We start from the raw sequence: 144,179 nt of genomic DNA on the forward strand, positions 1-144,179 counted from the left end.
TAAGATGCTAGCACCTTCCACATCCTCTCAAATGAGCAGATGGATGAGTTAGCGTGTTTAGTCTGCATTTCTGCTTATTAAAAAATGGAGAACATTTCCTACAGATTGTTTTTGGAAAAAGGACAGTTTCTTGGGAAAAGCCTAAGAAATGAACCAGAATATTTCTGTTGTGATATATAAAAGCATTTGGAATTGGTTTTTACAAATCAGTATCTAATCAAGGTCCAAACTGTGTTTCATGGTTGAGACTTGATCATAAGGCACTGATCACCTTCCTTCCTTCCTACTCTACCTTATTATGTCATGGGTTTACTGAGTCACTTAAGGTCTTTTAGATGGTATTGACTTGAAAAAATGTGTTTCAGAAGGAATACTGTAGCCAGAGTGATGACTTTATTGAAAGAAATACAATACTAAAGTCTGGCAGAGTATATAAAGAAAGATTGCTGTATTCTGGGCAAGAGATGATTGTGGTCTGAATTAGATAGTCAGAACAGGGAATGGAGGGAGGAATTAATCTTAGATCCAATCCAAAGGATACTTCCAAATTTTGAAGAACATTTCAGCAATTACCAAAGATCTGTTGTAACTTTAAAAGTGAGAGTAATATTTAATAAGCTTTTATTCAAATGTTTAGGCAGTATCATTAAGTGGTGATCGCTCTATGAAGAAGTGTTCAAGAAAGAGCTAGATGACCAGTCACTGGGGATGATGTAGTCTTAAGGCAAGAATCTCTTAGTTCCTCTTTCTTATCCTCAGCAGATAATTGTTCAACCAGCATTTGAAGAGTAAGGGTGAGAGGAAACACACAACTCTCTGAGAGGCCCATTTGGGAGCTCAATTCAGTTCAGTCACTCAGTCGTGTCCAACTCTTTGTGACCTCATGGACTGCAGCACACCAGGCTTCCCTGTCCATCACCAACTCTCAGAGCTTACTCAAACTCATGTCCATTGAGTCAGTGATGCCATCCAACCATCTCATCCTCTGTCAACCCCTTCTCCTCCCACCTTCAATCTTTCCTAGCATCAGGGTCTTTTCAAATGAGTCAGTTCTTCCCATCAGGTGGCCAAAGTACTGGAGTTTCAGTTTCAGCATCAGTCCTTCAAATGAATATTCTGGACTGATTTTCTTTACTATTGACTGGTTGGGCAGTCCAAGGGACTCTCAAAAGTCTTGTCCAACACCACAATTCAAAAGCATCAATTCTTCCTCACTCAGCTTTCTTTATAGCCCAACACTCCCATTCATACATGACTACTGGAAAAACCATAGCTTTGACTAGATGGACCTTTCTTGGCAAGGTAATGTCTCTGCTTTTTAGTATGTTGTCTAGGTTGGTCATAGCTTTTCTTCCAAGGAACAAGCATCTTTTAATTTCATGGCTGCAATCACCATCTGCAATGATTTCGGAGCCCAAGAAAATAAAGTCAGCCACTGTTTCCCCATCTATTTGTCATGAACTGATGGGACCAGATGCCATGATCTTAGTTTTCTGAATGTTGAGCTTTAAGCCAACTTTTTCATTCTCCTCTTTCACTTTCAACAAGAGGCTCTTTAGTTCCTCTTCACTTTCTGCCATAAGGGTGGTGTCATCTGCATATCTGAGGTTATTGATATTTCTCCCAGCAATCTTGATTCCAGCTTGTGCTTCATCCAGCCCAGTGTTTCTCATGATGTACTCTGCATATAAGTTAAATAAGCAGGGTGACAATATATAGCTTTGACATACTCCTTTCCTGATTTGGAACCAATCTGTTGTTCCATGTCCAGTCCTAACTGTTGCTTCTTGACCTGCATACAGATTTCTCAGGAGGCAGGTCAGGTGTTTCCATCTCTTGAAGAATTTTCCACGGTTTGTTGTGATCCATACAGTCAAAGACTTTGGCTTAGTCATTAAAGCAGAAGTAGATGTTTCTTTGGAACTCTCTTGCTTTTTTGGTGATCCAACAGATGTTGGCCATTTGATCTCTGGTTCCTCTGCCTTTTTTAAATCCAGCTTGAACATCTCAAAGTTCACAGTTCTCATACTGTTGAAGCCTGGCTTGTAGAATTTTGACCATTACTTTGCTAGTGTGTGAGATGAGTGTAATTGTGTGGTAGTTTGAACATTCTTTGGCATTGCCTTTCTTTGGGATTGTAATGAAAACTGAAGCCACGGTCAGTACCTGCTCCTCAACAGGAGAGAAGAGAAGCACTCACAGAAACTGACTCGGCAGTCATGGCACGGGTCTGACACAGCGCCGCTATGATGGATCCTCAACCTCTCCATTTTGGGGCTGAGCATCTGTAATTATTAGAATGTGTCTCCTGGCAATTAGCCCCAAGTCAACACAGTTGGCCTTGGTTCTACTGTCTAGGACTACATAGATGAAAGTTCATTCCTCAGCATCTTCTCTTCTCGGGGTCAAAGCTTCCTTAAACTGCTTCTCATTTCCCATCTTCATTCCTCTTTTCTAGCCATGCTTCCAATTGTCACTGCCCTTTTTGGAGCTTGTGCCCAGAACTGCACACCCTTTATGATGGATTGTCTAACCTGAGCAGGACAGAGAGGCTGTGGTCTCTATTGTTCAAGGTATTGTATTTCATTAACACAGTAAAAAATGACAGTTGCGGTCATAGCAGCTCCCTAAACTCTTCACTCACTTTGAATCAACAAAATTCCCAAAGGTATTCTTTGCATATGCTATTGTTTGAACATTGTATAAGGGCTTCCCAGGTGGCTCAGTGGTAAAGAATCTGCCTACAATGCAGGAAACCAGAGTTCAGTCCCTGGGGTTGGGAAGATTCCCTGGAGGAGGAAATGGCAACCTACTCCAGTATTCTTGCCTGGAGAATCCCATGGACAGAGGAGCCTGGCTGGCTACAGTCTATAGGGTTGCAAAGAGTTGAACACAACTTAGCAACTAAACCACCACTGTTTAAATGTATATACCTGTGAAGTTCACTTTGGAATCTAAGAATAAAACTTGATATTGACCATATTGCCTGTTTACTTGTTGGAGTTTAGCCACTGTTCTAATCCATCAAGTTCTTTTTGAACCTGAAATCTTACACCTGGGGTTTTAGTCATTCTTCTTAATCTTAAACCATGTAAAACTTTAATTAAAGGGCCAGCTCAGCCCATATTAATTGAAAAAGAAATATAGATAGGATAAGACTGTGGATGAAAACCCCTGGAGATCTCCGTCCAGGATGGCATGCTTTTGTGTGTTATTTCCTTGGATGTGGTCCCTTACTAGTTAAAACGCCTTTATTCTAGCCCCCACTTTTCCTACTCATCTCCAGGGATGTTGGAGATCATTAACATTCTCAGCCAGCAGCCTTCCACTGGTTTATCCAAATAAGGACCCTATGGATAGATGAGGTGAGTCTGCATGGCTTGTTTGTGGTGAGTCAATGCTGATTCCTCATCTCTCCAGAACAAGCTCCCCAGACTGTGATCCAGAGGCTTCACCTTCCTCTCCATTGAAAACCAAGATCACATATGCCAAACTTCACTCTTTTGGAACCTGTGCCTTCACCATCACAGATTAGCACAGCAAAGTAACCTTTATTCTGGCAACTTCTCTCAGACAGTTTATTTTTCCAGACCAAGAGAAAAACTCACTTAAGGCACTGGGTTTTAAGAGTCTTTCAGCAGAGTTTGATCCAGTGTTGCAGGTCTGAAGATTATTCTCATCGATGAAGACAATGGGACATCAAGTAGGAGTAGAACAACGTGTTTTTCTCCCTGCCTCCTACTGACATTACACCATTTGTAATAGCCCTGCAGCAGATCTTTGCCTTCCTTGTTCTGCTTCCTGCTTTGAGCAAAACTCAGATCTCCCCACTGTGCACTTGAGCACTTTTAACAAGTCTTATGTCCTACTACACATTTAGCATTCTAGACACTGGAAAGAAGCTCACGTGCACATTTCTTCTTAATTATGCGCTTTCCCACATTTCCTGTGTGTCTTTCTCAAATCTGAGAGATCTGAATTCTGAGTTAGGACTTTGCTTAAAGCCTGTACCTGCTCAGATTAGTTGGGTGATTAAGGCCAGCTGCCTTAATCTCTCTGAGGCTAAGTGGATATAAATCACTCATTACTTCACAGAGGTAATCTCACATCTTACGCAGTCATGAGTAAATGAGATGACATATATGTTAACTGTCTTGAGTGACATCTGATACATGGTGGGTATTCAGGAAATGTTCATTCTTTTCCTCTTTGCCTTTCCCTCTTCAGTCCACCAACCACTTCTCACTTGCTTTTAATGATTCATTCAGGATAAAAGTTCTTCTTATAGTTTCTTCTTGTTGTTGTTGTTGCTTTGGGGAGACTCCGTATCCAGCGAGGTAAAACTTGACCGAGCTTCTGCCTTTAGTGCGGATGAATCCAGCTGTCTGTGAAGTAGAAATCCCCCATCATTGCCACATCTTGCCTCTCTGCTGCTTTTGCAATCTGGGTCATTTCCTCCATCTGGTCAGGTGTTAACTCTAAAAAACGTTTAGAAAACACTGAAAACATTTTCAGCTCTTTGTGCTTCATTCTTGTGTTTAGCTTTCTGTTTCTTTTACGTCATGGGGATATTTTTTCTCATTCCACCTAACTCAATTCTGAGGAGCTTGGATGGAAAACTTGAATGGAAAAGCCAAAACAGAGCTCCTTGAACAATGCATGGAATGTTGAGGGATGAATTTGAGCTTGGTCATCTTAAGTTGGAACCCTGGTCATCACCAGCCTTCCTCCGTTTTCAGGCTCAGGGCGAAGCTGAAATTTTGTGCTTCCTCAATAGCTTCTTTGACTTCCTGTATTTCCTCCAGTTAAAAATACCCACCCTTTGGGGTTTGGATGAGGATAACCATTTACATCAAACATTCATCCCTCATTTTTTACTTTCTCTTCACTTATTCCTGGTTCACTTTCCCTCTGCTGCTATGTCTTGTTCAAGGTGGACCTGATCTAGACCACACAGTCCACATCTCTGGTGCTGCCTGAACTAAACCTCTCTGTTGGGAAAAAATATACTTCTCAGCCTCTGGACCAAGTGTTCATCAGCCAGGTAACAGGGAGGGAAGCAAGAAATGGAGGATGGGGGTACATGCTTCCATTGCTGGGGGATTTCTTCAGTCTGAAGGTACAGCTTTTGAAACCAGGCCACTCTAAATCTTACCTACTGACCTGAGTTCATTTCTCTGGACTTTTCTTTTATGTAAGGCCTAACCCACAGCTGGCTTTTTAATATCCATCATATATATATATATATATATATATATATATATATATATATATATATATATATATATATATATATATATATATATATATATATATATTATGTGTTAGTCGCACAGTCATGTCTGACTCATGATCCTATGGACTGTAGCCCACCAGGATCCTCTGCCTTTGGAATTCTTCAGGCAAGAATATTGGAGTGGGTTGACAGTCCTGGGTGTTCTTTGGAAGGACTGATGCTAAAGCTGAAGCTCCAATACTTTGGCCACCTGATGTGAAGAGTTGACTCATTTGAAAAGACCCTGATTCTGGGAGGGATTGGGGTCAGGAGGAGAAGGGGACGACAGAGGATGAGATGGTTAGATGGCATCACCAACTCGATGGACATGAGTTTGAGTAAGCTCCGGGAGTTGGTGATGGACAGGGAAGCCTGGTGTGCTGCAGTCCATGAGGTCGCAAAGAGTCAGACAAGATTGAGCGACTGAACTGAACTGAACCCCTACTCAGTTTACAGCTTTAAGTAAACTTTCAAAAATTTATTTTGGTTACTGGCCTGTATTTCTTGGATGATATTGCCATTCCAAGAAAACATAAGGTGGACTCCAATTTGAGGAAGGATTCAGGTGTAAGTTCTCAAATTTATCAGTGTAAATGTGATGGTCTAAACATCCTTTGTTCCCTAAATACCAAGATCTGTCCTATTTTAAAAATCTTAATTCCATTCCTATTCAAGTACCCATTTCAGAGATCAGAATGTCTCCCCATTGTCACTTCACTCACTCTTCAGTCTCTCCTCTTGAGTCAATTTAAAGCTGTTTTCCCATAACAATCAGGTGCCAAAGCTCATGAGCTGTCTAGGAGCATCAACAGCGGTATAACAGAAGGATGCCTGGTTTGATTTGGCAGACCAAGCCTTGAGACAGATCTTTCCTTTCTGGTGACCAGAATGTCTACAAAACAAGGAAATATTTATATACTCAGATTTTGAAAAGTAGAGGGAGGTGAGTTGCAACAGTAATGGTCAAAGGTCAAAGCTGGCTGGGATGTTTTGTTCCAAGGCTACATCAGTTGAACTTAGGTGGAAGCACATGGAGGTTTGGAGGAAATGGGCATGGAACTCCCCACTGTCCCATGCCAAGTGGTGACCAGAACAGATGCGAGCAGCATGATAAGCTCAGCATCTCACAGCAGTGGAAATGTGGAAACTCCAGCATCTCACTGGAATGGAAAGGTCAGGACAGAACACGTCAACATCTCTGTGTGGGTGAATATACATCTGAGAAATTCCACTCCAAGAAATATGAAGGCAAAGGGGAATGCCTTGGAATCCAAGGGGAGTTGTGGGATTGGAGCCTTGACCCTGATGGAGTTTGGGCTCTGAGACTCCCTGAGCCCAAGTAAAGTTGTCTCTTGTTGTTAGTTTCTGCTTTCTGGTTTATTCTTTCTGTTTGGTCTCAGAAAGTTGGAAAACAGTACTGCTAGTGAACTGCTTACGAGAAAACGTCCTTTGGCAATGAAAAACATATGAAACAATTTTCCCTTCTGGTCATCTTAGGATACTTAGAATAACTTTGGGAAGGTCATTTTGAGCTGACTGGTCATTGGTCATTGTTTACTCCTCATTTAGTTTGGATGTTGCTCATGAATCACTAATATTTATTGAATATTCACTTTGGACCAGACTCATGGGAAGTTGATGATTCAGCAATGGGTACCCAAGGGCCAGTCAACTAGGGATTTATGGGACCAAGGACTCAGGGAAGAAAAGATTAAGAGAAGTATTGATAGTGTTAACATGAATCTTAATATCGTCACAGGATATTAAAGAGGGCTGGGCGGGGGAGGGTAGGAATAGAAAGTTTCATAACTTAGCAGCTTTCCTGTTCTCTATTTTCAAAAAGGCTTTTCGTTTCTAAGTGTTGTATTGTCCCCTTTGAAAGAAAACTTCTGCCACCCGCAATCATGATGTAATACATCCTGATCTTCCAGTATTAACCATGGAGTAAGAATTAAAAGATGCTTACTCCTTGGAAGGAAAGTTATGACCAACCTAGATAGCATATTAAAAAGCAGAGACATTACTTTGACAACAAAGGTCCATCTAGTCAAGGCTATGGTTTTTCCAGTGGTCATGTATGGATGTAAGAGTTGGACTGTGAAGAAAGCTGAGTGCTGAAGAATTGATGCTTTTGAACTGTGGTGTTGGAGAAGACTCTTGAGAGTCCCTTGGACTGCAAGGAGATCCAACCAGTCCATTCTGAAGGAGATCAATCCTGGGTGTTCTTTGGAAGGACTGATGCTGAAGCTGAAACTCCAATACTTTGGCTACCTCATGCAAAGAGTTGACTCATTGGAAAAGACTCTGATGCTGGGAGGGATTGGGGGCAGGAGGAGAAGGGGACGACAGAGGATGAGATGGCTGGATGGCATCACCGACTCGATAGACATGAGTTTGAGTGAACTCCAGGAGTTGGTGATGGACAGGGAGGCCTGGCATGCTGCGATTCATGGAGTCACAGTCAGACACGACTGAATGACTGAACTGAACTGAGGAATCCTTACTCCATGTACGGCAGAAGGGGATGACAGAGGACGAGATGGTTGGATGGCATCATCGACACAATGGACATGAGTCTCAGCAAGCTCCAGGAGATGGTGAAGGCTAGGGAAGCCTGATGTTCTACAGTCCATGGGGTCACAAAGAGTCGGATGTGACTAAGCAACTGAACAACAACAAAGAATCTTATGTCAAAAGAGGCAACCGGACCTTGTAGCTCTAATTTGTTCCTTCTTCTTCTTGACAAGTTTCTTTTAATCCTTACTAGCTGCTACCATGATAGCCTCTGGCAGCCCTTCTCCCCCCTTTACATCCTTGGCCAGGGCCTCATGCGTTCATTCTCCCAGAAGAGCATTCAACAGAAGCAGTGAGAGACTGAAATATTCTGAATGTAGGTAAGGTGGTTGACAAGATGCACCTACCATCTAGGCCCCCTGGACCTCTTTCTCTTCTACCTTTGGCTTGTTCCCATGAGCTAGTCCTCATCTCAGCACCCAGATCCCATGTGCCCTCCTCTTTTCCCCAAGGGAGCAGGTCCCATAAAGAGATACAATTTCAACATTTTTGTACAAGACCATCAAAGATTAGTGACTAAAGTCAAGTTTGGGAGCCCAAGAGTCTGAATTTGTGCCCTTGCTAATACCACCACTTACTAGCTGAGTTCCACAGGTTTTCAGATAGCAAGTAGTGATAACAATTGGGTAGTTATGAGGATTAATACAGGTAGGGTCCTTGAAATAGACCTGGCATGGATTTAAAGCTTAATAATTTTTAGCTTTAAACTACACATTAATTATCATGTTCATTAATCCACAAAACTCTATTCAGCAACATCAAAGTCATTTCCACATAATTTGTTTTGTAAGATATTTCCTGACCTGTTAAATCTTTTATAGGTAGGTTGTGCTTAAGTCAGAATTTTTCTTTAGCATTGAGTGGTCATTGGCCCTGTTACAACAAATGTGGTATGAACTTAAAACTGCTTAGAAAATAAAATGTATTTTTAAAAAAGAAAAAAATACCACAGATGAATGATTGAACCAGAAATCTCTTCCTGTTTTCAAATTCACTCAGATAACTGTCTCAATTTTCATTTCATATTGATGGTTGCATCCTGTCTAATTAATACAAGTTTAAAGAGAGAAAGTCCTATGATGGGAAGAAGCATCATTTTTGTTGTTGTTTTGTTTTAATTGCTCAGTTGTGTCCAACTCTTTTGCAATACCATGGACTATAGCCCTCCAGGCTTCTCCGTCCATGGGATTTCCCAGGCAAGAATATTGGAGTGGGTTGCCATTGCCTTCTCCAGAGGATCTTCCTGACTCGGGGATCAGACTGGGTCTCCTGCATTGGCAGGCAGATTCTAATCCCACTGAGTCATCAGGGAAGCCCAAGAAGTATCATTAACCTTAGTGTAATCCCAGCCTTCTCCCCTTTTCTAACCTCCAAAGAGGGTCACTCACCCTAGTACCATTTCCCTTCTGGTGGAGATGGGGTCTTTCTGACTGGAAGATGTGATAGATGGAGATATAGAGGGACAGTGTGGAGTGGACAGGAGAGGCTAGCCACTTGGGGCTGAGGATGGAGAGAAGGTTTAACACATCATGGGAAGTGGGAGGAACGTTCAGAGGAAATACTTTTCCTTGGTCGTAAAAGTAGTTGTGGTTGTGTGTTTGGATCCCTTTCACAGTTGTGTGTTTTTTTTTAAGCACCCAGAGATTAATGTAGTCATTCAAAAATTTCTTTTGGCCATCAGACTAAATTTCAGCAAGACATCAGCAGTCTAAGAAAGCATGAAGTGGACTTTAACCTGATGAAGGATTGGGATTTTTTTAAATTAATTTTTATTGGAGTGTAGTTGCTTTACAACGTTGTTAGTTTCTGCTGTACAGCAAAGTGAATCAACTGGACTTGACCTATAAATCCAGTTGTGATGGTCTATAGATCTCTGTTGCCCAAATACCAAGGCCTCTTCTATTTTACAATTTGAATTCCATGTCTGTTAGAATGTTTCTCCAAACAAGCAAAAATGCCTCTTCATTTCCATTTGTTCTTCAGCCTTCCTCTTCCAGCTCAGCTTCTGCATTCTCACTGGCTGTTTTACTGAGAAATAAATATGACGGCATTATCTGCCTTCCTCAGCTCCTCAATGATTTCTTTTCTTCAGTTCAGTTCAGTTCAGTCACTCAGTCATGTCTGACTCTCTGCGACCCGATGAACTGCAGCACGCCAGGCCTCCCTGTCCATCACCAACTCCCGGAGTCCACCCAAACCCATGTCCTTTGAGTTGGTGATGCCATCCAACCATCTCATCTTCTGTCGTCCCCTTCTCCTCCTACCCTCAGTCTTTCCCAGCATCAGGGTCTTTTCCAATGAATCAGTTCTTCCCATCAGGTGGCCAAAGTATTGGAGTTTCAGCTTCAACATCAGTCCTTCCAATGAATATTCAGGACTGATTTCCATTAAGATGGACTGGATCTCTTTGTAGTCCAAGGGACTCTCAAGAGTCGTCTCCAACACCACAGTTCAAAAGCATCAGTTTTTTGGTGCTCAGCTTTCTTTATAGTCCAACTCTCACATCCATACATGACTACTGGAAAAACTATAACCTTGACTAGACGGACCTTTGTTCACAAAATAATGTCTCTGCTTTTTAATATGCTGTCTAGGTTGGTCATAACTTTCCTTCTAAGGAGTAAGCATCTTTTAATTTCATGGCTGCAATCACTATTTGCAGTGATTTTGGAGCCCCCCAAAATAAAGTCAGCCACTGTTTCCATTGTTTCCCCATCTATTTGCCATGAACTGATGGGACCAGATGCCATGATCTTAGTTTTCTGAATGTTGAGCTTTAAGCCAACAATTTCCCTCTCCTCTTTCACTTTTATCAATAGGCTCTTTAGTTCTTCTTCGCTTTCTGCCATAAGGGTGGTGTCATCTTCATATCTGAGGTTATTGATATTTCTCCTAGCAATCTTGATTCCAGCTTGTGCTTCATCCAGCCCAGCGTTTCTCATGATGTACTCTGCATATAAGTTAAATAAGCAGGATGACAGTATACAGCCTTGACATACTCCTTTCCCTATTTGGAACCAGTCTGTTGTTCCATGTCCAGTTCTAACTGTTGGTTCTTGACTTGCATACAGATTTCTCAGGAGGCAGGTCAGGTGGTCTGGTATTCCCATCTCTTTCAGAATTTTCCACAGTTTGTTGTGATCCACACAGTCCAAGGCTTTGGCATAGTCAATAAAGCAGAAATAGATGTTTTTCTGGAACTCTCTTGCTTTTTTGATGAGCCAATAGATGTTGGCAATTTGATCACTGGTTCCTCTGCCTTTTCTAAAATCAGCTTGAACATCTGGAAGTTCACAGTTCACGTATTGCTGAAGTCTGGCTTGGAGAATTTTGAGCATTACTTTACTAGCATGTGAGATGAGTGCAATTGTGCAGTAGTTTGAGCATTCTTTGGCATTTCCTTTCTTTGGGGATTGGAATGAAAACCGACCTTTTCCAGTCCTGTGGCCACTGCTGGGTTTTCCAAATTTGCTGGCATGTTGAGTGCAGCACTTTCACAGCATCATCTTTCAGGATTTGAAATAGCTCAACTGGAATTCCATAACCTCTGCTAGCTTTGTTCATAGTGATGCTTCCTAAGGCCCACTTGACTTTGCATTTGAGGATGTCTGGCTCTAGGTGAGTGATCACACCATAGTGATTAACTAGGTCATGAAGATCTTTTTTGTATAGTTCTTCTGTGTATTCTTGCCACCTCTACTTAACATCTTCTGCTTCTGTCAGGTCCATACCATTTCTGTCCTTTATTGAGCCCATCTTTGCATGAAATGTTCCACAGTATTAAATTCAAACTTCTCCAGTGGTCCTGATCTCCTACACCAACCATCCTGAACTCCCAATACTGCCTGAGCCCTAGGAGCTCCCCAGCAGTGCCCCAAACAGGCCAGGCAGCCCCAGGCCCCAAGTCTTCCAGGAGGCTTCTGCTACTGCTTGAAACTGGCTGCTGATCCCTCCCAGAGAATTTCTACAAGGAAACCTCCCTAGCTGACCACCCACTGTCCATCTCTAGTCCAAAGAGGAAACAATACTTCCCCTTGTGGTTTCCTTTTCTCTCTGCAAATTCTGGATTTTGCTATAAACATTAGTTTTTATCTGATGTCTCCACTCTGTTTCCAGAGAACAAGTCTGCAGTTCACAGTACATGAACTCATCTCATGTGGAACTCGGTGATGGAGTATGGAATAAACAAATGAATCCAAGCATCAACATTGTGCTGTGTGGTGCGTTTAAAGTAAACCTGGAGCATCTGATCACCATTTCTCATTGCTTTGGACCAAGACAAAAGGAGTCCACAGAGACTTATTTTCTTTTTCATATGAATTATTTAGTCCACTTTTTTTTTTTTTTTGGCTTAAACAACATAAATTTATTTTCTAACCATTCTGAAGGCTAGAAATTGAAAAAAATCAAGTTGTTTTCAAGGTTGGTTTCTTCTGAGGCCTCTCTCTTTGACTTGTAGATGTTCATCTTCTAGTGTCTTCATGTGGTCTTACTTCTGTTCATGTCTGTCTCCTTATCTCATCTTAAAAGAATGCCAATCATATTGGATTAAGGCCCATGTGAGTGGCTTCATTTTAACTTAATCACCTTTAAAACACCTTATCTCCAAATATAGCCACATAAAGGTGCTGGCAATTAGAACTTCAACATATTAATTTAGTGGAAGGGAACACAATTCTGTTCCCAAACAATCGTTAATGAAAATTAAAATAAGACCATATAAAGCTATTAATTGATGTAAAAATCAACATCTGGGAGAAATATGCCCTTCACAAAATAAAAAATAATTACAAATGACTGGTAACAGAATGATAATTTTAAGTTACAATTTTGAAAGAAAGCATACTTTAATGTGATTATATTATTACTCTTTATTTGATTATATTTTATCTACTTTGATAATATATAATCTTACATTTGATGATCATTGAATGTCATGAAGCCATGGGCCCATCAGGAGAGCCTCCGAATTGATCTTGGCCTGGAAATTGGAAGGACTGATGTTGAAGCTGAAACTCCAATACTTTCGCCACTTGATGAGAAGAGCTGACTCATTGGAAAAGACCCTGATGCTGGGAAAGACTGAGGGCAGGAGGAGAAGGGGATGACAGAGGATGAGATGGTTGGATGGCATCACTGACTCAATGGACATGGGTTTGGGTGGACTCCGGGAGTTGGTGATGGACAAGGAGGCCTGGCGTGCTGCAGTTCATGAGGTGGCAAAGAGTCGGACAGGACTGAGCAACTGAACTGAACTGAACCTAGAAACCACAAGAATATTTTTCTATTTTTACAAGAAGTTAGAAGTGCCTCCTACATGGTAGACATTCTCAATATTGAGCTGAACTGATGCCTGGAAGACAATATGATGTGGCAGTGAGAGAGGAAAGGAGACATGTCCACCTGGAAGAACCTCAACTCTTGCTGAATGTAATTATCTGTCTTCCGCATCACTCTCCTGAGGCTGCTGAGCACAGCTGGAGAAAGGTCACTAAGCCAATAGACTGGTCCTGTTATCTCTCAGGCCCTCAGCACTCCTGAATTTCCCTAAAGAGATGCTTTCCAATTCTTCACTTTCTTCAACTCTCCTATCCTTCTCCTTCCCTAAGAGGAAAACAGCAGTTGTTAGATGCAAACCCTAGTAATGAACTACCACTGCTACACCTTTGAATTTTTTGGAAGGATGCTTTCAATGGCAAAGGTTAGAAAACTCAACTAGTTTCATCATTAAGGTAATTTTATCAACTCGCACATCAACAAGGGCTTATTGCTGGGCTTTTGACTTTGGTTTGTCAAGTTTAATGATGTCATCAGGTCTCAGCCTTCCTCCTACCTCACTTCTCGGCCAGCCTCAGAGTATCAACAGGTTAGGTCCCAGTTCCAGGCATTACATCCAGAGACAACAACCTTTGGGGAAGAAAAATTATTACCAGAAATATTTCCAAGCCCCACAGCAAATTTCCCTTCATATCTGCTTGACCAGAACTAGATCACAGGTTCGTCCCTAAATCAACTCCAGGCAACAGGAATGATATTTCCATGTTTGGCTTCTTATAATTATAGTTAACATTAAACTGAGAATTAGATTCCCTTTCTTTTTTTCCCCCAATATTTTATTTATTTGTTTTGGCTGCATCAGGTCTTAGTTATGGCATACAGGGTCTTCAATCTTTATTGTGACATGCAGTATCTAGTTCCCTGCCCAGGGATCAAACCCAGGCCCCCTGAATTGAAAATGCAGAGTCTCAGTTGCCAGACCTCCAGGGAAGTCCCTTAGGTTCCCTTTTTTAGGTTGATAGCTGAACAAAATTGAAGGATAAGCCAAGTCCCAAGTCCATCCCTCCTTCAACATCAGAAACTGTTCATTTAGATACTGCTCCTTCTCTACACATAATATAAACCTTGATACCATGTGTTGAATAAACCAATGAATCATGGCTTCTTGCCTTGGCCCTGCCACTAACCAACTCTGTAGTATTCAAATACTGATTGGACTTCTCAGAGCCTCAGTTCCCTCTTCTGCTAAAGGAGGGATTTAGTACAGCTTATGAAGAAATATTGCTGGTTCTAGCCCCATGACTTCTTAGTGAATGAAAAAGGTAGCCACACCTGATAAGTCCCTAGCCTGTCCAGGTAACAGCTGTGACTCTGGAACATTGTAGAAATTGTCAGCAATGATTGCTACTGATGATAAGAGAGCCCAAGCCCAGCTGTGGCTCAGTAGGCAGGAGTCTGCCTACCTGTGAGCAAGTTCTGGTTTCAGCTCATCTTACATTTGAGGATCACTGAATGCCATGAAGCCAAGGATGCACCAGGAGAGCCTCTGAACTGATCTTAGCCAACCTGGAAATCAAATTGCCAACATCCATTGGATCATCAAAAAAGTAAGAGAGTTCCAGAAAAACATCTATTTCTGCTTTATTGACTATGCCAAAGCCTTGGACTGTGTGGATCACAACAAACTGTGGAAAATTCTGAAAGAGATGGGAATACCAGACCACCTGACCTGCCTCCTGAGAAATCTGTATGCAAGTCAAGAACCAACAGTTAGAACTGGACATGGAACAACAGACTGGTTCCAAATAGGAAAAGGAGTATGTCAAGGCTGTATACTGTCATCCTGCTTATTTAACTTATATGCAGAGTACATCATGAGAAAAACTGGGCTGGATGAAGCACAAGCTGGAATCAAGATTGCTAGGAGAAATATCAATAACCTCAGATATGAAGATGACACCACCCTTATGGCAGAAAGTGAAGAAGAACTAAACAGCCCCTTGACGAAAGTGAAAGAGGAGAGTGAAAACATTGGCTTAAAACTCAACATTCAGAAAACTTAGATCATGGCATTCAGTCCCATCAGTTCATGGCAAATAGATGGAGAAACAGTGACAAACTTTATTTTCTTGGACTCTAAAATCCCTGCAGATGGTGTTGCAGCCATGAAATTAAAAGATGCTTGTTCCTTGGAAAAAAAGCTATGACTAACCTAGACAGCATATTAAAAAGCAGAGACATTACTTTGCCAACAAAGGTCCGTCTAGTCAAGGCTATGGTTTTTCCAGTAGTCATGTATGGATGTGAGAGTTGGACTGTAAAGAAAGCGGAGTGCTGAAGAATTGATGCTTTGAACTGTGGTGTTGGAGAAGACTCTTGAGAGTCCCTTGGACTGCAAGGAGATCCAACTAGTCCATCCTAACAGAGATCAGTCCTGGGTGTTCATTGGAGGACTGATGTTGAAGCTGAATCTCCAATATTTTGGCTACCTGATGCAAAGAACTGACTTATTAGAAAAGACTCTGATGCTGGGAAAGATTGAAGGCAGGAGGAGAAGGGGACGATGGGATGAGATGGCTGGATGGCATCACTGACTCGATGGACATGAGTTTGAATAAGCTCTGGGAGTTGGTGATGGACAGGGAAGCCTGGTGTGCTGCAGTCCATGCGGTCACAAAGAGTTGGACACGACTGAGTGACTGAACTGAACTGAACCTGGAAATCACAAGAATATTTTTCTATTTTTACAAGAACTTAGGAGTGGCTCCTAAGCAGGCAGAGCTCTTGAATGTTGCTCTGGTCCCATCCCACCCTTCAAAAACCCTCTCAGGCCTTTCCTCCAGTTAGTTTGCTGCAGTTGGGAAGTTGATCTCCTTAAGCCATTGTTTTCAAAGCACTGAGAGCTCTGGACTTTCCCAGGAATTCCACTGGAATGTAAACGATCTTCAGATCTGATGCAGAAGCCAGCGGATTTCCTGAGCTGTCACAAAATCACACATATTGGATCCTAAGGATTTGATATTTTCTAAAAAGTTTTTTTTTTTGAGATTTTTTTTTTGCCTCCTTAAGTATAATAATTTTTAGCTCTAAACCTAGAACATATCTGACATCAGTTAACCTTAATTATCTGAGATGAAAGGGCGAGTTAACTGAGCAATAGTTCTGTAATAAAGATGTTACACAATTTTACAAGCTTCTTGACTCCAGAAACTGTTAGAAATACAAGCTCATCAAACATCCACCTTCATATTGGCTCAGATGGAGAACTGCAATCTTGAGTCTATTTTTTGTTGACTACAAGCTCCTGTCCTTCCTTTGCCGAAGTGCCTCTGAAGGCTGGCATGGCTCTCTATAGAGTCCTTCGGACACAGATGGCCACAGGAAGTCTGGTACAAACACATGAATGCTGGGCTGTGTGTTGATGCTGACTGTATCTATAAGTTTTCTGGTTTTTTTTTTGTTGTTGTTGTTGTTGTTGTTTTTGCCTGTGTACCTTAGATTTTTCTGTGTCACATCATATCACAGTTCAGAAAGCACACTGTCCTTCCCCATTTCCCAAATGCATTGGATGGCCGGATGCCTGACAGCCCTGCAGTTTTGTGAAAAGCTTTCTTTAGAGACAGGAAGATCTGGATCTGAATATGATGAGTTCTGTCCCCTTTTAGCCCTGTGACCTGGGGTAAGTTACCTAACTCCTCTGATGAGCTGTTTCCTTCTCTGTGAAGTGGGGATAATAATACCCCCAGGTGGGCTGGCTGTGCAGATTAAATGAGGAAGCACATGCTGAACTTCCAAGCACAGTCTCTCACAAAGCCCTTGACATGACTGGTTTCCTTCTCTCCTCTCTTCAGCTGCTGCTTCCTGGAACCGCTGATGTGTCACGTGAGACCACCAAAAACAGTCCAAGAAATAGTCAAAATGTAAAGGCAGCTTTGTCCTTGGCCAGATCTAAACTTACTAGAATAGTCCAGCCCAGTGAAGCCTTGTCTGGCTCCTGACACAGGATGGTAACTGGAATAAAAGCAATTCAATGAGAAGATGAGGGCACAAAAATAAATGTTGACCATACTTCTTTCCTTTCTTGGTTTCCTTTTCCTTTGAAAACTCTTGCAGCCCTCTGAGCCATCCCGCTGTCATCTTCCTCTTTGAAAACCCTTCATATCCTTTATTCTGTGTTATTTGGCAGCTGGGATCTGCATGATTTGCAGGGCGCTCACAGGCATAAAGGGTGCCAACCCCCAACTATGAGGGCTGGATTTCACACACTTCCTCTGATTAATTTTTTGGTGTCTTTAGAAGTCTCTGTTGAGATGTAAATGAGGAATCTGAATAGTCTGGTCAAACTGGTAGACCAGGACGTTTTGGTGGGAACTCAAGCCTGATGAAACTTCTAGTAACTTAGGCCTCCCATTTCCTAGGGGCAGGAATGAGCCAGAGTCTAATGGTATGATGAGGAGCAGTGTCAGTCTTGTTCCTGTAATGATTGAAAAGCCTTTCCTTGGATCTTGGTATTCTTTTCTCAAACACAGAGCTTAAGGAAATTGGGAAACTACTGATAATACTCTAGTGCTTTTTGCCTCTTAGAGTGAGCCCTATCCAGCAAGAACAAAGAGAAGCTCAGAGTCCAACCCCCACCTGCTCCAACCAGAAACACCTGAGTCTTGTTCAGAGCAGGTATGGCCACCTTGGTGATCCAGAGGGGCCCCATGGCCAGAGTCATGCCCAAGGACTCCAAACAGTTCTCATTCACTGAGAGGGGGTGAACGGCAAAAAGAAGAGTGATTCCAGAGAAGCCAAAGTCTGGGTCATTGGATGATCATAGAAATTGTTCATCTGGGGTCTCCATCTTCTGTCACCCAATGGGTCTGTGCCTCCTGCCTTGACCTCTAGAGAAAAGAAAATCTCTATCATTCTTTGGACCAAAGGAGTCTACATCAATGGTTCCCAGATTTTTGTTTTGTTTTGTTTTTAAGTGGTGGTGGTGGTAAATTGCTTTGGCATTGCCAAAATACAAGCACTAAGAAAACCCCCAAAACTCCAAATACGTCTAGAGTCATTATTTATTAATAGAGACAATAATTTTTCTTAAAAAAAAAAAAAAAGATGTAAGGGCCAGAAGGGCATAAATCTCAGGATAAATGACAGTTTTTAAAAAGTAACAAATTCTTATTTAGGACAGCCTTTCTAAAATATCCTTATTTTTTAAATGTTTCTATGGATTGAGGAAGGGGCTTCCCTGGTAGCTTAGATGGTAAGGAGTCTCCCGGCAATGCAAAAGACCCGGGTTTGATCCTTGGGTTGGGAAGATCCCCTGGAGAAAGAAATGGCAACCCACTCCAGTATTCTTGCTTGAAGAATCCCATGGATAGAGGAGCCTGGAGAGCTATAGTCCATGGGGTTACAGAGAGTTGGACATCACTGATCAACTAACACACACACACACACACACACACACACACACATGGATTGAGGAAACTTCATCACAAATCAGAACATCGAATCAGGAGCTCTGAGTTCAAATCCAGACTCTGATGTTCTTTAGGTCCTTTGGGCAAAGCATTTATTCTCTGCCCTCTGTTTTGCTATTTCCTAAATGAAGGGATTATGTTAGCTGATTTCTCATCGGCCTCTCAGGCTCTCACTGTCTCTGAGCTGCGCTTTCTCTTATTATAATGTGGAAGGCTGAGATCAGTTTCTATCACTTCTCAACCACTCGTTTTATATAACATTTCATAATAAATGTTTCATCAGTTCCACCTGCAACTCAGCTAACAGCTCCCTCCCTAGGATCCATGAAGGCTTGTCATATCATACAAAACCCAGTAATTTTCCCACTAGTCTGGGAGTTTCCCAGGATTTTCTGCCAAAGATTATTTTGGCGTCTAACAATGCTTTGGAGCTTTCTGTCATCAGTATTATTGTCAAAAAAAAAAAAAAAAAACATTTCTTAAGTTAACAAGGAAAATTACCCAATAAAGACAATAAAGACATGATTATTTACTGGGTAAAAGTTCAGACCATATGTGAAAGAACCACACTGTCCAAACAACATCAACACATCAGGGAGTCGGGATGCAGATGAGGTGACTAAAACAGCAGCTTTCAGAGCGACATATTGCACTAGTAGCTATCGGAGCGAAGGGCCAGCACCTCCCTTCTAATTGGTCCAGAAATCATCATTGACAGAATAAGATTACATAAGAAGGTGGAAAGGAAAGGAAAAGTATTAGTCGCTCAGTTGCGTTTCTTTGCGACCCTGTGAACTATAGCCCGCCAAGCTTCTCTGTCCATGAAATTCTTGAGGCAAGAATACTGGAGTGGATTGCCATTTCTGCCTCCAGGGGATCTTCCCAACCCAGGGACTGAACCTGGGTCTCCTGCATTGCTGGCAGATTCTTTACTGACTGAGCCACCAGGAAATCCATCTAAGAAGGTGGAGTATGGGAAGAAAGAAGGGAGGCTTCATAGGACAGGATGTTAAAAATTGTGCCGTATAATACAGTCACACTTTAGACTGGTTCTCTCCACTGGGGATGATGTTGCATCCCAGGAGACATCTAGTGATATCTGGAGACATTTTGGGTCATCACAATTGATGGTGCTATTGACATCTAGAGTGTAAAGGCCAGAAATACAGCTCCCGGGCTATAGTCCATGGGGTTGCTAGGAGTCGGACACGACTGAGCGACTTCACTTTATTTTTTCACTTTCATGCATTGGAGAAGGAAATGGCAACCCACTCCAGTGTTCTTGCCTGGAGAATCCCAGGGATGGGGGAGCCGGGTAGGCTGCCGTCTATGGGGTCGCACAGAGTCGGACATGACTGAAGCGACTTAGCAGCAGCAGCAGCAGCATACTATAAAAGAGGCTTCCCAGGTGGCTCAGTGGTAAGAATCTGCCTGCCAGTGCATAAGACATAGGTTTGATCCCTGGGTCAGGAAGATTCCCTGGAGGAGGGAAGAGCAACCCACTCCAGTATTCTTGCCTGGGAAATTCCATGGACAGAGGAGCCTAGGGGGCTACAGTCCAATTGGGTCAGCCATGATATAGCAACTAAACAAAACAGCAACAATCCTCCAATACATGACTGCACCATAATACAAAAGGTGGCCCCCACAATAAAAAATTATCCAGCCCCAAAGATCATTAGGGTTGAAGCTGAAAAACTTCGAATTAGAGAAAATTTGGGAGAAGAATGAGAGGACATTCAGCACAGATGTTAAACATAAGGATGATGTTAACTTTGAGACCGAGAAGGAGAGAGAGGAGGTGCACTGCTTACTGACATCTGGCAACTCCATCCTTGCTGAGGCTTCAAAATCAGCATCAGGAAGCACGAATGACACACAGCCCAGCTGGGTCTGTTGCTGTCCTGGGAGCAGAAGTGTGGCATGGAGGTGGGGCCCAGAGTCAGCCACTGCCCTTCCTCCTCTGCCTGGTGCCTGTGCCAAGCTGAAGGCTGCTCTGAAGGAGGAAGAATGAGAGCCAGTCTGAGGGGTGAAGGCACCAGGCTCAGAGGCGAGGTGGGCAAAGCAGATTTGCCGACTGAGGCCGTGTGCTTTCCTGGCCTTGAGAAGCTGCAGATGTTAGAACAGGGCCACATAGCTGCTATCTGGGTTTAGCACATGGAATCCCTGACCTGAAGCATTCTGGGTAGTTAAATAAACCCAGTATAGTTAGGTAGGCCCAGCAGATTTTTCTCCCATCCTCATCTCCTAGTCTCCACTGCCCTCCTCTTCACTCCAGCCAAGCCAGCCTCCTTCATCAATCAGGAACACTCCTGCCTCAGGGCCTTTTCATGAGCTGCTTGCTCCCCTTGCCTGGAGTTCGCCTCCCTACACCCACATAATTAATACCTTCACACACTCCACGTCTCTGCTCAGATGCAGGCCTCTCCATAGGCTAACCACCCAACTCAAAATGCAACCCATCCTGCCAAACACATTCCTCAAGCCCAGTCCCAGCAACACTCATCACTATTTCCAGTGCTATATATAATTGTCAGCTTAGTTTATTCAATGTTTATCTCTCCCCATCCGAATGTATGCTAGAGAGTCAGAAATTTTAGTATGCCTTGTTCACTGATGAATCCCAGAATTCAGTAGAGTGCCTGGCATATACATACCTTTACATACACACTGTGCTTTAAACCTGTGTGCCATGGCTATTCATTCCATTGCCAGTGTGCCTTACGAATTAATACTTTAAATAAACCTTATAGTTAGATAATGAATAATACAAATTGAATTGAATTTTTCCATTAAAAATGATAATTTTCTTCAGTGTAAACATTTTAGATGCACAAGTTTATTAACTCTACCTAGGCAAGCCATTAAAAAAATTTTTTTTTTTTTAATGAACAGGGACCCTTTAAGAATGGAAGCAGGAGAGCCTCTATGTCCTATTTCCCTCACTAATAAATAAACTCATAGGGCTATTCACAATGGTGCGGCATTCATAGAATCAACAAGCCTCCAAACAGGGTGGGACTATTTTGTTTTAAAGTCGCTCTGCACATAGCATAGGGTAATCACGAGACCAATGAAGCAATCAGAGATATCTAATGGCTGGGAACAGAACGTTCTTTGAAATCAACTCTGACATGAGCAGACAGTCCCGCCTTCCCTCAAACCATCCTGAAGGGGAAGTATGTCGGCTTGGACAGTAATGAGACGGGGTGGGAATTCCCCCTTCCCTTTAGTCTACTTTATAGACAAACTTCGTGAGGGTGAAAGATGGGTCATTCCCATCCACAGATGCTTTAACGTGAAGCCAACACTGCCTGAGAAGTAAATATTGGAGAATAAGTGAAACTAACTTTGGTTCCCTGTAAAACAGAATTTTTAGAAAAACAAGTGGCATTAAAAATTGCCAACCTTTAGACACTGCTGTTTCACAGCGTCACCGATAGATGGCAGCACGTGATCCATCTTTCTTCATCAATAAGTGAATTCAAAGGTATTTTTCTCAGTAAAGGTCCACTGCTCCATCCTTCGGCTCCTCTGAAACTGTCCCTGTCATCAAGCAGCAATTTAGGTGTGCAATAAAATCTTGGGGTTTTTCTCCCCCTCTCTTTATCTAGATAGAGATTCTTGGTGACCTCAAACCACAATCATCAAGTCAATTGTGGTACTGTGACCTGGAAAAAAGCGAGGAAATGAAAAAAGAAAACAAAAACCATACTGTGAGCTTTTCAAGGGAAAATGAGATCATGGCAAGCAGGAAGATAGCAAAATAACTTGGTAACTAGTTATCTTGGGAAGAGTCAAAAGGCACAGGGATAAATTTTTGTGATTTGCCTTTTTAGGAGAGCTTTAACGTGAATAATGCAAAGAGTCAGACACGACTGAGCGACTGAACTGAACTAAACTAATGAGAATGAACACTAATATTTGAATGATGTATGCTGAGTTGACCACTGCAATTCCTTCCAGCTCCAAACATTTCTGATCTGTGACCCAAAAAGTTCCAAAGGGTGTTTCCAATAGAAAAAAAATTATTTTCTCTAGAAAATATTTGGCTTGGCTCATATTTTAAAAATAAACAAAAAAACCCCCAAATCAAACACTCCTTTGGGTAAATAAAAATATTCAACAAAGAAAATCAAAACCTGGTAGACAGCCCACTAGAGTAGTACTTTAAAAAAAGAAAAAGAAAAACAGGGTGTTTTTTAAACTATTAGTCACAATTAATCCATGTTTTGGAAATCACCTACGTGGGCCATAACAAGCATTGTAGAATACTTTATATTATGATTATGTATTATGTATATATTATGATTATGTATATATATATTATATATATAATTATATTATGATTATTATTGTGTATAATTATATTATATTATATAGAATACTTTATATTATGATTCAATATGTTATTACAATACAATATAACATGCTACAATATAATACAGTACGGGCTTTCCAGATGGCTTAAGCGGTAAAGAATCCCCCTGAGTCAGGAGACTCAGGAGACACAGGTTTGATTCCTGGGTCAGGAAGATCCCCTGGAGAAGGAAATGACAGCCCACTGCATTGTTCTTGCCTGGAAAATTCCATGAACAGAGGACCTTGGCAGGCTATAGTCCATGGGGTTGCAAAGAGCTGGACATGACTGAGAGACTGTGCACACACATGCCCAGTACATCAGAGTGCATCCCTGTGTATAGGATTCTAAGGTAAAATTTCTCTGCCGTTCATGGCCAAAGAAAAGTTACAAAACTTTGCCATGGAGGGCTGTGTTTGCTTTAAACATGTGCATTTTCTATTGCAAAAATTTTACAAATAGAATTTGGGGTCAGTGTTACTGGCATAAAACAGCAAGCTAAATTGAGGGTCTCCCCAACCACTGGTTTACAAATATGCAGAATTAGGCCATTTATCATTATTGTTATCCATGTTTTCGTGATTTTCCATAACAATCCTATTATCAGGCATTTTGTCTTACTCTGCCATAAACATATTCATACTCATGAATTTATATGTCTAAATTTCAGTTTAGAAAAACCTAGTTGCTGATTTACCAATAGGCCAGGGGTCAAAACTTAAATGTCTAAAGGAGCTGGTTGGGTAAAATAAATGAATGAAACAGGCCAACAGTAGCAAAGGACTAAATTTGGATTTTATAGGAAATATGTGATTTTCTAAAGTTGAAAAGTAACATTTAAAAATGAAAAGAAAAAAAAAAAAGCTGGCTCTGCTTTCAACTAAATTATATCCCTCATGAATGTATATGTTGAAACCCTAACTCTCAAAATGACTATATTTGGAGACAGGGTTTTAGGAGGTAATTACGGTTAAGTGAAATCTAAGTCTAGGGCCCCAATCCAATAGGAACAGTGGCCTTATCCAAAGAGGAAGAGAGAAAAATCTCCTATGCACACATTAAGGAAAAGCTATGTAAGCCCGTGGACTGCAAGGAGATCCAACCAGTCCATTCTAAAGGAGATCAGTCCTGGGTGTTCTTTGGAAGGAATGATGCTAAAGCTGAAACTCCAGGACTTTGGCCACCTCATGTGAAGAATTGACTCATTGGAAAAGACTCTGATGCTGGGAGGGATTGGGGGCAGGAGGAGAAGGGGATGACAGAGAATGAGATGGCTGGATGGCCTCACCAACTCGATGGACATGAGTTTGAGTAAACTCTGGGAGTTGGTGATGGACAGGGAGGCCTGGCGTGCTGCGATTCATGGGGTTGCAAAGAGTCGGACACGACTGAGCGACTGAATTGAACTGATGTAAGCCTGTGGCAAAATGGCAGCTGTCTACAAGCCATGAAGAGAGCCCTTACCTGGAATTGTAACTGCCAACACCTGGTCTTGGACTTCTAGCTTCCAAAACTGCGAGAAATGTGTTTCTGTTGTTGAAGCCAACCCGTTTGTGGTATTTTGTGACAGCAGCTAGAACATTCTAATACAAGGCCTAAGGCCGGATGTGCCCAAGGTTCTTCAGGTTGCAACCTCTGCCCCAGTTATACTTCAGGTTGAGTGATGTAAGCCTAACTGGGTTAAGTGTCTGAAGTCACTTTAAGGCATCAATCCTCACAATGGCTGTGAAATCTCAATACAACTTTGACAGGATATTTGTTCATGAAACAAATATTTCAAGAGTATGTGATTAAAACTTGTTTGACGGTGAGTAAAGTAAGGAAAAGAAAAAGCTACCCTGAGAACTTAGAGAAGAAATATGACCGTTTCCAGAAGAGGTGATCTCCACAGTTTCAGAATGAGTACTCTCCTCAGCCCTACGCCGGCAGGCTGGAGAGGGATGGGCAGGCATCCGGCAGGACAGGGGCTGTTGGATCTGGCTTTCACTTTCTTCTTCCTTTCCTGTTCCAAGTCATCGGTCCCCACCCCGTCCTAGTGCAATTCACACATTATTTGGTTTAATCCCCATGGTTTTCAGGATTTCATTCATTTTTGGACAATTTTTAATACTTAGAAAGTGTTCACTTTGTGTTAAGCACACATCTAGGTTCTGAGATACATCTGTGAAGAAAACAGATGAAATTTCTTGTGTTCACAGCATTTCCATCCTAGTTGGGTGAGACAGATGATCAACAAAATAAATAAAACATGTGATGTTCTAGAAGGCAGTAAGGTACCTTCTAGCGGTATTGTTTGAGAGTACTTAATTCTGCTGTGTGTGTGTGCATGCTTAGTTGCTCAGTCGTGTCCGACTCTTTTGCCACCCCATGGACTGTAGCCCACCAGGCTCCTCTGTCCATGGGATTCTCCAGGCAAAAATACTGGAGTGGATTGTCATTCCCTTCTCCAGGAAATCTTCCTGACCCAGGGATTGAACCCTGGTCTCCTGAATTGCAGGCAAATTCTTTACCATCTGAGCCACCAGGGAAACCATTGCGAGTTTTAATTAATTTAATAAATTATGTGATTCAATCATCTTAATTCAACTTGTGAGCCTTTCTGTGAGAGCTTGCCTAGTTGTGACCTTAGAGGTTGTCATAGCCATGAAATAATTTTCCATGTGACAAAAATGAAAAGTAATTTAGCATCAAAAATAGAGCACAGAAGGGAGATGGGGGGTAGTTTAAGAAAAATCTGATTGAGAAGGTGACATTTGAGCAACGACTTGAAGGGGTTGAAGGAGCAAGACAGGCAGATAGCCATCCTCAGGAAGATCAGTCCAGACATGGGAACTGTATATACAAAGAGCCCCAGTTGTGAGCTTTTCTGGCAAGCTCCAGGGACAGCAAGGAGGCCTGCCAGAAGTTAAGTGAGAGACAGCACAGAGATTGTCCCAAGAGGCCCTGTAGATCCCTATGAGAATTTTGGCTTTTTACTCTAAAATGATTATCTTCCCTGGTGGTTCAGTGGTAAAGAATTGCCTGCTGATGCATGAGATGAGGATTTGATCCCTGGGTCAGGAAGATTGCCTGGAGGAAGAAATGACAACTCCCTCCAGTATTTTTGTCTGGGAAATCCCATGGACAGAGGAGCCTGGCATCCTACAATCCATGGTATAGCAAAAGAGTGGGACACAACTTAGTGACTAAACAGCAAAAACTAAAATGATTGCCACTGGGAGGTTTTGGATAGGAGAGAGGTTGGATTTACGTTTAACATGATCAGTCTGGTTGCTGTATACTAGAAAGGAGCAGAGTCGGGGCAGGGAGGTCATTGCAGGGCAGGAGACGATTGCAATGATCCAGGCAGAAGGTGATGGTGGCTCAGACCAAGATGGTGCCAGTAGTGCTGGTAAGACGTGATAAGCCTCTGGATATGTTTTGGAAGCAGAGCTAACCGAGTTGGCTATCAGATTAGATGTGAGAACTGAGAAGGGAAGGAATCAGTGGTGAATCCAAGGATTTAAACCTTAACCACTGGAGGTAGAGATACCATTAACTGTAGGAGGAGAAAATTGGGAGAAGTTAGTATCTTTTTACTGAAGAAGGAACTGAAACAAATAGAAAGTGAGTTGTTGGAGCCAAGAATCAACTCAAGTAAGGTCATGTTTCCAAGCTCACCTCTCTGTCTCTCAGCCTAAAGCATATTTAAGAAAGAAACAGAAAGGAGTACACAGGGAGAGGGGCTAGACAGGGCTCCCCACCATCCTAGGACCTCCCTGGTGGCTCAGATGGTAAAGCGTCTGCCTACAATGTGGGAGACATGGGTTCAATCCCTGGGTCTGGAAGATCTCCTGGAGAAGGAAACCCACTCCAGGATTCTTGCCTGGAACATCCCATGGACGGAGGAACCTGGAAGATTACAGTCCATGGGGTCGCAAAGAGTGGGACCTGACTGAGCAACTTCACTCTCACTTTCACTTTCCCCACCATCCAAAAGCAGAATGCTCCCATGAAAACTTTCATAAGCCAAAATGGCATCAAGTGCAGATGCGATTACCTTAGGACACATCATGCCGATGGATGCACAAAATAAATTGAGATAAAGCACAGGTGCTCACTGACACACTTCATAGCTACGGCAGCTTGATGCTGAGACGCCAAGAGTAGTGTCCAGGGAAGGTGCTTGGAAGTGCCACTCCCATTGCTTACAATGCCCACTGTCTCTACAATGGCTCACTGCAAAACAAACGCTGAATGCTATTTTCACTTTTTGTCGTTTTTCTTAAAAGCAAAAATCCTTGTTGAATTTCTTTCAGTTAGCAAAGATGGGTACCATTGTAGGTCTTTCATAAAAGCAAAGTGGCATAAAATGAACTTCTGAAAAGTGGGGCATACCTGTATACAGAGAGCAGCTTGTTCTGATTGCCATGGGGAATCAAAGATTTCATAGAGGAACACTTACAGCATGGCCTCTAAGGGTGACCAGCTCTGGAGATGGGAGGAGATTCCAGAGAGAAGGTGGCATGCACAGAATTGAGACAGAGAAAATGTAGGGAAAACTCAGAGTCACCAAGTCAGCACATCCGAGGGCTGGGTTACACCATTTCAACCATTTTACTTTAGCTCAACAATTTGGCTTAAATATCTTCAGACCTCAATTTCTCTTCCATACAGACCCAGAGCATTATGCAGAATTATAAAGAGTGAGGTTTTATTTTCCAGGTGAGAGGGAATCTTTCAAACAGATTTTGCTTCCTGTGCTTCTGGGCACTGCTAGTCTGAAACAGCAATTAGAGACAGGTAACTCCTGCTTCCTCAGCGATGACAAGCAGATATCCCAGGTCAGATGCTGAAATTATTTGTAAACATGAAGGTTATTTGATACCCTGAACTCAGCACTTCTTGGTTTTTATAGTGCACAAGAATCATGCAGAACCAATTCTGATTTCACGAGTCTGAAATGGGGCCAGACTTGAGAGTCTGCACTTCTATCAAATCCCCCAGTGATGCTGCTGCAGCTGTTCTGTGGACCATTTCTGAGGAACCAGACCTCAGCGATTTGTAAAGTGCCCCAAAGCCAAGATACACAATGGAAAGGCCTAGAAATGAGGACCTTTGGAGTCTAGGCCTGGATGTTAAGTAAATATCATCTATCAGACATTTAACTTATTTTGAAGAAGGGAAAGGTATCAAGTTCAGCTAGTGAAACTAGGAAATATTAAATTCAGGAAAACCAGAAGGGCATCTTCAGACGTTAAGAACTTGAGGAGAAAAAGACAAAATGAAGAGGAAGAAATTGCAGAATATTTGCCTCCCTTCTATCTCCAGAGCAAGAAAAGCCACAAATCCACAGGAATAGCAGGAAGAGCCTGCTGGGCTTTGATCACATGGAGCAGAGGGAAAGTTTGACACTGGCCTGGGCATGGGTGACCCCTGCGACCTTTGTGATGGGCGCCCCTCCCAAAGTAGGAATGCTGTAAAGGCAAGAACCACTTGAAAATGAAAAGAGTGGTAACTAGAGGTGGAAAAGCTTGTTGTCTAGGCAGTTGTTCTTTGAGAAAGTTCCCATAGGTATTTGGGACATGTTTGTGTAGTGAGGGTGAGGTCGTAAGAGGAAGAATTTAATTATGTAAAATGATTTCAGGGCGGTTCAGAGCTTCTGCGTGGCGTGCCCGTGTGACTGTTGTCAGTGACAGCTTCAGGTATGCTGTCAGTAACACTGAGGGATGGAGGAATCCGTGCTGCCTCTTTTGCTGTCTTGTCTTCTGCTATCACCGCACGGAAGGAAATCTACAGCTCCATGGCTCCTGCCACCTGTTACTATGCAACTGTGGGCCATTAACCAAATTTCAGAGTCATTGTCTCATCCACATGGTGAGTGGTTCTCAACACAGACCAGCAGTTACAGGCCTGGACTTGGGAGCCAGACTTCCAAGGTTGCAAGCATCATCCTTTGTAGCTGTGGGCCTTGGAAAGTTATTTACCCTCACTGTGCCTCAGTTTCCTCATCTCTGCAAATGAAAATATGAGTGGTACTTACCTCAGGTCATTGTTTTGAGGATTAATTGAGTTAAGAGTTGCAAAGTGCTTAGACAGGGCTAACACAGTAAGTAGGATACAGGTATGAGGACTCACAGACCCTTAGAGGTCTATGGACATCTTTTGCAAAGGACCAAAGTATTTTGCACATCTTCACCTTAACTCCAGGTTGTTATTATTAGTTCATCTTAGGTCATCGGGATAACCACCTCATAACTGAGGACTGACTTGCTATTTCAAGGCTCTCATTGCACCTGAGTGCTGAATGGAGAAAACCTCTTAGGAGTTTTAGTAGAAAAGTGGTGGCACATGCTAAGCACCTCTCTGCTCACAGCGGAAGCAGCAGACTGAGTTTCGAGACTTGGTTTGGGGGCAACGAGTTCCATTGTCCGTGACAAGTTGATGGTGAGTCTAGATGACACCTTTGCACTGCTTGTTTACATAGTTGTGAACACAGAATGAAAACATTTTATTCCCATTTCTGGCAGTAATCAGTCTAAATGCCTGCTTCTTATAGCCAAAAATTGCTGCAGTCCAAGCCTATCTTCAAGTGAATCAGACAGCTTTCTAGAATTACAGGAGTCCCACTTTTCCATGGTCTCTTTCCTTGGTTTGTTACTCTTGGTCAGCCATGGTAGAAACTCTTAAATGAAAACTTTCAAAAGTAAACAATTCACAAGTTTTAAACTGTACTCCATTCTGAGAAGTGTGCTGAAATCTCGTGCCACTCCCCTCCCTCCTGCCTGAGACGTAAATTATCCCTTTGTCTACCGTACCCCTCTCAAACATATTAATATTTCCATTTCTATTGATGCATTTCAGAGAAATAAATCCTGTATTAAGGTGTAGGTTGGCCCATAATATCTTGCTGCTAAATTGTGTGATTTATTTTTGAGAACCCATGAGAGTTTTTCTTTTACTTCCCAAAGAGACATCCATTTTGTATTTCATGAAATGTGCACATGTTATAGATTATAATGACTTGCTTGTTTAGCAAATAATAATAACTGAGAGCTCAGCATGGACCCAACCCAATGCTAAGTGACCAACCAAAAAAGCTATGGCCCCTGACATCATGGAGATTACAATCTCATGAGAAGCAAGACATAAATATATAAACATATAAACACAAGGATATTCTATGAGGAAGAATTCTATGAGAACAGGGGCAGGAGCATAGGAACTTAATTTAGTATGTAAGTTTAGAAAGGGGCTTCCCTCATGACTCAGATGGTAAAGAATCTGCCTGCAATGCAGGAGACCTGGGTTTCATCCCTGCGTCAGGAAGATCCCCTGAAGAAGGGAATGGCTTACCTAATCCAGTATTCTTGCCTGGAGAATCCCATAGACATAGTGGCCTGACGGGCTACAGTCCATGGGGTCCCAAAGAGTCAAACACAACTGAGCAGCTAATACTTGAGGGAGTAATATTTGAACTAAGACCTAAAGAATGCTTTCAAAAGTCAAGTGATGGATGGGTGGAAGGATTTCTTGGCAGAATTGAAAGTAAAAGTCTGTTACTCAGTCATAGAGAAGGCTGCAAAATGGAAAAGAACTTGGCATGGTAGAGAAGTAATTGGAGGCTCAACAAGACTAGAGCACAGTGAGAGCTCTCCTTGAGGCTGGGGAGAAGCCAGAACCAGCATGAGTTTGGATTGTATTCTAGGGTCAACTGGAAGTTTTCGGAAGCTTTAAACAATGGGGTGAAATACCACTTTGACTTTTGTATGAAGAATGGATGACCAGGCAGGAGTGGAAAAAAGAGCTTAAAAAGCCACTGCCGTGGTCCAAATAGTGTCACCAGGTTTCAACATTTGCATAGAGAAATGATGATGGCTTGGACTTAGGGAGGGTGGTAAAGAAAAAGGAACTTGATTTGAGATCTGTTTTGAAGGTATAATCTGCAAAACTTTGTTTCTTATTCCATTTTGTAGAGGATAAAGGACTTGTGACACGAAAAGATGGGAGAGGAGGCCAAAAAGGATGTCAAGACAACCTATAGGGGTGGGATGGAGTGGGAGGTGGGGGGAAGGTTCAAGAGGGAGTGGACATATGTATACCTATGGATGATTCATATTGATGTATGGAAGAAACCAACACAATATTATAAAGTAATTATCCTTCAATTAAAAATAAATACATTTTTAGAAAAGAGTGAAAGGTATTGTACAACGAATCACTCTATGGTACAACATTCCCACACAGAAGAACTCACACACCAAACATTAGTGTAAGTAACAGACCGACTCATGGAAGACGGGATAGCTTCATTAAAAATAGAAGCTTCTGCTGGCAAAAACAGGAAGTAAGGCCATGAGATTTTCTGTAAAACTTACCTAGTTTAATTTGCTGCCATTTAAAATAATTAATGCCCCCTGGTTTTAGAAGTAGAAAAGAAAATTCTCTAGAAACAAATACAAAATCTTAAGGTCTACACAAGCCAGTCTTTTGGTGTCAACTTTCTTAGCGTGAAGAGATAGCTATAGTCTCTTGGAGAAGAAAGACCCTTCATTAGAGATGATCTATGTCTTTTCAGAGGTCTTATTGATTCAGAAAATGACAGAGCTGGGATGGAAAACCTGGGGAACCTAAGATATGAATTCTTAAATGAATTAAGGTATTAATGATCAGAATAGTCCAAACTATCACTTTTCAGCTTCAATAATTGCACCTGGCTGTCTGTGCTCCCAGAATCACTGAAGAATTGTTCCATGCTTTACTTGAACTGTTTGGATGTGGTCAAGGGCTTTGAAACAAAGTCTTTAGAATTTAGACAGATTAATAAGATTATAATTACAGGCATTTCTTCAACAGTCTTTCCTGCCTGAAGACCCTGAAATGATTGAGAAAAACTTTCTACTATAACTGCTGTGCTGTGCTTAGTCGCTCAGTCATGTCCAGCTCTGTGGTACCATGGACTGTAGCCCACCAGACTCCTATGTCCACAGAATTCTCCAGGCAAGAATACTGGAGTGGGCTGCCATTCCCTTCTCCAGGGGATCTTCCCGATCCAGGGATCAAACCCAGGTCTCTTGTGTTGCAGGCAGATTCTTTATCATCTAAGCCACCAGGGAAGACTTAGTATCAATTATATGTCACATGACTTTCTAGCTGAAGGTGCCTGCAGGTGAAAACAAAATAAGGCAGTGAGAAGTTGGCCTTGGACATATTGAAGCTCTGTTTATGGAGATGTTGCTTAATGGTTCAGATGTTGCTTAATGGTTGCTTAATGATCATCTGGCTCAGAATTCAAGTTCCACTCCTATCAATACCAAATTTCTAGCTGTGAGGTCTTAAACTAGGTCTGAGCCTCTGAGCCTCAATTTCCTCATCAGTCATAGGAAGATGATCTATAATTTGTCTGGGTTAAATGAGATACTGTTTACAAAAGGCTTCCTCTGACGTGCTACTTCAGTGTTAGCACAAACATGCACACTGAGTAACTGGGCTAAAGGTGGTGTTTGAGTTTTTAGCTCTTCATGAATGAACCGCAGGAGGATGTGGTGACTTGATAAATGAAGTTATCCTAAGAACCAATGTTTGTACATAATTATTCATTAAAAATTCCTGAGTTGTGTTAAAACTTAAACATAAGAAATATGAAAAGACCTATCTTGCAAAGGAGCTGATGATACTTAGTTCCTTTTGATTCTAATTTATAACTTAGCTGATGGGTGACATGCACATTCATGGTGCTTATCCAATTTAAAGATTATTTCAGAAACTTGTATGAGCAATAGGTGATGGCTCATATTTTTTCAATTAATTTAATATTTATTAATTTAATAAATTAATTTAATATTTATCAGGTGCTTGTGCTTCCCACGAGCACCTGTGGGAAGAATGCAAAAAGCCAGAAATATGATTGCTTCTACCCAAGTAGCTTTTAGTCCAGTAAAAGACGCAAATATAATAGTCAGAAAATAAACCAAGTGTTGAGTCTAACTGAATTTAAAGCTTTCTAATGCAGGTTCCAAATTGCAATGCTGGAGTTATAGCCTAACAGCATTCTTAAGCGTCAAGAATATGCCAGAAGTAGAAACTCTTCCTGTGGCCTGGTGCAGTATGTTACAGGCCAGGGAGCAGGTTTTAATAGAAGAGGCTCCAAACGTATGACAACAGTCGAGGGTCAACTTGGCCGATCTTAGAGAGAAGGATGAATAATAGGGGCATTTCTTTAGTGCACAGTCTGATTTTTAGGAACTCGTTTCATAAGAGATTAGACATATGGCAAAAACTTATCATTTCACTCCCTGCTTAAATTATCTTAATGCTCTCCAGCACAAAACCAAAGTCCTTAGAAAGCATAAGGATTTTTCATGGCTTGGCCCCTACTTTCAGAACCTTGAATCAACAGTGGCTTCAACCAGTGCTTCTCAAGTTATACTGTATTCAACAGCTTTTGATCACTGCTGCTGCTGCTAAGTTGCTTCAGTCTTGTCCGGCTCTGTGCGACCCCATAGACAGCAGCCCACCAGGCTCCCCCGTCCCTGGGATTCTCCAGGCAAGAACACTGGAGTGGGTTGCCATTTCCTTCTCCAATGCAGGAAAGTGAAAAGTGAAAGTGAAGTCTCTTGATCCCATGGACTGCAGCCTACCAGGCTCCTCCATCCATGGGATACCCACTGGAGTGGGTTGCCATTGCCTTCTCTGTTTGATCACTAGGGCGTCTTATTAAAGGTACGTTGTGGGTTAGGAAGTCTGGAGCAGAATCTGAGAAATTCTTTTCTAACAAGCTCGTAGGTGATGCTGATTCTGTTGGTATATAGCCTACAATATGAATAGCAATACCTTCACAGAATGGAATTTTCCCTCCTTCACAAAAACAGAGAAATTTGAAAGTATCAATAGATTTGGTTCAGATCAACAAAGTCAGTGCTCTGGGATTAGCATGTAAGGAATATGACCCACAGGTCAAAATCTAGCCCACTGACTATTTTTGTGAATAAAGTTTTGTTGGAACACAGCCTTGATCTCTCTCTGTTTTTTGTTTTTGTTTTTACATATTGCCTGTTGTTGCAATGGCCTCCCACTCCAGTACTCTTGCCTGGAAAATCCCATGGGTGGAGGAGCCTGGTAAGCTGCAGTCCATGGAGTTGCTAGGAGTCAGACACGACTGAGCGACTTCATTTTCACTTTTCAGTTTCATGCATTGGAGAAGGAAATGGCAACCCACTCCAGTGTTCTTGCCTGGAGAATCCCAGGGATGGGGGAGCCTGGTGGGCTGCCATCTCTGGGGTTGCACAGAGTTGGACACGACGGAAGCGACTTAGCAGCAGCAGCAGCTCTTGCATCAGAATGGCAGAGTTGTGACGAAGGCCATGTGGCCCTTACAACCAAAACACTGACCCATCACCTGGCCTTTTATGGAATAAGTGTGTTCCCTTCTGCCTTAGACGTTATATTCTCTCTGGACCTTGGTCCAGCACGTCTCCCAAACTCAGTGAGGACTCTGCTGACAAGGAAGAAAGGCAGGAAGTAACCATGTCTGTAACATGGCTTCTCTCCCTCACATCTTACTGTCCTGTCCTCTAATGTTCAACCCATCCTTCTGCCAGGGAACATGATTGACAGTTCCCCAAGGGCATCAAGCTTCATTGCAGCTTCAGAAAATACCCAGGATGCTTTGAGGACAGTTAGAAGACCAATGGCATAGAATATTTGCCCAAAACAATGTTAAAAGGCTTACAGGCTGGACAGGTTGTTAACGGATTGACGAGGAGGATGACCTCAGGTTCACAACTAAAGAGTTTGGACTTAAAAGTCAGTGAGGGACCTTGAAGGATTTTAAAGCATGGGATCAGGTTATTGTTTTATAAAATCTTCATATGTTTTATATTGCTTTCTATCTTTATATGCTTTATATTGTTTACACAATTCTGATAACATGTAAAATGGCCCCTTGTATTCGTCTGCTCAGGCTGACATAACAGAATACCATAGAGTGGGTGCCTTAAACAACAGAAATGTGTTTTCTCACAATTCTAGAGACCAGAAGTCCAAGACCCACTTATTGGAAAATTCAGTTCCAGGGGAGGCCTTCTTTCCTGGTTTGTAAATAGAGCTACATTCTTACTGTGGCCTCACATGACCTCTTCTCTGTGCTTAAACAGAGTGGGGGGAATCTCTGATACTTCTTCCTCTTCTTTTTGGATTAGAATTCTACCTTTATGACCTTAGTTAACCTTAATTACCTTCCTTAAATCCCCATTTCCAAATGCAGTTACCTTGGGGATTAGGGCTTCAATACATGAATTTTGGGGAGATACAGTTCAGTCCCCAACAGCTAATGGGAAGGGAAATTTAGGCAAGGAGGTAGGTAGGACCACCAGTGAAAAATGAGCAGCTTAAAATGCCGCAAACCTGACTGAGAGCCGTGGAGGATAAGAATGGAAAGGAAGCAAGGAATGGCAAGAGCAAGAGCATAAAAAATAGATATTTACATCAGTAGGTCTTGGTAAACTATTGAATTCAGGGAAATACCCTGACAGCTCATTTAGACTCTGAAGATTAGGTAATGGAGCCAGGGTTAACAGGAAAATGAAGATCTGGAAGCAGGAACTTCTTTGGGCAAATATGATGTTTTGGGATCTACTCAATCTGAGATACTATGGAGTTAGCCACATATACTTAGAAGAAGATTAATTCCTCTTCTCTTAAGGAAATAGCACCTTTTATCAATAAGTTGTTGTTATTGAGTTTTTTTTTTTTATCATCACATTTGCCCCTTGAGACTATTTACTCATTTGTTAGAATATCATCAGGTTCTTCATGATGTAAGCATCCACATGAGCTCTCTTATTCTGATCGGTGGGAATGATTCTATCATCACAACATGTTACAGTAACATTTAAGAAATATTTAGTAGATATTCATTTGTGCATGCATTCAAGCGATAAATATGCAGTGAATATCAACTTATTGAAAGATAAGAGTTCTAGACAGCAGGGGTTTAAAGATATCTATCTAAAAAGGAGCTAACTCTAAGCTGAATTGAAAGTGAGCTTAATAGTTCTGTTCTAGGAGTGCTTACTCATTTTCTCATCTAAGCTTTCTCTTTCATCAGTTTTCTTTAACTGTCAGAAAATGAGGTAGCATTCTGAGAAGGATCTAGGTACACCACACAAAAGTTCTAGAGAAGGCTGACAGAGGAAACTAGCTTGTGATGGTATTTCTGGAAGCTGATTTGACAGCCCTGCCCAGTAGGAGCGAGCTCTTTAAGAAACAATCTGAAGATTGGGCTGCAGACACAGCACAAATCTATGATAACTGTCTTATGCATGTTTTAACTGTGATGACCATATCTTCATGTGAAGGGTGTGGTTTTACCATAGCCTGCCTTGTTTAATCATCCTGAAAAAGAACAAGTCAGAGCAAAAGACCTTCAGGATCCTTCCAGCTGTTTCCTAGGATTCATTCTTACTGATAATATAGCCTCTTCAAAATACTCTTTTAACTTGAAACTATGAATTCCAAACACTTTTAATGATACCTTCTGCCCTTTGTAGCCTACAGGATCACTTGTGGAGGCTGTTTTCCCTCTGTTAGCTGTGGAATTTCCTCTCTTGTATGAGCTCTGTTTTTGAGTAAAATAAACCTAACCCAGTGCCTTTGGACTATCTGTACTTTCAAATCAACAAATATTTAAGCCTCCCCGTGGCATGCATGATCTTAGGCCAGGTGCTATGAGTTACACAAAGATGAATGTGACTTGGACCTTGTCCTTAAATATTCAAACCAGCAAATGACAAAGAACACAATTACATGGCTGGTCGTTAAGCTCTGGACTTAGACAGACCTGGGGTGGAATTTCAGCTTCTCCACTTATCGGCTTAAGCAAGTTATTTCAATTCTTCTAAGATCCTGGCTTTTTTTCCCCCCACAAATGTTCGTGAATATAATATCTGCCTCCTGAGACTGTTGCAAGGATTAATTAAATAATAAACCTAAAAGACAGTGCCTGACACACAGAAAGTGCTTGATGCAATTTAGTCTTATTATTTTTGCTATTATCAAGAGGATATTTAGACTTGTCCTTCTGAACTCCCTTCCCTTTATCCCGCTTTTTTTTTTCCCCCACTGTACTTCTCAAATTGCATGGAATTCCCCAGTTTTCTTTTAAGAGCAGAGAGAAAAATGCTGTGCAAAGGACCTGGGATTTGAGCAGAAGCCTGACTGCAGATATCCAGGTACCATGAGAGATGATGCTGTGCCTAAGGTTATCTGATTCAGTCCTGTTGTTACACTCTCCTTCCTGACCATTAAGAATCTTGTAGAAAAGAACCAAAAACACCATCATGCAGCTGATGATGGATCTCAGGGCATTCGCTCCATAAATGTTTATTTTCTATATCTCTGTGTGCCCGGCCCTGAGTCAGTGCTGGGGACACAGCGGTGGACATGGCAGCCTAGGGCTCTGGCCTCATGGAATACACAGCCTGACAGTCAGCAAACAAACTCCTCAGGACAAGCAGAGCTCCGGAAGCAGACAAAGCTGGGCTCAGCCTAGGCTATGAGGCATCACCATGACCTTCCACCAGGGACCACATCACAAGTCTCATGCACAGGCTGGTAACTCTCCGTTGCCAAACTGGAAACACAGAGTGAAATGAATAATTGAAAGCTTCAGATCTAAGCAAGGGATTAAGCAGTAGGATATTGAAGTCTAATTATATCATTGTTTTTAAATTGCAAAAGAATGCGGGCTAAGGGGCAGTTTTAAACTCTCCAAACTATTTTTCTGACCAGAAATGTTAGTTCACCAAAAGTCATCTGGCAACTAAGGGGTAACTGCTGATATTTCCTGTACCCTGCCCCAATTCTCAGGATGACAATTCTCAGGAAACCACCAATGTAAAGTAAACCATGAATTTGATCTCAAAATAATGTAGCACAGTTGGAGAGCACCGACTTCAAGTGAATGAAGGCTCTGAGGTGCTCCAGATTTGCTTAGTTAGAGAGCCTGAGCTGGTCTCCATGAAAATGGCAGTTCTAATGGTCACAAGGGTTTGCAGCTGCTGTGCTGTGTTTAGTCGCTCAGTTGTGTCCAACTCTTTGTGACCCGTGGACTGTAGCCCGCCAGTCTCCTCTGTCCGTGGGGATTCTCCAGGCAAAAATAATGGAGTGGGCTGCCATGGCTTCTTCTTCAGGGGATCTCTCCAACCCAGGGATCAAACACTTGTCTCCCTCAATGCAGGTGGATTCTTTGCCGTCTGAACCACCAGGAAAGCCACAAGATTTGCAGTAATTTTATGTAAAAATAGCATCCATCTGGCAAGGATCTGAATGCCATCCCTTGAGATTCAGGAAGTCATGACTCAAATCACACAACTTGGGTGGGCGTCAGGTGGGGGCTGAACCCTGGCGTGAGGATATCTTTCCCCCAGGAATGAGTCGAGTGCTGGGTCAAGGCCCAGCTGACCTCAGATTCAGAGCCTCTCAACTGACTCACTCTGTGATGGTGGAGGCTGCCCTCAACCACAACGTGAAGATGTTCCAAACGGTGGGTGAAGCAAACCTCCGGGCAATTCAGGATGGGCAAGGCTGGGAGTCCAGGCAGTGGTAAAAAGCCCTGCCATTTGTTGAGCCATTACTCTGGGTCTAGCAGAGTTCTATCAATAAATTCCACTAGAACTCCCTGGTAACCATGATGCTAAGAGGTTAATGTGTGGGCAGTCCTGCAGGGCAGGGAGAAAAGAGCTAGAAAAATAAATGTAGTTGGAGGGCTTAGGTAAGAATTCAGACACTGAGACCAAGGGAAAGGTATATGAATGAACCGGTGCTCTCAAAGACAGATTAGTAGTCTGGGGGATCACCCCAACTCAGGGGCTGTGTTAAGTGAGTCAAGACAAAAAAGAGCAGAGGGGAGGACAAAGAGGGCTTTGGAAAATGAAGGGGGAGCCAGAGGTTGGTTTGGGTTCTGGGTTCCAGCTTCCAGGTCTATCTCAGAGAGAAAGAGAAACTCACTCCCTACCAGTTGCTGCATGCCTGCCAGGCTGGAAAGCGGGCTTAGGCTGCTTAAGTACGTCTTAATCTATGACTCAGGGTCAGCAACTATGGACAGCAGAGAGGACAGGAAGGAGGTGAGACAGGCAGGTTGTAAAAGGCAGCACAGTCAGTTCAGTTCAGTCGTTCAGTCGTGTCCAACTCTTTGCCACCTCATGGACAGCAGCACGCCAGGCCTCCCTGTCCATCACCAACTCCTGGAGCTTGCTCAAACTCATGTCCATCAAGTCGGTGATGCCATCCAGCCATCTCATCCTCTAGTCGTCCCCTTCTCCTCCTGCCTTCAATCTTTCCCAGCATCAGGGTCTTCTCCAATGAGTCAGCTCTTCGCATCAGGTGGCCAAAGGATTAGAGCTTCAGCTTGAGCGTCAGTCTTTCCAATGAATATGCAGGACTGATTTCCTTCAGGAGTGACAGGGCTGTCGTTTACTGGAAAGGCAACCCTGATTCTCATGCAAGACTTAAACATTTCTGAGGAAAACTTAAGATTACCTCAAGCTTTTGCAGAAAGTGTACTTTCATTTTCACCAACAAACATTCTCTTTCCCCAACTACAAATAAATGTCTCTCCCTGTCCCTTGTGGGACAGGCAACTGGCAGCAGAGCAAGTCTGCTAGACTTGAGTTAGCAGGAAAGGAAAAGAACCACGGGCTTGTCTATGAGGTGCATTCAGAGAGCATGGTGGGCAACACAGAGAAACGACAGGGCTGCTCTGAGGCCCCCTCCTCACTCCTCACTGAGAAAGAAGTATGATGAGTGGCAGAGGAGGGGCCCAAGCTGCCTGGGCTTTAGGTTTAAGACCAGCCCTGCCAGCTCCTAATTTATGAGGTCTGGAGCAACAGATCTGCTCTCAGCTTCTGTGTTTGCACCCCTAAAATGAGGGCATTGTGTTTTATGATGCTGAGGATCAGATAAGACTGTGAAAAATCCTGGTCCTCCCCCAGTTCCCATATACCTCAGCCAGAAACCAGGGAGTCAAGAAGATGCCCTGCTCCCTTGTTTCTCAACTCCTACCATTTCTCTCTTGAATTCATCCCTTCCTGTTCCTCCCTATTGCTCCTGTCTAAAGTTAGGCTCTCATGCTCTCTCACCTGGATACACTGGCTCCTGATGTCTACTTCTATCTTCCATGTATGCATCAGCCTCATCCACTCACATCAACCATTAAATAGCTTCTAAGGAGGAGGCATTCTGGCTTTCTCTATGCCTCATCTTGGTCAAGCACAATAATATGGAATAGACTACCCCTAGAATGTCTGAGAAATAAGTAATAAATAAGTAGAGGAATGAATTCACTGGACATATGTGCAAACACCTTTCTTATGAGATAGTATAAGAATGCAAGATATTCCTTTCTTTTTCATTTCAATAAACATGGATATTTACTATGAACCTGGCACTGTGCTATTGGAAGATATAAAGAATTAGGTATAACCCCTGGACATTCAATTACCACCTAGTGAACAAAGCAGGCTGTAGTAGTCAAAGTCCTTGAGAGAAACAGAACCCATAGGAGGCATATCTCGTAAAGAGATTTGTTTTCAAGAATTGGCTTACACAACTGTGGGGCCTGGCAAGCCCAGAATCTGCAGAGCAGACTGGCAGGCTGGACATGGGGGAAGGAGAGATGCTGCTGCTTCTGTCTGAAGGCAGTCTGGAGGTGAAATTTCCCCTTCCTCAGGGGACTGCAGTCTTTTTTCCTTAAGGCCTTTGCCTGATTAAACAAGGCCCACCCACATTATGGAGGGTCATCAGCTTTACCCAAAGATTACCGATTTAAATCTTAATCACAGCTAAAAATAAACCTTCACAGCAACATCTAGACTGATGTTTGGCTTAACATTTTGTCACCAAAGCCTAGCCAAGTTGACACCTTAAAACTGTCCTTCAGGTACCTAGGTAATCCATGACAGCACAATGTATATTATCATATGTCTGCAACATAAGTTAGGTCTGTCTTTCACGAGAAATTGCTCTGTACATGTCAACTTGTTAATATTTGTTAACTGCTCTCTCTGAATATGCCGTTTACTCCAGTGGGGGATTCCACTTGTATGACTTTCAATACTCACAACAGCTTGTGATATGGGTAGTGCTGTCACCTTTATTTATTTATTTATTTTTACAGTGAAATGAGTACAAGTTTTTTGTTTGGGTTGTTTCTTTTATTTATTTTACTGAGCTTGGTCTTAGCTGCAACATGCAGACTCTTTAGTTGCTGCATGTGGGATCTAGTTCCCTGAGCAGGGATCCAACCCCAGGCCCCCTGCATTGGGAATGTGGAGTCTTAGCCACCAGACCACCAGGGAAGTCCCTTGTTATCATCTCTTAAAGGTAAAAGAGATACCAGTAACTTGCATGAGGTTCCATAGCCAATATATCATGGAGCACATATATATATGATATATATATCATGATAATATATCATGTGAGTAAAGGCCTTTCCACCCCAAGTTCACTGATCTTTCTACTACATCACATACCTCTAACAAACACCCAATTTTAAGCCTTGCTTTTCCTCGAAGCAGCAGTTATTTTGCCAGAAATTCTGTCATACTATGAGATTGTCATAAGGGGGACCCTCTGAAATGGAGCAGGTGCTTGCCCCACCTCCCCATGTCCTCGGCCTGCCTTTTGCCTCTGGAAATCTTTAGTCAAAGAATACGTTTAATCATAGAAGTGAGAAATGTGGGTGCAATGGAAAATAGAGGAAACTAAATAATAATAATGTAGTCATCAAGTATAGTCAAGGACCTTTAGTTCTTTCTCAAGGGTTATAGATAATATTCTAAGCCATATCCTGTGAGCAGTCTCCTAGATACTAAAACACCAGCTGGAGAAGTTAACTTGATGACCAGCTGGAGAAGTTAAGTTAATTTACATGAGACCAGACTATACCCATGACATAAGCTGCCACAATTCCAAGAATTGGCCTCAAAGACCTTGGAATTTAAGACTAACTCCACCTAAAACAATCAAGATAGCACTGGTCAGACCACCAATTTGAATATGACTGTCAGAGCTGACTGCTGTTTCTGCATATAGTCCCCCCTCCACTTCTGTCTATAAAAGCTCTTGCCAGTGGTTGCCAGTGGGAGGAAGTCAGCCTTTGGACTGATGTCTGCTCCCCCCATTCCCAGCTGCCAGCATCTGCAACAAAGCAAGCTTTCCTTTCCACCAACCTGGGCTGTTTATTGGCTTTTGAATGGCGAGCAGCCAGACCCCACATACACCTTTCAGTAACAGATCTGTCGCCCAGCGTGGGGTTGACTACTGCTGGCTCCTGTGCTTTCATGGTTCTCCTGAGTTTTCCAGGGGAGAGCTGTGGCCATGACAGTGTATGTGCTTGCGGCTTGTGGCTACTTAGCCACAAGTAGAGGATTTGGATGACGCTCCTAGAATCTGCCAAAATTATTTGTTTCAAGGATTCTCCCTGTTTCTCCCCTGCTCAGCACTGGCTGCCAACTTAATGCTTTTTCTTGATAGAATGGAAACTTGCACTTGGGATAAGCTGATGAGCTCCGAGACCGGGTAAGTCTACCGGTGTGTGCACGGGCAACCTTCCCATTTGTGAGTGCTAATGCTATTTGGGCATTTTGCCAGTTGGTTCTGCTGTTTGAGTACCATTTGTTTTGGGTAAGTGTTTGGGATTCCGTACCAGTCACCCTTGGAGAGGATTTATGATAGATCTGTCATTTGGTGTGTGAGTGTGTATTTCACTTGTATGATTGGTACTCTTGCTGCTTTTTGTAAAATGGGAAATTTAGGTTCAATTTATTAAGAAAAATTTTAGCTGTAATATTATGACTAAAGAAAAAGAAAGGTAATTTTATTTTTTGGACAATGTATGGGGGTTCCCTGGTGGCTCAGATGGTAAAGTGTCTGCCTGCAACACGGGAGACCTGGGTTCGATCCCTAGGTTGGGAAGATCTGCTGGAGAAGGGAATGGCAACCCACTCCAGTACTCTTGCCTGGAAAATTTCATGGACAGAGGAGCCTGGTAGGCTACAGTCCACGGGGTTTTGAAGAGTCGGACACGACTGAGCCACTTCACTTCACATGGCAATAGTATTCTTTAGACTCTGGAGAGACAGTTGGTTAAGATGAAACTCTTGAAAATCCAAAAACCAGTTTGTTTCACATATGTAGTTAGAAAAAACTAGCTTGGTAAAACAGTTTTTTCAGATCCTGAAAAAACAAAAATATGCCTAGGAGAAAAATCTAAGTTAACACTTATCATGTCATTGAAATACAAATACAATCCACTTTGCCTGGAACTCCAGCCTTGGGTTAATTGTAAAACTTCAAACTAAGGAAAAAATAAAAGGAGGGAAGCCTTTTAAAACCGAGTCTGTAAATTCAGCTATTCTGACTATTATCCATAAACTGATCAGTTTAATTGCAATGTCTGATTCATGAAATGTATAAAGATGAAACAATGAGATCTCTGACAGGATGCTTGTATGTCTCAATATATGCTTTTGTCTCTGGATCATATTGCTGAGGTTAATTTGTAAAAGAGGACTATTTAATTGACCTTAAATAGAAATAAGCACTTACAAATCAAGCAAATCTGAATTTACCTACTTTTGTCTTCTTTTAAGACCAAGAGCTTACTCCTTGGAAGGAAAGTTATGACCAACCTAGATAGCATAGTCAAAAGCAGAGAAATTACTTTGCCAACAAAGGTCCATCTAGTCAAAGCTATGGTTTTTCCAGTAGTTATGTACGGATGTGAGAGTTGGACTGTGAAGAAAGCTGAGCTCCGAAGAATTGATGCTTTTGAACTGTGGTGTTGGAGAAGACTCTTGAGAGTCCCTTGGACTGCAAGGAGCTCCAACCAGTCCATCCTAAAGGAGATCAGTCCTGGGTGTTCATTGGAAGGATTGATGTTGAAGCTGAAACTCCGATACTTTGGCTACCTCATGCAAAGAGTTGACTCATTGGAAAAGACCCTGATGCTGGGAGGGATTGGGGGCAGGAGGAGAAGGGGACGACAGAAGATGAGATGGCTGGATGGCATCACCGACTTGATGGACATGAGTTTGGGTAAACTCTGGGAGTTGGTGATGGACAGGGAGGCCTGGCGTGCTGCGATTCATTGGGTTGCAAAGAGTCGGACACGACTGAGTGACTGAACTGAACTGAAGACCAAGAGGGAAACTAAAGATGTTTAGTTTTATTAAACATACACATTATACCACCGAAGAAAAATTATGCTATAAAAAATGCAATTTTTTGAGGTTATGGAATATGTTCTTAAGTTTGGCAATCAGAAAATGCTGATGTAACATTTCAATCACTTTTTTCTTGGTTTTGTTAAGGTTTTAAGGGTAAAAAATTGTAATATGTGAAAATAATAAGGGAAACATTTCTGTATACAAAGCAAGTAGGATATGTATTGTTGGCAAAGAGAAGGTATAAAGAATAGAGGTATTTTTGTTGAAGAAAAATAATGATAATAACTTTTTTCTACAGTTGTTTGTTTCTGGATGAGGAAATACAGGACAAATTTGTTTGGATATCAAAAATGACAAAGGGTTTATATAACAAAGGGTTTGTTAAAAAGGAATTTTGAAAAAAATTTTTTTACATTGCCAGAATTAAGATTAGATTGAATTTAATTAGTTAAATGAACTTTGTTACTAACAGTAAACTGATGCAAGACTGAATCTGGTTTTCTCTCTAAGAAAACAAAGTTGTCCTGGAATACTGATCTGATTTTGGTGACAGATTTCTAATGGAAAATAATTGTTTTGTTTCTAATCATACTTTTGATCCTAATGTTCAAGATGAAGAAATTGTCCAGGAAAGCTGTCATATGTAGCACTCCTGGCTCTAAGTTTACTATTTAAAGTACATGTACAATGTTTGCATGACAGCTGGATATAAATAATGAAATGTATGGTCTATAAAGCATTTCCCTAATAACATATCTCTGAGCCTATTCATGTTATCTGATTAGTTTTCATTCAACATGGACAGCTAGGCAAATATATAAATAAAAAGGAGGCCTAGCACTGAGGGGTATGGATGGACCCAGAGGAGGCAGAAGAGCCACTCTGGCAGTGCTGGAAAGATATTTTTGACTATCAGTGCTTTCTAGGAAAGGAGTTACAATTAAAAGCGGAAAATGATGGAAGAAATTTTCACATATTTGGTATGAGGAAATCTTTCTGGCCTATTGTGATTTAATTTGAACTTTTAGGTTAACTAAAACAGCCTGTTTGTGGTCTATTAAGTGTATTAATACAGTGTACATCTGCTTTAATCATTAACAGAAAATATATTCAGAGAAAAATACAAGATGCATTTTGATTATCATCCTCATTGAAACGTCTGCTGCTGCTGCTAAGTCGCTTCAGTTGTGTCTGACTCTGTGTGACCCCATAGACGGCAGCCCACCAGGCTCCGCTATCCCTGGGATTCTCCAGGCAAAAACACTGAAGTGGGTTGCCATTTCCTTCTCCAATGCATGAAAGTGAAAAGTGAAAGTGAAGTCGCTCAGTCGTGTCCGACTCCTAGCGACCCCATGGACTGCATTGAAACGTCTAGTAACTTTCAAATGTTTGCCTAGGTGCTATGAAAATTTATTCTCTTTCAGAGAAAAGGGGAGATTGCAATGGAGCAGGCCCCTGTGGTCCTTGACCCCACCATGTCCTCTGCCTGCTTTTGCATGTGGAAAGCTTCAGTCAAAGAATAAGCTTTATCAGAGACACGAGAAATATGGAAACAAAGGAACCCGTCAAAGGAGACTAAATAATAATAATGTAGTCACTGAGCATAGTCAAGGACTTTTAGTTCTTTCTCAAGGGTTATAGATAATATTCTGAGCCATATCCCGTGAGCTGTCTTATAGACACTAAGACACCAGGTGGAGAAATTAACTACGTGATGACCAGACTGTATTCACAACATAAGCTGCCACAGTTTCCAGAATTGGCCTCAAAGAAATGGCAACATATGGGCCCTGGAACTGAAGATTAACTACACCTAAAACAATCAAAATGGCACTGGTCAGACCACCGATGACCAATCTGAAGATGACTGTCAGAACTGACTTGCTATTTCTAAACATAGCTGCCTCCCCGCCGCCCACTTCTGTCTGTAAAATCTCTTGTCCCACTGGTTCCCAATGAGGGGGAGTCAGCCTTTGAACAGATGTCCTCTATTCCCCCCTCCCCCAACCCTGCAGTTGCTGGCACCCTGAAATAAGGCAAACTTTCCTTTCCATCAACCTGGCCTATTTATTGGCAGCAAGCAGTCAGACCCCATACACACCCTTTTGGTAACACCTCTGCATTCAAAGAAATGCATCTGCTTCCCCAGCTCATTTCATGTTAGCTCTGCATCTAGGAGAGGGGCCCAATGCTATTGGATCATGTTCAGTCAGTAACCAGAAGGGGAATCTTCTCAGATGTCCTTATTAGAACTGAGTTTTTTTCACACACAAAAAAACTGTCTCAACTCCAGGCCAGGACCCAGAACACACAGCCACAGGTCCTTCTCAATGGAGAAGACAGAATTGTTGGTACTAGGCTAACCTATTGTTTTCTCAGTATATGCTTTAAATTTACTAAAATTAAGCAGAAAAATGGACTGCAAATTTTACAAAGCACTGTCGCTGGAGTTACAACTTTCAACATGAAAAAGATAATGATATAGGCATGTGAATTCAGTAAATATTTATTGAAGGTCCATAAGGATCAAATAGGGCTTCCCTGGTGGCTCAGTGGTAAAGAACCTGCCTGCCAATGCAGGAGACTTGAGTTCGATTCCTGGGTCAGGAAGATCCCCTGGAGAAGGAAATGGCAACCTACTCTAGTATGCTTGCCTGGGAAATCCCAGGGACAGAAGAGCCTGGCAAGCTAACAGTCCATGGGGTCGCAGAAGAGTCAGACGTGTCTTAGTGACTAAACAAACAAAAAACAAAAACAAAAAAAGGACCAAACCCTGTTGACACTTCAATGGCTACAAAATGAATAAGGCATATTCAAGGACACAAGGAATGGAGGAAAAGGGGAGAAATAATATTTCTTAAATGACTATTATATGGCAGTCATTTCATCTCATTTAATCATTAAAACAATCCCATGAAATAGAGTGTATTATCCCCTTTATACAGAAGAGCAATCTTGGTTTTAGTGAAATGGAGTGACTTGCCCAAGATCAAACATCTGGTAAATACTAGAGCTGGGATCTTCTCCCAGATCTCTTTCTAAATCCAAAGCTCGTGTGCTGTATACTGAATCTCATCACAGAGAATATAAAACAAATATACAAAGCATTACAAGTAGTGCAGAAATATAACACTGAGAAGGGATGTTGGGGGGATCTGGAGGTGTTATTTGAAATAGATTTTTTTTTAATGGTATTTTTTAAGGTAGGGATGAGAAAGTCCATGGGGAAAAGTAGAAGATACTTCCCAGGTGGCTAATGGTAAAGAATCCACCTTCAAATGCAGGAGACATGGGTTCAGTCCCTGGGTTGGGAAGATCCCCTCGAGGAGGAAATGGCAACCCAGTCCAGTATTCTTGCCTGGAAAAGAATACTGTAGCCTGGCAGGCTACAGTCCTTGAGGTTGCAAAGAATCGGACATGACTGAACATACACACACATTTGGAGGATGAGCTGCACAAGCTCTCAGGGAGATTGAAAATCAGGATGATCATTTTAGAAACAGGAATGAATATGGGTTAGAGCAAAGCAGATTATAAGAAAGGAAGAACAGATAGGACAGAAGAACCAGTAGGAATGAAAAGTTTTAAGAGACATTGCAGAGGGGATCGTAGGTGTTGGTGAATTGAAATGATCAATCACTACGTCCAGACTCCTGTGGATGCAATGAAACCAATTCAGGTAATGGAGTAGGTGACCTGGTCAGGATCATGGGCTAGAGGTCTTACTAAAGCTGAAAGAAAAAGCAGAGAGATCGGGTAGGAGAAGGAGGGAGGGAGAAGGGAAAGAGAGAGAGAGAATGAATGAGGGAGAGAAAAGAAGACAGATTTTAGAATTTGTTCTCCTGGAAGCAGAGCAGATCTGAGTTGTGATCAAGTGTAGATGTGAATTTGCTGGGGGAGTGACTGAGACAGGATGAAAACAGAGCTCATCTAAGTGGATGAGATGGAAGGACTACGAATCTAGAAGTCATCATGGAAGTTGGCAATGAATCACATGGAAAGAAGTCAGTACTTTGAAGGCTGAGACCATTGAAGAAAATGAGAAACAGCCCTCAGAATTAAAGGCAACTGGGATTCAGGAGCAGAAGAGCAGAGGGCAGAGAAGTTGGAAATTTACTTTAAATCAGGAAAAAAAAATATGTCTGAAAATTGGAGAGTGTATTATCCTGCAATCATAGGAAGTATTTTCATGAGAAAAAGGCATCTCACTCCTCACTTATCTGGAAAGAAATAAAATATTAGACATTCATATAAAGAATTGCATTTTCTATATTTGCTGGCAAGGAATGTCAAGAGAGGCAACAAATGCTGTCAGATCAAGTTATACTCCCGTACCCTCCCTCACCTTTCCTCACTTGTCTGGCAACCAACTCTCCCAGTCTCTACGAACCTAGTAAGGAAGAGAACGAGAGAAGCTGAGCAAATTCACTCCCGTTTTTGTCCAGCAGTCACTTGCTATCGCTGAAACAAGCTGGCATGTTCAAGGACCCCGTGCCCATCTGTATCGCCTGTGATGTCAAGTTGAAAAGACCAAGTGTGAGTCCATGTAATACGCAAGAAGACAGGCAGCCTGAGTGAATAACTTCTAATCAGCATGAGGTATAAAAGTCAAATCTGTTCAGCATGGCACCATGAGCTAACTGCATTCCAGACCCATGACATGGCGTCAGGTTCCACGACTCAGTCAGCAATTCTGCTCCAGTTGTTGCTTCTATTAACTACCAGGTTTTGCAAGTCTGGAACTTCCACCCACCCAGAGCAGATTGCTGAAGCTTATCTGGCATCTACGAGTGAAGAGCTCACTGTACCGTCATGCATTCTCTGGTTTAGACTTGATTCGATTGTCACATAATCCAGGGGGAAAATAAAGGGCTCCACTCACTGATCCTCCTGTAATTTCAATTTTTCTGCTGTTAGCACTCTGTCTGCTAGGGAATTCCAGAAAGTGTTGCTTAATGGTTATATGGTTGGTCATGGCAAAGACATGAGTGGTATAGCTGTTAGTCAGAAGGCTAAAGGAAACAGTCCTTGGTTGCTGGCAGCTGACCAGATGCATTTGCCTTGTGTTGACATTAGGGTCTCATTGGGAAGGAACCTTGGAGGTCAGTGAGTCCAACTACTCATTCAAAGCAGCATTGTTGGAATATGGCCTTTAAGGATTAGGAAGCTGGCTGCCTTGTGGGACATGGCTGTATTTGTTGTTGTTCAGTCACTCAGTTGTGTCCAACTCTTTGTGACTCCATGGATTGCAGCATAACAGGCCTCCTTGTCCTTCTCTACCTCCTCGAGTTTGCTCATGTCCATTGAGTCAATATTGTTATCCAACTGTTTCATCCTCTTGCCCCCTTCTCCTCCTGCCCTCAATCTTTCCCAAAGGTGACATCTATATAAGGAGCTAATATTTGTTGAGTACCAGCTGTGTGTCAGGCACTGTGCTGGTTCTTTAAATGCATTATCTGAACAGCCCTCATACAAGCTTGCAAGGTGGGTCCTCTCATTCTCTTTTTCTAGATGGGAAACTGATTCCAGCCCTATGGAGCCAGGATTTGAACACATACATGCAGCTTTGGAGGGCCACATAAGAACCCGTGTTCTTTCGATTCACATTCCATGCTGGTCCCTAATGCCGCTGTGTTGCACACTTCAGGGTTTAACATTTACTCTGAATTCTCTGAATTGTTTCCTAGGCCTTGTGTAATTAAAACATTCTGCCAGCTCCTTGCTGGGGTGCCATAAATCTATAATTTCTTTCACAATAAGATTAGTAATGATAATAATAGGCTTTTAAGTAATTGGCAAGTGTATTATTTTCTTTTCACACAAGTCATAAAATGGGTAGAACAGGTAGTTTATCATTCGGTTTACAGATAAGGAACCAAGACTCCTTATATCACAGTTTCCTTACATCACGGCTAGTCAAGTGAGGAATCCAGGATCCAAGCCTAGGACTCCTAATGTTGAGGCCAGTGGTTCTCCGAATGTGGCATCTAGGACCAGCATCAGCAGCATCTGGGAATTTGTTTATACACAAATTCTCAGGACCCACCACAGTCCTAATAAATCAGAAACTCGGAGTGGGTCCAGCAGTCCATGTTGGAACAAGGCCTCCAGGTGACTGTGAGGTAGGGGTGGGGAGGGGAGTGCCTGCCACACCCAGCAGCGGGAGATGAACCAGCTCCCTGAAGTCTGGGCTAAGTTAGTGCGCCTCCCACTGCGGGCATGGTGTGCACTCCCCCTGCCCTGCCCCCCACCAACCTCCAGCTCATTCTGAGCTCTGTGATGAATAGAGAGAGAAAAGGTGACTGACTGGTCTAACAGAATCTTTTGTACCTGAAGCGAATTTCCTCAGTCATTTCTTAAGGTTACGCTTGGGATTCTCGGTATTGGAAAAACCAGATCTTGGCCCAAACAGAGAAGGTTGTTCAAGCCCATTGAACTTAGTTTTCCATGACCTCAAGGTGACATATCAAAGACAGATCGTACTTGTTTTTCCTTCTACTTCTAAAAAATTTTATCTCTATTATATTGCACTTATGAAGTATAATACCATCATGAACCGAAATGGCTCTTATGGGGGTTTTGGTTTTGATAGAATTTTGCCTATTATCATTAAATTAAGAAAATATAACATACTGTTTATTACAAATTAGCAATATTTATCCAAATATGAAATCTAGTCACTTAATGACCAGTGGACACTATGGTGCCTGGGAAAGTGGACAATTGGGAAAGAAAATTAAAAATTGACAACTCTGACCAAGCAAGATCAGTAGAAATATCACTTGTCCAATATCAGTATCTGCTGGGGAGAAAGCTTTGCACTGAGAACAAGAGCATGGCCTTTGAAGTCAGATGGACCTAGGGATCCAACCACAGCTCTGACACTTACTGTCTACAGACTTAAGCATGTTATCTCTATGCATCTGAAAAATAGAGATCATATTTAAACCCACTCAAAGTGATGTCCTAAACATTAGATGACCTTATATATGAAAAGCACTTAATACACAGTGACCACAGAGTAAAGACCCCAGAGCTGTTAGTAATTATTTTAATGATTTATGTATTATATACATGGCAGGCACATAGTCAAAAGCCAGAGATGTAACAATGACTATCACGTGAACTTTGCCTTCTGATCCTTAAGTCTGATCTTCTCATTTTATTCTAAAAAAGTCTGTTTGGAGTTTGTTTTTAACGTACCACTTGGACCATATCCAGAATTCACCATATAACCTGGTAGAGCTGGGCTGGCTGCTAGCTAGTAGGACTACTTCCCTAAGTACCATATTTTAAGAGATCTAAGACACCATCATTCAAATTCAGAAAGGTGCAAATCAGAAAGCAAAAGACATGGCCAATCATAATGGTAAAATACCATTCATTTAGTTTTGAGGAATATTGTTGTTGTTTAGTCACTAAGTTGTGTCCGACTCTTTGTGACCCTGTAGACTATAGCCTGCCAGGCTTCTCTGTCCATGGGATTTTCCAGGCAAGAATACTGGAGAGGATTGCCATTTCCTTCTCCAATGAGGAGTATGCTGCTAAGTTGCTAAGTCACTTCAGTCGTGTCCGACTCTGTGCGACCCCACAGACAGCAGCCCACCAGGCTCCCCCGTCCCTGGGATTCTCCAGGCAAGAACACTGGAATGGGTTGCCATTTCCTTCTCCAATGCATGAAGGTGAAAAGTGAAAGTGAAATCGCTCAGTCTTGTCCGATTCTGAGCGACCCCATGGACTGCAGCCTACCGGGCTCCTCCGTCCATGGGGTTTTCCAGGCAAGAGTACTGGAGTGGGGTGCCATTGCCTTCTCCAATGAGGAGTATACTACTCCCCAATGTCAGTCATGAATGTTAAGATATGCCCTAATTTCAACTCATAAGGTGAAAAAAAAATCTGTGTTTTAGGATTAATGCAATATGGTATTTTCATTTCCCCATCACTGCCTAGAATCTACAAAGAAACATTCTGCCTGGACTATGTGAGTTTGTGTGTTAACAGGATGGAAGAGGAAGTGGCTCATGAGAAAGACATTTCACAACAGACCAGAACTGACTTGGAGGGAAACTTATAGAGCCAAAAAATAAATAAGGTATCAATGAGATTGATCCTACCCTTGGAGAGCAGTGAATTCCTGGGCTTGCCCATGTGCCATATCCAAATGACTGCAGCCAGGTCAGTTAAATGTACATGTACTTGGTCTCTACTCTGCCATTCACTATTAGTTCTGTGTAGGGGTTCACATACTTGTGTAAACTGAATGCAAACTTAAGGATTCAATATATTGAGATATGCACAAAGTCTAGAAATAGTACGGGGAAAATGATCCATGAGGCATGGAGTTGGAGATCAGGGAATGTATATTGAAAATGGTTTCCTGAGAGGCAGAACCTGTAGGAGGTTTTGAAAGATAACCCAGAGCTGAATGAGTAGCTAGTGAGAGTAGAGAATGAACAGAAAACACAGGTGCCTTGTGTCCATTCCAACTGTCCTTGCCCTTCTCACAGCTGTGGATCCCATGCCCTGCCTCAACCAGCAAGGACAAGCAGTACAAATATCCTCCTGCCTAAACCAGCAACTTTGCAAACTCATATGCAGAACCTATTATCATACACATACACAAAGAAAGACAAAACAAACAAGAAATCCGGCACAGTTTGGTACTTTTTTCCCCCCATAGAGTTGACAAACTCTTGCCTCTTTTCAAAAAGCCACACTAGGACTCTCTGTTTTAAGGACAAGTTGAGATAGTCTCTTTTTTTTTTTTTTTCTGATTCTCCATATTTCACTCTGCCAGAGAAAGGAAGGAAAGCATAGATTGTAATAAGAGAAGAAGGAACCAAATGTATGATGTTGATATAAAATACAAATTAATCAGGGAAATGAAGGAGTGTGTGTGTTTTTTCTTCTCGAGGAGGAGTTTGCTGTGTATTCAGGGATGGGTCCATGTGAACTGGGAAAGCGTGTACAAAATTAAATCATTTTCTCTGTGGGCACGTGTTCAACTTCTGGCCACCTCCGATGCTTCCAAAGTTAGCGATTCATTTCCTTGATTCTGCCAGCTTGTCGCTGTCAGCATAGGGCCCCTCTGTACATGGTAGAGTATCCTGAACCACAGATTTACTGCTACTCCTTCCTTGTTTCATTTTAACAGCTGCCATTCATCAAATTGCCTTCTTTCTACATCTGCCACCCACTACACACCCTCATTTACAGTCTGATCAACACACCAGATAACACCAGCTTGATCAGAGATTCATATACCAGAACTACCATATACCAGATGACTCATCTTTGGACTTTCTGGGATTTCATGGTGAATTTGTTCACAGAGAGCTTATGCATAGTACAGGATCTCTCTGAAATAAAATCCCGGATCACTTGTGCAATTCCCTGGACACTGATTATGGTTAAGCAGCAACAGACAGCATACGATTATGGTTCCAATCAAGGAGACCTCATCCCACATAAATATATCTTTGCCCAGTGATGATGAATAGCAAGCTTTTAGCATAATGCCTAATAAATTAAGACTGTTGAAAAGTTAATTTCTGCTATCTATAGTGATCTCGAAGGCATCCCACCTTAATCTGATAGGTATTTTGGAAGGATCTAAAGCTATGAAAGAGGAGAAACACAGAGGAAAGGGGAAGTTTGGTTTGTTTTTTATCAGAACCTTATTTAACTTAAAACAGGGAAAAGCCAAGCCTGACTATCTTCCTCATTATTAAACCAGCTTAGGAAAGCCACAAAATCTCATTTTTAAACACACTTTGGTGGACCAAAAAACATAGCATGCTATATATGAGTCAATGGGATTCCATGCTCAAGTCAGATCATAAAGAATTTGAGGGATACTTAATTTATATATTTTTGTGAAGCAAAAGGAATTAAATTTTCACCAGAAGTTTTCTTTAAGTCAGGGCCATACTCTACTGTCTTCTGTGTATGATATCAGGTTACTCTGTTTCATAAAGGGGAACACTGGGAAATAATGGGAAGGAGAGGGGAACTAGTGGATTTCAATTTGTATATGATACATAGGTAACTCATCTCTGTGTCCTCCATACTTCTTTCTGGTTCCATGGACGTGGTGATAGGAGAACAATTACAGCAGAAGGCATTAATCCGAGTGATGATTTTTCCCTTCCTTTCCTACTTAGGTCTTAGGTCCTGTGACATGCTCATTTCCTCACTGGAATTTTTTTTAACTTTTTATTTCATATTGGAGTATAGCTGATTAACAATGCTGTGATAGTTTCAGGTTGACAGCAAAGGGATTCAGCCATACATATACATGTATCCATTCTCCCCGAAATCCCCTCCCATGCAAGCTGCCACTTAACACAGAACAGAGTTCCCTGTGCTATACAGTAGGTCCTTGTTGGTTACCTGTTTTAAATATAGCAGTGTGTCAGTTTGGGATCGACATGTTCCCACCGGAGTTTTAAATAAATACTTTTTTGGCTCTCAGGGCTGTAGGAGAAATCCCTTCCTCTCAGCTCTGACAAAATGTCGTTCACAAATTGTGATGAGAACATCATCATGGTGTGGAATTTCTAGCAGAAAGTACTTCTTGTTTTGTATTTGAGGAAAATGTGGGTATTGTGTTAATTAAATAGCTGATACATTTTGAGGTCTTGTTAATAGATATTACTTATTGAAATATTAACATTTTATTCACTATATATTCAAATGAGCCATTGAACATATAACAAATCACATTTAAATATTTAAATTATATTTATGACAAGAAGTACATTTGGATCTCTAAGTAACGAGCACTCTGAGTAATTGTGTCTTTTGTTTTGTTTTTAAATAATTGTGTTTTCAAAAACCATTGGGAAGCATAAACTAATGTTTCAGAGATTGGCAAGCTCTTGGGCATCCTTTAGCTTACTCTAAATTAAATAACTGACCAGGAACGTCCCTGGAGGTCCAGTGGTTTTAAGACTTTGGTTTCCCGTGCAGGGGGTGTGGATTCAATCCCTAATGAGGGAGCTAAGACCTACATGCCTTGTGGCCAAAAAAAGTCAAAACAAAAAGAACAGAAGCCATGTTGTAACAAATTCAATAAAGACTTTAAAAATGATACACATCAAAACAAAAAAAAAACTTAAAAAAGAAAACAACCAACCAGAGAGTGTTTGATGGGTACACTGGGGAATTTTTCTATCAAATCATAATACTCCAGACTCAACTCTGCAGATACATAGTATTGAATCATAAGAAAACTTACACTTGGAAAAATAGAGTCTAAAAGCTCTTATCCAGCATAAATACATTTTTACTGACAGTTGAAAGCAACAGGATTCCAACTAACAGCAACAGGATTCCAACTAACAGTTATTTCTTCATATTGTACTTTTGTAACTGTCTGATCTACCTTATTACAAACTCCGGCATTACCCTTTATTATCCAAATAAGTGCCTAAGTTTGACTCATGACAATGTCTCTTTCCCGGATCTGTTTTAGCGCTCCCTGTGGCCACCCCTCAGTGACCACAACATCTCCCTAAAGCAGCTCTTTGGCTGACAAAGAGAAGCTTCAACACCAGGAAGAAGACATTCCTGTACAATCAGAGGCAAAGCTTTCTGTGAATTCTTTGATAGTTATAAATTCAACTATTCACTAGTTTATTTGTTTAAGAATTGTTTTTTTCTGAGGCACATCCCAAGTCCACATGCACTGGATTAAATGCTGTGAAGAATCAGAGCCTAATGAGATACTGACCCAGGACTCATGGAGCCCATAGACTGGTGAGGGCAAGACATGTATGGCAGGCCCTGTAAATACAGGGCAGAGGAAGCAGTAATGAGAAATGCAAGCCAGGTGCTTGGGGGAGTAGAGAGGAAAGTGTCATATCTGGGAATTATAAGGAAAAGCTTTCTCTAAATATGCAAAATCTGAGCAGTCAAGACACTGAGGTGCTAGACTTTTCCAGGAACAAGCTAATTTCCCTGCAGTAGGAAAGACACAACCCAGCTGAGAATCAGCATCTAGGCATTCTGATTACAGAAAAGTTAACAATCATTGACAGAACACCACCCAGGGTGGGTCTGAGGACCTGTAGTGGGGACAGAAGTCAGAGTTAGAAAGAATGGGCCAAGGAGGATCTACGTGGAGACCAAGCCAGCCAGCCCTAAGCCACTGGAAAAATAGTCAAACTACACAGCTGCAAAAACACACATTCTCAGCTACTCAAGAAGGCAGATTAGACTGGGCTGACTCTGGGAGATTAATCGGTTACAGGTGCACTTGGGCCTTCTAGGTGCATTTTGATCAGAGGAGTAAACTCATTTCGCACAGCTGAGGTTGAGGGATAGCAACTTGCCCTTCATTTTTACTGGGGCTAATGCTGTAGCTGAACCCTGTGCTGTCACATTCCTGCATGTGCCTGGGAGATGCCCAGGCTGCTGTAGTGCCTAAACCTCAAATCTTGCAGATAACGTTGGGTGCCTCCGGGGACCAAGGCAAGGATGAGACCAGTGAGGCATCTCGGATGCAAAACACAAGGAGGCCCGCTGTCAGGTTGCTCACGCTGGCTTGCACCTCCCTAAGACGAGGGAGGGCTTCCCTGAACTATGCCTCTCCCCCAAAAGGCAGGGTTTGGGAAGGACTGGCTTTCCAATTCCAGGAGGTGTAAGGGTTTCAACAATTCTGTGGCAGGTAGACACTTAAATAAAGAAAAGTATGGAGCAATGAAGGGCTTCCCTGGTGGCTCAGATAGTAAAAATCCTCCTGTAGTGCAAGAGACCTGGGTTCAATCCCTGGGTCAGGAAGATCCTCTGGAGGAGGAAATGGCAACCCACTCCAGTAATTTGCCCTGGAGAACCCCATGGACAGAGGAGCCTGGTAGGCTAAAGTCCAGGGGGTTGCAAAGAGTTGGACACAACTGAGCAACTAACACACACAGACACAAGGAGCCTGGTCAATTTCCCAAGGATCTGTGTTCAAACATTCCCACTGAAAGAGTCCCAAAGGCAATGGTATTCCAAATGTCCAGTCTAAATAGGGCTTTTCTGATTTATTTTCTCAAAGGAAAGATTGGATTCATCTTTTAACTTCCCTCTTTCCATAAGCCCTCTTCATATGTCCCCAACTGAAAATGGATTTCACAGTCCTTTCCCCTTCTGTTCACTGAAAATAGAAATTCAAACTATATGCCACTGAGAAAAGTGTCCATGTAGGATATTTTTCTAATTCTGCTGTGGCTTAAGACTTGGTTGTAACACCTGAGTCCTGCTAAGGAGTGCCAGCTGTCGTGTTCAAACACTGTTTTAGGATTAGTGCATATCTGTTACAATGCCCTCTGGCTCCTTCTCCTCAATGAGACTTGAAACTGGCAACCATTTTTTATAAACAGAGTGAAAACCAAAAAATATTCAACAAATTAAATAAACGGCTTAACAGCTACATAATCCAGAGAGAAAGCAGAGATGTTATTATTTTCATAATATATCTAATCTTTTCTTCATTATCCAGTTAGATGCACTATCATCATTTTTTAAGAAAAATTAAGCTAGGGTTGTGCCCATGTTTTCCTTTTTATTAAACTCTCTTTTTCTTGTAGTATCTTTTAACTCACACTCAAGAAAAATAAATCCTATTTGGGAAAGAGAAAAAATAAGAGGAAGAAACTATTCTTGAGGCTGGAGAGAGATTTTATTTATTGGGTTGGCCAAAAAGTTCATTTGAGTTTTTCCATAGGATGTTTAGGGAAACTGAATGAATCTTTTAGCCAACCCTATACATAGCTCCATGACTCCAAAAGAAATTGGTAGATTTTTCTCAAAGAACAAGAAAAGAACCAAGTATGTTGTGTTTCGGGCTTCCCTGGTGGCTCAGTGGTAAAGAATCTGCCTGCCAGTGCAGGAGATGTGGGTTCGATCCCTGGGTCAGGAGGATCCCCCAGAGGAGGAAATGGTTTCCCACTCTAGTATTCTTGTCTGAGCAAGCCCATGGACAGAGTAGCCGAGCAGGCTACCGTCCATGGAGTCACAGAAAGTTGGACAAGACTGAGGAACTAAACAGTAAGAACAAAAGTTGTGTTTCAGAGTCACAAATACCCGGATATTAAAGGCTGACTTATATCGGAGCACACCCTCCTGAACACACGGAGGACAGATGCACTCGCAAAACCGTCACAGCACAGCTGAGGCTGTCTTACTATGGCAGGTCCCTTGTGCAGGGCTCCCAGGCAGAGGTCACAGTGAGCCAGACTGCAGCCCAGCCGACTCAGAGCTCGCCTCCAGCAGCACAGAAATGCGGGCCTTTCCCTCCGTGATTCATCCCTGCGGTAATCAGGCAAACTGTCGTGGAGAGTCTTTCATAAATTACTTCATCGCTGTTGATTTTAATTAAAGACCATTGTAGACTGATGAAATTGGGAAAAAGGAATCTAAATGTATTAAGAATGTTTTAGACCATCTTACCCAAGTGGGTGGAGGGAGACATGCAGACCTAAGTCACTTTGGACATGAGAGGAGTTTGTAAGACTAAGGGTAAAAAGGAACTGTATATGAGCAGTTGATGAGGTTATTTCTCATGGAGGTACAGGCTGACAATTCTAATGCTACTATGCATGTATACTAGAATGGAATAGCTATCTATTCCATTATATATTATATAATGTTGCATATTCAGTTAATGCAGAAGAATTCTAAATGATGTATTTGCCCTAAAGTAGGAGGAATGTAACTACCCATTTCTCAAGTGTGGGCTGTGCATAGTGACTCCCTTCCAAAGAGAATAGTATGAAAAGTGCTGGGAGGAGAATAACTTCAGGGGAGAAACCTGACAGACACTATTCCAGACAGGTGATCAAGGTCAGCATCAATGGTCATGAATCAGATTGACAGGATGTACCTTTGATATGATGTGATGACAATATACTTCACCTCTGTGATCTTGTAACTAGGAAGGGTTAATTTAGGCTGAATTTTAGGCTGGATCTGCTTCTGTGACTTTAACTCTTATCTTGCCACTTTTGGTATTATAAGCATGCATAATGGCCTGCCTCCAGGGAGATAACCTGACCCCGCCCACCTGTGAAGGACGTGACATTCTTGAATTCTTTGTGTGGCAAATGACTACAGTGCCCTGGCACCCCTCATCTACGGCTTTCAGAAATTCACATTTGCAGAGGACTGAATCACAGATAGATGTGACATCTTTGTTTGTTGATATGACAGGAGATACTCCATTTTATACCACCCATGAAATAACTGCAAGGAAGTGAAACTAACACATCCCCCTACCTGAGGCTTGCCATTCTAGGAGATGTTCGCTAGAATTAAATGGTCTTTTTACTTTGTTTCCTCACCTCCCCCCTCCCCCATCTCTAATCCAGAATCTAACATCCAGGCCCGGATAAGATGGTTATCTTGAGGTGCTAGCCTGCCATCTTCTCCATCAACCAGCTCCAGAATAGAGGCACTTCCTAGTCCAAACACCTCGTCTCAGATTCATCGACTTATCGTGTGGTGAGCAGAGGGAGCTTGGACTCCGTAACAATCTTTCTCCCCAAAAATCTATCTTAGAGAAAGATATTAGACAAATAAAGGGACATCCTACAATAAACCTGATCAGTACACCTCAAAACTGTCAAGATTATCAATGGCAAGTAACCTATGAGAAATTGCCAAAGCCAAGAGGGCCTAAAAAGACATGCCAACTAATGTGGTATCCTGGATGGGGTCTTAGATCAGAAAAAAGACAATATGTATAAAATAAGGAAATCTGAGTAAACTATGGACTTTAATAATGTATCAATATTTGTTCATTAATTCTAATAAATATACAAACATATATTCATTCATTCTAACTATAAATAACATGTATAAAATATATGGATGGATGATGGCGTGCGTGCTCAGTTGTGTCTGACTCTTTGTGACTCCAAGGACTGTGTAGCACACCAGACTCCTCTGTCCATGGTGTTTTCCCAGGAAAGAATACTGGAGTGGTTTTCCATTCCCTCTTCCAGTGGATCTTCAGGTTCCAGGGATCGAACCCATGTCTCTTGTGTCTCCTGCATTGGCAGTAGATTCTTTACCACTGGCGCCACTTGGGAAACCCATGCTCAACAGTAATAAATAAAAATAATCTGTTTTGCAGACAAGCGATTCCTGTGTGCTCAGAAGAGGAACGTCATCTTAGAAGGATTGACATACTTTGAAAAGATGGCCTTTAGAAGCAAGGCGAAGCTACAGTCAATTGTGTGAGACATGGTCTGCAGGAGGAAAATCTGATGTGTGAGTAAGCCCAGTTGTGCTAAGAATTTTTTTGCTTCCTGTTCTACATTCCATCCTTCTCTGCCCTAGGAGGCTGACCTCTATAGACTGCATCAAGGTTAACCCTTCCTCTCTATCTGAGAACTGGTCCAGCCATGGAGGGTCCTGGCAGAAGACAGTGAGGGTAAGAAGATCAGCTTTGGGCTGGGAATTGCCCCGGACTTTCGCCTGCTGACCCTGCATCCCTCCTTGGAAGACTACAGTTTGTTTCCTTTCGCTTCAGTTCCCTCTGACTTGCATCCTCTCTCTTTCCCCCAGTAACTCCTCAAATCCAGTAACCTCCTTGCTCCTGCTGATTTTAGCATGGTTACTTAGCCTGAGTTTCCCTGAACGAAGAAGCTGTGGTGAAGACTTGAGTGCACATAATTTATTCAGAAACTTTTCTCGGAGCACAGGAATGAGAGGCAGGGGAATTGGAGAGGGAGTAAAAGCCTTAACATGGGTGAGTTATTGAACTAGCCATGGCTCTCATTAAGTGGCACTCAGTCCTTCAGTAGTCTGAGAAATCTTCTGGGATGCATTGCAGAACAGCCTGCTGGGGAAGATATAGGGGCCTGGGCATCCAGCTACCCAACAAATTGTTGACCTGGAGCAAAAGAAGGAGCCTCCTGGAGCCTCAGTCTTCTTCCCAGGAGCTGGGGAGAAATGCCTCCTCGGGGCATGATTGTGAGGCTTGAACAAATAAGAGCTTACAGCCTCTATGCAGAGTGGCAGGTTTCAGTAAAAGTGAGTGAATCCCTCTCAGAGCTATTGCTCTATTAGATTCCATTTTAAGTCCCATTTTCTGTAATCACTTCAACCATACTTATTTACATATTTAATTTTTTTTATCTGTCTCATCTCCCTGACTTTATTGTAAATTCAAAGCCAAATTTTACTGTCAGCATTGTTTTTAAAAAAGTTAATGATCTTTATTAAGCCATCCTGTGTGTCAGATAAGATCCTGAAGCACTTCACTTACATCGTCCCAACAGTGACCCACTGAGATAGGATATTAACCCCATTTTACGAATTACAAAGCAAAGCTTACTTCAGACAACTAGTGAGGGATGGGACCACAATTCACAAGGAAGTCTGTCTCAATTCTAGCTTCTACCCTCGTAAACACAGCGCCCCCCTCCCACTGCCAGGCATACAGTAGGAACTCCAAAGTCATCTTTGAAAATTATAAGTAGATCTGATCTATGAGATACCATGTAACACATAAATATGCCTGTTAAAGATAGAACTTACTTGAAAAAGACTTGTATCAAAATCAAATAAAATGTATATCATGATTACTCAGAAATAGGTTCTTTTCTTCCCTTTCTCTACTAAGCCTTCTCCAATTCAGCTTACCCTCACTACTCTACCCAACCTGCACTTATCAAAATCCCTCAAGACCTCCATGTGACTATATTCAGGGTCATTGCTTAGTCAGTGCTCTTCCTTCTTGATTTCTCTGTAGCACTGGACACAGTGGATTAGCGCTTCCTTGAAACACTCTCTAGAACCACAGCTCTAGAAGCCAACTCCTCCAATCTCACCAGATGGTTCCTTTGCTGACTCTTCCTCTCCTCTACCTGTGAAGTTTATGGTTTATGTGCCCCTGGACTCAAACTTCTTCTGTTTCTACCCCTTAGATAATCTCATTCAGTGTCATGGTTTTAAATACTGTGCAATCACTTCTGCTATCACAGGACATAGCATTCCTAAAACATTCACTGTGTCCTACAGAATCACACAATGACAACCTCAGGGCTTGTTTAAAAAATGTGATTCAGACACAATACTCAAAAATGTCAGCAGTAACATGTAAAGAAAAATAGAACCTTGGAAAAAAACATAACCACATATTTTGAATGGATAAGAAATGCAAAAATACTAAAATTAATGTTACTTCATCTTGACAAAGACAAGAAGGGTAGCAGTTGTGAGTTAAGTGTGATATGGTGGAAGGAGAGTTGTCTGAAATCAGTCAGGGGACTTGTAACAGCAGATGGGTATGGCTCATAACACCTGTTCAACTTAGGTAGGTATTTGAAATGTGTGCTTATGAGCATTTTGAGTTTTCCAGGACAGTTAGGTTCAGCTGGGTGCATTCATTTAGTATTTCTTCCAGAATAAATCATACATAAGCAAATGTGAAATTCACATTATGTTTAAAATGTTCCCTAATGTATCGACTTGTGTTAGGCCTGCAGAGATGCTATATACTAATAAGTTCATATACACATTTGGGCTTAGGATTTCAACATATGTTTCTGAGGAATACAATTCAGCCCGCAACACAAAGTTTACTCCAGATTTTTTGAAAGTCTCAAAAAAAGTTTTTTAATCTTTTATTGACAGCTACCCACAGTAAGAAGTATATTCTGCATTGTGTCTCAGCACACACACACACACACAATTGAAGCAAAAGCTTCACAGAACTCACTTTGTGTCATTCAATCTGATATCATCTATTCTACTTTACTTCATTAGAAAGAAAATATGCTAGTCATGGCCCACTAATTTTTATGACCCACTTATGAGTTGTAATCTACATTTTGAAAAGCACCATTCTAGAATGAGGACAAAAACTCTTGTTCTTATGATTCAGTTAGATCCCAAGAGATTGTTCCTAAGTCTGTTTAACTGTAGAAAGCATGTGAGCATTGTTGATTGCATTGCATGGGACGCTTATCAATTTACTTTGTGATAGATTTTTATTCTCCAGAATCCTTTTTATTATTTTAAGATTTCTCCCATTTGCATTTGCAGAAGATTTTGTTCCCACTTGCAATTAGTTGTTTTCTCTCACACTGTGGTCACGTTGTAGCCCTTAGAATTCTTCTTACCCTCAGCTCCATCCCTTCACAAATTTCATCAGGTTAGTAGTGCTTATGAGTGCCTCATACCAGACATGAACTCGGGAATGGACAGAAAGCTAAGGCCTGATGGCAGAAACTAAATGACCACTTGACTTTCACCATCTGTCATACAGATTTGAAAGCCAAGGTCTGTATCCTCAGCCTCCACATGGTCTTGTGGTCTTTGGCAGGCTCGCCCTCACTCCTCTCACAGACCCTTGGCCCAGAGGGCTGGAGTTCAGAAGGTTGAACAATGCTGGTGGGTGGCAGGTGCCAGCTCCTGGCCCCAGTGCTGCTCCTCACTTTGGCCCCAGAACCTACATTACGCCAGTCAAGGCCCTGCAGCCACTCTGCTTAAATGAGGAAAATTCCTGCATCGCATCCCTGCCCCAGACTCGCTGGGTAATCCCAAAGAAGTACAACCCTGTGCTTTCAATGGCTCAGATATTTTGTGGGAGATCAATAGCCTATTTGTGCTAATTTTGCAGAAGATATCGTAGGCCAGCAAGCCTAAATAATGTGCTTGGTCACATCACAAATTGATTGTAAGCTGAAATCCAAACTCTCATTCTTGGTTTTCCTGTGTGTTTCCTGATAAGCTCTAATGGGTCTTCATCTTTTCACAATATTGTCAAGGGTAGGACCCATTTATCTTCAGATAAACCAGGACATGTGAAATCAACTCAATTCTTAACTTTCTATGGCACTCAAGTCCAAAATTTGTTGTAAATATTGACCAAGTTGTGACATGATCTTTCCTTATTCTTAATTCTTTTACATTTCTCCAAGCAGGCCCTCACAACACAAGCCCCACCACGTGCTCCACCACCATAGTTCACATTCCAGGTTCACAGTGAAGAATCTGAGCTTAGATCTCTCTGGCAGAGCCACAAGAACTAGAATTTTCCTTCAAGACAAAAATTCTCACTTTTCATGCTGTATATTTTTATAAAATTAGGCTGCATAAAAATTTGTTTGTCTACACAATGTGGTTTGCTTTATGTCCTCCACACAAAAATAAAATTATAGTTAAATTGATGGTGTTTTCTAAAGTTTGTACCATCTTAAAATTAAACACGTATATGGGTATCTCTAAAGTGTCTACACTGAAAATGGAGTCGAAATACCTGAAATTACAAAAATTTTTATAAGTTTTCTAACATTTCAAGAATTAACAGTGGCACCCCACTCCAGTACTCTTGCCTGGAAAATCCCATGGATGGAGGAGCCTGGTGTGCTACAGTCTATGGGGTCGAGAAGAGTCAGACACGACTGAAGCGACTTAGCAGCAGCAGCAATTCTCATAGTAACTACCCTCTTATGGACAGAGGAGCCTGGCAGGCTACAGTCCATGGCGTTGCAAAGAGTCGGACATGACTGAGGGACTAACACACTGCTGCTGCTGCTGCTGCTGCCAAGTCGCCTCAGTAATGTCGGACTCTTTGCGACCCCATAGACGGAAGCCCACCAGGCTCCCCTGTCCCTGGGATTCTCCAGGCAAGAACACTGGAGTGGGTTGCCATTTCCTTCTCCAATGCATGAAAGTGAAAAGTGAAAGTGAAGTCGCTCAGTCGTGTCCGACTCTTCGCAACCCCGTGGACTGCAGCCTACCAGGCTCCTCCACCCATGGGATTTTCCAGGCAAGAGTACTGGAGTGGGTTGCCATTGCCTTCTCGACTAATACACTAACCATTATGTTTAAGACGGGTTTGTAGACTTTTCTTTTATGATTAATACTTCTATCAAGACTGCATGACCATGAACCTCTGTCTCTTATCTTTCTGCTTTTCCTTGTTTTTACTTCTGCATTGCACATTCCACATAATTCTACATAAAGGTTGCTGACCACTCAGCATTCTGACCCAAGGTAAGTATCTTCAGGGGTCAGAAAGTATGAAAATCCCTTTATCCAGGCTGCAGCCAGTGCTTCATGGAAACTGGCTGCTATTGGGGGAACAGGAGAAGTTAAGGGGGTTCCCTAGAATTTGCACCCCTGAGTGTGCCATTCAATTCTTTTGGAAATCCCCTATGAGCAAAGTATTTTAGCTTCAAAAACAAAGGTTTTTCTTCTGCAGTGATACAAAACCTTGACTTTCAGAACTGAAAGGAACTTCACTTACCCAAGGGAAAAAAACAATGGTGAGACAATAAGTAATCCAAGTCCAATGTAAACAGAGGTAGAAAAATATTTTCTATTGTAGAAATAATAGACCTTTAAGGGTAAGCAGAGATGAAGACTAAACATAAGGAATTTGCTGTTGTTGTTCAGTCACTCAGTCGTGTCTGACTCTTTACAACCCCATGGACTGCAGCATGCCAGGCTTTCCTGTCCTTCATCATCTTTCCGAAGCTTGCTTAAACTCATGTCCATTGAGTCAGTGATGCCATCCAACCATCTAATCCAACAATCTAATCCCCTTCTCCTCTTGCCTTCAATCTTTCCCATCATTTTAGCATCAGGGTCTTTTCCAGTGAGTTAGCTTTTCACATCAGGTGGCCAAAGTATTGGAATTTCAGCTTCGGCATCAGTCCTTCTTACGAATATTCAGCGTTGATTTCCTTTAGGATGGACTGGTTTGATCTCTTGCAGTCCAAGGCACTCTCAAGAGTCTTTTCCAACACCACAGTTCAAAAGCATCAATTCTTCAGCACTCAGCATAAGAAATAGGAGATGCTTTTAAAGAGAAAAATACTTGGCAAGCTTTCCTCAGCCGGCTTACGTTGGACAACAATTTATTTCTGGCCTGTAAAGTTATCGGTTTGACTCAAGAGGGGAGTTTTCCATTAATAAGTTTAAAAATAATCAGATAATAGCATAAATTCATTATCCAGTAAAATATTATCAGTGTTTATTCCTGCTATTGTCCTGCTATGTGACTTCTATGGGATATGGCATTCAGGGTTAGACTCGGTAATTTATTAAGCTGCTATATTTGTTCAACTGTAAGTTATAGAGAACCTAAGTACTGTGGGTAGCACAAATATGAGTTTACTTATTCTTACATAACAGGAAGTTACTAGGGTGGTTGCTACTGTTGTTTCAGTAACTTAATAATGGCAGGGTCAATGTCTTTGTGATTCCCTAGCCTAGCCTTCTCCTCATGGTTACAGGATGACTGCTGAAATTCCAGCAATCAGGTATGTACCCCCAAATAAGGGGGAGACATAGGTCTTTTTGAATGATGTAAGCAAAGTTTCCCCAAAATTCCCAACAGATTTGACTTATATCTCATTGGCAAGAACTGTGTCACTTGGCCATTCCAAGGAAGTATGCACTTTCTGAGCAGAGGTAACAAAGCAAGAAAAGAGTTAGAAATGGATGATGCATCAACCAACTCATAATGTTTGATGGAGTTTTTATCTGGATATTTCTGATACATGATAATATGTAAACAATCCTGAAAATAAATAGCTTTGATAGTTTTGAGTCATCTGAAAATTCCAATGTCACCTAGTCCCTTGTTTTCACTGAAGATGAGAAATCAAGTGTTGGGGTAGATGGACTAATGGACCCTCAGTTCTGTCCACATCCTAATCTCCAAGACTTATGATCTTGAGATGGAGAGATGGGAAGGTTATTGTGGATTATTTGGCTGGGCCCAATGTAAGGACAAGGTTCCTTAGAAGAGGGAAGCCAAAATGTCATGGTCACAGAAAGAGCTGTGGTTTTGGAAGCAGTGGGAGATTTGACAATTCTACACTCCTGATTTTGAAGATTAAGGAAGAGTTCATGTGCCAACAAATGCAGGAGGCCTGTAGAAGCTAGAAAAGACAAGGAGATGGGTTCTCTCCTGAGCCTCCTGGGGAAAGCAGCCCTGTGCTGTTTTCAGCCACTGCATTTGTGGTAATTTTTTATAGCAGCAGTAGAAAACTAATGCAATAACCCAGATCAAATTAGCATGGAAGCTTCAAATGGCTCTTGGAAAGGGAAAATGAATGTCTTTTATGAATATGGCTACAAGCCTCAGAATTATCTCCTACAAGCAGACAGAATTGTGGCAAACACTCATTAAATTGCTAACACTTATTGACTTCTTGGGCTTCCCTGTTGGCTCAGATGGCAAAGAATTTGCCTGCAATGCAGGAAACCTGGATTCAGTCCCCGGGTTGGAAAGATTCCAAGGAGAAGAGAATGGCTACCCACTCCAGTAATCTTGCCTGGAGAATTCCATGGACAGAGGAGCCTGGCAGGCTACATTCCATGGGGTCACAAAGTAGGACATGACTGAGCAACTTTCACTTTTCATTGAATCCTTACTGTGTTTTCTGCCTAGAAAACACAGAGTGCCTTGTAGGCTTTTAATTTGACCCCCACAAAAACCCATAACTGGGGTACACACTAATAGTTTTCTTCCTTTTTTTCTCAACAGAGATGAATAGACTGCTAGGGGCAAGAGGCATGGGAACTAGAGAGTGGAGCCACATGCTGTGCAGTTGACAGATTTTTAGAAAGCAGTGTCTGGGGACAGTGGCACAGCTTGGCCAGGCTCCTTAGAAGTACGTGGCTGCTCCATCCAGGACTAGGAACCCATGAGATCACGGAGAACTCTGCAGAAGCCCTTTGTGCTTGTCCTGCACTCCATCAGTAGCCCAAGAATACATAGATTTAAGGCAATCTGAGTAACTTTTTAATAATTTTAGAGAAAAATGCCACTGCTATTAGAACAGTGATGCTTGAATCTTGACAAGGTTAAATTAAAAAACGCATGGTTTGGATGGTTCTGATACAAACATGTTTCAGTTAACAGGACACGTGGAAAACAAGGATTTCCTGTCATAAGTTCAGAAGGAGTGAAAATGAAATAGTCCAGAAAATTACTTTGCAAGGATTCAGATACTAAAAATGTATTAGATGTTACTGCCTTGGAATCTATATCTATCAAAGGCAATTATTACAATAGTATTCTGAAAATTCTGAGCAGATGCCTATAATGAAAAGCAACTCTTTAAAACCTGATATTTCTAAGGAAAACTTCAAACTTTTCATTTATTATGAACTAATATGATGTTTAGTCAAAAGTATTCCAGAACATAGGGAAATGTAAGTTTTTTTTTAAAGTGGTTGGTATAATTATGGATAAAAATAGCTCAAGAACACCAAAAACGTAAAGGTTTGGCATATACAAACACCAGCATCAACATGAGGGCTTAAGGGCAAGAAATTTTGATATTATCAGAGCAAACATGATCTCAAGGGGGCATTTAATTCCATTGGTTAGCCTGCTTTGTTCTCTTTTGTTTTGGGGGCAAAAAAAGAAAACAAGCAAAAGTATCCCTTTCCAAAGACCTTCTGTTTTTTCATGTTTAACCTGGATTTAGGACAAGTTCAAAATTCCGTGGAGTCATGTCAAAAGAGTTTCAACAGGAGCTGCTGTTGTGCCCCTGAGGGAGGCATCATCAGGCTGGTCTTGGAAACCTGACGAGAGAAAAAAAAATATGTGTTTCATCATCAGGGAACAGAAGGGGATACACAGCCAAGGAAATGACATGACATGTTACAGTTCCAATAGTAAATTTGATTTTCTGTCAGGTAAGCAGTTCCCATGACTTGGGGATGATTATCTGAGATCTTTGAATTTTGGACTCTTTTTACATCATTATCCTTTGTCCTAACGGATGACAGTCCTGCCTGTTACTTCCTGTGTACGTCAGGGTGTCCGAGAGGAATGAGGCATAGCCGGCCACCTCATCCCAATTTCCTCTCGATTCCACATCCTAGTCAGGCTGTGACCAAGGCTTCCAGGACTTGCTGCTATTTCGGGGGATGCCTCAGACCTAGCAAACTGGGAAGGTTCGAGTTCAAACAAGAGGTCTTCCACTTGACAGTCTTGTTTGTCATTATCATCGCCTGCATTGTGTGACTTCTAATTGTGCTGTGTATGCACTTGAAGGATCTCTACTGCCTTTTTTAGAATATTCCAGTGGCACTTTTACAATTTTTAGAATATTCCAGTGGCAACAAATTTTTTAAAAATATGTATAACTCAGTGCAAAAATTTTAGGTATGATTTAAAGGAGTAATGGGCTCTACACAGAACAAAACGAGTTGGGAATGATTACCACTCAACCATCAATACTGACTAATAGTGTCTCTGTGTGCATGTAAAAAGTGTTCCTACCTCTTTCTTTTTGTCAGCCTTCAACATAGTCACAGGTTTGTGGGGATAACTGGATACTGCCCTGATGACATCCTCCTGAAGATGCTCAAGGCACAGTTTTTGTATGTTCTGGTTAACAGACCTTAATACTGGGGAGTGAAGGGTATCATCACCTCCAACTATGATGCTGATCTCTTACAGCTAAAACACCTGCTCTACTCAACATCATCTCGTGGGCTTGGTTCAGTGTTTTCACAAGTAGACATTGCAAAAGTAAATGGATTTGCTGCCAGTAAATTTGAAACCATGATTGCAATTTGGAGGCCCATATATAAAGGGTTCTCATCACATTTCTTTGTCCCATCTTTAGTGAGACATAATGGACAGATGACGTTTAAGTTTAATATACAGGAGGATGATTTGACACAGGTATATACACAGGATGATTACCATAATAAAGTTAATTAACACATCCATCACCTCACATTATTACATTTTTGTGTGTGTGGTGAAACTTTTGAGATCTCTCTTAGTAAATTTCAGGCATATGATACAGTGTTGTTAACTATAGCCATCATACTGATATTAGATCCCCAGAACTTATTCATCTTAAAAGTGGAAGTTTGTCCCTTTGACTGAAACCCCCCTTCTGTTCCCTAACCCCACCAGATCCTGGCAACCACTATTCTACTTTCTGTTTCTCTGAGTTTGTCAACATACATTTTTCTGTGATCCAACCCTTGAGAATTACATGACATACTAAATTTCCACATGCTTTTGCCAGTCTCTTCCTATCTCACAATAAGCATAAAATGTGAGATTATGGAAGATGCAGCTCAAATCAAGACCTTGGTACATGGAGAATATTCCCTTTAACAGACATCAGTCAGAATCCTGTTGTGTACAATTCAGAAGAGCGTATTGCCTTTCACTTGCTTCTTTCGGATAAGATAAATGGGAAATGTTATTGATCACTGGCCCTGAGTTTGGCAGAAGGGCTACTATGGCACTTGTGGTTTCCTGGGTAGAGAAATAATACTCAGAGAATTTCCTCCCATCCTTTGTAGCTCCCTAGGTGTGACCTGGAGTAACAGGCAAATTTGGCCTTGGAGCACAAAATGAAACAGGGCAAAGGCTAACAGAGTTTTGCCAAGAGAATGCACTGGTCATAGCAAACACCCTCTTCCAAAAACAAAAGAGAAGACTCTACACATGGACATCACCAGATGGTCAATACCAAAATCAGATTGATTATATTCTTTGCAGCCAAAGATGGAGAAGCTCTATACAGTCAGCAAAACCAAGACTGGGAGATGACTGTGGCTCAGATCATAAACTCCTTATTGCCAAATTCAGACTTAAATTGAAGAAAGTAGGGAAAACCACTAGACCATTCAGGTATGACCGAAATCAAATCCCTTACAATTATACAGTGGAAGTGACAAATAGATTCAAGGGATTAGATCTAATAGATAGAGTGCTTGATGAACTATGGATGGAGGTTCATGACATAGTATAGGAGGCAGGGATCAAGAGCATCCCCAAGAAAAAGAAATGCCAAAAGGCGAAATGGTTGTCTGAGGAGGCCTTACAAATAGCTGTGAAGAGAAGAGAGGTGAAAGGCAAAGGAGAAAAGGAAAGATATAAGCATCTGAACGCAGAGTTCCAAAGAGTAGTAAGGAGAGATAAGAAAGCCTTCCTCAGTGATCAATGCAAAGAAATAGAAGAAAACAATAGAGTGGGAAAGACTAGGGATCTTGTCAAGAAAATTAGAGATACCAATGGGACATTACATGCAAAGATGGGCACGATAAAGGACAGAAATGGTATGGACCTAACAGAAACAGAAGATATAAAGAAGAGGTAGGAACAATACACAGAAGAACTATACAAAAAAGATTTTCATGACCCAGATAATCACGATGGTGTGATCACTCACCTAGGGTCACACATCCTGGAATGCAAAGTCAAGTGGGCCTTAGGAAGTATCACTATGAACAAAGCTAGTGGAGGTGATGGCATTCCAGTTGAGCTATTTCAAACCCTAAAAGATGATGTGTGAAAGTGCTACACTCAATATGCCAGCAAATTTGGAAAACTCAGCAGTGGCCACAGGACTGGAAAAGGTCAGTTTTCATTCCAATCCCAAAGAAAGGCAATGCCAAAGAATGCTCAAACTACTGTACAATTGCACTTATCTCACACACTAGCAAAGTAATGGTCAAAATTCTCAAAGCCAGGCTTCAAGAGTACATGAACTGTGAACTTCCTGATGTTCAAGCTGGTTTTAGAAAAGGGAGAGAAACCAGTCATCAAATTGCCAACATCCATGGGATCATCGAAAAAGCAAGAGAGTTCCAGAGTTCCAGAAAAAACATCTATTTTTGCTTTATTGACTATGCCACCTTTGACTGTGTGGATCACAACAAACTGTGGAAAATTCTGAAAGAGATGGGAATACCAGACCACCTGACCTGTCTCCTGAGAAACCTGTATGCAGGTCAGGAAAAACAGTTAGAACTGGACATGGAACAACAGACTGGTTCCAAATCGGGAAAGGAGTATGTCAAGGCTGTATATTGTCACCCTGCTTATTTAACTTATGTGCAGACTACATCATGAGAAACACTGGGCTTTCCCGATTTTTACTCCAGGTTTCTCTTGACTTCATACTTTTGCATTCCAGTCCCCTGTAATGAAAAAGTCATCTTTTCTGGGTGTTAATTCTAGAAGGTCTTGTAGGTCTTCATAGAACCATTCAACTTCAGCTTCTTCAGCATTATTGGTTGGGGCCTAGTCTTGGATTATTGTGATATTGAATTGCTTGCCTTGGAAATGAACAGAGATCTTTCTGTTGTTTTTGAGATTGTATCCAAGTACTGCATTTCAGACTCTTTGGTTGACTATGAGGGCTACTCCATTTATTTTAAGGGCTTCTTGCCCACAGTAGTAGATAATGGTCATCTGAGTTAAATTCACCCATTCCAGTCCATTTGAGTTCACTGATTCCTAAAATGTTGATGGTCTCTCTTGCCATCTCCTGTTTGACCACTTTCAACTTATCTTGATTCATAGACCTAACAATCCAGGTTCCTATGCAATATTGTTCTTTACAGCATCAGACTTTATTTCCATCACCAGTCACATCCACAACTAGGTGTTATTTTTGCTTTGACTCCATCTCTTCATTCTTTCTGGAGTTATTTCTCCACTGTTCTCCAGTAACATATTGGGCACCTACCGGCCTGGGGAGTTCATCTTCAGTGGCCTATCTTTTTGCCTTTTCATACTGTTCATGGGGTTCTCAAGGCAAGAATATTGAAGTGGTTTGCCATTTCCTTCTTCAATGAACCACGTTTTGTCAGAACTCTGCACCATGGCCTGTCCGTCTTGGGTGTCCCTACATGGCATGGCTGACAGTTTCACTGAGTTAGACAAAGCTGTGGTCCTTGTGATCAGTTTGATTAGTTTTCTGTGATTCTGGTTTTCATTTTGTCTACCCTCTGATGGATAAGGATAAGAGGCTTAGGGAAGCTTCCTGATGGGAGAGACTGCCTGAGGGGGGAAACTGGGTCTTGTTCTGATGGGTGGGGCTATGCTCAGTAAATTTTTAATCCAATTTTTTTGTTGACGGGTGGGGCTGTGTTCCCTCCCTGTTGTTTGGCCAAACTATGGTGGAGATAATGAAGATAATGTGAACACACTGCTGCACTCATTGTCCCTGACCCTGCAGCAGGCCACCACCAACCCACGCCTCCACTGGAGACTCCTGGACACTGATGGGAAAATCTGGGTCAGTCTCTTGTGGGGTCACTGCTCCTTGCTCCTGGGTCCTGGTGCACACAAGGTTTTGTTTGTGCCCTCCAAGAGTCTGTTTCCCCATTCCTGTGTAAGTTCTGGTGGCTCTATTGTGGGGTTAATGGTGACCTCCTCCAAGAGGGCTTATGCCATACCCAAGTCTGCTGCACCCAGAGCCCCTGTCCCTGCAGCAGGCCACTGCTGACCCATACCTCCAGAGGAGACACTCAAATACTCAAAGGTAGGTCTGGCTCAGTCTCTATGGAGTATCCTGGTGAGCACAAGGTTTTGTTTGCGCTCCATGAGTGTCTCTGGTGGGTATGGGGTTTGATTCTAAACGTGATTTTGCCCCTCCTATCGTCTTGCTGGGGGGCTTCTCCATACTCCTGGACATGGGATATCTTATTTTGGTGGAATCCTACATTTTCCTGTTGATGGTTGTTTAGCAGTGAGTTGTAATTTCAGAGTTCTTGCAGGAGAAGATGAGCACATATCCTTCTACTCTGCCATCTTAAGAGGAAAGACCCTCCTGAATTCACTGGTGATAATAGTGCTTGGAGAGAAATTTCCTAAGATAATAAAGCTAAGATGTAATAAACACTTGAGCTTCCCCAGTGACTCAGCAGTAAAGAATCCACCTGCAATGCAAGATACATGGGTTCAATCCCTGGATCAGGAAAATCCCCTGAAGGAGGGCATGGCAACGCACTCCAGTATTCTTGCCTGGAGAAGCCCATGGACAGAAGAACCTGGAGGGCTAGAGTCCATAGGGTCACAAAGAGTTGGACACAACCGAAGCAACTGAGCTTGCACACACATTAAACACTTAGATGGCAATATTCTAAGCTCTTTCAGTTCAGTTCAGTCGCTCAGTCGTGTCCAACTCTTTGCAACCCCATGAATTGCAGCACACCAGGCCTCCCTGTCCATCACCAATTCCCAGAGTTCACCCAGACTCACGTACATCGAGTCAGTGATGCCATCCAGCCATCTCATCCTCTGTCATCCCCTTCTCCTCCTGCCCCCAATCCCTCCCAGCATCAGAGTCTTTTCCAATGAGTCAACTCCTTCGCATGAGGTAGCCAAAGTACTGGAGTTTCAGCTTTAGCATCATTCCTTCCAAAGAAATCCCAGGGCTGATCTCCTTCAGAATGGACTGGTTGGATCTCCTTGCAGTCCAGGGGACTCTCAATAGTCTTCTCCAACACCACAGTCAAAAGCATCAATTCTTTGGCACTCAGCCTTCTTCATAGTCCAAGTCTCACATCCATACATGACCACTGGTAAAACCATAGCCTTGACTAGACGGACCTTTGTTGGCAAAGTAATGTCTCTGCTTTTGAATATGCTATCTAGGTTGGTCATAACTTGCCTTCCAATGAGTAAGCGTCTTTTAATTTCATGGCTGCATTCACCATCTGTAGTGATTTTGGAGCCCAAACAAATAAAGTCTGACACTGTTTCCACTGTTTCCCCATCTATTTCCCATGAAGTGATGGGACCACATGCCATGATCTTCGTTTTCTGAATGCTGAGCTTTAAGCCAACTTTTTTACTCTCCTCTTTCATTTTCATCAAGAGGCTTTTTAGTTCCTCTTCACTTTCTGCCATAAGGGTGGTGTCATCTGCATATCTGAGGTTATTGAGATTTCTCCCAGCAATCTTGATTCCAGCTTGTGTTTCTTCCAGTCCAGCGTTTCTCATGATGTACTCTGCATAGAAGTTAAATAAGCAGGGTGACGTACTCCTTTTCCTATTTGGAACCAGTCTGTTGTTCCATGTCCAGTTCTAACTGTTGCTTCCTGACCTGCATACAGATTTCTCAAGAGGCAGGTCAGGTGGTCTGGTATTCCCATCTCTTTCAGAATTTTCCATAGTTTATTATGATCCACACAGTCAAAGGCTTTGGCATAGTCAATAAAGCAGAAATAGATGTTTTTCTGGAACTCTCTTGCTTTTTCCATGATCCAGCAGATGTTGGCAATTTGATCTCTGGTTCCTCTGCCTTTTCTAAAACTAGCTTGAACATCAGGAAGTTCACGGTTCACATATTGCTGAAGCCTGGCTTGGAGAATTTTGAGCATTACTTTACTGGCGTGTGAGATGAGTGCAATTGTGCGGTAGTTTGAGCATTCTTTGGCATTGCCTTTCTTTGGGATTGGAATGAAAACTGACCTTTTCCAGTCCTGTGGCCACTGCTGAGTTTTCCAAATTTGCTGGCATGTTGAGTGTAGCACTTTCACAGCATCATCTTTCAGGATTTGAAATAGCTCAACTGGAATGCCATCACCTCCACTAGCTTTGTTCGTAGTGATGCTTTCTAAGGCCCACTTGACTTCACATTCCAGGATGTCTGGCTCTAGGTCAGTGATCACACCATCGTGATTATCTGGGTCATGAAGATCTTTTTTGTACAGTTCTTCTGTGTATTCTTGCCACCTCTTCTTAATATCTTCTGCTTCTGTTAGGTCCATACCATTTCTGTCCTTTATCGTGCCCATCTTTGCATGAAATGTTCCCTTGGTATCTCTAATTTTCTTGAAAAGATCTCTAGTCTTTCCCATTCTGTTGTTTTCCTCTATTTCTTTACATTGATCACTGAGGAAGGCTTTCTTATCTCTTCTTGCTATTCTTTGGAATTCTGTGTTCAGATGCTTATATCTTTCCTTGTCTCCTTTGCTTTTCACTTCTCTTCTTTTCACAGCTATTTGTAAGGCCTCCCCAGACAGCCATTTTGCTTTTTTGCATTTCTTTTCCATGGGGATGGTCTTGATCCCTGTCTCCTGTACAATATCACGAACCTCATTCCATAGTTCATCAGGCACTCTATCTATCAGATCTAGGGCCTTAAATCTATTTCTCACTTCCACTGTATAATCATAAGGGATTTGATTTAGGTCATCCCTAATGGTCTAGTAGTTTTCCTTACTTTCTTCAATTTCATTCTGAATTTGGTAATAAGGAGTTCATGATCTGAGCCACAGTCACCTCCTGATCTTGTTTTTGTTGACTGTATAGAGCTTCTCCATCTTTGGCTGCAAAGAATATAATCAATCTGATTTCGGTGTTGACCATCTGGTGATGTCCATGTGTAGAGTCTTCTCTTGTGTTGTTGGAAGAGGGTGTTTGCTATGACCAGTGCGTTTTCTTGGCAAAACTCTATTAGTCTTTGCCCTCTTCATTCCGTATTCCAAGGCCAAATTTGCCTGTTACTCCAGGTGTCTCTTGACTTCCTACTTTTGCATTCCAGTCCCCTATAATGAAAAGGACATCTTTTTTGGGTGTTAGTTCTAAAAGGTCTTGTAGGTCTTCACAGAACCATTCAACTTCAGCTTCTTCAGCATTACTGTTGGGGCATAGACTTGGATTACTGTGATATTGAATGGTTTGCCTTGGAAATGAACAGAGATCATTCGGTCGTTTTTGAGATTGCATCCAAGTACTGCATTTCGGACTGTTTTGTTGACCATGATGGCTACTCCATTTCTTCTGAGGGATTCCTGCCCGCAGTAGTAGTCATCTGAGTTAAAAACTCTTTACACATGTTAATTTTCTGCATCCTCATAATTCCATGAGCAAGTACTGTTATAAAGATACAGAAGAAGAACAGAGAGGTGGGATCACCTGCCAACAAAGTAAAGAGGAACCAGGATCAGAAGGGATGACTCCCAGGAGCTGGTCTGGACCACTGATGTAGGATGGGTACTTAAAGAATAGAGAACAGTACAGTTGCAGACACTGAAAGAGGTCTTCGTTTATCAGAGAAAGGGCAATATTTGAGGAAAGACCCAAGGCTATTGAGTTTAGCAAATAGGAGTTAACTGCAGTGATGAAGAAATTGTGAAAGAGCAAATCTCTTGTCCATAAGACAGGACTATGTGTCACATGGAGCTCTTTAGTGAGAGCAGGACCCAACTGACACATCAACACCCAGTTTCTGGGGATATATCATGAAAGCCCAACATGTACTCTGGTACTGAAACAGTTCTGGGTTATTAAGATTCTAATTCCAAATAATTCCGACTTGTGGGGGTTTTCTCCACACCACCAAGCAATTCTCCAACAGCAGTTGGGTGTCCAAGAATTCAATATCATTCTTACACTGTCTACCTGGAGACAGCATCTGATCCCCCAAGGTTAAGGGCTCAGGCCTAGAAGACTCAGTATTCATGGAAACATCATACTCACTAGGTTACCAGCTTATTATAAAAGGATATAACTCAGAACATCCTGGCAGAGATGCACAGGATGAGGTATGAGTAAAGGTCAGGGAACTTCAGTGCCCTCTCCAAGCACACCAGCCTCCCCAAATCCCTACACCATCAGGGGAAGGTTCTGAACCCCATCCTTTTAGGTTTTATGGAGGCTTCATTACATAGGCATGATAGATTAAATCCTTGCCCATTGGTGTTAGTGCCAGGCTCCTCCATCCATGGAGTTCTCCAGGCAAGAATATTGGAGTGGGTGGCCATTCCCTTCTCAAGGAGATCTTCCCAACCTAGGGTTCAAACACAAGTCTCCTGCATTGCAGGCCGATGCTTTACTGTCTGAGCCACCCCCTGGTGGCCATTTGAACTCAATTTCTAACTCCTTTCCTCTCTCTGGAGGGTCAGGGGGTGGGTAGGACAGAATATTCCAAGCTTCTAATTACATAGCAGATTTTTCCTGGCAACCAGCTCCCACCCTTAGGTGTTTTCCAGAAGCCACCTTGTTAACTTCACAAAAGATAACCTTTACCTCCCTCATCATTTAGGAAATTCCAAGGGTTTTAGGAGTTCTGTTTCAGAAACAGGATCAAAGACCAAATATCTCTCTCTTATTATAAATCACATTATCAGAGCTGCCTAGCAGCTACCAGAAGAGGAATTTGAGAACTGGAAGCAACAGAAACCAAGCCATCAAAACTACAGTATCAGATGAGGAATGCTCTAAGGAGGAAGTGGGAGGCTAGTTTATCTAGTGGGAACATGAGGTCAAGATCCTCACCTCCTGCTTGGTCCTGGCCACTTAGAACCCAGGTGGGCCTGTTTCCACCCATCCTGGCCCACTGTGGTCAGAAGGCCCAGCTCTCAGTCAGGGAGGAAGAAAGTAGCAGGTCAAGGCTGTCAGGAAATCTGACACCTAAAAACTCCCCATGTATCTGCAAGGCTAACATGAAGGACTGAAGACTCCAGAAGCAGCTTAGAAGCTTGGTCTTAAATCAGCACTAATTCTTGCTCTTTCAGATCAGCGGAAAATAAATTTTGAGCTCAAGAAACCAAAAAATCTTACAGCCATATGTTTTAACATGCAAAATTAAAGAACAACCAAAATCTCATGAAATATCAACAAAATTGTGAAGCAGCATTTGATCACATAGTATGTAGTCATCACAAATCATGTTTTCAAAGGAATGTTTACTGTCCCAGGGAAATGCTCATAAAAGAGTATGGCAAAAAGCAGCCTAACGTACCACAACGTGCTCTGAATTTTTCCTGGAGGAAATTCTATTTATGCTCAGTAAAGAAATTATTCTGAAAAATGTATCTTTGTTTTACATAATAAATAAATAAATTCACACTATATTGACAGTACTGTTATACTGTCAGAACAGTCAAGATTTATGAAATACAAAAATGTTCTTATTTTTATTACCCTATCATAAAATTTACTTTTTTAAAATAAATATTGAAAATAACTTAATCAGAATAGTATTTACCTTGTTTATATTAGCTTTTCCGAAGCTTCAGGAGACATGGTTTTGATCCCTGGGTCAGGAAGATTCCCTGGAGAAGGAAATGGCTATCCACTCAAGTACTCTTGCCTGGGAAATCCCATGGACAGAAGGAGCCTGGCGGCCTACAGTCCACAGGGTCACAAAGAGTTGGACATGACTGAGCACGCACACATGCATCTTAACTTTTCAGCAACTGGTTTCTTTTTCTCCGAAGTGAAGTGAAGTCACTCAGTCATGTCTAACTCTTTGAGACCCCATGGACTGTAGCCTACCAGGCTTCTCAGTCTATGGGATTTTCCAGGCAAGAGTACTGGAGGGGATGTCATTTCCTTTTCCAGGGGATCTTCCTGACCTAGGGATCGAAAATTACTACATAGAAATTATAATTATTCACATAAACTTTTCCACAGGCCAGGTTAATACACAGTGATCTTCTGATCGATATGAACAAAAGGAATTAGTTATTTTTGTTAGGCTGTTATCTGATTGAATTACCTGGAGGAAAAAAAAGAAATCCCTCTTTGTACATAGTTTAATCGTTTGAAACATTCTGAGTGGTGCAGACTTTCTGTTAGAATAGACTGAAAATGAACCAAGTATAAGTCGACTTTTACTTAGATTTTGAAACTGTAAAGTAGAGAGAAGGAACTGCCTACACTCTTATTTTGTTTTGCATGATATATTATGCATGAAATCAAATTGCTTGGGCTACAGGCACAAGATGTCACTTCAGCAGCCCTCTAGAACTTGATGGTTGGGAAAGGCATAAGCCTTGTTGATAATGAGCTTTTTATTTTCTTCAAGACTAATAGAGGGAATTGGGGTATCCTGTCATAAAGGAAGAGTGAATTGCAGTGAAAAAGTGCAGATGGGCAGGTAGGTATCCTTTTAAAACCCTGCTGGAAGGAGACAAAGCCAGAGATACTAGGCCTTCAGCAACAGGAATCTGACTGTCAGGACAGGTTGATGGGCAAGTGGGTGGGGGCAGAGCACAGAAAGCACACAGGGAGTACAGGGAGTCCTGGTAAAGGCGTGTGTGTGTGTTGGTGCCAAGAATGCAAAGGAATTGTCAGTTATAAGTCAAGGAAGCTAAAGTATGGGGTGTCTGGGGAGCCCATGGTGCAGCCTCTATGTTTCTTTCCAAACTGATGAGTAAGTCTTAGGTCTTCCATATTTCCTTTCTTCTAATTTTTGGTGTCCTTTTATGCCAAAGAGGTACAATAGCTAATTCTGGCACTAGTGGGCAACTGTAAGCCAGGCTTCTGAGTATCATCCATCTGCTGGTGGCAGGGATGGGTACATTGAGAAGATGCTGGGGAGTCTGTGGGTGTTCGAAGACAAGGGTGGGGTGGAAGGAGGGCTGAGGATGGAGACTGGTACTCTCTCCACTGCTCTGGGGTAATTCTTGCTAGTGTTCTGATTTGCCCCACCAACTTGAGATATAAAAATACAGCTTGTACGTGAGACGCTAGTGAAGAACATCTGGCCTCAATTCAGTCAACCCTATGCTCTCTCTTTTGATTCACCACAAGCACTTCCCTCATGATATTTGTCTTTTGTTTGTCTGTTTTGAGAAAACCTTTATTGCATATCATTGAATTAATTTCTGTTTGAATAAACAGTACACAAAACAAAGATTTATGTTGTGAAAATCCTTGAATCTTCTAATCAGCAGTCTGCAAGGAGTGGAGACTCTGGTTTTGTGTCTTTTTAAGACATCCATTTCCCATTTATTTTTAAACTTTGAACATAATAGTTTTCCAAACTATTTTTGATGTGGGTTATAGAACTTCTCCCCATGAAATGCTGCTCTTTTCTGTGAGACTGAATGTGCCCCCGAAGGACCTGGCACATGGTGCACTTTTCACAAGGCTGTACAAGTACTAATAAAATCAGTCCTTGTGGGATTGAATACGCATTTGGAATGCACTTTATTTTTCATAGATATATAGAATACTCTTTCAGCTTTGTCCTTTAATAGGAAAAGAAAAGAAAAAAGCTATACATGAGTACTAAAAAATCTGATCTTCTCCAGAAACCAAAACAGTATCAAATAACAGTGTCCTTCAGAACCACATATGTGACTGTTAGCTGGTGATTTCTTTTTTCTTTCTCAGTCTTTCTTTTGAAAGTGAAAGTGAAACTTATACAGGCATGTCTGACTCATGTGACTCCACGTACTGTAAGCCTGCCAGGCTTCTCTGTTCATGGAATTTTCCAGGCAAGAACACTGGAGTGGGTTGCCATTTCCTACTCCAACAATATTTGTCTTTAAGATGTTCAGAATGACATTAATCAATCACAAGTACAGTTCCAAGTGCATGTATTCATTCATGGTTTCTACTCTCACTATTCACACACATTTTTAAAAAGGATCCAAGGTCTATAAATTTAATGTCCTATATAAACTGAAATGGGCTTCTCAGGCAGCAGTAGTGGTGAAGAACCCATCTACCAACGCAGGAGATATAAGAGATGAGGATTCAGTCTCTGGGCCAGGAAGATCCCCTGGAGGAGGGCATAGAAATCCACTCCAGTATTCTTGCCTGAAGAATCCCACGGACAGAGGAGCCTGGCAGGCTACAGTCCATGAGTCACAAAGAGTTGAACACGACTAAAGAAGCACAAGCTGGAATCAAGATTGCCGGGAGAAATTTCAATAACCTCAGATATGCAGATGACACCACCCTTATGGCAGAAAGTGAAGAGGAACTAAAAAGCCTCTTGATGAAAGTGAATGAGGAGAGTTAAAAAGTTGGCTTAAAGCTCAACATTCAGAAAACGAAGATCATGGCATCTGGTCCCATCACTTCATGGGAAATAGATGGGGAAACAGTGGAAACAGTGTCAGACTTTATTTTGGGGGGCTCCAAAATCACTACAGATGGTGACTGCAGCCATGAAATTAAAAGACGCTTACTCCTTGGAAGGAAAGTTATGACCAACCTAGACAGCATATTCAAAAGCAGAGACATTACTTTGCCAACAAAGGTTCGTCTAGTCAAGGCTATGGTTTTTCCAGTGGTCATGTATGGATGTGAGAGTTGGACTGTGAAGAAGGCTGAGTGCTGAAGAATTGATGCTTTTGAACTGTGGTGTTGGAGAAGACTCTTGAGAGTCCCTTGGACTGCAAGGAGATCCAACCTGTCCATTCTAAAGGAGATCAGTCCTGGGTGTTCTTTGGAAGGAATGATGCTACAGCTGAAACTCCAATACTTTGGCCACCTCATGCAAAGAGTTGATTCATTGGAAAAGACCCTGATGCTGGGAGGGATTGGGGGCAGGAGGAGAATGGGACAACAGAGGATGAGATGGCTAGATGGCATCACTGACTCGATGGACATGAGTTTGAGTGAACTCCGGGAGCTGGTGATGGACAGGGAGGCCTGGCGTGCTGTGATTCATGGGGTCGAAAAGAGTCGGACACGACTGAGCGACTGAACTGAACTGAAAGCAGCACGGCACAGCATAGCACACAAACTGAAACAGAGAATGAGAAACTCTGTGGAGAGAGAGGGGAAGCTAATATACAAGCTGATATAATTACTATAACAGAGTCAGCCATGAAGAAATTAATTGAGGAAGATAAACTACGAAGTACTATTTTCTGTATCTACTAATATCTCAGGGAAAAACTAATTTCTATGATGCTAATTGCCATCAGTTTCATTGTACTTGATTAAAAGTTGTGTTATACCTCTAAAGAAAAATAACCTAAAAGATTAGTAAATTTCTTAATATCCATCTCAGCAAAAATGACACGAAATAGCAAACAGCTGTATAATGACAATTATTTGGTAAAATCAAATTAGAAAGATAAATACAAGAATTGTTGCTATTTAGTTGCTAAGTCATGTCAGACTCTTTTGTGACCCCATAGACTATAGTCTGCCAGGCTCCTCTGTTCATGGAATTTCCAAGGCAAGAATACTGGATTGGGTTGTCGTTTCCTCATCCAGGGGGTCTTCCCGACCCAAGTATCGAACCTAGGTCTCTTGAGTCCCCTGCATTGGGAGAGGATTCTTTACCACTGAGCCACCAGGGAAACCTAAATACAAGGAAACTTATTCACAAACATGGAGCCCAGAAATCAAGTAGAGTGAAGCAGTGTTGAATAACAGGGGAAAAAAAAAAAAAAGGATTTGAAATTGGACAGACCGTCTCAATTCAACTTAGTTTCACACCAATTAGCTGCATCACATAACCTCTCTATGTTTCTATTTATTCATATTTAAATCTTTGAAAGATTGTTTTGAGAAATAGATATCTAATGAAGATACCACTGTGCCTGGCTCACAGAGACCACTCAATAAACATTATGGATTTACTAATAGAACATTTGCAATGAGCCAGGTACTATTCTAGGTGCTAGAATTACAGTGGGGAATGAAGGAAAATCTTTGTCTTAGTGTCTTTAATACTGTGATGGGAGAAAATAGCCAACAAACAAGTAGGAAAAGAAGAAGGAAAGTAGGAAGACAGATGGTAAGAGAGGGAGTGAGCGGAGGAGAAGAAAGAGATTCAGAGAGTGATGTTTCCTAGAGCAACAGTCATAAGATGGAAGTTGTCTTACAGCATGAGGTACCTACTCTAGCTAGTAGTCACGGGAGGACCCTTGACGAAGGATCATTTTCTCTGAATCTTGGATGATAAGAAAGGAAGCCAGAGTAGGTTAAGATCATGGAAAAGACCATTCCAACCAGAACAAATGTTGGGAGAAAAGGCTATGAGACCAGCACAAATCTTGTGTTTTGCAGAGACAAAGAGAAGGGCAGTGAGTGTCAGGGAGAGGAATGTAAGGGAGAAGGGTACAAGATGAGGTCCAAGATGTTGGTAAGAACAGTTCAGGTAACTCTTGGTCCCTAATAGAGTTCAGAGTCTATTTAATTACAATGGGGAGGGTTTCAGTGGAGAGTGATATGATCAAATATAATCTTTAAAAAGAGCATTATGTCTGATATCTGAAGAATGAATGGGTAGTAATTGTGGGTGGAGAGAACATGAAAGCAGGCAGACCAGTAATGAGGCTGTAGCAGTTTAGATGAGAGACTATTGTTTCTGGGACTAGCCTGTAGCAGTAGAGGCGATGAGATGTATTTGGATGGGGGATATGTTTTGGAGGTAGAGCTGACAGGACTTCCTAAAGAATAGGATGTGAACGAAGGAACACGATCAGGGCTAATTCCCAGATATTAGACTTGAGCCTCAGCCTGACTAGTAAAGCCATTGCCAGGATAGGAAAGAGGAGGGAGGGATGGTTGGTGTCAGGATAGTCAGACACCTAAGTGGAGATGCCAAGCACACAGTCTAGAGATCAGGACTACTCCTGTGAGAAGATTTGCTTAAAGTGTAATGTAAACTTGTTCTATGTAAAATGTCCAATTCAGTCTTACCAAATTGAAAAACAAAAGTTAACTCTATTAACTGGTGATATGTACTGTTTTTTGTGAAGTTAGATCTTCTTGAAAACTTTTATTTAAATGACTCTGAAGCTACTTTGTTGACACACAAGAATTGGCTCAGTAAAAACCATAATTTCTCTGTGGTCATCAAAACCTGACAAAGCAAGTGATGATCCAATTGGAGTATCAGAAGCATGATTTCCATATCAACAGAATTCTTACAGCATATAGTTATTTATTCTAGATAAAATGCTGCTTCACTTGTTCAGATCTTGTGATGGGTATAGCTAAAATTCTTTCTTCTGGGAGGAAAAAAGAAAGTGAGGTACCCTCAGAGTTGTATTTTTCCTGAAACACATAATAATATGCAAACTAGCTTGGCACTGATTATGATAAACTGATTTGGGTTGAATTTTTTCTATTCTGCTCTGGTAGGGTCCTAAGGCTAACCTGTTCCCACAATCTCAGAAATGTGATCTAAGGCAATCAATCCAATCCCAAACTCCCAGTTGAAATGAGCATCAGGTGTTGACATAGTTACCTGCCTCTACTCAAACATCCGGTTAGATTTATCTTGAGAAATCAACTATTGGTTGACTGATAACAACAGTTATACATACTATTTGTTAAATGTCTACTGTATTATCTCATTTTAATCATCGCAACTAATTTGGAAGGTTTTTATTTTAAAAATAATAAAACTGAGATTCATTGATCCTACTTGACCAGAGGAAGAACTTGTTTATATCTAATTGTATATATCTAAGTGTAGTTTGCTGGATGTAGTAAGTGTAGATGCTGGATGGCATCACCGACTCAATGGACGTGAGTTTGAGTGAACTCTGGGAGGTGGTGATGGACAGGGAGGCCTGGTGTGCTGTGATTCATGGGGTCGCAAAGAGTTGGACACGACTGAGGGACTGAACTGAACCGAAGTGTAGTTTATATGTTTATATCAAAGTGTAGTTTTATTTTGTGACCCTCCCCTCCATAAGATATGGTTATATCTAAGTGTAGTTCTGTTTTTATATCTAGATTTATGCCTAAGTGTAGTTCTATTATTTTGTGACCCTCCATAAGATAAGCATCATGAAGATGAAGATGTGGGGATAAATTGTCCCAATGATTTCAACTTTCACATAGTTCTGCAAACTCATACATTTGATTCACAATACTTTCAGTAGTTATGTTCTATAAAGTCACTGGAACACTGATTTAGCAGAACTGAATCACTTCGCTCCTGGCGAAACACACTGTTAAGGTCCCACAAGACTCTCTTGTTCACAACATGTCCATTGACCAACCAATACTTACTGTCATATGTGTTTCTGTTTAAAGACACCTTATTCAATGTATGTTGTTGATTCATTGACATTGAACTCACAGCCAAGAACACTAACACATGCCCAAATGAAGCTTATCTAACACTCATACCTTCTCCATAAGGTGCATCCCAGCCTTCTTGTACTTGGGAACATGAGTTAGCACTTCAGCGCTCTGATTAGGTATCATTTCAAACAGTGAAATCACTAAAGCAAAACAAAAAAATGCAAAAAAAAAAAAAAACATGGCGCTAAATAGATTTTGGAAAAAAAAAACTTGTTGAGTAGTGGAAGTTTGAGGGGAGATTGCAAATACATGACCCCCATCACCAAGGAGATATTAATCTATTAGGAGAGACAAGATCAACACACATGAGTCACAGGTGAAATTATAACCGAGAGTGTGAATAGGATGATAGTGTTTTATATTAATCTACATGTTCTTGATTGATTTTATCCTACCCTTTCTCAGACTTTTCAAGTATCAGTGATACTTTTTATATGAGCTTTTGTCAGGAGTGAGCAGATCAGCCTAAAACCAAGAAGTCTTTGAAAACTGTGACTAGATTTCTTAAATGCAGACTAGACACTGCAATTTGAAAGCTGAAGAGTTTTGTTTTAATTTGTTTTAATATACAAGAATCAGGCTTTGCTGAGAGAAATGAATGGTTTGCATGGAATTCTAAGAGCAAGGCTTTGATGATCAAGGACCTACTTTGGTGGACTGAGCACTGTTTGCAGTAACTTCCACAGACAGTGAAGTATGTCAGTTGCTGTGTGTATCTTCCTACCCAAAACAAAATAAAGATCTACCAGTGAATAAGAGAAGGAGATTCAGAGAGGACAAGGCAAGGTGCTTAATAAGATTAAGACAGCTGGTGGTGAAATCTGTTTCCTTGTGCAGCCAAATCTTAGGTGGAGTTTGGTAAAGACAGCGTGACTTTCCGAGTCAGAGTCCAAGAGGACAGCCAGTCTCATAGTAAAGCCTTGATTTTGAAGGCATTGAAGCAACATAGCTCTTGGGTAATAGACTGGCAATGAATGAGGGAAGCAACCAAGAAGACAGGTCTTCACAGAGACTTGCAGAGTCCTGAATATAACACTGGATTGGCCAAAAAGTTCATTTGGCTTTTTCCATAAAAGAATGAAACTTTTGGCCAACAATAAAATAATAATAGGAAACTGAGAGTTTTGAAACCCCAAGCAGAGGTGTGGAGGGGCTGCAGGAGGTGAGGAATCACAAGGTCTAGGAAAAGAACAGAAGGTTGCAGAGCTATGGGCTTCATGGTTGATCACTACTGAGGCAGAGCCACGTTGAAGGTCAGGAACGGCAGCAGTGAGGAGATACCCCTTGTCCAAGGTAAGAGAAACCCAGGTAAGATGGTAGGCATTGCAAGAGGGCATCAGAGGGCAGACACACTGAAACCATACTCACAGGAAACTAGTCAATCTAATCACACTAGGATGACAGCCTTGTCTAACTCAATGAAACTAAGCCATGCCCGTGGGGCAACCCAAGACGGGCGGGTCATGGTAGAGAGATCTGACAGAATGTGGTCCACTGGAGAAGGGAATGGCAAACCACTTCAGTATTCTTGCCTTGAGAACCCCATGAACAGTATGAAAAGACAAAATGATAGGATACTGAAAGAGGAACTTCCCAGGTCAGTAGGTGCCCAATATGCTACTGGAGATGAGTGGAGAAATAACTCCAGAAAGAATGAAGGGATGGAGCCAAAGCAAAAACAATACCCAGTTGTGGATGTGACTGGTGATAGAAGCAAGGTCTGATGCTGTAAAGAGCAATATTGCATAGGAACCTGGAATGTCAGGTCCATGAATCAAGGCAAATTGGAAGTGGTCAAACAAGAGATGGCAAGAGTGAATGTCGACATTCTAGGAATCAGTGAACTCAAATGGACTGGAATGGGTGAATTTAACTCAAATGACCATTATATCTTCTACTGCAGACAGGAATCCCTCAGAAGAAATGGAGTAGCCATCATGATCAATAAAAGAGTCCGTAGTGCAGTACTTGGATGCAATATCAAAAATGACAGAATGATCTCTGTTCATTTCCAAGGCAAACCATTTAATATCAGAGTAATCCAAGTCTATGCCCCAACCAGCAATGCTGAAGAAGCTGAAGTTGAACGGATCTATGAAGACCTACAAAACCTTTTAGAACTAACACCCAAAAAAGATGTCCTTTTCATTATAGGGGACTGGAATGCAAAAGTAGGAAGTCAAGAAACACCTGGAGTAACAGGCAAATTTGGCCTTGGAATACGGAATGAAGAGGGCAAAGACTAATAGAGTTTTGCCAAGAAAATGCACTGGTCATAGCAAACACTCTCTTCCAACAACACAAGAGAAGACTCTACACATGGACATCACCAGATGGTCAACACTGAAACCAGATTGATTATGTTCTTTGCAGCCAAAGATGGAGAAGCTCTATACAGTCAACAAAAACAAGACCAGGAGCTGACTGTGGCTCAGATCATGAACTCCGTATTACCAAATTCAGAATGAAATTGAAGAAAGTAAGGAAAACTACTAGACCATTCAGGTATGACCTAAATCAAATCCCTTATGATTATACAGTGGAAGTGAGAAATAGATTTAAGGCCCTAGATCTGATAGATAGAGTGCCTGATGAACTATGGAATGAGGTTCGTGACATTGTACAGGAGACAGGGATCAAGACCATCCCCATGGAAAAGAAACGCAAAAAAGCAAAATGGCTGTCTGGGGAGGCCTTACAAATAGCTGTGAAAAGAAGAGAAGTGAAAAGCAAAGGAGACAAGGAAAGATATAAGCATCTGAATGCAGAATTCCAAAGAATAGCGAGAAGAGATAAGAAAGACTTCCTTAGTGATCAATGCAAAGAAAAAGAGGAAAATAACAGAATGGGAAAGACTAGAGATCTCTTCAAGAAAATTAGAGGTACCAAGGGAATATTTCATGCAAAGATGAGCTCGATAAAGGACAGAAATGGTATGGACCTAACAGAAGCAGAAGATATTAAGAAGAGATGGCAAGAATACACAGAAGAACTGTACAAAAAAGATCTTCACGACCCAGATAATCACTATGATGTGATCACTGACCTAGAGCCAGACATCCTGGAATGTGAAGTCAAGTGGGCCTTAGAAAGCATCACTACGAACAAAGCTAGTGGAGGTGATGGCATTCCAGTTGAGCTATTTCAAATCCTGAAAGATGATGCTGTGAAAGTGCTACACTCAACATGCCAGCAAATTTGGAAAACTCAGCAGTGGCCACAGGACTGGAAAAGGTCAGTTTTCATTCCAATCCCAAAGAAAGGCAATGCCAAAGAATGCTCAAACTACCGCACAATTGCACTCATCTCACACGCCAGTAAAGTAATGCTCAAAATTCTCCAAGCCAGGCTTCAGCAATATGTGAACCGTGAACTTCCTGATGTTCAAGCTAGTTTTAGAAAAGGCAGAGGAACCAGAGATCAAATTGCCAACATCTGCTGGATCATGGAAAAAGCAAGAGAGTTCCAGAAAAACATCTATTTCTGCTTTATTGACTATGCCAAAGCCTTTGACTGTGTGGATCATAATAAACTATGGAAAATTCTGAAAGAGATGGGAATACCAGACCACCTGACCTGCCTCTTGAGAAATCTGTATGCAGGTCAGGAAGCAACAGTTAGAACTGGACATGGAACAACAGACTGGTTCCAAATAGGAAAAGGAGTACGTCACCCTGCTTATTTAACTTCTATGCAGAGTACATCATGAGAAACACTGGGCTGGAAGAAGCACAAGCTGGAATCAAGATTGCGGGGAGAAATCTCAATAACCTCAGATATGCAGATGATGCCACCCTTATGGCAGAAAGTGAAGAGGAACTAAAAAGCCTCTTGATGAAAATGAAAGAGGAGAGTGAAAAAGTTGGCTTAAAGCTCAACATTCAGAAAATGAAGATCATGGCATCTGGTCCCATCACTTCATGGGAAATAGATGGGGAAACTGTGGAAACAGTGTCAGACTTCATTTGTTTGGGCCCCAAAATCACTGCAGATGGTGATTGCAGCCATGAAATTAAAAGACGGTTACTCCTTGGAAGGAAAGTTATGACCAACCTAGATAACATATTCAAAAGCAGAGACATTACTTTGCCAACAAAGGTCCGTCTAGTCAAGGCTATGGTTTTTCCAGTGGTCATGTATGGATGTGAGAGTTGGACTGTGAAGAAGGCTGAGTGCCGAAAAATTGGTGCTTTTGAACTGTGGTGTTGGAGAAGACTCTTGAGAGTCCCTTGGACTGCAAGGAGATCCAACCAGTCCATTCTGAAGGAGATCAGCCCTGGGATTTCTTTGGAAGGAATGATGCTAAAGCTGAAACTCCAGTACTTTGGCCACCTCATGCGAAGAGTTGACTCATTGGAAAAGATTCTGATGCTGGGAGGGATTGGGGGCAAGAGAAGAAGGGGACAACAGAGGATGAGATGGCTGGATGGCATCACTGACTCAATGGACGTGAGTCTGAGTGAACTCCAGAAGTTGGTGATGGACAGGCAGGCCTGGCATGCTGCAATTCATGGGGTCGAAAAGAGTCGGACGTGACTGAGCGACTGAATGAACTGAACTGAGGCAGAGCCAGCAGCAGCAGCAGCCAGCCCACCAAGTCAAAGGTCAGGCAAGATGGGTGATGCCTCATGGGTACCTACCAGAACTTCCCAAAACCCAGAATGTGACAATTCAGTGATTATCAAAGGCAGAGGATTACAGGAGAACCCAGATTACTCCTAAGCCGCCTGTCTACTGATATCACTCTTGTCTACCAATATCACTCTTATCTACCAACATCACTCTTAGGGAGAAAAAGAGAAAACTCTGAATTTGACTGCAACCTTACTAAAAGATGCAAAATCTTCAATTGGAAGCAATGAGTTACCTTAACATGTAAAGATTAAAAAATTTAGTTTATGAGTAAAAACAACAACAACAACAACAACAAATGAAGTCTAGACATGGAACCGAACTATTTTTAATTACAGAAAAAAAATTTTAATGGGACATTTCTTCATATCTCGTTTTTGGAACTTGCTGCATGGGCTGAATTGTGATGCACCAACAAAAAAAACCCTATAGCATTTTAAAACTGAGTGACATGTGTCAGGTCAGGCTTGGGCAGGTAATGGGCAGGAAGGAGTTGAAATGAGATGAACTCTGTAGCAGGCTGGACCCAAATAGACAGGAGAGGGCTGGTCACTGGGTCAGAGGCAATGCCTAAGTTGCATAATCAGAAACCTGCTGGGTGAGATAGACATCTGGGATCATCAGAGAGCACCTGTGAAATGAGAAATTGCATGTTGGGATTTGTAAGTCATGTAACAGAGAAGTTAGCAGATTTGCCTCTCTTGCCCTGTCTTGCTCCTCAGAAAGTCTACTCCTAGCATCACTGATAGGAGATCAGTGCCATGAATCCTGAGTCTACTGACCTTTTCGATGGCACGCTCATTTGAATGACTGAGGGTTATACATGCTGGACCCAAGCAGACCAATCAGGAGACCTTCCCCAGAAATTTGGGATTGGGACCCAAGGACTCCAGTTCACTGACCTTCAAAGTTTATTTACATGAGAATCATGCAAGACTCCAAAGCTCCACCAGTATATCTTTGGGACTTTGGGAAGGATATTTGATCTTCAGGATCTTTGATCTCCAGGATGTATCTGATGCAGTAGGTTTGGAGCTCAGGATCTTTTTAACAAGTATCCCCAGTGAATCTGGGGCTTCCCAGGCAGCTCAAGTGGTAAAGAATCTGCCTGCCAATGCAGGAGACATAGGTTTGATCCCTGGGTCCAGAAGATCCTCTGGAGGAGGAAATGGCAACCCATTCCAGTGTTCTTGTTGGGAAATCCCATGGACAGAGGAGCCTGGTGTGTTATAGTCCATAGGGTCATGAAGAGTCTGACATGACTGAGGCGACTGAGAATGCACCAATGCATCTAGAGCAGAAAGGTGTAGATCACAAATAGAGAAAAAGGCTTCTGGACTGGGAGGATCTCTAGATCAAAGGTGGTCGTTTTGGGCCATGTAAATGGTGAAGCAGAAGAAAGGTCTAGAGAAAGAGAAGTGTAAGGCAGACATACAAAGAGAAGTTGCTGGGCAGACAGGATGCTGGCTGATTAAACACCTTTCCCAACCCTTCTCCTTGCTGGCCTCACCCTAGCAGAGACTAGAAATTCTAAGCACCTATACCCAGTCTTCTTTGAAGTCAGGAGGTCACATGACATACTTTGGGCCAATGAGAGGTGCATGGAAATCTGCTTTGTTGGGACTGGTCATTTAGGGAAAGCTTTTGCCTTTGGGATGTAAGGGTAACCACAGGTCACTGCCCAATTTTACTCTTCTCTCTGCCTAACACCTGGAGCAACAGTCAACTGTGATCCATGAAGCAAGAGACACAAAGTCAACACACTAAGGATGCAAAGTAGGAGAAAGGCCTCAAGTGGGAGACAGGCATTTGGAATGTGTCTAAAATTTAGTGACTTTGTAGAACTGTGATGTAGTCAAGACTGTGAGAAGAAAACTGTAGGTGAGCACATGCCCAGGGAGTCCTGGAGTTGTATCAGTGACATGAAGAGCCATTCATTACTGCTGCTGGTCCACACAACCGCCAGGTACAAACAGTTGAGAGCAAGGAGACATGATCAGTTAAAGAGCTTTTTTTTTTAAATTTTGAAATTGCAGTTGGTTTCCGTTTTGATGTGCCAGCTTTCTCTAGTTTCAGTGCACGGGCTTCTCTAGATGCAGCACGTGGGTTTAGTTGCCCCAAAGCATGTGGAATTTTAGTTCCTCAACCAGGGATCAAACCCATGGCCCCAGCTTTGGAAGGTGGACTCTTAAACACTGGTCCACCAGGAAGTCCCAGGAGCAATCTTAACAGGGGCATTCTAAGACAACTTGAAGGAAAGCTAATGGTTCATTCAAGAAAATGAATCTGATGTGGAGAAAAGGGAACCCTCTTACACTGTTGGTGGGAATGTAAACTAGTACAGCCACTATGGAGAACAGTGTGGAGATTCCTTAAAAAACTGGAAATAGAACTGCCATACAACCCAGCAATCCCACTGCTGGGCATACACACTGAGGAAACCAGAAGGGAAAGAGACACGGGTACCCCAATGTTCATCGCAACACTATTTATAATAGCCAGGACATGGAAGCAACCTAGATGTCCATCAGCAGATGAATGGATAAGAAAGCTGTGGTACATGTACACAATGGAGTATTAATCAGCCATTAAAAAGAATACATTTGAATCAGTTTTAATGAGGTGGATGAAACTGGAGCCTATTATACAGAGTGAAGGAAGCCAGAAAGAAAAACACCAATACAGTATACTAACGCATATATATGGAATTTAGAAAGATCGTAATGATAACCCCAGAGAAGGCAATGGCACCCCACTCCAGTACTCTTGCCTGGAAAATCTCATGGATGGAGGAGCCTGGTAGGCTGCAGTCCATGGGGTCACTAAGAGTCGGACACGACTGAGCGACTTCACTTTCACTTTTCACTTTCATGGAGAAGGAAACGGAGAAGGAAATGGCAACCTACTCCAGTGTTCTTGCCTGGAGAATCCCAGGGATGGGGGAGCCTGGTAGGCTGCCGTCTATGGGGTCGCACAGAGTCAGACACGACTGAAGTGACTTACCAGCAGCAGCAGCAGCAACAATGATAACCCTGTATGCAAGACAGCAAAAGAGACACAGATGTATAGAACAGTGTTTTGGACTCTGTGGGAGAGGGCAAGGGTGGGATGATTTGGGAGAATGGCATTGAAACATGTATAATATCATATGTGAAATGAATCACCAGTCCAGGTTCGATGCATGATACAGGATGCTCTGGGCTGGTGCACTGGGATGACCCAGAGGGATGGTATGGGGAGGGAGGTGGGAGGGAAGTTCAGGATGTGGAACACGTGTACACCCGTGGCAGATTCATGCTGATGTATGGCAAAACCAATACAATATTGTAAAGTAATTAGCCTCCAATTAAAATAAATAAATTTATATTAAAAAAAAGAAAATGAATCTGCTAGATTTTTCCTAACTGGTATACTAAATTACCCATGTGAAACTTATAAATATCCTAAAGTCTATATCACTGTATTATAGTTAAAAGCCAAAAGAAAAATAAATGAAAGTCAATAGGAAAGGCAATTAAAATTCCATGACAAAACCAGATGGCCTGGTTATAGAAGGACCTCACCTATGATCAGTGGCTCAGGTTTTAATCATCTTGACCTGTAAACCAGGACATAGGCTCTGACCTAGTTAAGGAAGCAATATACCCAGAACACACAATCTCAGCTGATTAGAAAATAAGATTAAAAGGCAAAATCAAATCGATTTTCTTTAAAGCAAGAATGATGAAAAAGTTGTATGATTATAGTGACAGTTTAGCTTGTTCTGCTTGCTTCTTGGGATGTTAAAGAGTACATTAGTTTCCTGTGCTGGCTGTTATGTTACCACAGACTTACTGGCTTAAAACAACAGAAATGTATTGTCTCTCAGTGCTAGAAGAGGGCAGAAGTCCAAAATCTAGGTCGCACTGCTTTCAGACGCTCTCAGGGAGACTCCATCCCTTGCCTCTTTTCCAGCTTCTAGTGGCTGCCAGCATTCCTTGACTGGTCGCCACATCACTCCAATCCCTGTCTCTTCCTCTTCTGTATGTCTATCTGGTGGTGTTTTAGTTGCTAAGTCATATCTGACTCTTGTGACCCCATGGAGTGTAGCCTGCCAGGGTGTTTGGCCATAGGATTTTCTAGGCAAGAATACTGGAATGGGTTGCCATTTTCTTCTCCAGGGGATTTTTCTGACTCAGGGATTGAACCCAGGTCTCCTGTAGTGCAGGCAGATTCTTCACCAACTGAGCTACCAGGGTGTGTCCATCTAATCTCCCTCTTTCTTATATAAGGACATTTATGATTGTATTTAAGGCCCAGCCAGGGTAATTTCCCCTTATCAAGATCTTTAACCACATCACAAAGGCTAACAGTTGCTTATAAAGTAATATTTACAGGCTCTAGGAATTAAGACTTGATATCTGTAGGTGGTCATAATTCAGTCTGCTGCTGCTGCTGCTAAGTCTCTTCAGTCATGTCCGACTCTGTGCGACCCCATAGACGGCAGCCCACCAGGCTCCCCCGTCCCTGGGATTCTCCAGGCAAGAACACTGGAGTGGGTTGCCATTTCCTCTAATGCATGAAAGTGAAAAGTGAAAATGAAGTCGCTCAGTTGTATCCAACTCTTAGCGACCCCATGGACTACCTACCAGGCTCGTCCGTCCATGGGATTCTCCAGGCAAGAGTACTGGAGTGGGGTGCCATTGCCTTCTCCCTACTACTAAGAAAATCTGATATACTTTACTTATGATTTTAAACTATATTTTGATATGTTTAAGTTTATAATAAAGTATGAAAGTTTAGGGAATTCTATTTTTTATTTATTGTTTGGACAAGAAGTGTGTGAATATTTAAAAGAATGTTGCCTGTTTTTAAAGTCAACTTTAAAATAAATAAATCAGACTTTTAAACAATAATGAATTTCTTCCCTATACAAAAGTCTCTTGAATTTTAACAAGTTTATAACATTTTTTACTCAGTGTCTCTCTAGATTTATTATGTATGTGTGTATTCAGTAACTCCTGGTAAACTATTTCTCATTTTTACCCTGAAAAATGAGGAGGCAATTGAAATTGATGCAAAAGCAAACTTACATGTGCATGCCCACCTGCCTAGACCAGGGATGCCAAAAGCAAGGGTTAGCAAGAACAGGCATTGAACACTCTGGGTCTTTCACAGCTGTGGGCAGCCCCAAGTGTGACTTCACAAGAACAGCCTCTGAGCTCACAAAGAAACTGCTGCTTGCCTCAGCATGACTCGTGTCTTGTGCCTGTGGGTTTTGGTTCCTTTAACAGTGGGTCACAGGGTTTCTCCAGAACACTTTGTTTATTTCCTTTTACCAAGCTAAACATGTCCTTGATTTTAAAGCTATGTTTTGAAGAAGGATATTTGCTGAGATGCATTTTCACAATGTATTCTGTTCCATGGGGCATGTGACCTGAATTCAGGGATTGCCCATCATTATTCAGTTGAACTTCAAGATGAGAAAAATTTTTTTATTTTGAATGTTGTGTTAATTTCTGCTGTATAGCAAAGTGATTCAGGTATACATATATATACATTCCTTTTTAAAATATTTTTCCACTACTGTTAGGATGTTGAATATGGTTCTTTGTGCTATACAGTAGGACCTTGTTGTGTATCGCTTTTGCACACAGCAACTTACATCTGCTAACCCCAACCTCTCACTCCATTCCTTCCTCAACCCCCTGCCCCAGAGCAACCACGAGTCTGTTTTCTCTGTCTGTGAAGGACAAGAAAGTTTTGAGGGGAAAAAAAAAAAAAAAAGCTTTGCCCCAAGACATCTGCTCCTTCCCTCAGCATATTCAATTCCTAAGGTCATGCCTTTCCCAACCACTGGCACGTCTTTTCCTCTGAAGATTTCCCATCCCTGCCTTCTCAGCGATTTCTGCATGCCTGAGCAGGTAGATGGTCTCACCTCACAGGATTTGCATGAATTGCATGATGTGGGGCTCTCCAGGAAAGTAGTGATGGATCAAGGAGTCGCAGAGGCGTGTGGACGTTTTCTGTCTTTCCTGTATGTTGCCCTATTGGTTATTTTGTGTCTACTAAAACCACATCCACCACTGAAGAAGGCTTTTCCTCTGGTCCTCTTTCAATTTGTTGTGTGGTCAAAATGCTGGGCCAGTGCTTTATTTCAGGCTACTTTCCTTTTTTGAGAATGACTTGATTGAATACGATGCAGAAGATGAGTCACAGTAATTCAAGTAATTAACTCTTTAGGTTACCACAAACACTATAGAGTATTACTAATTATGCTGTACATATATGGCTTTTGATTTTCAGGATATGTAAACTCAGTCACCTGCTTTATGATGTAATCAGTTCAACATGCCTGGCCCCGTTTTTTTCTTTTTCTTTCATTTTTTTTCTGCAACTGAGGAAATTGAAGGAAGATGGCTTAAGTAATTTACCCTGGGTCACAAAAAGGTATTCTGTCTCAGGGAAGAAATATACTCTTTTAGGATGACTAGATAAAGTATAAATCACTTCAAACAAGAAACACTTTAATAACACTAAAGTAGTATGATTTTTGAGTCACTGAAACAGGATTTCCTGAATACTCTGGGAGTTTCCTTGGACATCTTCCACTGAAGTACAAATGAATTCCAACTTAATTAAGTCTTTGAGAAGACGGGAAGTTATGAGAGGGCCACACGACATTTTTTATTTCTTTGTGGATATGTCAATGGATGAAAGACGAAAAGTAAGTAGTCAAGAACAATCCATAACACTGAGAGGAATGAGAAAGGACATTAGTTAATGGTCAAGATCATTTTAACTGGGAAGGTGATGAAATTTGCTTTCCCATTCAAAATAATGTGTATGCTTTCTAAATTTGGGTTTTCAGATTCTTTCCTGAAAATGACTATAGAAAATTGTAAGAGACATGCAGAAAGAGGACATATTTGGAAGTCTACATAGAAATGTCAAGCTCCTGGTTGAAGATTACATTTTACATATACCTGGATAGGCTTAGTCACTTGGGTGCCTGAATGACGCAGGGTGTTCGCTGTCTGACTGTGTGGGGATTTCTTTTGATCCTGCTGAGATCTGTGTATAGAAAAATCTCCAAAGTCATTGTGAAGGGTAATGACTAACTTGAAATTCCTTGAATGGAAAATGGGGAAATTTCACAAAGGTCCCACCAGAGGTGGAAAATAATGAGTCTCAGAATTTTGGTAACTGATTATATAGCACATAAAATCAACAAACAGAGTGGGAAAATTCATTTCCCAGGAAGTCCTGAGGGCAGCCGTGCCAAGCCATCCCAAAGCCTGTCACTAATAAATCCCACAGACAGGATCTATGTTAGCCCAGAAAATATGACAAAGCTCATGCAAAATCCTCCCTGGGCCTGGGAGAGTACTTTTCAAAATCACATTTTTCAATCAAAATAAAATTTAAAATACCTATATAGCTATACAGAATACTGTATTTAAAAAGAACATGGAATTAAGAGCCAGACACCTGGTTTGAGAATCATCTCTACCTTCATCCCTCCAAAAATTATTTGCAATAAGGTTTCCTGTTTGTAATATGGGCTAATAATGCTTTTTTTTTCTAACTTAAGTTGTTATGAAGCCCAAATGAAGAAATAAACATGAAGGCACTTTGTAAACAAAATAACTACTCAAATGTAACTTACTATTACGTTCCTCATTATTTAAGAAAACTCACTATAATGGAAAAACTTCAATATTCTCTGATGCTGTGGTCATATCTATAAAACACATGTAAACCAAGACCAAGTTTGGAGCTAAAGGTGAAGGTGTTGGAGTCAGGGATGCAACCATAAGGTGCCTTCTAATTTTATGGTGTTTGCTGGACAACTTAGAATAAAAGACTCCCAAGTGATTATATATTTCTCCTCAACTCATTCCACCAGAGACTCCTCTGGTAAATAATGTCCTTACAATCATGAAGATACAGTCTTGGTGACTGAGGTGATTAAGAGAGTAGGCATTGAAGCTTAACTGCTGCTGCTGCTGCTAAGTCGCTTCAGTCATGTCCGACTCTGTGCGACCCCATAGACAGAAGCCCACCAGGCTCCCCCATCCCTGGGATTCTCCAGGCAAGAACACTGGAGTGGGTTGCCATTTCCTTCTCCATGAAGCTTAACTACCTTGGTTCAAATTCTGGTTCTACCACTTACTGGCTAGATGACCTTTAGAAAATTGCTTGACCTCTTTGCATCTCATCTTCCCCACATGTAAAATAGGGTTGATAATTGTACCTACATAGAAAATTCTCAGTAAATGTTACTATACCATGGTTCCAATGACTTTAATCAGCTAAGAAGTACAGCAGTAAATAAGACGGGTATTTTCCTCTTTTTATCTCTTAAATAAGTCAATTTCCACTCCAGAGCAACGCAGCTGCTAGTTTATGCAGTGTCCTCACATGCACCAGAGGCAACCGTTCCTTGGACTCTGAACCACCCTGAGTGCGGGTGGGGGGTAGTTTTTCAAGACGATATGGCATCTGGAATCCCTAGGACTGAGCACTGAACAACGTGCTCAACCTTCAGTGGCAGTCCTGTCTCTGAAACTCAGTCTCTTTCCATGAAAAAAAAAAAAAAAAAAAGTCAGTTGTTGGGGTAAAACTCTCTAAAAAGCCCTTATAATCCTAAAAAATCTCTGCTTTTTTTTTTTTTCCCTTTTTAGGTTTTTGGACTGCCCTCAGGGTGAAAGACCTCATTCTAGCTGAGGGTGCTGTCTTGGGCCAAGAAGAGATAACGAACCAAGAACAGTGTAATTTCAGGCTCCCTGCGGACAGGCGCAGACCACAGGGCATTTTTCAACACATAGCTGGTGAGGCTTGCATTTCTGGCCAAGTGAGCACTCTTTCCACAGCCTCTCCTCACAGAGAACCCAAAGCTGGTAGGACACAGCCTGAGTATCTCTTGAGACTACTAGACAGACCCAGTAAGAAACAAAGTCTTGATTTGGAACAAGGATGCCTTTGCCTGACTCTCACATTCACTAGCTAATGCAAATAAATGAATAAATGAAATAACTTCTTTTTTATATTGTTGAAGACATGTTGTCTGAAGAAAAAAAAGGTTTTCCTTTTAGTAATGACTGACAGGAATTGGGTGTGGTAGGAGCAGGACCCAAGCCACTGAGCTTTCTTCGAAACCACTTACTGCCCTCAGGGCCCCAGCCTGAACAGGCTTGCTCCCCCACCCAGATTCCCTCTTTGCTCCATTGAGGCTCTCCTCAGCCTCTCTGACTTCCTTCTACTTCTCCAGTCCTTCTCTCTGGTACATCCAGACCTTTGTTCCCAGGCCCCTTCTCTCTTCAATGCTGCAAAAAAAATCTGCTTTTTCTACTTGCTGATGACTGAACTATCAATTCGGTGAAGCCACCTGCCCTTACACCAATTGACTCCAGTGACCCCTGATGAGCCCCATAAAGTACCTCTGGGGTTGGCCGACCATTTGAAGTTTAGCCTCATCTAGAAAAGGAACGAATAAGTTCCCTTCTCACAGGATCTGTAACTTAACCTCCTCCTTAGAACAGAGATAAGAGGCATGTGGTTTTTACTTACTGGCCTAAAGGCACATCATACATTCAGTTTACAGATGTCAAAAAAATAGAAGCACCAGAGAGACAGAAAATGTTATAAGAAATGTTATAAAGAGAATCTTCCCACATGTCTTAAAACTCAAAGAGAAGTAAGCTACACCTGAGTGTCACAACTGCCAGGAATTTCCTGAAAGGTATCAAAGGGATCTAGAAACATAAATCACCATGGGCAGCCCAAGTGAGCATGTGAAGACAGTTCGTTCAACCAAGTGCTCTGTTTGACAAAGGATTTTCATCTTTGCAATCTTTTTTGATGCACACTGCCATAATCCTATGAGATAGTCGGGCCATATGTCATTCCTACTTTAGAGATGACAGAAAGAAAGCTTAGGGAGGCAAAGTGACTTCTAAAATCACCACAGTTAAAAAGTGGTGAACAGGGGAGAGTTGGCCCTCTTGACTAATTCTACGCTCTTTCTACAAAAGAACTAGGACTGAGTGCAGTGAGGGGAACAGACCTCGGGAGACCACTATCGACAGCTTTGTCTCACGAGCTGCTGCAGCAAAGTCGCCTCTGCTGCTAAGTCACTTCAGTCGTGTCCGACTCTGTGCGACCCCATAGACGGCAGCCCACCAGGCTCCCCCGTCCCTGGGATTCTCCAGGCAAGAACACTGGAGTGGGTTGCCATTTCCTTCTCCAATGCAGGAAAGTGAAAAGTGAAAGTGAAGTCGCTCAGTCGTATCCGACTCTTAGCGACCCATGGACTGCAGCCTACCAGGCTCCTCCATCCATGGGATTTTCCAGGCAAGAGTACTGGAGTGGGGTGTCATTGTCGCCTCAGGGACACCAAACACCTAGTTAGATCCCTTATATCTGCATTGGCACACAAGCCGTAGCACCACTCCCCCACCCCCCACCCCCAAAGGGGCTTCCTGATCGTTCTTCTATGGAACTAGTTTCTGAAGAAAAGTATCAGAGATGCCCTAAGGGCTGCTGTTTTGTTTGAAAGTCTCACCTTCAAACTTTCTTCTAGTTTCTTCTAGTTTACTGCACTGTGTGACCACTTTTGATGCAAGATTATCTGGGAAGACAGCACATGAGTCATTGTCATTCCTTGCTACGTCACCAACTGTATCCTCGGAGCTTGTTCTGTGCCAGGCCCTGCTAGAGCCTGCAACTTAAGACGCTAAAAGTTAAGTCACGAGCTAAGAGGAGGGATGGGAAAGTGGAAACAAGCAAGTTCAGAATTATGTCTAGAGAACAGTTGAGGTGGCAAAGGAGAGCATCCACTCCCAAACACATCATCAATTTCCTAAGCAGAGAGCAAGGAGAGAGTTCAATCCCTGGGTAGAGAAGATCCCCTGGAGAAGGGAATGGCAACCCACTCCAGTATCCTTGCCTGGGGAATTCCATGGACAGTGGAGACAGGTGGGTCACAGTCCATAGGATCGTAAAGAGTCGGACACAACTGAAGCAATTTAGTTCACAATACTGTTAGTTCCTGATACACATAACATAGTAATTTGATGGCATCTGGTCCCATCACTTCATGGGAAATAGATGGGGAAACAGTGGAAACAGTGTCAGACTTTATTTTTCTGGGCTCCAAAATCACTGCAGATGGTGACTGCAGCCATGAAATTAAAAGACGCTTACTCCCTGGATGAAAAGCTATGACCAACCTAGATAGCATATTGAAAAGCAGAGATATTACTTTGCCAACAAAGGTCTGTCTAGTCAAGGCTATGGTTTTTCCAGTGGGGATGTATGGATGTGAGAGTTGGACTGTGAAGAAAGCTGAGCACCAAAGAATTGATGCTTTTGAACTGTAGTGTTGGAGAAGACTCTTGAGAGTCCCTTGGCCTGCAAGGAGATCCAACCAGTCCTTTCTGAAGATCAGCTCTGGGGTTTCTTTGGAAGGAATGATGCTAAAGCTGAAACTCCAGTACTTTGGCCACCTCATGCGAAGAGTTGACTCATTGGAAAAGATCCTGATGCTGGGAGGGATTGGGGGCAGGAGGAGAAGGGGACGACAGAGGATGAGATGGCTGGATGGCATCACCGACTTGATGGATGTGAGTCTGAGTGAACTCCGGGAGTTGGTGATGGACAGGGAGGCCTGGCGTGCTGCGATTCATGGGTCGCAAAGAGTCAGACACGACTGAGGGACTGAACTGAACTGAACTGATATATTACAAAATGATCATCCCGATAAGTCTAGTTAAGACCTGCCAACCATTCAAAGAGATTACATAATGACTGACTATTGTAAATGAATGCTTAGGGTGTCCCACATCTCCAAGTCCAAAGAGACATCTCAGAATGGGGGGCAGAGGCCTCTCTCAGAGGGACAGCAGTGTTCTGACAAGGAGGAAGCAGGTTCAGGAGACTGGGGTACCTGAGCTCAGTAGTGTGCTCTCTGTGGGGCTGGATACAGTCCCTCTTTACCTACCTGGTATGTGAAAGCTGGGCCGTGGTGGTGCCTACAACATAGTGTAACTTAGGGGGCTTCATTTAACTTAGCGGGCTTCTCTGGTAGCTCAGATGGTAAAGTGTCTGCCTACAATGCAGGAGACTGGGGTTCGATCCCTGGGTCGGGAAGATCCCCTGGAGAAGGAAATAGCAACCCACTCCAGTATTCATGCCTGGAAAATCCCATGGACCAAGAAGCCTGGTGGGCTACAGTCCATGGGGTGGCAAAGAGTCAGACACGACTGAGCGACTTCACTTCTTCATTTAATAAAGGGACTGTTCAGGTTCCAACCCTAGAATCACTCCTAATTCTAGACCTTGGACAAGTAAATGTATTTCTACTCCAAGGGTTTCATCTGTTAAAACAATAAGAAGTGTACCTCCTTCAGGGCGTTATTATGAAAATTAAATGACACATTTAATTTTGTTAAATGTGTGTAAAGTCCTTAGCCCAGGCCTTGGAACATGGGAAATACTCAATAAATGCTAGTCTGCTAGACCACATATAGTCTACTAGACCACAAGATTTCCCATCATTATTGCAACACTCCTCAAGGCAACATTTTTCATCCCTTTTCAAATTGGAAATCTTGTGCCTCATGTGAGAACCAGAGCAAAACAGAGCTGTAGTTACTGTTGTCAGCTTTTCCTGGGTTGGGGCAGGAAATCGGACTATCCCAACCTCAAGTCTACGACTTTTGCGTAAGGGTTATTCTGGGCTAAAGGCAAGTGAGAAGAAGCAGAGGCAAGGAGACTTCTCTGGCATCCTCCTCTCTACCAGGAAAGGCAGGATGACTCTTAATCACAGGAGACAACTCTAGACTCATGTCAGCCCAGAGACGCCACCAGAGGGATCTACATAACCAATCTTACTAAAACAAGCCTTATCTCTCACTAGTTTCCCCCACACATCTACTTTCTCACGGTCTGCCACCCCTGGAAGTCTAAACCCCCTTTTTATCACTTCTTTACAAAGTTGTTGATCTTTGTCAAGATATTACATAAGTCCCAGTTTTAGCCACCCCTTTGAGTTACTCATCACTAAGTCCTGCTAAGTGTATGTGCCATGCAGGCATTAATGAACTCTGTTTTCCTCTTGTTGATATACCTTTCGTCAGTCTAATGTGTAAGGCCCCAGTCAGAAAACTTAGAAGGATGGAGAACAAGGTTTTTTCCCTCCTTCCCTACAGTGAACCAGTCATCCAGAAGAACTGTAGTTCTGAACTGCTGTAGAAAGGTGGACATAGGTAGGTTTAACACACAACTCCACGTGTGAACATATGTGAATATGGTCAATAAAGATATGAATTTGTATCTATTTTGTAGGACAAGGACTGAACTGATTAGTACATCCTAAGCTTCTGAGAAACTCGCACTCTTGAGTCTCCCTCTTTACCCCTACTGGTAAGACCCTAAGCCACTGACTTCCTCTGAGAATGAGTCCAACACAAATGTTAAACATGAAGAAAGAGCCAAGCATTTATTTCCAGGATGACTAAGCATGTATGTGTGTGCATAAATGTTTATTTTATAAGGACATGTAATTCACAGGAAATTATATCTGGGTTCATACTGATTAAGCTACATTGAAGAATCCTTTACTTTTTCAATTTGATGATCTCATTTTCACCACCACTTTTTACTGTGATTTCCTATAAGGAGCTGTTTAACCTGCACATTTTGACAGAATTATCTCAGGAAGCCCTGTCTTAGCTGCTATCTGGAGACCCAAACTCCTATCCTCCTATCCTTTGAGAGGGAAAGGAAAAGACACCTTCGAGAAAACCTAAGGTCTGCTCAAGACACTGCATTTGAATTCATACTTCACATGAGTCCTCAGAATTTGATGGAAAGTCATACTTTGGAGAATATTATTTGCCCCTTGAGAGTCCATGTAATATCAGAATCACTCTCTTTCATTTTCTGGTATTACAGGCAATCGAAAATTTCAAGAAAATGAAATAGCAAAATATCCTTTAATTAATGAGGAGAAAATAGAAACTGACTTTTACAGACTAGTGAGCTAATGTTTATTCTTAGCAAATTTCCTAAACCTACTATTACATATCTGGTTTAAGAGCATATTTTTTAAAACGCAGCTATCCTTAAGGGCCAGTATGGGTTTTTAGAGGCATGAAATTCCAAAATAAGGTAATACTTTTTTGTTGGTGATACAGAATGATTGCTTTCTATGAAAGAGTCTTTATAAAGATAATGCATTCTTCAAGCTTACAAGGGTGTCCCAGAGGGTGTCTCAGCTGTCCTTGTTTAAGCAACCTCCTCAACTATTTTGTGGTTTTCATAGTTTCTCTTCCCTTGGCTCCGTCTTCCAGTGATGGCTTCTACTTTCAAGAACTCCAGTACCCTATATAATAGTGATAATGCTTTAAAGCTATTATATTCATAGATTTTAAAATTTCCTTTCCCACACAGCTCTGTGGGAAAGCATCACAGTGAGTCCCCCTTCCAAAGGGCCCAATGCAGGGAAAGGTTTCAACAGACAGCAAGAATGTCTGCCATTGGGTCTTGGTGGATGATGGGAGGGAGAAGAGAAGCAGAGAGAAGTGGTAGAAGGTTCAGACTTTCAAGCCAACAATTTAACGGCAGAAATACCTGTGTGGGTATGGAAAGACTGAGATCATTCTGGACTAATAGCACATTTGGGATACAGCCACGTCACCGTGGAGAAGGAGCTACAGAGCAACACTGGCAGAGGACAGTGAATAAATGATGTACCCAACGGAGCGCTCTACATTCCCATGAGCCACAGAAAACACACACTGCAACTAGAAGTTTCCATGGGTCATGTTGAGGGACACCAAGTCCTGTGGTGATTTTTTTCTCTTCTTTCACTATACGCTTGTCATGAATGATCTCATCTCTTCCTAAGTTTTGTCACTTTCTTCTCATTCCTGAATGGCTATTGGATTTTCCTAGTTTCTTGTTTATAGCTGGAGTTGGTTATCTTATCAAACCCAAATTTATCAACCTCCCTTAGAATCGGCTCAACACTCCAGTTTGTTCATAATCTTGACCCCATTCTAGCTTTCCATTGTTCCACAAACATTGTTCTTTGTCAGGCCAGTGCTGAGGGCTGGAGATATAAAGGAAATAGAATGCCCTCTGGAAGTTCAAAGGCAGCAGTAAGAATTAATAAGACAAATATTTAATTCAACACATAGAATAATTGCTTAAAATGTTTGCTTCTAAAGTTGAATGGCCTATTCTAGGAAGTGGTGAGACCTTATTTTTACTGTATTACTCAGGCCAAAGCTAAAGACTACCCTATTGTGGCGAGAGAGAGCAAATAGTGTAGCCTCTAAGCATAGATGTTCCTGGTTACCTATCGGGACACTGAAGAGTCAGCTCCAACCAGACTAAGGAGATCAACCTTGCAGGTTGATGCAAGATGAAACCTGCCTCCTCTCTCTTCCCATCTCAGAGAAGAGGAGAACAGGGAGATGGTAATTGGAAAAGAGAGATAAAAGGAGATATCTTTTATCCTGGTGACACTTACTTATTGATTTCCACAGAACTAAAAGAGTCCAAACAAAATTTCTTTTGGGGAGCACAATATTTAAATTCATATCCTCTATCATTAGACAAATATTTATCCAGTGCCAGCCATATGAAGAGTCTAGTACTGACTAAATGAGAGAATGTTTGCCATGGACATAGCACAGTAAACAATGAATAGGAGCTCCCTTTGGCCACCAGTGCTGTGTTCTCACTTATGTTACTCTGGAAAAGTCCTGCCATTTAATTTGAGGAGTGGCAGACCTTCAAAACACAGTCTCTGTCCTGCTTCTTGAAATGGAAAATAAAAGCTCATCTGATCTTGAATGTAGTATCTGTAGCATAACTGATTTCTGTACCACCACTCATGGGAATTCTATATCTGCAATTAATGGCCCCTCTTCAGCAGTAAGGAGGTATTTGTGTGTTCCCCCACATGTTCCAAATATTCTATTACTTCCCTGAGGACAAGGACTATCTCTGGATTTTCCTTAAGTCTAGCCCAGAGCCAAATATATTAAATACTTATAATGCTTTTGAACTGTGGTGTGGGAGAGACTCTTGAGAGTGCCTTGGACTGCAAGGAGATCAAACCAGTCAATTCCAAAGGAAATCAGTCCTGAATATTCATTGGAAGGACTGATGCTGAACCTGAAACTCCAATACTTTGGCCATCTGATTTGAAGAACTGATTCACTGGAAAAGACCCTGATGCTGAAAAAGATTGAAGGCAGGAAGAGAAGAGTACAACAGAGGATGAGATGGTTGGATGGCATCAGCAACTAGATGGACATGAGTTTAAGCAAGCTGGGAGTTGGTGATGGACAGGGAATCCTGGCATGCTGCAATCCATGGGGTCGCAGAGTCAGACACGACTGAGCGACTGAACTGAACTGAAAGACGTCCATGAAAATGACAAAAAGGGGACTTTTCTTTATGCAATGCTTGTCATTTTTGTCTTATTCTAGTTACAGATGAAGAACAAAGTGTTCCATCCATCTTCACTCCAGTTTATACTGAAAAAAACATGTAAAGCCTTACATGTTTGATTAGTTGTACTTGAAGAATTCTTATCTGGAAAGGAAGATGACAATGCTAATGATGAATTCACAGAGGAAATGTATTAGATAAAGCAGATTGTCATCTTTTGTTTCAAATCACATGAAAGGGATTGGGGGACACTCCTAACCATAGTATGTCAACCATGAGTGTACTTTACAAGGTTCTCAGATCTGATATTAATGATTTTAACTGTTTCCTAGCAGGCTGCAACCACTGATTATAACCAAAAATTAAAAAAAAAAAAAAGAAAGATGAAGATGTCCAATTTTATGATTAATGTATTATATGATCTCCATCATCTCTCTTGCCAATGTTTCTTAGTGGACAGCAGAGCTATGATGACCCTTTTGTCTGGCTACCTCCTGGAATATCACTAGTGTCAGTGACATGATATTAGCAAAGGACATCCAACTCTTGGTCATCAATTTCAAAGAAATGCAGCCTGGGCCATTGGTGACACAATCCAGATGGCATTAGTGATGGACCACAACAGAAAAAGAGGCTGTGAACTCTGGTAAATGAAGCGGGTGAGAGGCTCCCAAGGGCCCTGCATCCTGATGTCTCGGAAGCCTGCCTTTCAGTAGGAGTCACTAAACATTAGTTGGTGGCCACTCAGGTTTCTCTGTTGCCCTGGTCCTCCTGGCCATGCTGCTGGCTTATGGCTTGACCTAGGACCTTGTACAAAACCATGAGGATGGAATAACACTTCTTGTGACTCTTTTTCTGTGTCCTTTATTTCCATTTGTTTCTCCTTCTAACCAGGACCAGATGAATAATCTGGGGGCTCCATGCAAAATAAAAATGCAGGTCCTTTATTCAAAAATTATTAAGAATTTCAAGACAGTGACAACAGATTAAACCAAGCATGGGCCCTTTAAGTGTGGGGGTCATGTATAAATGTACTGGTCTCACATCCATGAAACATCCATGTACCACACTCCTCAGCAACATCTTTGGTCTCCTTACACTGCCTTGAATCTCTGTAAGAAGCAGCATCCTGGTTATTCTAGGGGAACAGCCTTTCCTATAACACCCCTTGGAGCTCCTGTCTATTTTATTTTCTTCCTCTAGAATCCCACTCCCTGCCCTCACTCAGCTGAATTCATCTGTGATAAGGTGCTGATGCCTAGCAATGGAATAATGAAGAGCAAGGAGTTTGCACTGGACTCAATGCAGGGTTCCCTGTGGAAGAGTCTGAGGCCCTGGGGACACGCTTCTAGAGGAAGATATCAGACCTTTTCAATCAGACACCAATTCCTTGCCTCCTTTCACCTGTGGTTTGGCCATGAGTGTTTGGATATTTTTTAATCCATCTAGTGTGTATTGAGCACCTACTATCTGACAGACATTGTGTTCAGTTCTGGGAATATAAGGATCAATGAGATTTTTTTCCCCAGCCTTTGAAGAGATCCCTTGTACTAGGATTAATGGAAACAGAGGAGATAATCATAGAACTGATCCCTGTCTCTCCCCCAGAAACTTAGAAAAGAGTAAAGAGGGAGTAGGGAAAGATTCTCTAAGTGTATTTACTCCTCACCAAATTATATTGGATCTGGGCAATGACTGAAATAAAAAAGTATGTGAATTTGGATGAAAAAAATCTAGTTTTGGGCTGAGTGCCACAGAGAAGGAAAGACTTTTTCTTTACTCTCTTTGGTTCTGTGGCTGGGACTGAGAATTAAACAGACAAAAGATAGCTGAACAGTCTCCTGAGCTCATACAAATCAGGGAGAAATTTGAGCACCTACCAGCAAGAGTGAAAAAGCCTCACTGAATACCCGATGCATTCAGTGGAGACCACAGAAGGATCATGCCTTAGTAATAAGGTTAAATTAGTTCTAGAGTAAAAATTTATTTAGACCCTTCATAACAAAGCTGAAAATTTAGTCTCAAAAATCAAGCTGATGGCAAGTAAGGTAATTGCCTGTTAAATAACAGGATGAGATGGCTGGATGCCATCACCGACTCGATGGACGTGAGTTTGAATGAACTCCGGGAGTTGGTGATGGACAGGGAGGCCTGGAGTGCTGTAATTCATGGGGTCGCAAAGAGTCGGACACAACTGAGCGACTGAACTGAACTGAACTGAAAGGAAGATAACAAAATCCAAACAGTCAAGAGCATAATTCATAACATATGGCATTCAGTGAAAAATTACTAGATTTGCAAAATAACACAAGTCCTATAACCAAGAGGGAAACCAGTCAGTAGACACAAAGCCAGCATGGGTGATGGAATTTGCATATAAGGATTTTTTTAAGATTTCTTTTTTGACGTGGACCATTTTTAAAGTCTTTATTGAATTTGTTGCAATACTGCTTCTGTTTTATGTTTTGGTTTTTTGGTCACAAACCATGCGGAATCTTAGCTCTCCAACAAGGGACTAAACTCACACCCCCTGCATTGGAAGGTGGAGTCTTAACCACTGGCCCAATAGGCAAGAGCCAACATCCAAGGATTTAAATACATTCCCATATTTAAAGAAGGATATAAACACAGTGAGTCTTTCAATAATTACACTAAATATAAATAGCCTCCATTTGACATTTGGATTTCATATTTGAATATACTTCAACTAAAAGGCAGAGAATGCCAGACTGGATGAAAAATAAGACCTAGTATAAGCTACTCTGGAAAATACTCTTAAACATGAAGACAAGGATGGACTTCCCAGGTGGTGCTGTGGTAAAGGACCCGCCTGCCAGTGCGGGAGAAATAAGAGATGAGGGTTCGATCCCTGAGTCAGGAAGACCCTCTGGAGGACAGCACGGCAACCCAGGCCAGTATTCTTGCCTGGAGAATCCCAGGGACAGAGGAGCCTGGTGGGCTAAGAACCATAGGGTCACAAAGAGTTAGACACGACTAAAGCAACTTAACATGCATAAATACAAGGGTAGATTAAAAGTAAAAGGATAGAAAAAATTATAATATATCAACACCAATCAGAAGAAAGCTAGAATAGCTATATTAATGTCAGACAAATGGACTTCAGGAATACTGTTGAGATCAAGAAGGTCACTTCAAAAACAGAAGTAGAGTCACAGATGTAGAAAACAAACTTATATAGTAAGCAGGGGATAGAGGAAGGGATAAATTGGGAGATTCTACCATACATGAACTAGATAACTAATAAGAACCTACTGTATAGTACAGGGAGCTCTACTCAATACTCTGTAATGGCCTATATGGGGAAAGAATGTAAGAAAAGAGTAGTTATAGGTTTGTGTATAATTGGATCACTTTGCTGAACACCTGAAATTAACACAACATTGTAAATCAACTATACTCCAATAAAAAAAATTTTGAAAAGCTCATTCCATTAACAACAAAAAAGTTCAATACATCAAGAGGACATAAAAATCTTAAATATACATATTTTTAATATTAGTGCTTCAAACTGTGTAAAAAAGTTAAAACATAAACTGAGGAGAGAAATATTCAAATCCACAATTATAGTTGAAGATACTTCTCTCTCACTACTTGATTTAAAAACTCAACAGAAAATTGGTAAAGACCTGGGGAACCTAACAACATGATCAGCCAATTTGACCTAAGAGAGTGCTGCACTCAGTAATGGCAGGATACACAGTCTTTTCAAGTGCGTGTAGAACATTAGCCAATATATACCATATTCTAGACCATACAACAAATCTTACCACGTTGAAAAGGACTTAAATCATATAGAATATGTTCTCTGCTCAAAATCAAGTTAAAATACAACATGATAATAAAATGATATCAGGAAAATTTCCAAATATTTGGAAATTAAGCACATTTTGAATAACTGATAGGTAAAAAAGAAATCACAAAGAAAGAAAACACAATACAAGCAATCCTTGCTTTGCACAGGTTCTAATATGCACAGATTTCAGTTACCATTAATAACACCTTTATAACAGTTACCACTAATAACATTATAAACATTAATAACAGTCCCCCATCAACATGGTTCAAAGTTCAGTTACCACATTTCAATATCACAAAATACTAAATGCAAGTAACCCTATAAAGTATAAACTTTAATGTGAACTCATCAGTCCATAAATCACTATACAAATAACAAATGAGCATCATGATGAGTGACTGATCACATCACTTCTTCCAAAATCTGTTGGTGATTCATCACTGTGCATCTATTATTCAATTCACACACACATAGTAAAGCTGTTTCCTTCTTGTCTGCCAGTAATAAACCACATGACATTTTACAGAAATGGGTGAGCCAAAGAAGGAACTGGCTAACAAACATGGAAGTGTATCAGAAACATTAAGAATGATCATCTTGGAAGCATAATTTGAACTGAATCCAACTGGAATTACTGAAGAAATATCTACTGTGGGAATGTTACCATTGCTGTTTTTTGAAAGACTCTAGATTTGTAATCAGAGGAATGTGGTGATGGTGACATAAATGAGGAAGTGATACTGGCAAAAATGTAACATTGAAGGAACTCTCAGATACTTCATACCATTGAATGTATAAAGGGTAAACAGTGAGAAGTTGATTCAAACTTAGAAAATTCTATGTATATCAATTCACAGAGGCATAGAAAAAGTGCTCACTCACTCCATATCACAACCTATGCAGTGAAGAGGCAGCAGCACTGTTCAAACTGTTCCTGATTATTTCTTTTTTCAATTGTGCTTCAGTTCAGTTCAGCCGCACAGTTGTGTTCAACTCTTTGCCACCCAATGGACTGCAGCACACCAGGCTTCCCTGTCCATCACCAACACCCGAAGCTTGCTCAAATTCATGTCCATCAAGTCAATGATGCCATCCAACCATCTCATCCTCTGTCATCCCCTTCTCCTCCTGCCTTCAATCTTTCCCAGCATCAGGGTCTTTTCCAGTGAGTTAGCTTTTCACATCAGGTGGCCAAAGTATTGGAAATTCAGCTTCAGCATTGGTCTTTCTGATGAATATTCAGGACTAATTTCCTTTAGAATTGATAGGTTTGATCTTCTTGCTGTCCAAGGGACTCTCAAGAGTCTTCTCCAACACCACAGTTCAAGGGCATCAGTTTTTCCGTGCTCAACTTTCTTTATGACATTCATACATGACTACTGGAAAAACCATAGCTTTGACGATATGGACCTTTGTCAGTAAAGTAATATCTCTGCTTTTTAATATGCTGTCTAGGTTGGTCATAACTTTTCTTCCAAGGAGGAAGTGTCTTTTAATTTCATGGCTGCAGTCACCATCTGCAGTGATTTTGGAGTCCAAAAAAACTATGTCTGTCACTGTTTCCATTGTTTCCCCAACTATTTACCATGAAATGATGGAACCGTATGCCATAATCCTAGTTTTTTGAATGTTAAGTTTTAAGACAACTTTTTCACTCTCCTCTTTCACTTTCATCAAGAGGCTCTTCAGTTTCTCATCGCTTTCTGCTATAAGGGTGATGTCATCTGTATATCTGAGGTTATGGATATTTCTCCCTGCAATCTTGATTCTAGCTTGTGCTTCATCCAGGCCAGCATTTCACATGAGGTACTCTGCATAGAAGTTAAATAAACCAGGTGACATATACAGCCTTGATGTACTTCTTTCCCAATTTGGAGCCAGTCTGTTGTTCCATATCCAGTTCTAACTGTTGCTTCTTGACCTGCATACAGATTTCTCAGGAGGCAGGTGAGGTGGTCTGGTATTCCCATCTCTTTAAGTATTTTCCACAGTTTGTTGTGATCCACACAGTCAAAGGCTTTAGCATAGTCAATGAGGCAGAAGTAGATGATTTTCTGGAATTCTCTTGCTTTTTCTATGATCCAACAGTTGTTGGCAACTTGATCTCTGGTTTCTCTGCTTTTTCTAAATCCAGCTTGAATATGTGTGCTTACATATACATAATATGGAATTTACCATTCTAACATGTGTAGTACAATGTGTGTAGTACAATGTGTGTAGTACAATGACATCAAGTACATTCACATTCTTATGCAATCATCACCACCATCCATCTGTAGAACTTTTTAAAATTTTCCCAGACTGAAATTCTGTATCTATTGCCTAAGTTTTTACAAAGAATTCAAACAGTTTAATTCACAAAGTGTTTCATTAGAAACATTAAAGTGTTTTTAATTAAAGTATGCTAAATAAAACTAATTTAAATTTTTTCCTATATATTTATAACAGAGTTTTTAATGTGATAACAAAAACTTTCAAAGTCACAGAACAGTTGTCATTTTTCCATTGATTATTAAGATCACTTTGCAAGATTATTAAGATCATTTTGGTCATTTTTATTATTTCACTATTATGTAAAGCAAAAACTGCCTGTATATCAAAATTTGTGAAGTCGAAGTGATATTTAAAGGAAAATTTGTAGTTGTATACACTGACATCAGGTCCCTGGTGACTCAGACAATAAAGAATCTGCCTGCAATGCAGGAGACCTGAGTTTAATCCCTGGGTTGGAAAGATCCACTGGAGAAGGAATGGTAATCCACTCCAGTATTCCTGCCTGGAGAATTCTAATGGACAGAGGAGCCTGGTGGGCTATGGTCCATGGGGTCGCAAGCAGTCAGATAAGACTGAGCAACTAAAACACACATGTTTACATTAGAAAATAAGAAAATTCTTGCAATATACACATGTAGTCGGTCAATTATCACATTATATTATATATTTTAAACTTATGATGTTACCTGTCAATATCTCAATAAAACCGGAGGAAGAGAGAAAATTCTCAAATGCAATTGTCTAAATTTTGACCTCAAAAGCTAGAAAAAGAAGAGCAAATTAAACACAAAGTAATTAAAAGGAAAGAAATTATAAACAGGAAAAATTAATACAATACAATTCATAAACAGAAAAAAATCAATGAAATCAAATGACCCAGCAATATTATCCCTACACATTTATCTAAAGGAAATGAAAACATATCTATCCAGAGACCAATAGACTAATGCTCATATGTTGTTGTGTGTGTGTGTGCTTGGTCACGTCTGACTATGTGTGGCCCCATGAACTGTAGACCGCCAGGGTCACTGTCCGCGTAACTTTTCAGGCAAGAACACTGGAGTGAGATGCCATTTCCTACTTCAAGGGATCTTCCTGACCCAGGGATTGAATCCACATCTCTTGCATCTCTTGTGTCTCTTGCATCTCTTGTATTGGCAGGCAGATTCTTTACCAGTAGTGACACCTAGGAAGCCCAATACTTATATAAGCCTTATTAGTAATAACTCCAAACTGAAAATAACATAAATGTTCATCAAGAGGTGAATGAACAGATACACTGCGGTAAGTCTATTTTAATGAAATATTACTTTTCAGTAAAAAGGAATGAACTACTAATATATGCAGCAATACAGATCTTTGACATTTTGAAAGCATTATGCAATGTAAAAAAATAAATAAGACACATAAAAATGCGAGCAGGGTCACTAAATCATGTCTGATAGTGCGACCCTGTGGACTGTAGTCCACCAGGCTCTTCTGTTTATGGAATTTTCCAGGCAAGAATACTGGAGTGGGTTAACATTTCCTTTTCCAGGGGATCTTCCTAACCCAGGGATTGAACTTGTGTTTCCTGTGTCTCCTGCATTGGCAGGTAGATTCTTTACCACCGAGCCACATGGGAAACTCCCAAAAAGATACATACCCCATATAATTCTAGTTATTGAAAAGTGTAAATAGGCAAATCTGATCTCCTCCAGGTGATCTTCTCAATCCACGGATCGAACCCAGGTCTCCTGCGTTGCAGGCAGATTCTTTACCAGCTGGGCCACAAGGGAAGCCCAAAAATACTGGAGTGGGTAGCCTATCCCTTCTCCAGGGGATCTTCCCAAACCAGGAATCACATCAGGGTCTCCTGCATTACAGGTGAATTCTTTACCAACTGAGCTATCAGGGGAGCAATCTATATTGACTGAAAGTAAATCACTGGTTTTCTGGGGCCTGGAGTGAGATAGAGAGATTGACTATGAAAGAGGAAAGATTTTGTTTTTTAGATTTTTTAAAAATGTACTTCTTTTTTTTTTTTTTTGGCTGCACAGGGTCTTTGCTGCTTTTGCATGGGCTTTATCCAATTGCAGCAAATGGGGGCTCTTTTTCATTGCAGTGCACAGTCTTCTCATTGCTGTGGCTTCTGTTTCAGAGCACAGGCTCTAGGCACGTGGGCTTCAGTAGCTGCAGCATGCAGGCTCAGTAGTTGTGGCACTTGGGCTGAGTTGCTCCACGGCATGTGGAATCTGGCCGCGCCAGGGATCGAACCTGTGTCTCCTACATTGGCAACCTGATTCTTATCCGCTGCACCACCAGGGAAGTCCCAGGAAATTCTTCAAGGTGATAGAAATGATCTGTATCTTGATATGGCAGTAACTGGGCATCTCTATTTGTCAAAAGTCATGGAGTTTAACAAGTGTGGATTTTATTACAAATAGAATACATCATAATCATAACAATCATGAGAGATATTAAACTGTGAGTATGAACAATACATTATGTAACTTTGGACTCTTGGGAACCAAGAATGTTGACAGTGGTGTAGGAGAGGTGGACACTTTTACAAGGATGTGTGGTTCTGTTTGAGGGGGATGGATAGGTGACAGAGGGTAGACAGTCCATTTTCTTGACCCCCCCCAACTCTACCCTAAAGGAAGCACAACCCTCCCCCCACCACACACACACACACACACTTTGCTCTCACTTACTTTTCAGAGTGATTATTTTCCAGCAGACAGAACCTTTACCATAGAAGTATTTACAACACAAAAATTCAGTCAACAGTAAGGAAAGCTACAGCTTTCTCAGTTCTCTGCATTAAATGCCTGCTACTGCAAATGGCACCCCACTCCAGTACTCTTGCCTGGAAAATCCCATGGACGGAGGAGCTTGGCAGGATACAGTCCCTGGGGTCACGAAGAGTGGGACACGACTGAGCGACTTCACTTTCACTTTTCACTTTCATGCATTGGAGAAGGAAATGGCAACCCACTTCAGCCTTCTTGCCTGGAGAATCCCAGGTCCGAGGAACCTGGTGGGCTGCCGTCTATGGGGTCGCAGAGTCGGACACAACTGAAGCGACTTAGCAGCAGCAGCAGCAGCAGAGTATTACTCTCTCCAAGTTCCCAAAAAATACACCACATACTTCTCTTCAGGGTTTTTTCCAGGAACTAGGTCTTTCAGGCATATTGATTGATGGGTGATAATACACACAGAGACGCGCGCGTGCGCACACACACACACACATACACACACACACACACACACAGAGTGCTGTACTTCCTGGGGGAATTCAGACCCAGTCTGAACTAGTTGAAACGTCTGGCAGTTCCTCCACTGCCTGCGGCTTAAGAGGATGTGGGGCTGCCACTAGCAACCAGAAGCCAGAGTGGAAAGCAACGGGACCTCAAAAACTGTCTCTGATGGCGCCTAGTTTCCTGCTTTGAAAAGACAGCTCCGCTTTCTGAGAGTGTTGGCCCCAAAGCAAAGGATAGCAAGCCTTATTGCATTTCATGGGTCATGTTTCCTGGTATCTGATTGGTTCCACGGCCCACGAGGATACCAAAATCTGTATATGCTCAAATCCCTTATTCAAATAGTGCAGTAAATTCAGTCCTCCTTATTCAAGGGTTCTGCATTCGTGGATTCAACAAACCCGCAAAAACTGAATCCGTGGATACCCAGTGCCAACTATACAATCATTTAAAATTAGTTTGTGAAGGTGTTGAAGAAGCTGGGTACACAGCTTCTGGGCTTTACAGATGGTGCTACGTGGAAGAATGATCAGAAGCAAAACAGCAAGGATTGGGTGGGGCAGAACCCAGGACATCACACACGTGCCCGGAGCAGCAGAGAGCTGGAACCGACTTCCGGTGCCGGAGGAAGCCTTTGGAAGAGATGCTGCCAGGTAGATACTGCTTAGCGAGTCTGCCTAGTTTTCTGAAGCTTGTTTTCTCAAGTTTTCTAAAGTTGCCAATGACATAGGGATTAAGTTCTAGACTAGGATAAACTGCATCTACTCCTCTCATGTAGAAAATTTTATCATTCAAATTGATCATGCCTAACACTATTCAATAAGAGCTCCCCAAATCAAAAATGCTAAAAATTGCTTTCCCCCCGCCTAGTTCTAAGTTTAGGGATACCATTGTGTCATATGAGAAACACTGGTTTGCCTGCCAGAAGCTTGTGCAAGGGGAAACAGCGTGCCTGTCACAGAAGCCAGACCAGCAATACAGAGATCTGGGCTAAGAGGTTCTGTCTCAAGCCCCTCTACAGCCTTCCACTGGGATCTGAACTTGACTTCTGAGGTTTCTAACACACCAATCAAATGGAGTCCATTTTAACCATTTCCAACTCCCCCCTACATGTTCTTTTTGAGAATGGATATAGCAAGGCAAACAAATGACTGACACATTGGGTCTGAAAACTCAGGACCTAAAGAAAGTCAAAATTCTGAAATTTAAAGCATAAGCTAATTTTCTTAGTTGTAGCAGAATTTACTTGCTCCCAGGAATGCTGGCCAAAAGATGTTAATCAAGTTCTAAACTGAACCAAAAGTCAAAAATAAATTTTTAAAATCTACTTGTCAAAGAAGAGATGTTGTACTCTTCTGTTCACTTACATTGTTGGTTAAGTCTTGAACTTGAAAAACATGCAAGTTGTTTCATTTTTAAGAATTATATATCCCATGAAAATCATGTGTACTTTGAAAACACTTCTTAAAAAATTCCTTGTGCTGCCTTTCTAAGTTTTTTTAAAATAAATCAAGTTTAAAACCACTTAATCTTAAGGAAACATCTGATATGGAGTCCTAGATTTGAAATGATAAAATTAGAGTTGTTTTAGAATCTGATTAAACAGGTACTATCACTCACAAACATAAATTCCCATCAAAGTTAAAAAAAAAAAACTTGTAGCTAAGTAAAATAAGAACAAGTAAATAGAATATTTAATAAGACGGGGAAAATTTCACCTCTCTGCATAATACATTAGGTACATTACAGGAGGGTTTTCTTGCCCCAGAAAATTATCAGACTAAACATTAATGGTATTGCAGACAGCAGCAACTGTGAACTTAATATAATAGGGTTATTGTCAACAATTTTCCCACCAATGAGTTAACATTTTCCTAAAAATAAGATATGCACTGATAGCACCAAACAAGAGTCCTCTAACATTACCCTGACAGTGAGCTCTGACTGAGTGCTAGGGTGACTGATGGGAGTGGAGAGTGGATGGAGACAGGAAGAGAACCCCACTCTAACTCACACCTTTGGAAACACTGATAAATAATAGACCTTTCAAACACTGTTGAAATTTAGAATAAGGATACTGGCAAAAAGAACACAAACCAGCCCAGATCAAAAGTTGCTGTATGTGCCAATTCCTCATTAAAGTAAGTGATTGATAAGGTATTGATAAAACAGAATTAACTAGAAGTTAATGTTGGCCCCTATAAAAATGTGTTTTAGTACCTCAGATGTCCATGATTGAAGTGGTTCTGGACCATGTTAAATTTCCTACTTAGGAAATATCATATTTTATTCTTGAAAATGCTATTGTTTGTGTATAGAGATGCAAAGGCTTACAGTCACTTAATAGGCAGATAAAATTTAGCCTTTGCCAATGAACTTCAAAAGTTCCATGGAATTAGATTTTCATCTAGCTCATGAAGGCAAATTCAAGAAGGAGGGTCCTGACTTTCAATATAAAACAAGAAACAAGCCAGCTAAGATCTCTGGGAAGAAGTGTTGTGCATCACAATCAGAGCCACATTATGAAGACTAAGGCTGACTTGAGTCATCTGTCAAATGAAGACCCTTCCTTGAGACAATTGATAGTTTGTTATTCGGTCAGAATCACATCCCAAACCAAATCCTATTTAAGATACTATATGTGTAGTTAACATGGGCTTCCCAGCTAGCTCAGTGACAAAGAATCCACCTGCCAACCACTGGACACAGGTTCAATCCCTGGATCAGGAAGATCCCTTGGAGAAGGAAATGACAATTCACTCCAATATTCTTGTCTGAAAAATCCTATAGACAGAGGAGCCTGGTGGGCTACAGTCCTTAGGATTGTAAGAGTTGGACATGACTTAGTGGCTAAACAACAACAACAATATGTGGTTAACATTTGCTACCACTGTGCTATTAGGAGGGCTTCTCAGGTGTCTTGATGATAAAGAATCCACCTGCCAATGCAGGAGACCAGGAAACACAGGTTCAATCCCTAGGTTGGGAAGATCCCCTTGAGAAGGAAATGACAATCCCCTCCAGTATCCTTACTAGGATAATCCTATGGACCATGGAGCCTGGTGGGCTACAGTCCATGGGGTTGCAAAGAGTTGGACATGACTGAGGGACTGAGCATGCACACATGCAGCTATTAATATTATGAGCTATTCTTCAGGAATGAAAACAGGCTGCTCTCTGTACAAGCATCCTCATGATGCCAGGGCAAAATACTTAGGGCACTGGTACCTGTCCAGAAATGAAAAGAAGTTGCTAGAAAACAGCCAGGTCAGTCAATCAAGATCTTGGACACATTTTAAACTTTCTGTAGTTTAATTCAGTGACAGAAATGTTAGCTTCAGCCAACTCTGGAAGTGAAACCACTTCAACCCACTCCTTTGACTACTGCCACCTCTGTTCCATGCAAGACAATGCTTTGGAAAGAAATCTCACATTGCTAGCATGCCTACAGCCCCTAGTGTGAGCTAGGTCAGGAAACTAGGTAGGGGTGGGGAGTGGGATAGAAGTTCCTCTTAAATCCAAACTTCCCAGAAACTTTTTGCTGGAAGTTGTTAAAGTATTGGTAATTTTTTTTTAATAAATTTACTCTATGTTTTACAAACATTAAACTCTTGAGAGCACTGTCTTATCAGAAGCAGAAGTACTCGGTTGTATGGGATAACAAGGCCCCCAGGGTATTTCCAACCAGACTGGCAGTGAGAAGCAACATAACCATCTAGCAAAGGAGACATCATTCTTGTACATTACCCAACAATTGGTGTTTAGCCCCAGGGCTTAAGTAGGGAGCAGAAGTTTTAGAGAGTGATGTGGAGGCTGGCCAGTTCCCAAAAGAGACCCTACAACTCAGCACTTTCCTTGGAGAACCCATTACTTCCCCAAATCTTGTTGGTAATCTTGTAGGTGCAGAAATGATCTTGTAAGCATCCTAGAGTCGGCTAGACTTGAAATGCTGACTCATTCCAACAAAGCCCAGAAGTCAATGATGAGTAAAGCTAGAATGCTCATTTAGAAATTAACATTCATGATGGCCTGAGTAGCCTACTTTTTCCTTCCAGACAATCTGCATTATCACCAAAGTGGTTGGTGAGCACGGGTGCCAACCAAGTTAATCATATGTTAGTCACTCAGTCGTGTCCAACTCTTTGCAACCCCATGGACTATAGCCCACCAGGCTCCTCTGTCCATGGAGTTCTCCAGGCGAGAACATTGGAGTGGGTTGCCATTTTCTACTCCAGGATATCTTCCTGACCCAAGGATTGAACCTGGGTGTCCTGCATCGCAGGCAGATTCCTTACCATCTGAATCACTAGGGAAGCCCAAGTGAATCAAATCACTGGGCAAAAGCATAGTCCCTAATAGAATACCTTCTTCTCACATGTGTGTTGGTGAATCTCCTTTTCCTCTGTGTTCATGGCTGATGAATTTCTTTTTTGGGTGACATTTCTTTTTTTCTGTATGTGACTACATCCCTTCAGTTTACTGATAGTCCTAGTGAATGTATAGGATCACTTGCTATGGTTGTGCTGGTCTGATGAGCTGATTTCTTTTCTTTTTTCCACCTTTAAAAATGGATATTCAGGGACTTCCCTGGCAGTCCAGTGGTTAAGACTTCTTCCAATGCAGGTGTGGATCCGATCCCTGGTCAGAGAGCTAAGATCCCACATGCCTAGCAGCCAAATAAACAAGATGTAAAACAGAAGCAATAGTGTAACAAATTCAATAAAGACTTAAAAATTGTCCACAGCAAAAAAAAAAAAAAAAAAATCTTAAAAAAGTGTTCATAGAAACAATTCCTCATTTTCTGGGACTCAGGAAAAAAGATCCATTTGAGGGGAAATCAACAGTGGAGACAGGTGTAGCTCCATCCTCCAAAACCACCACCCGCCAGGTGCCAGGCCAGAGTTGGGCCAGTGCTGACAGGAGATGAGCCTAATGGGCCGTTGAACCCACCCTCTCCTGCCTGGCATTGATTTCTTAATTTAACGTAGTGTGTAGTCTCATGTCAGTTGTTAGGGACATCTTCCCAAGTGCTTACATTAGGAAAGGATGTGAGGATATTAGGTGAAAACCTGAAGTCCCTGTGATTCCTTGAGGGATGGTAGCTCATGGAGGGGCTCATTCACTTTTCCCAGAAAAGGGTAGAAAATGTGTCACCAAGATGATTGTATATATGGAGGGTTTTGTCCTTAAAGGTAATTGGTTACTGGATCACTAAGGTGTGACAGTTGAAGGAGGAAGAAGGAAGGGGAAAAGATAGACGTGGACGCCTGCAGTGTGGAGGTGTGGCCGCCTGACCTGACTGCTTCTGGCTCAGGTGTGGTCCCTGACTGAACACCTGTCATTGTCAAGGTACAGAGCTCTGTGCTATGGGGCTGTCAGGGAAAATGAGGACGACTTGTCACAAATTCATGGACTTTGCTCTTTTGGCCTTGTCGGGGCGTTCATCTTTTTCTTCATTGCCCTGGAATATCTAGAGGAGGGAAAGGCCAGACACAGCAGGAGGAGATTAGGGAGATTACTATAAGGAACCCAAGGAGATGGAAGACAATAATCACCCTCTGGTAGTCCATAACAGGAATCTGCAGCATAACATCAGCTTTACAAACTTGCCTAAATCCTTGAGAAAAGTTTGTCCCCAGGTCTTTACCCCTTTAGCTAAGCTGTGAGCCTGCCTGACCAACTAGATCACAGAGTTTTACATGAGGTATCTCAAGAACAGGAAGTGGGTAAGTGAAGCACAGTGTGTGCGGTGGGGAACAGGCTCTTTTTCTGACCCTAGAGAAGCAAGGAACTAGAAGAAAAAAAGGAAGGGAGGCACATAGTCAAATGAGTGTCCCATTTGCCCCTTCTTGGCTTTTGGTTGAGAGTGGGACTATATCTAGTCAATTCTTACTCACTGCAGTCTGTTCTATCAAATCACTGCAGACACTGAGTTAGCAAATACTGGACCATTGCTTCTGGGGAAATACAAGATTATGATCTTGTGAGTCTATGGTCACCCTTTTTTCCCCCTTTTAAATACACTTTATTTTTAGAGCAATTTTAGGTTCACAGCAAAACCAAGCAAAAAGTAGAGTGTGCTTCTGCGTCCTCCCCCACTCCCTACACTTGCAGGCTCCCTAACTATCACCATCCCCCACCACAGTGGTGCATTTCTTACAATGGATGAAGCTACACTGACACATCATAATTATCCAAGGTCCAGAGTTGACTTTATATCTCATTCCTGGTATTGTATATTCTGTGGGTTTTGATGAATGACACTTAGCTGCCATTATAGCATCTTATAGGATAGTTTCACTACCCAAAAATCTGTCTGTCTCCTCTAATGCCTGCAATCACTGATCTTTCTTTGTCTCCATAGTCTGTCATGTAGTTGGAAACTCATTATGGAGCAATTTTAGCTTGACTTCTTTCACTTAATAATATGCATTTAAGGTCCTCCCATGTCTTTTTATAGCTCAAGAGCTCATTGTTTAATGCTAAATAATATTCCATTGTTTGGATAGACCTCAGTGTTATGGACTGAACTGTGACCTCTCAAAACTTGTATGTTGAACACCTAAGCCCTAATGACTATGTGTAGCAGTGGCAGTATTAGCCACTCAGTTTATGTTTAACTCTTTGCAACGTGATGGACTGTAGCCCGCCAGACTCCTCTGTCCATGGGATTCTCAAGGCAAGAATACTGGAGTGGATTGCCATTCCCTTATTTGGAAATAAAGCCTTTACGGAGGTAAATGAGGTCTCAGAGGAGGGGCCCTAATGCAATAGGACTGGTGTCCTTATCAGAAGAGACATGCTCACACAGAAAACAGGCCAAGTGAAGACAGAACAAGATTTTGGCCATCTGCAAGCCAGGAATAAATTTCTCACCAGTGACCAAAGTTTTCATTACTTTAATCTTGGACTTCCAGCCTTCAGAACTGTGAAAAATAATAAATTTCTGTTATTTAGGTCATAAGGTCTGTGATATTTTATTTTAGCAGCTGAAGAAGACTAATATACACAGTTTATTGGTCTTTTCATGTAATGGAGGACATCTTGGTTGCTTCCAAGTTTGGGCAATTATGAATAAAGCTGCTATCAACATCCATGTTGTGGACATAAATTTCCTGTGTGGACATAAATTTTCAACTGATTTGAGTAATTACATTGAGTAAAGGACCATGACTGCTCAATCGCAAGGTAAGAATATGTTTAATTTGTAAGACACTACCAAACTATATTCCAAAGTGGCTGTACCTTTGTATTCCCATCAGTGATGAATGAGAGTTCCTGTTGCATCCTTGCAAGTATTTGGTGTTGTCATTGTTCTGGATTTGGGCTATTCTAATAGGCATGTGGTGGTATCTCATTGCTATTCTAATTTGCCTTTTGCTAATGATATATGATGTGGAGTGTCTTCATATGTCATTTGCCATCTGTGTATCATTGTTGGTGGGATGTCTATTCATGCCTTTTGCCCATGATTTAAACATGTTGTTCCTTTACTTATTATTGAGTTTTATGAGTTCTTTATATGTTTGGAGTAACAGTCCTTTGTCAGATATATCTTTTGAAATACTTTCCCCATTCTATGGCTTGTCTTCTCATTCTTTTGACAGTGTCTTTCATGAAGCAGAAGTTTTAAATTCATTAACCAACCAATATATAACCCTGTTAAATGTGTGTATCTGTTTAAAAAGACATTACTTAGATATTATTAATTCAAGAATATTGAACTCACAGCCAACAGCTCTATAACACATGAAGGAAGCTTATTTAAAGCTTGTTGTCTTAGTCAGCTCAGGCTGCCATAACAAAATACCACAAACTGTGTGACTTAACAGAAATTTATTTTCTCACAGTTCTAGAGGCTGGAAAGTCCAAGACCAAGGTTACAGAGGACTTCTGGTGAGAGCTTTCTTCCTGGTTTTTAGATGGTCCTTTGTCCTCACATGGCCTTTCTTCTGATTGCAGAAAGTGAGCTGTCAACTTACGCTATTAATCAAGGCTCCACCCTTAAGGTCTCGTTTGACCCTCATTATGTCCTTAGATATCTTCACATACAACACCAGAGGTTAGGATTCAACATATGAATTTTGAGGACACAAGCATTCAGTCCACACCATATGTATTTTCTCAAGTATTCAGTCCTTGCTGCTGCTGCTAAGTTGCTTCAGTTGTGTCCAACTCTATGCGACCCCATAGACGGCAGCCCACCAGGCTCCCCCGTCCCTGGAATTCTCCAGACAAGAACACTGGAGTAGGTTGCCATTTCCTTCTCCAACGCATGAAAGTGAAAAGTGAACGTGAAGTTGCTCAGTCGTGTCCGACTCTTAGTGACCCCATGGACTGTAGCCTACCAGGCTCCTCCATCCATGGGATTTTCCAGGCAAGAGTACTGGAGTGGGGTGCCGTTGCCTTCTCCTTACCACATGTATTTTCTCTATTAAGGCACTTCACAGCCTTCTTGGCTTCCCTTGTGGCTCAGCTGGTAAAGAATCCGCCTGCAATGTGGGGGACCTGGGTTCGATCCCTGGGTTGGGAAGATCCCCAGAGAAGGGAAAAGGCTACCCAGTCTAGTATTCTGGCCTAGAGAATTCCATGGACTGTATAGTCCATGTGGTCACAAAGAGTCGGACACAGCCTTCTTGGTCTTAGAAAGGCTACACAGCACTTCAGCACTACACTGCTGCTGCTGCTGCTAAGTCACATCAGTCGTGTCCAGCTCTGTGCGACTCCATGGACGGCAGCCCACCAGGCTCCACCGTCCCTGGGATTCTCCAGGCAAGAACACTGGAGTGGGTTGCCGTTAGTGGGCCGTTTTAAACAGCAAAATCACCAATTCAAAGCATAAAAATATGAAAAGTGTGGCACTACGCCAAACATGAAAAGAACACTTGTTTACAGTGTGAGCACTGAAAGAAGAAGGCAGAGTATCACCTATAGGACTTCATCTGGAAACATATACAAAGAGCAACTCTAATTTTTTACCACTCTGCACATGTCTATGAATGATGGTGCAAGCGCAGGAATATTGATTTGGGAGTTAAAAATAAATGTTACCAAGTGGGCCAGTTCACAAATATGAAATCTGCTAATAATGAGGATTGACTGTATATATTTTCGATAAATTGAAGGAATCACTCAGAGGAAGGGGCTCCCCTTGAGTCAGTGAGCAGGAAATGCATGACAAGTTCTTCTCAAGAAACTTGCTGGAGCCAGCTGCAGATTTAGAGTTTGCCAGCTGCAGCTTTAGTCCTTAAACGCAACAGGGCATCTTGGACAAGGAGCTGCCTACTAGAGATGGGCAGATTTCTGCCAGTGCAACCCATGAACCCTCATGAGGCCAGGGGCCTGTCCAAACCCTTCCTTCCCTCCAGCCCCCAACACAACAGAGAATCAGTAAACCATGCTCTAGAATCCACCATTTCAATTAGGGGAAGACCAGTCTAACTGGGTCACTGAGCAGCTTTATCCAAAAGTCACTTAAGATGCTAAGTGACTATTAAAATCACTGGACCTTTAAATCAGACTGGACATTTAGCTTTTCTCTTACTTACCAGTGAGTGGGGACTTGGGAGGGGAGCTACTTTAGTTAAACAATGATAAATTCATTTTTCTGTATGTATCTCAGCTGTACTATAAGCTGAACTATGTCACCCAGCTAAGTTAAAAAAAAAAAAAAACTTTTTCTCAAATTGTGATTTTTTTTTTTTGAAATGATGATCATAATCCAGTGAAGGGAATAGATATTCCATCATTAATCATAATGACAAGGCAGTTTATGATGAGTGCTCTAAGCATTAGTTACATTCATTTGTTTTATCCAGAGGGCAGCAGTGAGCTTTGGCAACACTGTTAGCAAGAAAGGCACGGGATTGGTGCTTGGGAGAGCTGATGCCATGCAGTCTGACTGTCTTTGGAAGGCTGCTACAGTACATGTGGATGTAATTCTCAGAGTTTTCAGTGCTGAGAGTAACAGAGTAATCTGTCAGGTGTACAAGCAATAGATCTCTGCCCCTCCATCTTCTTTTCTCCTTCTCATGCAGTCTCTTGCCTCCGCATCCCCATCCTGAGTCCTAGGCTTCTGACCTGGAACACCTTATAGAACTAATTCCTCGAGTAGTCATTGCTTCCCTTGTGCTCTATGCACTCTTTTAATTGCCCAGCAACTCTTCGTGTTGATGCTGATTTCGTTCTTGAGATTGAATATGTGCTGATTACTTTTCACGGCCACTCCTGCTGCCATTCCCATCCATTTACTGTCCTCCTCTGCCCTGTTTGGTACTCTTGAAGCACTTGAGGGAAGGCATTCAGGATTCTTGCCAGACTGTTTCCAGTGGGGTTCCACCTTGGAGGGCACTCTCCCTCCTCCTCCCTGTAACTTCCCTGCTTTCACAGAGAGTCTGTCATTTGCTGCATCCCTGCTTCCTTGAACACAAAATCTGCTGGGAGCCATCCTCATCAGCCCTGCTGTTCAATGGGATTTTGTGACACTACTGCCCTCCCCTAGCTCCTGTGGTCCTGTGGGTGATGACTTCCCACTGTTGCCAGCCTCTGAGTGCTAACAACCCCTACTGCTGCCCTTAAACCTGCTCACACTCCTGTAGTCTCTTTATTGAGTTGTCTTTGTTCAGTCTCAGAAGTTGGATTTTGCTGCCTGATACTTCAAGTAATCTCAAAGTTACTATTTGTGATAATTCTTTCAAGCCTTGAGTTTTCCCTAATGCAGCCCCTATTAGACCACCTGCTCTCAGAATCATCCATAGTTGCTGGTTAAAAATGCAAACTCCTGGGGCCCATCCCACCCCAAACAGAATCCTTAGGAGAGCTGGTAAAGATCAGGGCACCTTCATTTTAAGCAGCTCCTGAAGACTTCATAGCTAAACTGAAACCAAAGAACTTCATACAAGGCTCTCTCGGCTAGCACCTGAGCACTTTCTTGGGCATGTCAGTAGCTTTCCAGAACCTTTGGGTAAAGCCCCTTCTTATTCTTTAAGATGAATCAAAGATTGATTACATGTGTTTCAAGTGATTTAAACTCCTAAGAGAAAAAGTATCTTTAAGTAAGATATTTTTTGAGCCAAGCCCACTAAATGTTTGGAGGCTTGCCTGTGTGAATGCTTGTCTACACTCTTAGGAACACCCAAGTGCATCTGTTAAGGGAGAGCTGAAGCATTTAGTCCAGTTTGCTCAGTCATGAAATGGTTCCTATTTTAATACAAAGGCATCACCATTTCTGCCAGGCTCACTGTTTGGGATCCTGAGAAGATTCAGAATAGCAGTAAACAGAGCAGCCTGGTTGCTGTCTGGTTTGACTTACTTCATAGAAAGGAAATCAAGCTGAAGGGACTTGCCCAGAGTCTCACACCCAGTTGGTTTGTTTAGTGTATTTTTTGATAGGTTTTCCTGCTTCAATAATGACTTTAGGTGTTGCTTACATATAGTCTGTGACGGAGTTGACCCCCTGGGTCTGGTCCTTCCATTGACACTTAGTTGGTGACATAAGATTGAAATGTCACCTTTTTGTTTGTTTTTTTGAGGTCTATATTAGTTTCCTATTGCTCATAACAAATTACCACACGATAAGTAGTTTAAAACAACAGTCGCTTACGATCTCTACAGTTTCTATAGGTCAGAAGTCCAGGCCCAGCTGAGCTACGCCCTTTGCTTAGGGTTTCATAGAACTGAAATAAAGTGTTGGCCACGCTACATTCCTTTCTGGAGCTTGAGGTCCTTTTCCAAGTTTATGTGGTTGCTGGCAGAATTCAGTTCCTTGTGGTTGTAGGACTGAAGCCCCTGTTCTCTTGCCGGCTGTCTGCCGGGGTCAGTTTGTGCTCCAGAGGTTGTCTGCAGTTCACTGTCACACGGTGGCCTTCCCCGTAGGCCTTCTTTTGCTTCCAATCATTTTGTTTTTTCATGTCACTGACTTCTAGACCAAGACGTAAAATACCTGTGTAATTCCACCAGGCCCACTAGATTATCTCTCTTTTAAAGAACTCAGAGTCAACTGGTGAGTAACCTCATTACAAGAGTGATGTGCTCTCAATTCAAAGGTTCTGCCCACACTCAAGAGGAGGGAACTACACCAGGAGTATGTCCTAGGGGTAGGAATGTTGGGGCCGCCTTACATCTCTGCCTATCACAGGGCCTTAAAGCAGTAAACATTCACTGAGTTCCAAACACTGGTTGAAACCTTGTTGAACATAAACTGAAGCATACTTTTAAATTTTAAGAGTTTATTTGAGCAAACCCCAATTCCAATTGGGCAACACCAAACTGGAAGTGGTTAAGTGCTCCACCAGTAGGAGCCAAAGGTAAGACTTTATAGAGAGGGTACAGAAGCAAACAAATTATTTGATTGGCTATAGCTTGAAGTCTACTTTGGTATAATTAGTTGTCCTTAGCATTTTGATTTTGTCATCTCGAGGCAATTACAGGCACGGATTGTGGTTTGTTTATGTAGGCCACCAGCAGCATGAGAGCTACCTCATTCTAATGGTCTCCTTGTTTAATTAATATACCAAACCTATACATGTCATGTTTTAATTCATATAATCCTTCAGTGGTAAAGAATCTGCCTGGCAATGTAGGAATCACAGGTTAGATCCCTGGGTTGGGAAGATCCCCTGGAGAAGGGAATGGCAACCCACTCCAGTACTCTCCTGGGAAATTCCTTAGACAGAGGGGCTTGGTGGGCTACAGTCCATGGGTCACAAAGAGTCAGACACAACTTAGCAACTAAACAACAACATGCCATATTTTAGTTCATGTAATCCTTACAACAGCTCTAAGAAGTAAATACTATTATTACTATTATTATCTTCTTTTTATAGACAAGTAACAAGGTATATAAAGGCAAATACAAATTGAAAATAGGAAATTTCATTCCCTCTGTTAAAAAATAAGGGGCAAGACCCACACCTCTCCCATTTCTTTCAGAATTTCTTTGTCCTCTTCAAAGGCACACAAATCTTTTTAATGGCTAAATAAACCTCTGGGCAGTCTCACAACTCAAGCACTGGGAGCCATCTCTTTAAAATACAATCATTAAGGAAGACAGTGCCCAGTGTCCTAGTATCCTGCGAAGAGATAGGCCTACTGGCCACTGGGATCCCAGTTGCAAAATCCACCTAATATAATGGGTTGTATTCCCTTAACTATATGAAGAAGTGAGATTTCTTTGTGTCTTTGAGATTCCTTTAGCAGGTTACCTGTGATGTGTATCACATTCTGGTCTAATATTTATTCAATAATAAAATTATTTTTTCTTCTATCTTTGTAGCAAGGTTTTCCACTTTGGGGATGAATTTTGTTTTTAATTATATTTTACTGGCAGGTAGAGGGAAGGTAACTAACTTGTCAATGATACCTTGCTTGGGACTATGAGCTCAGTATCTACCCATCTCACTGTCTTGCTGTTGTTTTACCAGAAACAACTTGTAGTTGCTAACTGTTCCTTGATAGAGGCTTCTCCATGCCCTGTTCTATGACCAGTGAGGCCTCAACACATTTAACCCTTTAGACCAGGGTTCCTCAACCTTAGGGATGTTGACATTTTTTAGGCTATGTAACTGTGTTGTGGAAGCTGTCCTATGCCAAGGAGGACATTTAGCAGCATCCCTGGCCTCTACCCACTAGATGCCAGTAGCATCTATATTTGTGATAATCAAATATATCTCCAGACATTGACAAACCTTGTCAATGGGAGGAACAAGGTCAAAATCACTCCAGGCTGAGAACTACTCCTTTAGTGGAAGAGATAAAACACACACACACACACCATTGCTTGACAGGGAGCAGGGAAGGGACATAGGAGAAAGACATCAACTTTCACAGAATGGGTTGAGGGCCAACAGCCTGGTAGTAGATGCTGTAGTTTTCTAATTGTTGATTTTGCCCAAACAGTAGAGACCAGCTTTGGTCTCAGTTTTCTTTCATCTTATTCTTTTTTGCTGGTTGGGTTGAAGAAGTGACAGAGAAGAGCAAGTCACAATAAAAAGCATCTTCCTTGCCAAAGATTTGGGCAGCTCTCGTTTGTTCATCAGAGAAGGCAATGGCACCCCGCTCCAGTACTCTTGCCTGGAAAATCCTATGGAAGGAGGAGCATAAGTAGGCTGCAGTCCATGGGGTCGCTGAGGGTCGGACACGACTGAGCAACTTCACTTTCACTTTTCACTTTCAGGCATTGGAGAAGGAAATGGCAATCCACTCCAGTGTTCTTGCCTGGAGAATCCCAGGGACGGCGGGGCCTGGTGGGCTGCTGTCTATGGGGTCGCACAGAGTTGGACACGACTGAAGCGACTTAGCAGCAGCAGTAGTTTGTTCATGGGGTCAAAAAAAAGACCAGACATGATTGAGCACTCACACCTACACACACACACGAGTTTATCCTGTATTTCCCTGCTTTGATAAAATTTAAAGTTCTGTTAATTTCCTTAAAGGATCTTGTTGGGGGTGGGGAGGGGGATGGTGGGGGTTAGTGAGCTGGGTCAAGGACTGCACTTTAGTTTTTATCCAGCTTCAGACCACAGCACGAAGGTGACTTCATCCTGGAAAATTCTCAACTTGAAGCCTGGGAACAATTAAATAAAAGACTTTAAAAAAAGATTATTTCCTGCTACGTTCAAAACCCTGTTTCTTTCCTGTTACTAACAAGAAACTTACGCATGCATGTGTGCATGCATGTGCGTGTACACACACAAACACACACACACTCTCATATATATCTCTTTTGGAGCAAGGTTAACTTATGAACTAAAAACCAACCCAGTGTACTTTCACCCCTTTGCCTGAACATTCTGTACTTTAAATACATTTCAGAACTATTGCTGCCTTTGTTCTGTGGTCATTTCCTTCCCAACTGTGTAAAGGACTATTCCTTTCAAGCAGTCAGCAAATAATATGTACCAAAGATCTGCTATCTTGTCAGTACTTCAGGGAAAACAAAGAATCATAAGATCCAGTCTCTCCACCCCACTCTCAACTTAGGTCACTGCTGTGAGAAAAAAACAGTTCTGTATCTGAAGTGGGAAAGCATTTGCAAGATTTTCCAATCCGGGAGCCCTTCTATTCACAAGCAGGTCAAATTTCAAAAGTTTATTCATTGATCCTTTTGTTTATAAGCAAAAGGAGGCCAAAAGGTATTTAGCATTGTCTTGCTTTTTGATGTATTTCCACCAAATAGACAGGAGAATGATTTCGTTCATGTTTTAGAATTTAGACAAACTCTTTTCCTCTTTACTTGAATATGTTGCCATTGAATTAAGTATCTTTTTTCTAAAATACTGAAATGAAAATCTATTGAGGAAAATGATATCTCATTTGGCGATATTTCCAATGTTCTATGAAACCCCTTAGCAACTACATTTTGATGTTATGCAAATCCCAACAGAGCCCAACATACCCATAAAAGTATGAAAATCTTAGTTACATTTTTCCCATGCTAATGTTTGGAGTTACTGAATTCACATTCTAGACTTCTAAATTAACCTTGGGCTACGGTGTGCCTCATCTCCATGCCTTACCTGGGTGGCCCAGTGGATTCTGTTTTATTTCTGCCACCACAAGCCTAATCCTGGTCCTTGACAGCAGTCCTTCCAGTGCTTTCCATTACATGCTGCCAAGGTCAAAGGCTGCCTTCAAAGTCTCAAACACAGGAACCAAGGAAACTTCTCACCTTGGGAAAATCCCTGCTAAATTGACTATGACATCATAGACATTAACACAAGGAGAGGCTGACCTGACCTCTCTCTCTCTCAAGTTCCTAGAGGGCATCACATAATCTAGGGGAGGAAAAACTTTTCCTCTATCCTCTCAAGTTCTGTTTCTGCAGGCTGTGAATTAAAATGACTGCTGCTGCTAAGTCACTTCAGTCGTGTCCAACTCCGGATATGGTACTCTAAAACATGCCACTTAAGTGTATTGATTATTTTGAGTTATAAACAGTTAAGAAACAGCAAGTTCAAGAAGGACATTCTGATCCTCCTTTCTCTTCCTGAAAGCTGGAGATAAACCCCCCATGTGAAAGGTGCCCTCCCTGTACAAGAAATTCTTAACAGCCAACAGAGATGGAAAGCTTAAGAAACCTATACAAACCAACCTTGTTTAACTAACCCTTATTTTCCAATAGCTTCTTCACCATTTACTACCCCCAGCCCAAACCCCTGTCTTGCCTGAATTCTTCACAAACTTGTTTCTTTGTCTAAAATGTATCAAAGTTTCCTGCTCTTGTCACCTAGGGCTTCATTCTCTTGAGAAAGCTCCTGCTGCTGCTGCTGCTGCTGCAAGTCGCTTCAGTCGTGTCCGACTCTGTGCAGCCCCATAGATGGCAGCCCATCAGGCTCCCCCGTCTCTGGGATTCTCCAGGCAAGAACACTAGAGTGGGTTGCCATTGCCTTCTCCAGAGAAAGCTCCTATATACAAGTAAAAAATCTGTTCCAATATGTATGCTTTTCTTTGGCTAATATGTCTTCTTGTTGTTTAGTTGCTAAGTCATGTCCAACTCTTTTGAAACCCCATGGACTCTAGCCCACCAAATTCCTCTGTCCATGGGATATCCCAGGCAAGAATACTAGAGTGGGTTGTCAATTTATTTCTCCAGGGGATCTTCCCAATCAAGGGATTGAACCTTCATCTCCTGCTTGGCAGGCAGATTCTTTATCACTGAGCCACCTGGGAAGCCCAATATGTCTTATCATGGCTTAATCCATAGACCCAGTCAGAGACCCAGAGAGATTAGGGGAGAATTTTTCCTCCTCTACCAGGCAAAAGACTGAATCACAGGAGAAGTGTATGCAAATAATGTTTATTTTATGTGACATAGAGGTGGGAGAAGGACTTTATAGAGAAGAAATTTTGAATTCCCAAAACTTGGGGGCTTAAATACCATTTTAACAAGGAGCAATAAATTGTGGAGAAATGACTAAACAAAGGAAAGGAGTTTAGGCTTCTAGGGGTGGTTAATTATGCAAAATGAGCTAGGAAATATACTAGGGAAACTAATGGAAGTATCAGGGCCCAGGGCACATGATTGAAAAATATACCTCAGTGGCATATTGATGAACTTGAATTAAAATTACTAAAGGAATGTCCAATGCAGGAGTGACACTCTGACCTCCTTTCTGTCACCCTGAAAGCAGGAAATAAACCTCTCATGTGAATGGCTCACTCTCTGCATCTAGAGGTAGAAGGACACTCTTATCACCAGAGGCAGGATTCAGGCTGAGAAGCCTGGAGAGACAGACCCTGTCACTTCTTTCACTGACTACCCCAAGCCCAAACTCTGTTTAGATTCTTCACTAACTGAGCACCCAAAGCCTAAGTTTCCTTGTCCTGTCTGCTCCTCACCAATTTATTGTTTCTTTGTCTAAAAAGTGTAAAAACTGCCTGCTTTGGCCACATCTTAGGTTCCTCTCTTTTCTCTGAGAAAGTTAAAGTTTGTTTCTTTTTCTCCTGTTCATTTTTACTGTGCAAGTACATTACTAGTCCAGCCACAAGAACTCAAGAGGGTTGGGAAAAAATTCCCTTCCCCAACAGAAGAGAAAGGTTATTTTCCTAAGGTTTGTTCTGCAGACTCCTCTGAACATCAACTCCTTATCTCCAATGATAAGAAGTTTCTCTTCTTCCTGGTGCCGGGAGGGTACCTTTCTCATGGGAAATGTATGCCTGGCTTTGGGGCAGAAAGGAAAAGGGCAGAGAGGCCTCCCTGAATGCTGTATTTCAGTTGTCTTCAGTTGAAAATCATCAATATGCCAAAGCGATGTCTTTTGCGGGGGGGGGGGGGGGGTACGTTCTGATCCCCTTCCATGGGCTTCAGGATTTTCTTATTGAAACATGATTTTCCTGTCCAGACAGCGGCAGGTTGGATGTCTGGGTAGTTTTCAGGATGTACTTGGGGATGGCCTCTGGGTGTGGCTAGGAGGTCCTCCATCTCTTGCTTCATTTGCTGTATTTTAGTGAGGGAAACGGTATTGGGTTTCAGGCAAGAACTTGAGAGCTGACTTTCACATTTGCTGTACTGGCCTGCCCTATATGTCCATTTCCTCAGTCCTTTCTTCTCTCTAGTACTAATTACCAAGGCAGGCACAGATGGATCATTTTTCTCAGGTGGCGTGATTCACTCTTTTCCCTTTAAAACATTTGTTCAGTAATTCGTCCAATTTTGCCTGCAATGCTTGCCATAATCTCACAAGTTCCAATTTATTATTGTACATTGTTGTCAGAGTGACACATTTCTTCTGGGATAATGATCCTATTTGCAACCAAACCTCATTAACAGAAAAATATAATGGTAAAACATGCACAATGCCCGTCAACAGCATCTTTAGGTGAAGGCACAGTTGAAATGCCTCTTCTCTGGAATAAGTTTGATTCTAAGATTATAAGTTATTTAGTAGAACAGGCTGCTGTGGTGTTATTTGGAGGCAATTACACAGACAATTCATTGTTTATCTTCATCTAGTCTCTTAGAAGATAATGGGGTGTAAGAGCAGCAAGGATGGAGTAGGAACCAAGGTCCTTGCCCCACTCCATAGGTTATTTGTTCCTGGATCCAGGTCTCGGCACATCAGTTTGGTCTCCTTGAAACGAGAGAGTAGACTAGATTATTTGAATTTTGCATTTCAGTGCTTGGATTCTATAAAATACTATTCAAAGCCATACATTTCTGTTCATCAAGAAAACTTTATTGTGTGCAGTGTACCGTGCTGGGTATATTATGCAAAGGGGAATCAGAAAAGTTGCCACTGTTTGAGAGTTAATAGTCTAACAGAAGACATCAGTGCATAAATAATAACAACAATATATAAAAGGATGGGCACTCCCAGAAAGGAACAGATAAAATAACATCTGCTTCAAGTTGGCCGTTCATTTTTGGAGAAGTGGTTAAGCAGTGAGACTGCTTATATGAATGGGACTCAAGGAAGGATAGAAAGTGATTTAGTTCTTTTTGTTTGCATAAATGAGAATTTTTATGATTATAAAAAGTAATGCGTGAGAAAATGGGTGAGGGACTTGAACAGGCACTCACGAAAGGCCAGTCAACATATGCAAAGGGGTTTGACCTCATTAGAAAACAGGAAAATGCAGTTAACCATCCTGAGATACCACTACACACCCTTCCAGAAGGGCTGCAATAATACTAGTGCTCATCAAAATGGGCAACAATGAGAATTCTCTTAAGCAGCTGCTGAGTGTGTAGATTCATCCAATCACTTTGGGACACTCTTTAGCATTACAACTGAAGCAACTGAACCTGTATACACTGAAGGACACATATATTCCACAGAAATGTGTGCACTTTGAGCAAAAAGATGTGCAACAAAAATGTTTGTAGCAGCGTTATTCGTAACAGCCCCACACTGAAAACAATCTAATGTTCATCAACAGTAAAGCAGGTAGACACATTTTGTAAGATTTATAATTTTATTTATATTTACATACTATGGTATTTTTCTTCACAGTCTTTTTTGTGCCTATGTAACATTAAAGATACACACCGTATATCCTTTCATTAAAAATGTGATAACACAAGAATTTCTTCCTAAGATAAAAAGTTATCTGTAAACATTTTAGTGGTCACGCAGTAGTTGACCATATTCTTGTTGCTGTGATAGTTAACATGCACTGTATGCTAAGCACTGTTTTCGGTACTTTGCGTTCCCTGTTTAGCTAAATTCCAGAGCACTATGCTCCAACCCAATCTATTGTTTCTAACCATCATCACCTATGACTAAAGTCCAAGCCAACTGCTTCTGCCCAAAGCAGGCCTCTGAGGCCTCTGGTCCACTGTCCCTCAAAGCATACCTTTATCTCTTTACCAGACCATTAGCACCCAGGGCTACCAGCTCAGGCCCATTGACTAACCAGTGCCACCTACAAGAGCAACACTAACACTTGGGACAAAGCAGACGTGGTACCACACTTGCTACTGCTACAGCTGTCCTCCAGTTTATCTATTCCTTTCTGGAAATTTCGGTCATACTGTCTCACCCCTACCTTCACAGTTCTGCCTCAAAAACTTGACTGAAGACAGGAGATTAAGAACCCTAACAATGTACTTCCATAATCTTCCTATTCTTTTTTCCTTGCCACAATCCTCCAGGCAGGAAGGAGCTGACTTGACATTCCCTCTTCTTGGCAGGAACTCCTCTTCCTTAAGGCAGAAAAATTGTATGGTCTAAGAGAGACCAGTGAGAATCTCTTCCATGCTATGGTAGAAACTCTATGGTCTGAGTCCTCCAGCCTTAGTTCTTGATATGGAACCAGAAGACAACACCAGAAATTGGTAAATACCTCAAATAGAAACACTCTACTATCCAAAAATTTATATTTATCTTACAATTTATCTTAGGACTTCCCTGGTGGCTCGGACAGTTAAGAATCCACCTGCAATGCAGGAGACCCAGGTTCAATCCCTGGGTTGGGAAGATCCCCCGGAGAATGGAATGACTAGTCACTCCAGTATTCTTGCCTGGAGAATTCCATGGACAGAGGAGCCTGGCAAGCTACAGTCCATGGGGTTGCAAAGAGTTAGACATGACTGAGCGACCAACACTTTCACTTTGACACTTAACAATTACTATTTTATTGTAGAGTGCATGTCTGTCTCACATCTCTCCTGACCTATATTTATGGATTTTTTAATCACCACATTTATAGGCAAAAGAGAGAAAAAGAGAGAGAGATTAAAAAAGAGAAGTAAAAGAAATTTCAGTTACTTTAATTTGCACATTTTAAATTTCTAACATTGAAGTATTTTACATTTGTTAGCAATTTTGATTATTTTTATCAATGCTATGTCCTTTGTTTATTTCTTATATTGGATTTTTCGTCAAAGATTTTTATGACCATTAACTTTTAAAAATTAAGCACCAACAAAATGAAGATACATTTCCCAATTTATTTGCCTTTTAATTTGATTTCCCTGGAGAAGGAAAAGGCAACCCCTCCAGTAGTGGATTCTCTTGCCTGGAGAATCCCATGGACAGAGGAGCCTGGTGGGCTACAGTCCATGGAATCGCAAGAGTCGGACATGACTGAATAACTAAACCTAATTTGATTTACCTAGTTGATTTCTAATAGTTTAAAATGTCGTATTAGCAAATTGATCAGTTTTCTGTTTTCCATGGCTTTTAAACTTGAAAAGCTCTTCCACATTCCAAGATCCAACAAATATTTACCTACATTTTCTAAAATGTTTATGGTGTGATATCTTTACAGCTAAAGTTAAAAATCTGAGTACAATTACTCTTTAAGTAAGATACATTTCTAAATTGGAAACTGGTATTTTATTGACTCTCTGTGATGTGCTACACACTGTACCCTGAAAGTTTGCAGATGAATATTATTATTTTCCCTCCAAAGATGATACAGCTCAAGATGAGAAAGATCAAACTCAAACTTGCCCATGATAATACAGACAGTGACCAGTGCAACTAGATTTAAACATAGACGGATATTTGGCAAAACTAATACAATTATGTAAAGTTTAAAAATAAAATAAAATTAAAAAAAAAAAGAAAAAGAAAATTAACCTTTAAAAAAAAAAACAAACATAGACGGGATTAGCTGTGAGATGTGACTGGCTCAGATGCTATACATTGTGGGTTTTAGCTTAGTGTCTAAAATGTCAGCTCACAGCTGCTGGTGTTTAAACTTAACTGATTTCTCCAAGTTTCCTTTTCAGTTTCCAAACTCACAATGCCACTCAACATAATTTAAATTAGGGTGAAGGAAAAAATTGTGCTACATTTTCTGAAAAAAAAGAATGATGTTTTTCTCTTCTTTTAGTCTCACTCCCACTCCAAATTTTATTAATAAGAAAAAACAACAACAAAAAGAATGTCCTGAATTGTTTTTCTATCTAACTATACCATTACACTAAAGTCTGTACTAGTACCTCCCAGAATTTTCTCTGATGATATAAACCTTCTATTTCTTCCCTGCCCAATACAATACTGTGTCATTGGCCACATGTGGCTATTGAACACTTAAAAATGTGGCTAGTGCAACTGATCAGCTAAATTTTTAATTTACTTTAATGAACATCAGTTTAAGGAACGACTGGCTACTAAGTGGCCAGTGGCTAGTGTTTGAACAGAGCTGATCTTTAAGTCCTTACACTTAAGTACCAAAGGCTTTCAAACCTCAAACTTTAAACCTAACATATCTTCCCTGATATTAGTCCTTTGTCAGCAAAATAATTGTAATTTAGCATCTGATTCACTTCTAAAAAAGAAAATGTATAGACTTACATAGCACATGCATGATTTATGTTAAAACTGCATGCAGTGGGTCTTGCCAAGTGGGAAGGATTACAGTGTCTGCATCATTGAACCCTAACTTTAACCTGTCTAGGTCTTTCACATCTCTATCCAAATCTCCCTGAAATCCTTAATAAAAATGGGAGGTACCACCAGAAATAATTGAAGGTCTAGAGACTCCGATTTCTCTTTAAATATTCACCAGTCACTTCACACTTCTAAAAAACAAAGGTCATAAAACCCCCAAATAAGAGTGAAAAAAACCAAAAGTAAGAGGCCAAGATGTCAACAGAAAAAAATACACTTTTCCGAATTGAACTGGTTACCAAAGAGTCCTTTGATTCAAAGTAAATGAGGTCATTTCTGTAGCTTGGCAATTGTAAATAATGCTGCTATGCATATTTGGGTGCATGCATTGTATCCATTTAGTGTTTTGGAGGATTTCTTTTAATATATATACCAAGGAGTGGAATTTCTGGGTCATATGGTAGTTCTGTTTTTTTAGTTTTTTAAGAAGCCTCCATACTGCTTTCCACAGTGGCTGCACCAATTTACCTTCCCATCGACAATACTGGGGTTCCCTTTTCTTTACATCCTGGCCAACAATTGCAATTTGTGGTCATTTTGATGATAGCCATTCTGACAGGTGTGAGATGATAGCTCATCGTGGTTTTGATTTGCATTTCCCCGATGATTAGTGACATTGAGCATCTTTTCATGCGCCTGTTGGCCATCTGCATTTCCTCTTCGAAAAAAATGTCTAGTCAGTTCTTCTGCCCAGTTTTCCCGGCACCAATTATTGGAGACTGTCTTTTCTCCATTGTATATTCTTACCTCCTTCATTGTAGATTAATTGACCACAAGTAGATGGGTTTGTTTCTGAGCTTTCTGTCCTGTTCCATTGATATGTGTATCTTTTTTGTGTCCATCAATAGATACAAAGATAAGGAAGATGGGGTATGTACATACAATGGAATACCACTAAGTCATACAAAGAAGAAAATGTTGCCACTTGCAGCAACATGAGTGGTCTTGGAGGGCATCATGCTAAGTGAAATGTCAGACAGAGAAAGACAAATACTGTATGATATCAATTATATGCAGAATCTAAAATATACAACAAACTAGTGAATAGAACAAAAAAGAAGCAGACAGAGATATAGAGAATAAACTAGTAGTTACCTGGGAGCGGGGAGGGGCAACATAGGAATGAAGGAGTTGGAGCTACAAACTACTGGATATAAGATAGGTTTGAGGGTGTATTGTACAGCAAGGGGAATATGGTCAATATTTTGTAATAACTCTAAATGGAACATACCTCTTAAAACTGTATAAAAAATATAAAGCAAAAAAAAAAATTTGATATAGCAATTAAAATATAACCCACTCCAGTATTCTTTCCTGGAGAACCCCATGGACAGAGGAGCCTGATGGGCTACAGCCCATAGGGTCACAGAGTCAGACATGACTGAAGCAACTGAACACACACACAAAATAAACACACACACACATACAGGCTGAAAAACAGTAGATGAGGTCCCTCCTTGCAATGCGTCCCACCTTTCCCTCCAAGGTAGGCCTGCCAGAAACTTGCTCTTTCATTGCAAATGGCCAGCCAACCATTTCCACCCTACTGCTGCCCCAGAGCCTTTAAGGTTCGCCTCTGGTCTCTAAAGGTAGGAAGCATTTCTGTCTGGTTCCCAGAGAATCCATCTTTGACTTCGAATTGCGGTGCCCTGTTCTTACAAGGCCCTACTTCACTCTTTTTCCAAAGTTTTTCAATGTTTGTGGACCCTAAAATTCTCCCCACGTTTCTACTCCATCAGTCTTTATACTGGATGGTTTACGCATAGCATTTTTGGAAACCAGTTGTGAAAAACGTAGTCTACTATTCTCAAGGTAGGAATGAAGTAGCTGCTGAACAAATGTTTTGTGAATGACTCATAACCCGGGAACATTTAAGTTGCTGAATGAATGGTTAAGCCCCTCCCAGCCAGGGGATTGATGTCACCATCGCCCACTTCAGGGCAGTGTCACAACTACTAAAATACCTTAAATATCTGTGACAGGAATAAGATTTTTGAGGCATTAAGTCAATATCTTTTTTGTTTCTGGTGATTTATTTTTCCTAGTTGTTCTGGAAGTTACTACTCATTTTGGACCCTGGACCAGAATTTGATGAGAACAAGAGCCATCACTGCACTTTGTTTAAAAATGAGGTCTTAAAAGATTATAGTTAGACAAAAGTCTAAAAACAAACACTCCAGTTTTGCAAAAGCTCATTCTTGCTGAGAGAAAAAGAAGAGGTTAAAAAGGAAATACATGTGCGGTCTGATGAGCTGGATGTCAGAGGACTGGTTCTGGGGAAGAACGGAGAGAGAAGCAGTTCTTAGCCCCAAGAAGGGATTAGTCGCTAAGCCCCCATGGCAACCTTCCTGTGCTGTGAAAGGAGCTAAATGAGAGATAAGGGAGAAGGGCCAGGGCTAGACCTGGGCTCGGGGACAATCAGAGAGGCTTTGGGGGAAATGCGTGAACACAATGTGAATAGGGGAAACAGTCAGCCACTCATGGATTTCCAGCAATCCCGCCCCAGGGGAACGGACCTGGGGTCACTTCAGGCCCCGTGGGTCTCACACACTGCAGTGTGGTTACAAAGATGGCAAAGAGAGAATGGGACTAGGGAGAAGGCAGGATATAGGTGCCAAGGGAACCATCAGACTGGATGTGGCTTGGAGACAGAGTAGAGAAGCCACAGACCCATGGAGACTGTGTGAATGGACCGCTGGACATCTGCAAGGGACACCAGCACATTATCTGAGACGCAGGGGGCTAATCATACCTCTGTGAACAGCAGACCCTTGGGGGGAGTTGGCTCCTCTGCAGAAGTCTAGGGGTGTAGGGGGCAACCTAGGGACCTGAGGTTCTCCTCCCTTTACCTGGCACGTAGTCTTCTAGTCTAGAACAAGAAAAGAGAGGGAGATTCTTGAGACAGGAGAAACTGTCCTGTAAGAAGGTTTGAACTTTGAATGGACTCAATATTTACCCCAAAGAACTTTTTAACCTGGAAAGAATGAAAATTCTCATTACTGCAAACAGGGGTTCCAAGTAAGATGAGCTCAGTGAAGGGGAGAAAAATAAGATGCATTTCTTCATTTTTTAATGTATTCTGACTCATGGCATATGAATTTTTATCCCACTGCAAATACATCACTATTTTTCTATCAAGGTTAAAAGGAAAAAGTGCTTCCTGCTCCCCATATTACAAGCAATGATTACTGGATTGCATCTTAAATCTAGAAAACTCACTCATTCAATGCACACTGGGTTCTTACTATGTACCATGCAATGTGAAAGATCTGTGAGTCCAAATTTAAAATATAATGTTCATTTGGGACATTGTGAACAAAATATCTTCACTGCCAGAGAAAATAGAAAAATCCTTAGAAAGATGACACCTGTATTAATAATATATATTGTGCTTTATAATAGTAAAGCACAAAGGTCTTCACCTTGCTTCTAACAAGACCCCAAGCCAACGTTAAGCATGTACTCACTGGTCAGCAACCAGTGAGTTATTTCTTTTATCTTGTCTGACTGCTGTGGCTAGGACCTAAAATATTATGTTGAATAGAAGTAGTGACAGTAGATATCTTTGTCTTATTCCAGATGAATGGATGTCTAAATTACTACTTTAGTCCTTAAAATTAAGTAGTATCTCTACATGTAAAATTATTCCTAAAGTCATAATATACCACTATTAACAACTTAAGTTTATTGTGTGGGTTACAGTGAATCACACTACTTCACTTAATGTGGATGGCAGGGCATTTATTACATCCATTCTACAGAAGAAGAAATGAGCTTCACTGTTCAACCATCTTTCTGAACCAGGTCTAATTCATATCTTCAGGTTTTAATACCTATACCACTCTTCATTGGCTATCACCATTCCTGGGATAACAGATTTGATCTTTGCCCCTTATGTAAAGTGGATTCCATCCACTTTAAAGTGGAGTATAGTTCCAGATCCCTTTGTACAAATTCTCCCCGATCAACAGCCTTGTCCACACTGATCTTGCCTTCCTCTCAATGCTCTCAGCATGTCTGTTCTCTTGACATAGCTATTTGATAATCTATCATACTCTTCCCTGAAAGAGCTCTTTTTCTGGTACTCACCATTCAGTATGTTTACAGCTTGTTGCCCCAACTAGACACAGCTCCTCAAAGATCTTATTCTATCCAGCCCTCTCATACTCCTTTGCAGAGTAGTTGGCACACCACTACTACTACTACTACTACTACTACTACTACTACTACTACCACTACTACTAAGTCGCTTCAGTCGTGTCCAACTCTGTGCGACCCCACAGACGGCAGCCCACCAGGCTCCACCATCCCTGGGACCACAAGACCACATATATTTCCAGATCCTCTGAATGGCTGAAAGAATTCTCTTCCTCTCCTTTGAAAGGAAAGGGACCCCTGAAGATCCCTGAACCCCGGCACAAGAGAAGAACTCTAAAAAGCAGGCAACCACAGTGAGAGGGAAGATGTCTTGCTGCAGTCTTTCTTATGACTATCCCTGTTGAGACCCCAGCAATCAAATGTCATTTAATTCAGTCCAGTGAACACTGGATGATTTCATCCTTCTGACAAGAGTGCTGTTCTGTATTTAATGATTAAAATATACATGCACGGGTTGCAAACATTATAGTAATATCTTTATTTAAAATCAATGCATTCCCAGACTATTCCTACGTCTTACACAAAATTATCAAATGTAATTGGGCTTTCTGACTTTGTGACACAGCCCATCAGCTCCAAAGTGCCTTCTTTATTTCCTTTTCTTAAAAAGTACATTCAATCTACTCTGGACTTTCCCGTCTGTCAGTGTAGCTTGAGGTGACTTCCTGCCATGTCAGCTGACCATGAGTCACGTCACTGCTGCACGTTAGCAAGGCTGCTTCTGCATCCTCAGCAACTAAGAAAGAGAAGGATGGACATGAGCTATCAGACATTCCCCCTTCCAGGGGGACTGCTTTTTCTTCCCCTGTTCATTTGAACCTCATGGCTACAAGGATTGCCCTCCCGCTCCTGGCTTTGTGACGATGCTTCAGAAGAAAAGGAAAACCAGTTTCCTCCTTTCCAGAAGGAAAGTACATTTTAAAAAATCCATCTCTGTAGTGCATGAATCATTTATCTGGGCAACCCCTTTCTCCGAGGGGGTCCTTCCTTTGAGCCACACTCCTGGGATGTCTTCAGTGAGGCAAATGCTAATGACTGAAGTTCTAGTTCTGGGACTTAGCGTGATGCAAGTAGAGTTTAAAAAGAAATTTCAAAATCACAGGAAGGAAGCTACAAGGGTAGATAGGGTAGATGTGAAATACAAAGAAGACAACTTCCTGGATTGGGGAAGCTCTTGGAGCAAAATTAAGAATAAGTAACTTCTAGGAATTTGGAGGAGTTTAGAGACTGCGTTTGCCTTCTACAAATACCTTGCATACTATTTAGCTACTTGAGAATTTAAAGTCCTCTTTTCAAAGAGAATAAGGGAGCTGTGACACTAACCTATCCCATCTGATGCGTTTGAAAAAAAGCCAACAAAACATTATCATGATGCACTCAGCAGATGTAGATGAATTTTAAAATGCCCCCCCCCCCAATTAGGATAGTGACATAACAATCCAGTGACACTGTCATCACGTCTGATTTATCCAGAGATATGGCTTGTTAGCAATGTCAGGATATTTCCTTGGATTTCTGTTTGTTTGTTTGATTTTCTTTTTTTCCCCCTTTCCAGGGGTTGTTGGCACGAAAATGAT

The 144,179-nt window shown here is 41.6% G+C and overlaps 3 long non-coding RNA genes across 4 annotated transcripts; 2 read left to right on the plus strand and 1 right to left on the minus strand.

Moving 5' to 3' along the window:
- The first annotated feature begins 7,204 nt into the window (after positions 1-7,204).
- LOC133254080 (uncharacterized) lies at positions 7,205-12,051 on the plus strand. The gene is made up of 2 exons (XR_009738565.1): positions 7,205-8,169; positions 11,966-12,051. It is a non-coding gene; the product is annotated as an uncharacterized LOC133254080 (long non-coding RNA).
- Positions 12,052-41,696: 29,645 nt separating this feature from the next.
- On the plus strand, positions 41,697-61,261 carry LOC133254081 (uncharacterized). 2 transcript variants are annotated; one of them, XR_009738567.1, is made up of 4 exons: positions 41,697-42,511; positions 59,514-59,646; positions 60,281-60,417; positions 60,487-61,261. It is a non-coding gene; the product is annotated as an uncharacterized LOC133254081 (long non-coding RNA). The 2 variants fall into 2 exon arrangements; XR_009738566.1 differs by having other exon boundaries at positions 60,281-61,261.
- A 7,046-nt stretch (positions 61,262-68,307) lies between these two features.
- On the minus strand, positions 68,308-95,838 carry LOC133254082 (uncharacterized). The gene is made up of 3 exons (XR_009738568.1): positions 95,395-95,838; positions 93,326-93,354; positions 68,308-68,703 (listed from the first exon to the last, which is right to left on the minus strand). It is a non-coding gene; the product is annotated as an uncharacterized LOC133254082 (long non-coding RNA).
- Between the last annotated feature and the right edge of the window lie 48,341 nt (positions 95,839-144,179).

The sequence above is a fragment of the Bos javanicus genome, chromosome 9 (assembly GCF_032452875.1).
Source record: "Bos javanicus breed banteng chromosome 9, ARS-OSU_banteng_1.0, whole genome shotgun sequence".
Lineage (NCBI taxonomy): Eukaryota > Metazoa > Chordata > Mammalia > Artiodactyla > Bovidae > Bos > Bos javanicus.